Source organism: Rosa chinensis, chromosome 2 (genome assembly GCF_002994745.2).
Source record: "Rosa chinensis cultivar Old Blush chromosome 2, RchiOBHm-V2, whole genome shotgun sequence".
NCBI lineage: Eukaryota > Viridiplantae > Streptophyta > Magnoliopsida > Rosales > Rosaceae > Rosa > Rosa chinensis.
The window spans coordinates 9,769,104-9,906,932 of record NC_037089.1 but is presented as its reverse complement, the minus strand read 5'-3'; the positions used below and the strand labels follow the sequence as shown (position 1 = coordinate 9,906,932).

Sequence of the window (137,829 nt, the reverse complement as noted above, 5' to 3'; positions counted from 1 at the left end):
ACTCATAGCAATTGTGACTTTCACAGCAGGTTTCACTATGCCTGGTGGTTAATTACCATAGTGAAAAAGGGCCAGATCAAGGTTTTGCTGTTCTATCAAGAAATGCAGCTTTCAAGGCATTTTTGATAACTAATACATTAGCCCTGTATATGTCCAGTTGTGCCGTCATGATACGATTTTTCTTGTCGATGAAAAGGGAGCGTCTTGTATCACAATTATTTAATGTGGCTCTACCTCTTATTCAATGATTGCTATGGGGTCTGCATTCCTTACCGGCACCTATGCAGTATTAGGTCATTCTTCAATTGGACTAGCCATTGCGGTTTGTGGTATTAGCTGCTTTTTTTTGTTGTTTTTGGTATTGTTGTCATTTCTCCAAGGTACCGTAGTTCTAGCGTGCGTGGCTCTCGGATCGGCATCAACATGCGCTTATTGTCCTGGCTCAAATTGAAATATTAGCAGTGGACTAAAAGTGTAGTTAGTGATAATTTACTAAATTAATTAACTTGTGATGAAACTCCCAGACAACTTGTTCAGTTGTTTTTATTCTAGAATTTAGTCTTACGTACAAGACTACAAGTGTATTATTCTTTTTGCCATACCCATAGTTCACTCGGTACTTCTCTTTTTATATTTTTATATACCATATGTTATCGGTACAACTTATCGATTCTTCAACAATTGACTTCTTTGTTTTCTGAAAGAACTTTACATGGTATTCGACCAAATCAAATTGAAGATTTGATAGATAATCATATACGATACACAACTTGATCCAACGGTACGTATGCGCGCTATAAACTAAAGAAAATGCTATAACCTGTTTAATCTTGATACAGATTACAGAATGCGTTCTATACAGTGGTTTTCCAGGAAAAAGAATTTGACTGGAATTTAGCTGAACCAATTAAAATGTGGCTCCTGGTTGATAGTCGTACGTCACTACAAGTAGAGAGAGCTCTATATGTAATCTTCTTGTCTCTGAGCTCTTCTTCATTCTTCACCAGCTAACCCCTCTCAATCTCAAGGTCATCATCTGGTCATCCCTTGCTTCTCAATCCTCATCCATTCTTTGCCCTAACGTGGCACATAAGACGAGACGACGAGCACCCATGGGTGAGAAGGTTACCTTTCATTCTTACTTCGCCTCTGGTCCCCTGGTTTAACATGCAGTTCACGGGCGTTAATTAATTAGAAATAAAGCTAATCTTTTGTTCGTAGCATCGTCGTATTATTCCTTATGCAATTACATGTTTTCACATACAAACTTTACCTTTTTCTGGTAATTTTTCCCTCGATTCGACCACGTACAACTCTTGGGTTGTCGAAGTTGAGCGTGAGAAAAAAGTTGTCGCATGGATAAATAATAGTCCAGTAGATTCCTTGTTGAATAAAAAGAATTCTGATCGAATAAGTTAATTTTGCGTATGGCATACATGCAACACGAGAAAGAGAAACCCATCTTGTTCAAACACATGATTGTGATGATGCCTTCAATTCTCTAATAAATCTACCTCTTGTTGCAGGTTTCAGGTTCATGATAAAATTTCTGGCATAATTTGTGAGTGCATAGGTAATTAGGATTGAGATTAAGCACTGTCAACGTATATAGTAAGAGGAATTTAATTGCAACAGAACCGGGTGCACCTACGTGGCTACGTACAAATCAAAATGGACCAACCTTCCACTTCTTCTGACAATGAGAGTGGTGAAGCAACACAGCTCGAGATTGAGAAGGATCGGGCAATAGCAGCTAAAGCCGAATCCAGCCAAGAAGTTGAAGCACAAGATGAATGCTTAACTGGCATGGATCTTCCAGCATACAGGGCCGCAACAACAGGCAATATTGATTTCCTTGTGTTACACGGAGAGCATCTATCCCAAATATTGACTCCAACAAAGAACACAGTTCTCCATATTTATATTGCATGCGCAAAGAGAAGCCGGACGTCATCGAAAAACACAGCCAGCATCAATACGGTTACAAGAATCCTCGACATGTGTCCAGGACTGCTATTGCAAGCCAACGAGAGAGGTGACACAACCTTACATGTGGCCGCGAAACACGGGCATGATCACATAGTTGAACATCTTATCAAGTTGGCTAGAGCTCGTCAGGAGGAAGCTTGTTGCCAGCTGCTCATCAGGACAGTCAATCATGATGGAGACACGGCCTTGCACGAAGCAGTGCGCTTCAATCACCTCACTGTGGTGGAGATATTGACCAGAGCAGACCCTGAGGCTTTGTACTCTGCTAATGATGCAGGAGAGACCCCACTCTACATGGCTGCTCAAAGAGGTTATAATTCTTTGGTTTCTGAAATACTTGAGACTTGCACAAATCCAAGTTATGAAGGTCCTGATGGTAGAACTGCATTGCACGCTTCGGTGATCTACAACGATCGGGGTATATATATGTATATGAAATTAATTATCCTGTCTAGCTTAGTTTAATTTATATTCTACTCCTTCTTTTGTACTTTGTGTATTTCTCTAGCTAGAAATCACGATCATTTGTACTTTGTGTTTGTCTCCAGATCTCACGAGCAAATTACTAGACTACTTCACTGGCGATAAAGCATTGACAAAAGCAGTTGATAAACAAGGATGGACTCCACTTCACTTTGCTGCATTTTTCGGCCACTCTTTAATTGTAAAGCACTTGCTAAGAGCTGATGAATCTGCAGCTTATGTTCGTGACAAAGATGATAAGAAGACGGCCCTTCACATTGCTGTCTCCAAAGGTCATCTAGATGTAATGAAAGAGCTGATTTCTCATTGCCCTGATTGTTGCGAGCTGGTCGACAAGAGGCATCAAAATGTTCTTCACTATGCGATTGAGAATAAAAGATTTGAAATACAAGATTTTGTTCAGAAAGACCCCTGGCTTAGCAATGTTCTCTTAAATGGCAAAGATGATAACCAAAATACACCTTTTCATCAACTTGCTGCTTCTTTCTACAAATTCGGTCACGTGAGTCGGGCTGGTTCTGAAATTATTGACTCGAGCAAGGATTTCATAAGTGATGCTAGAGTTGATAAGATGGCATTCAATAAGGAACACCTGACTGCTTTGGATATGATTCAAGCTAACCATAGTTTTTCGCGACTAGAGAAGGTACATGCGTACATATACTTTACCTTTTTAACTTGCTTCTTTTTGTGCTGAAGTGTATTGCTTCTCCATGTTTCAGAAATATGTGCAAAGACTCTCTTCGAAAGTGAACAGTGGCAGACCAGGTTATCACACTGTAAACGACGAAATCAAAGGAAATAAAGACAAAGAAATCAAAATTGAGAGGAAGGAAGCAACTAATCAAATAGTGAAGGAATTAAAACAATCGCATCTCATAGCAGCTACACTCATAGCAACTGTAACCTTCACAGCAGGTATGACCATGCCAGGCGGTTATCAAAGTCAAAAAGGACGGGACCAGGGTTTCGCAGTTCTAACCAAAAATGCCAATTTCCGAGTATTCATTTTGACAAATTTAATTGCCATGACTTTATCCAGTTTGGCTGTCTTCATCCACATTTTGGTCCTTCTCACAGCTAAGCAGTATACACCATTCGTACAGATTCGCTGGGTATTACACTTGACCGTATGGGCATTGATATTCATGATGGTTGCTTTCTATAACGGCACAGCTGCAGTATTGAGGGATTCTTTAGTAGCTACTATTGCCATCAGTATCATGTCCAACATGCTCGTATTAGTTATCATGCCTTTTGCACTTTTCCTCAATATTTCCACCCTTAATAGTACCGATGCCTTTTATATGTTTCTGGTCAATATACGGGTGCCTACTGTATTCCGTTTTTGCATGTTTCATCTTAGGTGCGCAAAAAATAAAATTAGGTCTCCTTAAATTCTAGATGGCTGATCGATCGAAATTTAAGTGATCCAGTTTCAATGCTGTGTGTATAATAATGTACAAATAAGCTTGTATTGTAACTTTGAATCTTAATTAATTGGTGCTGTACGTCTTATCCTTTCATGAATTGCTATTGTTTTATCCTGTCATATAGTACTAGCTAGTTGTGTGTACTTGCCTGAAATCAATGTGTTTCTTTCAGTAAATTGCAACACAAAATTTCAGAATAATTCCTAGGTTTCCCCTATATATGTTGCAATCCAAGAAAAATTCAGTCATCCAAATTGAAATTATACCTACTGTCCAGAAGAAACAAACTTCCTCGGAAATTTCATATAAACTTGAATCTTAATTTACTGCAATTCCAGTGTATCCAAATAAGCAGAAAATTTGCATCAAATAGACTAAAAAGCAGGAAATTGGGTACCAAACACAGAAAAACATTCACAGTATCAATTCACAGGACTTTTCTTATGCTACACAGATCCAAAGAATGGGTTTTACAAGAGGTGAATTTTTAGAGCACATGCTACAAATATAAACTCAACATGGTCCATAGAGTTTTTGTGAAAAGCGATATTCTAAACATTTTACACAACTTTTTACTGGATTGACAAAGGCCTAGATATTTTATGAAAAGTGACATTATTTTCAAAATTGTACAGAACATTTTAATCGATTGACATTCTCAAAATCTCAGACCTACAATATTACAGAAACCTTGAAGCGTTTCCATAAAAGGCCTATGTCCCATTCTGATTTTGGACTTATGTCTACAGCAAAAGGAGATCACATCCTCGCAGCCACATAGAACGACTACACTTTGGGTGTGGTAATCAATTAATTCCATTGACCCTGCAGAGAGCAGCCTCAGCAAGACTGCCACATGTAGGCAATCGAGCTTGTTGTTACTTGTTGGACAAGTATCGCCGATGACAACTCCGTTAATTATTTCTAACTAGAAAGAGATGTCCCAGTCGTTCGTCGCACAGTTTTATATATATATATATATATATATATATATATATATATATATATAGCTAGTATTCCTGGTGCTCTTCATTACAAGGTTCCTTAATGTGCTCAACGACTATTTAGTGTAATATATAGATCAATACAAATAAGTTGTAAAGTTGTTGGTATATACAGAATGTGGTGGATCACGACTCTTCGACTCAATAGGTCGAAGGAGAAACCAGAGAAAGAAGATTCTAAGAATGATGGGAAGATTGAGACAACTTTGATAATTGAATACCTGCAGACATACAGATTAAGAATGACTCATCACTAGTGAGGTCATTCGTTAATGGAGGGTCGTGTTGATCCATTCAAAGTCTGTTGGATCCCATCATCTGCTATGATTTGGTGGGATACGCCACCAAAGATTTTCATTTTTTTTTTCTTTTTAGACAAAACCAGAGATTCTCATTCAATCTATAAGATATATTGAGGTTTCACAATTTTCTGTTTAGCAAATTTTGATTTTTTATTTTATTTTTGATCCCGTTTGAGAGGTCTTGATGTTTTTTTTTTTTTGGATCGGGGAGAGGTCTTGATGAAAGTTATTTTTTCTCTTCAATAAGTTACCTCATTTATACCAGATTTAATAAAAAAATAACCTGTTTGTCTTATTTTTTTTCCGTAAGTGATGATCAGACAATCGAGAAATAACTAAAACTTTTGTGATCACCTACGTACCATTAGATTTAATATCAATAGTTGAGAATCATATATTTAAAATTTATTTATTTTTAATCTCAATCTTTAATATTGAATTTAAAAGTGAGTGATCACAAAACCTTTGGTTATTAGTGACGGTGTGAACATTACTGTTTTTTGGTTTCTGACAATATTTGACGCTATGTCACCAAGCCAAGCCACTAGTAATGTAAATAATATAGAAACGTTAGGGATTTATAATTGCAAATTAATCTTGTCCTCATTAACAAGCCTTTTGATGAAAATTAGTTAAAAATAGTAAAGCCACAGGCCGCCTCCTTACTTTCTCCATCCTATCACGCCAAACTTGACATAATCATCTACACGCAGCTAGTTTTCTGAGTACATACATGGAAACTTCCTCATAGTTGGAAACAATTTCTGTGTCTGGTTCCCACGTAAAAATCGTTCATTCATATTTCACCTTGCTGTTTGCATTGTTCCAGATCAAAGGCCGGGTTTCAACTCTCAAGAAAATGCCAGGATAGATCGGAGAAAGTAAAGAAATATTATTAATGTTAATAGCTCTTTACCTTTTTTTATAAACAAAGGTATTATTGAGCCAATTTACGGTCACAAGAAAGCAAATATCTCAAGAAACGAAACGCTCGTTGAAAATACATATATCAAATCTCTTAATGTTGAAGAATATCGACATAATGTGTGCCTCTACAAACTAGGGTTTAGAGTTGTAATAGGAATGTGTTTTAGGTATTCAATTGTAATCGGATTCTATTACCTTTTGGGTACCTTGTAACTCCCTATTTAAAGGGCTCCTATTATCAATGATAAGACACAATTCTATTCTCCTACAACACGTTATCAGCACGAGTTCTAACCCTAGCTTCAGAAAAGAAAAGAAAAACCTAGAACTTCTTCTCTGCCGCAGCCTCCAGCTAACCCCCCCCCCCCCTCTGCAGCCTCCTGCCGGTCTCCCCTGCTACTCGCCTTGCAGCTCCGCACACCGGCCTCACCTCAGCACCCTAGCCACAGCCCACTGCAGCCCCTACTGCCCGCACTGTCCCCTGCCGACCTGTTGCGCACCTGCCGCACGTCACCTGCCGACCTGCTGTAGCCCGCCTACAGCCCTCCAGCCGCCTCCACTGTAGCACTCGGCCCTGCACACATCCTGCCCACGCCCCGGTGCTGCTGCATCTTCCCTGCCAGCGACCAGTTCGGCCCTGCCCAGTCCGCCTGCCCACTCGGCCCTGCACACATCCTGCACACCTGCCACCTGAAGCCGCGCAGCACCGAACGAAGAAGAAGACCGAAGGAAAAGAAAGAAAAAAAGAAAAGAAAAGCAAAGGGGACCCGGCCGGCCCAGAGAGAAGAAAAAAAAAAGGGAGAAGGACTGGGCCCGGAAAGAAAAAAAAGAGGAGGAAGAAAGAAAAAAAAGGAAGGGAGAAGGGCTGGGCCCGAAAAAAAAAAAAAAAAAAAAAAAAAAAGGGAGAAGGGCAACCCACCAACTGCCAATTTCCAACTAGATTCCAGCAATCCTAATTTAGCTACACGCCTGCATCAACACGCGCGTGTCTTCAAGCCAAGAACAATTACGTAAGTTTTTATAATTAAGGTTGCTGCTTTCTTGTATTTAAATTCCTTTTATTCTCTGCAAATATTGGAATATATGTTGCCAAATGAATTTGATATTTAACAAAGCGGAATTGTGGGGATTCACGCTTAACGAACTAAGAGTGTTCGTATGAACTAAGAGTGTTCATAATTAAACGAACTAAGAGTGTTCGTGTGAACTAAGAGCGTTCACAATGCTTGGACTAAGAGCGTCCGTAAGCATCAAATTGTGACCATATTAAAACATTATTGTTTGGTCTAATCCAAAAGAGATTCTTGGAAATTGATTTCTTGGTAGCGTAGCTCGGAAATCTCATTATTTTAGTCTTCGTGGAAGTTTAACTCCGAAACTAATATATTTTCTCTTCTTATTTTCAGGATGTCGAATGAACCTAGACTCGACTTTCTCATGCTTGACTCAACAGGCTCGGATTACCACAGTTGGGTAACCGATGTTGAGAATCATCTCACTTCCAAGGGAATATTACCCATAATCCAGGCACCTAACCCGGATCTTGTGTTCAACCGAACATCTACAAAGCATGCTCAAGCAGTTATCTTGATGCGACGCCATATGGACAAGGCACTCAGATTGGAGTATATGTCGATCAAGGATGCAAGAGAGCTATGGGTAGCGCTAGAAGAGCGTTTTGGCAATGTCCAAGATTCCCTCCTCCCTGACTTGAAGGTTTAATGGAACAATCTGCGCTTTGCTGACTTCAAGCTGTTGCTGAATATAATTCAGAGGCTCTTCGCTTACAATCCATGTTAAGATTCTGTGGACAACCTATCACAGAGCAAGAGCTAATTGAGAAGACTCTCTCCACCTTCCCTGTTTCAGCCATTGTGGTATCAAAGCAATACCGTACTGAGGTCAATGCTGGACGGATCACGAGGTTTCATCAGCTTATCAATATCATATCTGTAGCTGAGAAACATGATAACATCCTCGTGAGGAATTATAATTCAAGGCCCATTGGAACTAAGAGCGTTCATGAGGCGAATTATAATGCACCCAAAAGAGGGCGCAAGGAGCGGAACCCTAGGAATAAGGGACATGAGGGACGTATGGGTCCATATAACCGCCCTAATCAGGAAGGAAACCGCAAGTTTGGAGTGGATACACGTGGTGGCAATGCCACACGTGGGAGAGGAGGTCGTGGCAACCCTATCCGTGGTAATGGAGCCATAGCTCGTGGTGGAGGCGCAAATCCTCCTAGGGAATGCCCACAACGTGCACAACATGCACCTCAATTAAAGGGAGGCAACCACAATGATGAGTGTCATCGATGTGGATCAATTGAGCATTGGTTCAAGCAATGCAAGGCAAGTGAGGAACTAGCTGCAAGATACAGGGCATATAGGGACCTGAGGAACTAGCTGCAAGATACAGGGCATATAGGGACCTGAGAGAGCAAGAAGTGTACCTTGCAGAAGAAGAAGAAGAAGATGGTGGAGATGTCAATCTCACCATAGAGGACTTCAAAGCTGAAGATGAATTGCACAGGGATGCAGCAGACTTTGATTAGATTAGTCCTTTTGTTTTTCCAAGAACTTTTGTAATGGCAATTTGCCTTAGTCAATAAATGACAATTGTATTAACTCTTTCTTATGTGACGGACCCAATAAAATGTGATGTCTAGGAAAGTCATTGAGATTATTGGTACTTAAGAGAGCCTTGCTCCACCAACATCTCTCTCTACTTTCCTGGTCATATTTGATTGGAGTTACCAAAAGGATAGAGTGACTACAATGTGTCTTACTTTGATTTTATTTTGGATTAGATTTTGGAAACTTTGATGTAATCATCGGCTATTAATAAAGTGTCAATTCTTTTTAATGTCTTGGACATACCTTAATTCTAACTTTATTATATAAGAGCCAATGGTTTTCATGTGGAAACATATTATGAGAATGAACAGAGTTCCTTTGCATCACCTCTAATGACTACGGACATAAACGAGTATTAGAGAAACTTATGTGTCGCTCTAGTGGGTTGTATGCAACCACTATTTGAGTTATTGAATCCAACCATATCATGAGAGACGACTTATGGGATTTTGACACATATAGGCTTTGACATGATGATCCGTGTATTAAAGACTTTACACGGACATCCATTTTCAGAACGAAGAAAAGTAAGAACCAAGAATTGGTTCGAGGAGCTCCACATGCGCCTCATGGCGCCATGATTGTGCAAAGACAGGCCATACATGGCTGGCGCCGCCTACCCCCTGCGGCAAATACATGGCATTGACGCCATAAACTTTTCTCTCTACTTCTCAAGTCTATTGTGACATTATGGCTTAACCAAAATCTTCATTAGTTGATTATAAAGCCCATGTTTCGTTCTGTAAAGCCTGTTATTTAGGATTGAGACCATCCTATGCAAAGGAGATTGAGGAAATAATTCCATTCTTACAAAGAATCTAAGGGAATTCTATGGATTTGCTCAACCAACTTGCAGACCATATAGATGTTTTATGGTGTTGGTTGATACGCAAACATGCTGGTCACGTGTTGTGCCATTATCCACTCATAATGCTGCTTATACTACACTCCTAGCACATAACATATGGCTACGGGCTCAATACCCAGATCATCCCATTCAGTCAATTTGACTTGATAATGCTAGAGAGTTTACATCGACAATTTTCGATGACTATTGTATATCATTGGGTATTGATATCAAGTATCATATTCCCATGTACACACCCAATTGGTCTCGCGGAAAAGCCACCATTAAACGACTACGATGGTAGCCCGGACATTGGTAATGCGCACCAATATTTCCGCTTGGGTTATGCAGTATCGCATGCAGCTATGCTAATTCGTCTATGACTCATAGCAGCCACTCAACTTTTATTTGCATTACAGCTAGTGACTGGGTTCGAGTCTAATATCTCGTATTTATGCATATTTGAGTGTGCGGTTCATGTGCCAATTGCGCCGCCACAACGCATCAACATGAGTCATTACAACGAATGCATATATATATTTTTGTTGGACATGAGTCTCCAACTATAAGTCTGCTATGTAGAACCCTTGACAGGCGATCTCTATTTTGCTGGATTTGCGAATTGTCACTTTGATGAGACAGTCTTCTCGTCGTTAGGGGGAGATTAGAACGTCAATGTTCAACAGGAATGACAGGAATTGTCGTGGTCTGTCCCCACTATGTCTCATCTTGATCCCCTAAAAGTGACGAGATCATATATACCTGCTGCAAACATGCCTGCAAGGATTGATGTCCCCACAAGAGGACATGGTGCCACCCAGAGAAGATGGGTACTGCACCACTACCATGGATGGTAGTATGGTGACGCCACAAAGGTGGCATAATGGCATCATAGGCCATGGGTTCCGCTAGAGAGAGTAGGAGACCCATAGGTTCGATGGATTCTCGCCCTAAGAAGAGAGCGAGTTTGGCACAACTTGATCCATTGATCATTGATACTCATAATCCGTCTCATGAGAATATTTTGGATTGTGGTTATGTCCAAGAGATATCGTTGGGGGACGCCTCAATGTTAGAACCAATTCCTACGAATATAGAGATCTCTACGAACTACACTAGTGTACATGAGGACGTGGAATTATTGAGACCAATGACATCGAACCTTACTCCGTTGAAGAATGCCAACGTAGAGAAACTTGGCCTAAATGGAAAGATGCGATCCAGGTTGAATTGGATTCACTAACGAAGAGGAAGGATTTCGGGCCTGAGATACCAACACCTCCTAACATAAAACCTATTGACATTAATAGGTCTTCGTTAGATAGCGTGATGAGAAAAAGATATGGCAATCTCGCCTTATGGCGCAAGGTTTCTCACAACGCTCTGGAATCGACTACGAGAAGACATATTTTCTTGTAATGGATGTCATTGCACTCCACTACCTTTTCAGTTTGGTAGTTTCCAAATAACTGAACATGCAGCTTACGAATGTGGTCACTACGTATCTCTATGGGGATCTAGATACGGAATATAATGAAGGTTCTTGTGGACTTTATTTACCCAAGTCAAGTGGCTCTAGACCACGGAGCGTATTTGCAACGAGGTTGAAATGCTCACTAAAATGACTACTTGATTGGGAAGGGATATGATGAACTATGCCCACGCGTTTCCATGACAAGTTCCAGATTTGCAATTGTCGCGGTTTATGTTGATAAACATAATTGGAACCCTTGAGAGTTAAGGGAAACCGCTGAACACCTGAAATCCGAGTTTGAAAGGAATGACCTTGGGAGAACACGGTTTTGTCTAAATTCAGAACTTGTATACCGTGTCAAGAGGCATTTTTGATAAAGTCAAAGATGCACCATGGTCGTCCGTAGTCTTGGCCCTAAAAGGGATCCGTTTCGTCCCAAGGATGATGACGAAGACGTGTTAATAGCAGAGGTGCTTACTTATGTACAATAGGCGCATTATTGTACTTAGCACAATACAAGACCGGACACCTCAATTATTATGAACTTGTTGGCTAAACATAGCCCCGCGCCAACGCAACGCCATTAGATTGGTATAAAGACAATCTTTCGATATTTGAGAGGTACGATTGATATGGGCTTATTCTATCCCTACAGAGAAAAGAGATGACGGAAGTGTGGGATCGGACCCCACAAGGCAGAATGCCACCTTCCGTGCTCCTCCTCCCCTCCATCAAAATGACAACAAGCACTTCTAAATACTGAAGTGAACCAAATCCGATAAGAGGATAATGTAGCGGACTTATTTACTAAGTCGTTACCAAAATCCACCTTCGAGAAACATGTGAAGAGCATCGGATTGAGTCATTGAGAAAGTTATCCGAAATCCCATGATTGTAGCAATCAAGGGGAGATATTGACATCAGGGGGAGGCATGATGTCTACATGTTCGATCTCGAAGAGTGAAGGACGTGTTGTGCTCTTTTTGTCCTTCGACCAGGGTTATTTTTGTCCCACAAGGTTTTTGTTATTTGGCAAGGTTTTTAACGAGTCAACAATCAAAGCGTCATCACCAATTTTGAGCGGCACAAGGGGGAGTGTTGAAGGATATCGACATAATGTGTGCCTCTACAAACTAGGGTTTAGAGTTGTAATAGGAATGTGTTTTAGGTATTCAATTGTAATCGGATTCTATTACCTTTTGGGTACCTTATAACTCCCTATTTAAAGGGCTCCTATTATCAATGATAAGACACAATTCTATTCTCCTACAACACTTAATACATGCACATCCTATTTTCACTAATTATTTTGGATAAAAAATATTCCAACAATTACCTTACAAAAGTACTTTAGGGAAAAAAAACTAACCAAGTACATCTCGATGATGGAGGGAGGATGTTGAAAATAATGACGGAGCCGGTGAAAGAAAAAAATGCCTTACTCTAATTTCAGTTTTTAACCTCCACTTTAGTCATAACTCAAGGTTGGGTTGTGACAAAATGGTATCAGAGCGACAAGTTAACACCTTGAACCATTAGTTTTGTCAGTTCGTCATTGTTGTTACTTGGTTTGTGTCATGTTATGACTGTTTGGTTTTAGTTAGATCATTTTGTGGAATGATTGAAGTTGGTTGAATCTTGTTATGATATTGTTTTGCTTGCCTGGAAGTGATCGATATGTTTGCTTGTTTGTTGGTGTTATTCGATGCTTGCCTTGCTTTTTTGTGAAAGAGTGACTAGGTGAATCTTAATCTTTAGAATTTTATTCTTTTTATAGTAAATGGCAGATGAAGAAGGGAGTGAGTCTATAGGCTCTTCCGCTGATGATGTGGAAGGGTGGATTTAATTAGTGCATTACGAGATATGGCTCAAGCATTACAACAAATCATTCACGCTCAACAGCAACCACCCCCAATAGCTACTGATCGGGATACAAAAGCAATGCTGGCCTGCGTGAGTTTAAGCACAAAAAACCACTAGCTTTTAAGGGTGAACCAGACCCGGTTGTAGTTGAACAATGGTTAGATGAAATCAACAAGATACTAGATGCCCTTAGAATTCGGGAAAGCGACTCTAGAATTACTCTTGCTGCTTACCAGTTTACCGGAGAAGCTGCCCAATGGTGGAAGATGATTAAGAGATCTTGTAATGTGGAGACTATGTCTTGGGTTCAGTTCTGCAAAATATTTCTTGATAAGTTCTTTCCCCCTGTGCTGCAAGAAGCTAAAGAAGAAGAATTCAATAAGTTGTATCAAGGGAAGATGTCGGCAATGGAATATGATGCTCGGTTCACAGAATTGTCTAGGTATGCTCCTGAACTTGTGTCAACAGAGGCTAAGAAAGCTCGTAAATTTGAACGTGGGCTTCGACCAAACATTAGATCAAAAGTGTCAGTTTTAAGGCTGCCAACTTATGCTGAAGTACTTGAAAGAGCTTTGATAGCTGAAGCAGATTGTGCGGAGTTTAAGAAAGTACATGAGAAGACTTGACAAAGAATGGTTCAGCATTCAGGAAATCCCAATAAGAAGCAAAAGACATCGTCGTCATCATCTCAAAGTTTCATTGTACCACGGCTACAGCAGCAAACTCATTCAGGATTGGGGGTTTGTTTCAAGTGCGGACAACCTGGACACTTTAAAAGAGACTGCCCCCAAGGGGAGGGAGCCAAGAGTTTCATGGGACCACTGAAGTTCACTTGTTCTGCATAGGTACAGCCACACATTCAACCTCAACAATCATCAGGTTCGAAAGGAAGTTTCCAACGAACTCAAGCTTCAGTTGGGTCACAACAACGACAAATTCAGACTAAAGGACTAGGACAAAGGCTCCAAGAGCAGAAAACTCAGGGGAGGGTGTATGCAATTGCACCACAGTCAAGGGAATCATCTTATCACACCATGGTACAAGGTACACTCCCTATATTTAATTCATGGGCCAATGTCTTGTTTGATAGTGGTGCTTCACACTCTTGCATTGCTCTCTCTTTTGCATCTTCTTTGGGGTTGGATTTTGAGATGATAGATAAGCCTCTTAAAGTAAAATCTCCCTTGAGACGAGTAGCTATGGTTAACAGAATTTGTAGAAATTGTGTGCTGAAAATTAATGGCCTCCAATTATCTTTCGATCTATTTTTACTTGACATGTCGGATTTTGACATCATTCTCGGCATAGACTAGTTATCATCACACCGAGTCGTTATGGATTGTTTTGAAAAGAAAATATCTGGAATTTCTGCTATTGGTGTCACGTTTCAGTTTACTAGCAGAAGAGGCAAGTTAGTTCCTGAACCACTTGACAATTATTACCAGTTTGTAAAGTTGTCAAGTCTTTCGGCCACAATTGGGTGGGAAGACCCAAGTAGCAAAAGTTTAGAATTACCCCATGTGGTGTGTGAGTTTCCTGATGTTTTTCCAAAGAAGTTAAGTGAGCTGCCTCCACACCGTGAAGTTGATTTTTCTATCGAAGTATATCCTGGTACAGCTCCAATTTCAATAGCACCATACCGTATGGCACTGCTGAACTTCGTGAATTGAAAACACAATTGGATGAGCTACTGGAGGTGGGTTTTATACGTCCTAGTACTTCTCCGTGGGGTGCTCCTGTCTTATTTGTAAAGAAGAAGGATGGCTCTCTCAGATTGTGCATTGATTACCGTCAGCTAAACAAGGTAACAGTGAAGAATAAATATCCATTACCTCGTATTGATGATATGTTTGACCAACTACGAGGGTCTCGCTGCTTCTCGAAGATTGATCTTCGATCAGGTTACCATCAATTAAGGGTGAAGGAAGAAGATGTGTCGAAAACAGCATTCCGAACGTACACTCTATGGACATTATGAGTTCCTTGTTATGCCTTTTGGCTTAACAAATGCACCTGCTGCATTCATGGATCTCATGAACCGGATCTTCAAACCCTTTCTTGATCAGTTTGTTGAAGCATTTATTGATGACATTCTTGTTTACTCACCTTCAGAAGCTGAGCATGAACAACACTTGCATATTGTACTTCAAGTATTGCGAGACAATTAGCTTTACGCCAAGCTTAGTAAGTGTGAATTTTGGTTGCATGAAGTAAAGTTTCTTGGCTACGTTGTTTCAGCTAGTGGCATTTCTGTTGATCCTTCAAAGGTAGAAGCAGTTACAAAATGGGAGAAACCAAAGAACGTATTTGAGATCCGTAGCTTTTTGGGCCTTGCTGGGTATTACCATCGGTTTATAAAAGACTTTTCTCGCCTTGCTGCACCAATGACTAAGCTGACGCAAAAAGGGGTAAGGTTCCAGTGGAATGATGCTTGTGAATATGCCTTCATGGAATTAAAGAAGAGACTTACTACAGCACCTATCCTTGTTATTCCAGAGCGAGGGCAAGGATATACCATCTATTGTGATGCTTCACGAGAAGGGCTTGGATGTGTTCTTATGCAGCATGGTAAAATGGTTGCATATGGGTCACGACAACTAAAGAATCATGAACGCAATTACCCCATGCATGATCTTGAATTGGCTGCAGTTGTATTTTCTTTAAAAATATGGCGACATTACTTATATGGAGAAAGATATGAAGTGTTTTCTGATCACAAGAGTCTCAAGTATTTATTCAGCCAAAAAGATTTGAATTTAAGGCAGCGTAGGTGGATGGAGTATATAGTGTAAGTTGAAATTGAACAATTACAAGCTTATATTTAGCACAACAATTACTGTTATCAATAGAGCAAGTAATTAGAGATATTAAGTAATTCATATTCCCTGTTAAATATATTTATTATATGAATCAAATGAATATATTGAGAAACCTAAATAGCTTGAATCAAGCACTAAGATGTCGGAGTACATATATCATAGTGATTACAAACATTATTGTGATTACAATTATCCCTTATGGGAGGGCATTGTATTAGGATGTTTTCACTATAAATACTAGGTCCCTGTACCCTCTTTTATACGAGCTATTCAGTTCTTGCCCCATAGATAGATAGCAAACAAAGAGAAGTGCAGAAGATCTGTATTTGAGATGGCTTCATCAGTTCCAGCAGGTATACATCTTGTTCTAAAGATGTGCATAATTGTTTCTCTATAATTATATATGCATCTGTGTATGTGAGTGCAATATATGTGTTTGTGTTTTATATGCAATTGTATTAGGTTTCAGTTTTTTGGACTTACAATTGGTATCAGAGCCTTATTGCATATGTCATAAACCACTTCAGATTTGTATGTTGGGTTTTTCACGTTTTCTTCCTAAACAAAATATAATAAAATAAGGACACTAACTTATTAAAATATAAGTCTTGTCTCTAGCAAACCCAAACCTTGGCCTACTTGCGGACCCAAAGTTCATTTTTTTTTTTTTATGACAAGCCAAAGGTCACGTGCACACAACACATATGCTCAAAATCAAGACCTCTATTCACTGTTGTCTTTTATCTGGTCGTCTTCAGCATTTTTCCCAGAATTGGGAATTAGGGTTCTAGAGAAAATCATTATTGATCCTGTAAATTCCGCGTTTTTGAACCAAATTGCTGTAAGATACAATTTCGATATGCCTTTGTATGTTGCTGTTAATGTTTATCTTGCTCCGATTAACTCCAGCAGCAGCAGGAACACCGGGTTAGTTCCCGTTTTCAATATTTTTTTTTTTTATGTATATATGATTCTTGATTGAGCATCTGAAACACTAGAAGCATTCCTGGCATGCACCTAGGTTAGAGTACATGGGGACCAGATGAAATTTACTTTAGCATGATTGATCTTGAATTTTTGATGTTTGGAATTGGTTGAAAATTTCTGAATGATCAATTGTCTGCTCTTGAATTCTGGTTGAATTATATATACATTTGTTTGTCTTGAATTGTTGACAAGATAATCTCCCATTTTGGTAATCCAACTTTCATAATCTTGCTCATGGAAATTCGTTGATGAACAGGTTGTTCTCTTTCTTTGGTTTTAACTTAGCTTGCTTTGTTAAAAATTAAGGAGTAATAGCCACTAGTTCTAGGTTGCAAGATGGTATATTGACGCATATTGTACACATCAATCTGTCAATGTATTGTTTTGAAATCATTTGGATATAGAATTAGGAAAATTGTGTCTTTATTTCTTTTGGAACAAATTGTATCTTCAACAGAAGGATTAACTTTATGTTCTTAAAAATAAAACAGTGCATCATGAAGTATTAAAAACTAAATTCAGAGAACTGGACTTTTCTTCTTGCTATACATGTGTTGACTGTTCCAGGGATACTTTGGTTTTTAGTATTTTGGTTTTGCAACATAAGAAACTTCAGCAATAACATATTCTTTTGCCATACAGGTAAGATTTGTTATTGAAAATTAATATGCATATATTGGGGATTCTGATTACCATATATTCTGGTTTGATTTCAAGTTGTTTTGTTGTGACTTGATTTCTGTTGTATTCATAGTTTTCTGAAATGTGTTTTAGACAGAAACTAAGGCAGAAAACTAAAGTTTTCTTTTCTTTTCTTTCCCAGCTTTGAACACCTCAGGATTGTCCCTTGCAACCATTGAACCTCTCAATGGTTGTAACTTTAAGAAGTGGAAGGAATCCATAGAGCTTTACCTTGGCCTTCAGGGAATTGATTGGTGTCTAACTGAGCCCGAACCGCTGATAGATGACACTAGCTCTGACCTAGTAATTGTGAAACATAGAGAATGGGTTAGAGCCAACAGGATGACCAAGCTTATTCTTAAGTAAACCATGACTGCTGTGGTTAGGGGGAGTATTGCTGACAAAGACACAGCCACTGAGTTTATGGCTGCTATTGCTTTGAAGTTTCGAGAGAATGAGAAGGCAGAGATTTCTCTTCTGCTGGATATGTTGATGGGGATCAATTATGATTCCTCTAAGAGTGTCCGTGAGCATATCATGAAGATCATTGACATCACCACTAGGCTTGGAGATCTTGAGATACCCCTGCCTGCTGAATTTATAGTGCATCAGTCCCTAAGAACCCTGCCTGCCTTTTTTGGTTAGTTGAAGACCACTTATTTTACACAGAAGGATAAGTGGGATTTGAATGAGCTAATAGCGATATGTGTGCAAGAGGAAGATAGGATCAAGAGGGATGGACCACTTGTTGTGAATCTGATCTCAAAGTCGAAATGGAAGGGAAAAGGCAAAGCTGTTGCCTCTAGTGCAGTTAATTCTGGAGAAGGTACCAGTGGGACCAAGCCTTACAAACTTGGCCCCAAGAAATCTGTGAACAGCAAGTGTAAGAAACCGGGAGTCTTCAAATGCTTCTTTTGTAAAAAGGAAGGTCATATGAAGAAAAATTGCCAGGGATTCAAGGATTGGATGGCAAAGAAGGGTAAGTCACAGTTAGATACTTTCTCTATTGAAGTTAATTTAGTTGATTTATCTCCTAGTTCTTGGTGGATTGACACCGGCTCACCGATTCACATTACGAATTCATTGCAGGGCTTTCTAAGCAAGAGAGCTCCAAGGAAAAATGAGGTGCAAGTAGCAGTTGGGAATGGCATGGGAGTGGCTGTGAAGGCTATAGGCACAGTCCGTTTAGTGTTAGGCTCAGGCACTCATTTTGATTTGAGCAATGTTTTCTATATTCCCTCAATGAAGAGGAATTTAATTTCTGTTTCTCAGTTAGTGAAACAAAGATATACTTTTTACATCGACTCTTTCGGAATAAAAATCTCCCATGATTCTCGTTATATTGGCTCAGCTTCTCTCTTGAATGATTATTGGTCTCTTGAATGTTCTTATCCTAAAGAAATATTGCTGATTGAGAGTGCACAGAAAGATATAAGTAAAAAGAGAAAACACAGTGAGAACTCAGCTTATCTTTGGCATCGAAGGCTTGCACACATATCTAAAGATAGATTACAGAGAATGGTGAAAGAAAACTTGCTGCCTGCACTAGATTTTTCAGATTTTGACACCTGCATTGAATGTGTAAAGGGAAAAATGACTAAATCCAGAAATAAGGAATCCAATAGAAGCACAGAGCCATTACAACTTATCCACACAGACATTTGTGGACCTTTTGCACACCAAACTATATGTGGTAATAAATATTTTATTACCTTTATAGATGACTGCACCAGGTATTGTATTGTTTTCCTCATTTCAGAAAAATCACAGAGCCTAGAAAAATTCAAAATTTTTAGAACTGAAGCAGAAAAAGAATTGGGAAAAGAAATTAAGGCAGTGAGGTCAGATAGAGGAGGGGAATATTATGGTAGATATACTGAAGCTGGACAGCAGAAGGGGCCTTTTGCTTTGTATCTGCAGGAGCATGGGATACAAGCTCAGTATACAACTCCAGGTACACCAGAATCAAATGGTGTGTCAGAGAGAAGAAATAGAACTCTTCTTAATATGGTGAGGAGTATGATGTGCACATCAGGTTTGCCGAGATTCTTATGGGGAGAGGCTCTTAAAACTGCAAATTACATTACAAATAGGACTCCAAGCAAAGCTGTGGCTAAGACTTCTTTTGAGCTGTGGAAAAACAGAAAACCAAATGTGCATCATGTGCATGTTTGGGGTTGTAAGGCTGAAGCTCGACCATATAACCCTCAAGAAGGAAAATTAGATCCAAAGACAATCTCAGCCCACTTCATTGGATATCCAGAAAATTCTAGAGGTTACAGGTTCTACTGCCCTTCTCACACCACAAGAATAATTGAGACCAACAAGGCTATTTTCCTTGATGAAATCAATTATTCTCACTCATATGAAAATCTTGAACTTGAGTTTCAAGAGTTACCTGAAGATGAGTCTGAAAATATTGGCACCCCCATCACTTTTGAAACTGCAGTTGGAGATATTGAACAGCCTCAACTTGAGGTTGTTGCAGAAAATCAAAATAACAATTTTGAAAATGTAGTGGGTGAACTGGATGAAGTAGAGCAAGAACCTGAGCCTCAAAACTTGCAAGAAGCACAAGTTGATCCTGAAGCAGCCCCTCAACAACTTAGAAGATCTGGAAGAATTAGAAAACCTGCTATTAACCCACAGGAGTATATAGTGTACTTGCAGGAAGCTGAATTTGATTGGGGAGAAGATAATGATCCGGAAAACTTTAATCAAGCCATTAACAGTGATCAAAGCTTAAAGTGGACAGAGGCAATGGAAGCAGAGCTGTAGTCCATGTATGATAACAATGTTTGGGAGTTGGTTGAGCCTACTGGGAGTCATAAACCGATTGGTTGCAAATGGGTTTTCAAAACTAAAAGGTGTGCTGATGGGTCAGTGGAGAGATTTAAAGCTAGACTAGTGGCGAAAGGGTTCACACAACAAGAAGGAATAGATTTTAATGAAACCTTTTCACCAGTATCTACCAAAGATGCACTCCGAATCATAATGGCTCTAGTAGCTCATTATGATATGGAATTACATCAAATGGATGTCAAAACTGCATTCCTCAACGGAGATTTGGATGAGGAAATTTATATGAAACAACCAGTAGGTTTCATAGAGTCTGGAAAGGAACACTTAGTGTGCAGATTGAATAAATCCATTTATGGATTGAAGCAGGCATCGAGGCAATGGTACCTAAAATTTGATGCAGTAGTTACTTCTTTTGGTTTTGTTGAAAATCTTGTTGATGAATGTGTATACATGAAAATCAGCGGCAGAAATTTTATTTTTCTGGTGTTATATGTTGATGATATTCTGTTGGCAAGCACTGATAAAGGGTTATTGCAGCAAACAAAGCATTTTCTTTCTGAAAATTTTGACATGAAGGATTTGGGAGATGCTTCATATGTTCTAGGGATTGAAATTACCAGGGATCGATCTAAACATCTTTTAGGTTTATCTCAGCAAGCCTACATTTCAAAAGTGTTGAAGAGATTTGAAATGCATACTTGTTCACCTGGAGCTGCACCTATGTCAAAAGGTGACAAGTTGAACAAAAATCAGTGTCCTAAGAATGAGTTAGAGAAGGAAGACATGAAAACCAAACCTTATTCCAGATTGGTGGGAAGCCTAATGTATGCACAAGTGTGCACTAGGCCTGATTTAGCCTATGCAGTGGGTATGTTGGCAAGATTTCAGTCAAATCCAGGACATGAACACTGGATTGCTGGAAAGAAGGTGTTAAGATATCTTCAGAAAACCAAGGGTTATAGTTTGGTGTATAGAAGAGTCAAAGATCTTGAAGTGGAAGGTTATTCTGATGCAGATTTTGCAGGACATTTTCCAACTTCAGGAAAATCGACATCAGGCTATGTCTTTATGTTAGCTAGGGGTGCTATAGCTTGGAAGAGTGTAAAGCAAACACAAATAGCAACCTCTACCATGATGGCAGAATTTATTGCTATTTATGAGGCTACATGTCAGGGACTATGGTTGAAGAATTTTCTTGCACAGACTAAACTAGTTGATAGCATCATTTCAAGACCCTTGAAGATTCATTGTGACAACTCTGCAGCAGTTTATTTCACAAAGAATAACAAGAGATCCACCAACTCCAAGCACATTGACTTGAAGTATTATAGTGTTCGAGAGAGAGTAAAGCATAATGAGTTGATTATTGCCAAAATCAACACTTTGAACCAATTAGCAGACCCTTTCACTAAGCCATTAACCATTGCAGCTTTTGAAAAACACACTGAAAACATAGGCATTCTGCCTACTATAGATACTTGAGCTTTGTGGGAGTTTGATTGCTAGTTTCAGTGGGAGTTAGTGTTCATATATTAAAGCTGGAAATTTTATTCCATTAAGTTGCAGAATTTTCTTTTGGTTGTATTTTTGAGATCTCATTGAGTTGTGAATCTTATGAATTTATGTACAATAAAATTTTTCTTTTACTGGATCAAATTGCGTAATTTTGTTACTGCAGTACTTATTTTATTCTTGTGATTCTTTCAAATAACTATTTCATAATTGTATACAACTTCAGTTTATGAGTTATTTTGAATCATTTTAGTTTCATTCTAGACTTGAGCTGGATAACACATTTGGAATAGTTGCTGATGCAATTATGTGTTGAGGTTCAGGCATATGGAACCATTTAGAGGACCATATACAAATGCATTTAGAAGATTCATTAAACCTGCATTGTATATATTAAGTGATATCTTTGTGTCTCATGTAGTTCATAGTTGTGATGTTCTGTGATTGTGGAGTAGCTGTGCTTTTAAGTGCAGCCTTTTCTGCAGTTCTTCATCATGATTATGGATTGACAGAGACTTGATTAGGTACTTGAATGCTTTTATCTCAGGTGCACACTTTGGATTAATTACTATGTCTAGAACTACAGTATTCTTGTTGTATAAACTTGTAAATGTTCAAGTGGGAGATTGTAAGTTGAAATTGAACAATTACAAGCTTATATTTAGCACAACAATTACTGTTATCAATAGAGCAAGTAATTAGAGATATTAAGTAATTCATATTCCCTGTTAAATATATTTATTATATGAATCAAATGAATATATTGAGAAACCTAAATAGCTTGAATCAAGCACTAAGATGTCGGAGTACATATATCATAGTGATTACAGACATTATTGTGATTACAATTATCCTTTATGGGAGGGCATTGTAGTAGGATGTTTTCACTATAAATACTAGGTCCCTGTACCCTCTTTTATACGAGCTATTCAGTTCTTGCCCCATAGATAGATAGCAAACAAAGAGAAGTGCAGAAGATCTGTATTTGAGATGGCTTCATCAGTTCCAGCAGGTATACATCTTGTTCTAAAGATGTGCATAATTGTTTCTCTATAATTATATATGCATCTGTGTATGTGAGTGCAATATATGTGTTTGTGTTTTATATGCAATTGTATTAGGTTTCAGTTTTTTGGACTTACATATAGGAGACTATGACTTTGAAATTTCTTACCATCCTGGTAAGGCGAATGTGGTGGCAGATGCATTAAGTCTTAAAACTCGTTGCACAGCTGCACGTTTGGCAGTTCGATCATGAATGGGAAATGCTTACTGATATAGCTTTGTTCAACTTACAGTTGCATCATGATGAAAGGTCTGCATGTATACAGAGTATTGTTGCTAAACCTACACTTCTTAATGTGGTTATTGAAGTGCAGAAAAGGGATCTTGGGTAAAAATGATTTCTGCTCAAATTTCACAAGGAGGAGGTCCAGAAGGATGGAGCATTTGAGCATACGGAGGTCTGGTTTATAGAGGGCGTTTGTTTGTACCATTACTAGAGCAATGTCGGGAGCAAGTTCTACGAGAATTTCACCACTCTCGCTTTGCTGTGCATCTTGGAGGAACTAAAATGTATCATAATTTGTGTAGGCAATACTGGTGGAGTGGAATGAAGAGTGATATAGCAGAGTTCGTTGCAAAATGCCTCACTTGTCAGCAAGTGAAAGTCGAGCATAAGAGTCCAGTCGGGTTACTTCAACCCCTTCCAGTATCGAAGTGGAAATGGGAACATATTACTATAGACTTTGTCTCTCGATTACCGAGATCAGTTCGTGGACATGATTCTATTTGGGTAATCGTGGATCGCTTGACAAAATCTGCCCACTTTCTTCCAGTTCGAGTGACTGATTCTGTAGAGTCCTTGAATAGATTATATGTTTGCGAAATTGTCAGACTTCATGGTGTTCCTGTATCTATTGTCTTTGATCGTGACTCCCGGTTTACTTCACAATTTTGGCAGAGTTTGCAAGAAGCATTAGGAACCCTATTATGTTTCAGCTCCGCTTTCCACCCACAAACAGATGGTCAATCTGAAAGAACCATTCAGATCCTTGAAGATATGCTCCGTGCTTCTATTTTTGACTTTAAAGGTAGTTGGGAGGATCACCTGCCATTAGCTAAATTCGTGTATAATAATAGTTACCAATCTAGTATTCAGATGGCTCCTTATGAAGAGTTATACGGTCGACCATGTAGATCTCTATTGTGCTGGGCAGAAGTCGGAGAAAAAGTAATGTTAGGACCCAAGTTGGTGCAAGAGACTACTGATCAAATCCAGCTAATTCGACAACGACTTCTTACTGCTCAAAGTCATCAGAAAAGCTATGCTGATATAAGAAGAACATCGTTAAGTTTTGAAATAGGTGACCATGTTTTTCTTAAAGTTTCACCACGTCGAGGTGTTAGGAGGTTTGGTCGCAAGGGAAAGTTGTCACCTCATTACATAGGGCCATTTCAGATCTTGGAAAAGATTGGTGAAGTGGCATATCAACTAGCACTTCCTCCACAACTTGCTGGAATTCATAATGTTTTTCACGTTTCAATGCTTAGGAGATATATACCAGATCCATCACATGTATTGAACTGGGAGGATGTCGACCTTGATGAAGAAGTGACATTCAATGAAGGACCTATACGCATTCTGGACACCAAAGACCAAGTATTACGCAGAAAAACCATTCCTCTTGTCAAAGTGCTATGGAGACATCATGGAGTGGAGGAAGCGACCTGGGAAACAGAAGTTGCAATGCAAAATACGTACCCTGACCTATTTACTTCACCAGGTTAGCTTAGAAATTTCGGGGACGAAATTTTTTTAAGGAGGGTGGTTTGTGACGACCTAAATTTTAAATAGGATATGTTATCGAATTGTTTCTTTCGTCCTTCTCTTTTGTGTGATTCGCTCTTTGACTAGGATTTGGCTTTGATTAGATTATGGACTACTAGTTATAGTTTTGAGATTGGTTTGTTTTTTTTTTTAGGTCTCAGTAGGTGGTTATTTAATTTATTTTGTTTTAGATTTATCTGTTTGGGTATAAAAAGCCTAGTCACAATCTAAATAGACAACACATGCTATTCACTCCTTCATTCATGTGCCTTTCTTTTTCTTAACGTTAACCGTCATTCCTACTTCCTCTTCCACCGCTTCTTTTGCCTTGTACCTCAAAGATAGACATCCATTCAGTCACCCAAAGGTCAAAATCTGCACTTTTGCAATAGTTTCAGAGAGATTGCTGTGAACCCACTGACTTCGAATTGAAATCCCTTGGTTACTTGCAGCTATCTCCAGTAAGTCAAATTTTTCCATCTTCTAAAACTCATTCATTTTGTTTCAGCCTTTCTTTGAATTTGGGTATAATTTGTCGAAAATTTGGTTTAGGTGGTTGGAATTGCTAATTATAGAGTAGGTGTTAGCATTTGATTTTGGGTTGCCGCTTGTAGCAGTGGATTGGGGTTTTGTTAGCCGCTGAACTAAGGCTTGAGGTAGGGAAGACAAAACTTTCTTATGGCTTAGTTTCTAATCTGGTGTGTACGTAGTGAGTGTGACTGCTTTGGAATGTTTTCTTTACGAATTGTTATGAGATTATTGTTTTGGGTATTAATTCATTTGTAAGTGGAAATCTTGTTTGATAGGGAATGCTTTCCCTCCGTGCAGCTTTGATTTCTTTGTTTTGGCATGAATTAATGATGCCTTGTTTCTTATGATCATTACCCCTATTCTTTTAGTTTTATTTGAAATAAGCTTTGAGCAAAAGTTTTGACAATGATATTTGGAAGCATCTCTCTCTCTCTCCCAATTTTCTCATGTTGATTAGTCACTGATTTGAATGAAGGAGCAGTTGTGCTTTTCTTTTTTTTAGCTATATTCTTGGCTTTTGGACGTCAACATGGAACTAGCTTTTGTGCTATAATTGCTGGCAAGGTTCTAAAAAACGCTAGGCACTGGTCGGGCGGTGGATAGGGGACTAGCGCCCAGACGCCTAGGCGGTGCCTAGGCGGTTTTGTATTTTTTTAATTTTTATTTTAATTTTTATAGCATTTAACTAAATACTTATTTAATTAACTATTTTTTTTAACTAAATACTTATTTAATTAACTAAAGGTAGTAGAATTGACGATGGAAAAAAAATATAGTATTCAATTATCCAACAAAAAAGAGAAAGGAGCATTCAATTATGCTTCTTGTTGGCTTGCACATGTGTCCAACTGTCCATCCTATCTTCTCACTCTCTCTCTCTCTCTCTCTCTCTCTCTCTCTCTCTCTACTAACAATAAACTATTGCATTCATTTTCATTCCCTTCTCTTTCTCTCTTGTGCGAAACCATCTTCTGGGAAACCAGTAGCCACCACCTCCACATTCTCTCATCTCTCTTTTCATCGATTTTTCTTAACTTTCTTCATTATTCAGTCAATCATCACACAAAAGAACTAGAAACAATAACCAAGACCACAACGACGATCAATATTCTGGCCTTCTGTTTTTTTAGCTACTCTGATCAGACTCTCTCTCTCTCTCTCTCTCTCTCTCTCTCTCTCTCTCTCTCTCTCTCTCTCTCTCTCTCTCTCTCTCTCTCTCTCTCTCTCTCTCTCTCTCTCTCTCTCTCTCTCTCCCTCCCCCCCCCCCCCCCCGAGCCTTCATACTCCATGAAACAATGCAGATATATCCGCCTAGAAAGGCCGCCTAGCGCCCAACCACCCTCGCCCAAACGATTAGTCGCCTGCCTAGACCACCTAGGCTGCCGCTCAACAACGCCGATTTGGCATTAGTCGAGTCGGAGAGCTGCCGCCCAGCGCCTAGGCGGCCTGGGCGGCCGAGTTTTAGAACACTGATTGCTGGAATTCTTCAAAGTTCACACAAGAACTATATTTTGATGTTGCTCTCTTCTTTTAACGCTATGCAGCTAAAGATTTGTACATATAGCTGCTGCAGATCCAAGAATACCTATCAAAAACTGATTGTTAACAAAGATTCTTTTACTAAGTTATTTTCTTGAGCAGACAATGTTTGGAGCTTTGTTTTGCTTGTGAAGTGTGTGCTGGACCTTGCTTTCCTTGTTTAAATGATTGCTCTCTAGTGCTGGATGTTCAACAGTTCAAAATTTTGTTCTTTTTGTTTTTGCATTGTACATATGTTGTAAATAACTGAAGTGTTAACTTGGAGCATTCTTTTGTAGTGGAAAACTTTGAAAGCAAGTTGCTCTTTTGAGTTTATAAAAGGAATTACTTTTCTCTCAGATTTTAGAAAGACTTTATGAGAAGAACTTTGTTAAAAGTCTCGTTCAGTGAAGGATTTATTAACATGCTTTTAAGTTAGAGTTTGAAAACTTCCAATTTGCTTTTGTTTCTTTGGTGTTCACAGTTTTGTTCTTCCCAAATTTTTATTTTTTTTTATTTTTTTTAAAATATGCCTTACTCTGATTTAAGTTTTTAACCTCCACTTTAGTCATGACTCAAGGTTGGGTTGTGACAGAAAAGGTAGAGAAACATGCCTACAAACCAAGGACTCAGGGAGACGTGAAACATGTCGACAAGGAATGGCGACAACGCGACGAAAACTAGAGAGGTTGACCTGGGTTTGTTGGAGAGAGAGAGAGAGGAGGAGGATTAAGAAGGAACTAATGTGTACTGGTGTTTTCAGTTGAATACCAGTACCAAAAAGAGCGGCATGAATCATAATCTGGGGTTCTTTTTTCGAGCATTGATAGTTTGGGGTTTAATTGGTTGTGATTGTTGTTTTGGAATTTGGGGTTAACTGCTTAATTAAAATATTGATGCAATTTGATATCATTTTGATGTCTTGTGTGATTCCGTAATGTTTAATAATAATAGTAACAAGTGGTGGAATTTGGATAATAGTTTATGGTTCTTGAAGGTTGTTGTATATTATAAATTGATGTTAATTCACTCTTGCAAGAAAGAAGATATATGCGTCTAAGAATGTGAGTTCAGAAATAAATTGCATACTTGAGAATTGACATTCTTTTAAGAATTAAAAATTATTGAGAACTGACCTTTGTGGGTGTAATTTTTGCATTTAAGAATTCTGGGTTCTGTTTTGGTGGTTAGGAGAGTGGTTTCTGAAGGTGGAGGGCGTCATGGGACAATGCATATTGAACAAGGGAAATACTGGAAGTTTATGTGAAAAAAATGAAAAGAAAATAATTAGGGAGGTGTATTAAGTAGAATTAAAGAGGGGTGTATACTGTATATATAACTACTCTCTCACAACCAATAATAGATCAAAAGAAAAAGAGAATTTCTATTGAGATCTCCAAATCTGCTCACTTGACCTCACTCTATTATGAATTATTAAATGACATATATAACTACTATAAAATGACTATTAAGGACAATAATTATACAAAAAAAATGGTTATCTTTATTTTCTCTAGACTTTCCAATTCAATAATATTAGATTGCATTATTTATTATTTTCCCTATTTATTTTCATTTTCCAATTTCATTACATACTCATTAAAGCATTTATATATATATATATATATATATATTAAGAAATAAAACTATGATTAAGATAAAAATGTATGATATGTATATTGAACGCATATTGGTTAGGGAGAACAAAATAAATTGTATTATGCCCTAAATCTAAATCTATCCATTATATTTGTAAAAAGAAGAAGAAAAAAAAAAGAGCTAGCAAATAAAAATAAATAAAAAAATGTTTAAATAATTAATCACGAGGTACAGAAAATAGAGAAACATTAAGAAAAAATTATTAATCTTTATTTTTTTTTTAACAGCTAAAAAAGAAAAAGTAAATAAAAAAAATCACATAATAGTTCATGTTATTTTATTTTTATTAATTTTTCAAACTCAATACCTTGTGTTTGATTTTTTTTTATTGGATAAGAGATTTATGTTGTCTGATTAAGAAATGGAAATGTAATTAAGATTTATAGAGTAATTAAATCATTGAAATGACTAAGTTTTTTATTATAAAGATCTTAGTTTGTTTGTAAATTAATTATATGAGTGAGGTTATTTGAGGAACTTTAGTGAGGTTTAATGAGTAAATTTAGTATTTGAAAATTTGATAGGAGGTGTAAAAAGCATAGAGGTCAAGTGAGCAAATTTGGAGGTTCCAATAGAAAAACTCAAAGAAAAATGACTTTTTCCTATGACTTTCTGGTAACATTGGCTTAAAGCATGTGGGAAAAACCCACACATATTTTTTCCATCAATCTACACCCAATAACTTGCCTATCTCTCTCTGAAGGTGCCGCACGCGCACCAACCTTGGTCAAGTCTTTAGCCAAGATCCTCTCGTCCGGCGGCACTTTGGGTCTAGGGTTCCCTGGTTCATAGATCTGCAGTGGCTCGAGGTTTGTGTCTGATATGGTCTTCCTACTCTGTGGCTGGGGGAGTCGTGGTTCTGCTTCAAGGGACGGAGCGGGCTGGTGTTTGTCTTTAGGCAACGGCGGCAGTGCAGCGGTATCGCCGGGATGCAGTCGGTCGCAAGGGGCATAGGGATCCTTTCTTTTTGGATCGAGTCTGGTGTTGTTCGGCTTTTGTTGCCCTTGCGGTGGTGGCGGTGTGGTGCGGAACTCGAAGTGGCGGTGACGACATGGTGTAGGCGTGGCAGTGGCTGGCTTGCAGTGTGCGGCGTCCTCAACACAGAAAAGCGGAAGCTCAATAATGCTAGGTCAGCTAGTTGGGCTTAGGGTTCTTCTCTTCTTTGGGCCAAATGGGCCATTAGTTAGCTTTTATTATTTTCTAATTCATTCAGGCCCTTTTTGAGGCAACTAGTGGTTTTTTCCTACCTAGTTTTTAGCATTGGGTTTGGTCTTTGCTGATTTAATTCTCAGTGTCTCTAGTTGTACACCAATTGAGGTCTCTAGGTGACTAGATTTACTGTTTTATGAGTTAGGTTGGGAGGACCGGGCCTTCTAGCGCCTCCGGCGTAGTACCAAAGGGGATCTTTGTCTAGCTATGTACTTGATTGTACAATGAGTATGTCTATTTTCTATGTACCACTATGGGTACTACCACTGTCTTCTTGTCTATCTAGATGGTAGCAGAAAGGTATGTAACGGCCTATTATGGCTTCTGATAAATATATTTTCGCCTACTGGCTCTATTTCAAAAAAAAAAAAAAAATTGGCTTAAAGCATGTGGAAAATGGATGGCTCAGTTGCGTCGTGCAAAAACGCTTCATTCCCTTCTAGACGAAGTTACTCAAAAATTAATTGAAATGCTCAAAGAGAAAAATGTTTCCTAATCTACATAAACCCTAGCTCTACCTCATTAATTCTTCAACCTAACCAACTAGCTATCCGTTCTCCATCCATAGTCATCCGTTTTTCGCTTCTCATTTTTCTCAACCCCGTTCCATATATTCATATATAGTCTTTTTCTTAATATGCCTGTGCTTATTTTCTTTTGAAGTATCAAAGTGTTGGTAGAATTAATATTGTTAACAATCAAAATGGATGCCTCCAGTTCGTCTGAGATAGAGAGTAGTGTTCAAGCACCTCCTGCTAACTCCAGTACTTTGAAGCCAAGAATTAGTTGAAAGTACAGAAGACGAATGTGTAAGCGGCATGGAGCTTGCTATATACAATGCGGCAACAAAAGGTGACACTGTTGCCCTTTTGGTACATGGTGAGCTACTTTTCGAAAAATTGACTGCAACCAAAAACAGAGTCATATGACCATATCTATGTTGCATGTGCTACTAGAACAAGCCAGACGTTATCCAATAACTCTGGCCGCCAGCGTTGGCACCGTTAAGGAGATTCTCAGAATCTGTCCCGGCATAACTCTGTCAACCCAACGAGAAAGGTGAAACACGATTCCTGAAATTTATTACCTCCATGTGCTGCAGGACGATTTGAGAAGAGAATTGGAGGTCAACGGTGGCAGACAAAATCATCGAATTTTAATCAAGGGTTCTATGACTGCCATCAAAGACACCCAAAATCCAATGATTCAAGAACTAAAACAAGTCCATCTGATAGCGGCTACACTCATAGCAACTGTAACTTTCACAGCAGGTATGAGCGTGCCTGGTGGATAGAAAGTCAAGGACTACATCGGGGTATGGCAGTTCTAAGTCCAGCTATTTACCTTCCCGAATACGAATATACGATATCCATGGTCTTATCCGCTTCTTCTGTTGGGTTGCATTTTCTTTTGGTTAAGAAACGGGGCCTAAAATGCTTCATCGATTAATGCGTTGGGTTTTATGTTGTTTGTATTCTTTGCCGGCTTCTGGACCATGTTACGAGATTTTTTTGCCTTGAGAGCTTCGCTGTCATTCGCAGTGTGTTTTAATAATCGTCACACTTCTGTATAATGAACAGTGTATTCAGTGTCCCCGATCAGAGCGCTGTCTGACTGGAACAAAAGGTCATTAAGCTATCTACAGCAAGATAAATCCATCTTCCATCCAAACACCGACTGAAGAAGTTTAAGAAGTAGCCATATCCAATCTGATTTACGATGCGAACAAAGAAAAAATGCAACTCAGCAACAAAAACTTACTCCCTTCTGACCTTATCAAAGTTCAAGTTTCCCAATACGTTACATTTACTTGTGCTGATGTGTAAAAGATTCTCATCATAATAGGGATTGCATAGAGAAGGCAGAAGACATCACAAACTTACTGGATTTTCATATGGAAAAACATTACAGAGATTGGGATTTTACAAGAGGTAATTTCTCTACATATCACAACAATAAACTCAACTTACATAGAGAAATAGTACAAAATCATATGTCAGTGGGTACTCTAAGCTCTTGTATAAACCTTGTCAAATAATACTAATCAAAACAAAATTATGTTTCCGTCATTGTGACAATTGGGACAAAACTCATTTAAATGCTAGAACTTGAAGAGTCGACAAACAAATTTGCTAACCCGGGTAGACAATATCAACCAAGGAATTATTCCCACCTGAATCACACAAGGAAAAGAATCAGAAGAAATATTCCAAAACCATTAGACGCTTCCTATCACATATAATTCAAAAGAACATAGGCCTCCTTCGGTTTCTGGGATTGGATCAGATCTGTATACTCATTCAATTCAAGGTGACTTAAAGGAACTAATGGAGGGTAAGTTCAAGGAAGTAGATGGATTAGTTCTAAGAAGTTCATCCAACCATTTTGCGAGGATTGGAAAGGATGAGTTTCCTTAATAAACTAACTTATCCTCTTCCTTCAACCTGCACAAAAGGTGGATGCTGGCCTCTCTTCCTTCCTTTAAACTATATATTGCATATCCAATCCACCCTTGCTTACCAAACAGGTCCATACTCTTTTCTTTCTGACTTACTGAGTGTGCTAATTCATATGCATGTAAAGCTAACAGTAACTAGTCGTTCTGAGACTTTCATGTTTACAATCTAGGACAACATAGCTAAAGATATATGACTAGGTACTCTTAGCTTTATATGAAAGATATACACTTAAAGAAGTGACACTACTGATATCATTTAGCTGCTCAATACAAGAAGGCAACTGTTCCTTATATATGTTTAAGGGAGCACTTAAGAGACCTCTTCATCAAACTATAAGAATTCTCTTAATAAAAGTATACTACAAGAACAACGAAAAATTATGGTCCAACTTATTTACCATAACATTTCCGTTTAATACTCCTCCAGCCCTCCATGATATCACCTTCCCTGCAAAGCAACAATATATATTAATTAATCATGAGTGCACTGTGTTACTATCACTTGTAATCTGCATCCTACTTGGTTTGTTCTTCAGAATGGTATCTCCTTTCTCCTTTTTCTTTTGTTGACAAATTAGTAAATATCTCAATTCACATACGTAGGCGATGCAGACATGCATGGCAGTAAGCAGAACTCAATGTCAAAAAATTTTCCAGAAAAGAACAAAGAAAATCTTGCGAGTAGCCAAACTGGTGGAAAGATCTACAGGACTCCATAAGTAAATTCGGAACAAGAATGCATTACCGAAGGGCTGAACAAGTTGTTGTGATATGGAGGCAACTGGAACCCTCCAAAACCAGCAAACCAGCACAAGATATGTCAAGACCTAAGTGGGAATTAACTGTAGCCGTTAAGAACCTTAACTGAGGAAGGGAAAAAGAATACTTGAAATCTTAGTAGACCCGGCATTACCTTGGAGATGAACAAAACTTTCAGATACAAATCATATGAACCTTTTATCTCCTTGCCATGTAACTCTTGATCTGAAAGTCAGGTAAAGCTGTTAGAATCTTTCCACCCATAACAGAGCATCAAATATATAAAACATAATTGAACGGCTGAGTTGCAAATAGTACAGTTTGCAAGTTCTTTCTCCTTAGAAGTTGCCATCCTCTTAAGTTTTGCAGCTTGTGCAAATGTTGATGGCCTGCATTGAACAAAAGTTAAAATCATACAACTGCAAAATATACACCCTTTCTTTTTGTAATTTCTCCAACTCTTCCACCAAGCAGAAGCAAGTTAAACCCAAGCAAACCAGAAAGATAATAGACAACAGAAAATTCACCATTCTTTTTACCAAAATGCTGTTACGTTTCTACAATGACACTAATAGTATCACCAGGATAGCAAACATAAAAGAAGAAAAACACGAAAGAGCCATATGCGAAGCTCGGTTTCAGCATTAACTAGACCTTTCATATATACCATATCCTAAAGTTTCATAGATGTTCTGAACTTATTAAACAAGCTAACAAGATTAACTGATCCACAATTAAGGCCAAAAACTCGAAAACAGAGACTTTGATCACTCACTGTGACAAGGAGCTTGCCTCTTTCAGAAGCTCTTTGATCTCTCTCCGCAACCGAGTTTCCTCAGCAGTCTTTGGTCCTCTCTGAGAACAACAAAACCAGAAAAATTTCTTTTCACAATCAGAATTGAACTTTCAGAAATAAACATGAAAACGAATCCAATTGAAGCATCAAATTGCATGATTAAGACAACGAATTCTGAAATCTATGCCAGAGGCGTTGAGTGGCGGTACCTTCTTTAACTGTTCGAGCCATCTATAGACGAACTGGAAAGCGACGACGATCAGGAAGACGACGGGAGCTGCGGCAGAGATTCGGTGCTCCGATAGGGTTTCCATTACCTCGCCCATCGCGGATTTCGAATGCCTCGACCTTTTTCAGTTGCTTCTGTGGAAGAGGATTTGTACACAGACGTGTCGAAGTTTCTTTTAAAATACAACTCTCTTTATAGTTGGGCCTGCAAATTATCCGACCCAAGCTATAGTTTGTGGAGGAATGTATTCGGATTTGATTAACCTAAATTCGTATGTAAATGGTTGCTCGAGCATTCTCATTGAGTATTGACTTTAACAACAATGATTTGTGGGGATTGAATTCAGATCTAATACTTTCTTTCAAGTAAAAACGTCACTTGTACTAATTGAATGAAATAAATATCCATTTACCTCAACAATTTTGCTTATTCAACTATGCCTCTTGTGAAAGCAATCATAGCATTAGCATGGTTGTAGACTCAAATTAAATTGACAGTGGTTGGAGGGGTCTAAATTGTGAGGTCCTCTAGATATTTTTGTATGTTTTGCCTGGTTGAAACAACTCTACCTCCTAGGCTCATGTGGCATGAAAATATAGGGTGATGCACCTACTCCTATAAACTTCAAATTTCCACAATGGCTAGTGGAAGATGGATTCAAAACTAAACCTTAAACACCAAGGATCCCAACAGTGAACCAAAACACATCAAGAGCTCTCAGGCCACCTCCAACCCAACAAATCAAAATGCAATTTTTTTGCCCAACTCAACTCCAACCCACCAAACTAAGGATCAAAATGTTAAAAGTTAGGGCTAAAAGTAAGTATAGCTAGAGGGCTAAATTTAGCCTTATACATAGCCCTTTGCCCCTTTAAACAAATGGGATCAGAAAGTTGTAGGCCACCGGTTGTAGTTGCTGACGTCAGCTAACTGTTAGTTTTTTTTTTTATGGCTGTTGGTTTGTTTTTATTTTTTTATTTTTTATTTTTTAACTTTTACACTATAAATACATGTCACCTCAACCTTCTTTTTCACATCTTCCTTCTACTTCCTCATATATATCTCTTTGTTCTAAATCTTTCATTTTCTCCCTATTCTTAATTTCTCATTTATTTTTGGGTCCTTGACCAAAAGCCCCAAAATGGGCTAAAGTTATCTCACTTACCCCAGTAAGAGATTTTTATTCCCACTAACCCAATTTCAAATAAAATGTCAATTTTACCCTTAAGATAATTAATAAACTACAGCCTGCCACTCTCATCTCTCTCTCTCCTCTCGTCTCCTCTCTCCTCCGCGTTGTCTCTTCTCTTCTCTCTCTCCTCAGCGTCGTTCTCTCTCTCCTCTCTCTCGTCAGCGTCGTCGTCGATGTCGACGTCAAAGCTCAATCCGAGGCCACCGAAATCCGTCTCTCTGTTTCCTCTCTCTCTCGTCAGCGCCATCGTCGAGGCTCAACCCGAGGCCACCGGAATCGCAGGAGGTTTTATCAATGATTCTGACAGTGCAGGTCTACAACCGGCGAAGAAGAAGAAGAGAAGGGAAAGCATATCAGCAACAGAGATCGAGCTCCGATTTGCTCCGATTTGGTGGTTTGCTCCGATGAGCACGTCCAGATCCAACGTTGGCCTCCGATGAGCGCGTCCAGATCCGACGTCAAACCTCTCTCTCTCAACTCATTCTCTCTCTCCAAGTCGCTGATTCTGGTGGTGTAGAACCTCTTCCCGAAACTAGTGAAGATTCCGGATCTTGAAGGTCGAGAAAATAGGAACTTTCAGAGGAGAACTTTAGGAGGTTTTATCAATGATTCTGCAGGTGTTCTATGGTGGATGAACAATAAACATGCTTTTGTTTTCTTTGGTTGTCACTACTTCTAAAATGGAATTCAATTGGTCTATTGGTTTCTTGTCATGAATATGCATCTACTGCTGACACTATCTATCTATCAAAACACACACAAACAAAAGCACGTGTCAATATATTAGAGTTAATGATGCACTCTTACCTTATCAAATAATTTGTTAAAGTAAGCACATTTCTGGTCCTATTCTGGATCTGAAATGATTCTGTTGGTTTTGTTTATCATATTATTAGTATCTGGGTGCTCAAATTATTATTATTTTTTGGTAAAATTTAGGCAGAAAGCTGGGAAGGAAAGAAAAAGGTAAAATTGGGGGGGGGAATAAACCCCTCTATTGGGGGGCAATAGACCTTTATTGCCGTCTATTGGGGGGCAATAGATGTTTTGAATTGATGTAATCTCCTCGTTTTTTTTCTTTAATCAAAGTTTTATTTGTGTAGTTTTAGAAAGATTAATTATCATTTCGGTAATCTAAACGTCTATTGGGGGGCAATAGACGTCTACTGGGGGGCAATATATGGCTGATAGTCGTCTATTGGGGGCCAATAGACGTCTATTGGGGGGCAATAGACGTCTATTGCCCCTCTATTAGGTGACCGAAATCCGGCGACCGGTGACCGGATTCCGGTGAAAGTTGGCCGGAATCCGGCGAACGTTGGCCGGAATCCGGCGGCCGGTGACCGGATTCCGGCGGCCGGTGACGGGCTCCGGCGAAGTCTCCCATGGTTTCTCTCTCTTCTATTTTTTTTCTCTCTCTCTCTAAGTAACAAGGGGGTGAGGGTAAAATGGTATTATAAAAAAATTAAAAACAAAAAAAAAGGTATTAGGGAAGACTCCCTTAGAGTGTATTGGGTAAGAGAGAATTAAAAAAACTTAATGGGGTAAGTGGGAAAAAAATCCCTAGAAATGGGGTAAATGGACAAAATCCCTTTATTTTTCTTTTATCGAAAAATGCTTTTGTCAAGAATAAAATAAAGAGTTTTTGTCTATTTACCCCATTTCTATGGATTTTTTTCCCACTAACCCCATTAAATTTTTTTAATTCCCTCTTACCCAATACACTCTAAGGGAGTCTTCCCTAATACCCCATTAAGATTTTTTTTTTTTGTTTTTAATTTTTTTAATACCATTTTACCCCTCACCCTTTTATTACTTAGAGAGAGAGAGAGAGAGATAGAAAATGGAAGAGAGAGAAACCATAGGAGACTTCACCGGATTCTGATCACCGGTCTCCGGATTCCAGTTACCGGTTGCCGGATTCCGGCCAACTTTTGCCGAATTCCGGTCATCGGCCGCTAGAATCCGGTCACCAGTAGCCGCCCACCGGATTTTTTTGAAAACCTCTATTGCCCCCAATAGACGTCTATTGCCCCTAATATATGAGCAATAGACGTCTATTGCCCCCTAATATACGCCTATTGCCCCCCAATATAAGGGCAATAAAAGTCTATTGCCCCCCAATAGACGTTTTGATTACCGAAATGGGAACCAATCTTCCTAAAATTACACAAATAAAACTTTGATTAAAGAAAAAAAACAAGGAGAGTACATCAATTCAAAACGTCTATTACCCCCCAATAGACGTATATTGCCTCTCAATAGACGTTTCGGTTACCGAAATGAGAACTAATCTTCTCAAAATTAGACAAATAAAACTTTGATTAAAGAAAAAAACGAAGAGATTATATCAATATAAAAACGTTTATTGCCCTTCAATAGACGTCTATTAACCCCCAATAGACATTCAAAACTTTTTTTCCTTTCCTTCTATCCCATTACTTAAAAAAAAAAAAAAATGATTTGGGCACCTAGTCTTCTCCCTTCTTCGTCGGTTGTAGAGCCTGGACCGGACCCCTAAGTTCGCAACTGTAATTCTTTACAACCTATGAACAAATCGATGATCTTCTTGTTCAAAACGATGACGATTCGATGCCGGAGCTTGAGTCCCCTAACCTCAGACTGAAACAACATGTTGCGGATGCCCAAGGGAATTGAGGTCGTCCCAGATCATGACTTGTTGGCCGGGGAGGCTGGGTCGGGTCCGCCTCAGACTATGGCGAAGATTTGGGTGGTGCCGAGCATACGGATTTGAAAGCATAGTGGATTAAGAAGTGAATTAAGAAGAAGAAGATTGCGAGGACCTGATCGACGGTGGGAGAAGAAAACGAAGGCGGAGCAGGTTGGTCGTCGGAGCAGGAAACTTACAGTGAGACGAGGCGGCGTCGGAGTCGGTAGTGAGAGAGATATGAGAGAGAGATCAAGGTGAGAGTGAGCAGAGGGATGTCCGGCGAGATCGTCTTGGTCAGTCGGTGCCAGAAGTCGTTCGTCGTGGTGACCGAGTTGGAGAGAGAGAGAGAGAGAGGTGACTCAGGTGAGAGAGAGCGCGTATGCAGTTTGGGTCGATGGCACGATGTAAATTCATTAATTAGCTTAGGGCGAAATTGTCATTTTGTTTTAAATTGGGTTAGTGAGAATAAAAATCTGTTGTTGGGGTAAATGAGATAATTTTGATCAATTTTTGGTGCTTTGGGTCAAGAACCCTAAAATAAATATTGAAAATATGATTCCATTTCAAATTCAACTTTATTTCATTTCGAAATCAGCTTTATTCCATTTCGAAATTAGTTTTAGGGGCCGTGACCACTTACCCAATTTCAACTTCAAAATTGTCCATTTACTCCACTAAGAGTTTTTTAACCCCATTTACCCAATCTAACATCTATTGACAGTTTCGCCCTCATTTTAATTAATAAATTACACTTCTCTCTCTCTCTCTCTCTCTCTCTCTCTCTCTCTCTCTCTCTCTCTCTCTCCTAACTCTCATTCTCTCAATTCTCAAAAATTATACCACCGGCCATGGATTCCCAACCGCAACCGGAGCAGCAAGACCCAGAACCCAGAAGCTACTGGAAAAGATGGACCAAGCAGGACTTCTTCCCGGAACCCACTTTCCACAACTTGAATTGCATATTCACTGGAGGGCAATAATATGATTATTGGAGGCAATAATATGATTATTGGGGGACAATAATATGAGTATTGGGGGGCAATAATATGATTACTGGGGGCAATAATATGGTTACTAGGTAATATTAGGGGGCAAAAAATTAAGACGCCGGAATCCGGTCACCAGTCCGACAGTCGGATTCGGGATTCCGGTCACCGGTAGCCGGATTCCGATCACCGATCGCCTGATTCCGGTCGCTGGAGACCGCGGCCGGCCACTGGTCACCGGAGCACAGCAAGGTGGAGGATGACTTCTGTCTCTAAGTGACAAAGGAGAGGGAAAAAAAGTCCCAAAAAAAATAAAAAAAGAATTAATTGGGTATTAGGGAAATAATCTCTTAGAGTGTTTGGGTAAATGAGGTTAAAAAACTGTTAGTGGAGCAAGTGGGCAATTTTTAAGCTAAAATTGGGTAAATGATCATTTCCCTTTCAAAATCAACTAAAGATATTTTTGATAATCTTAAAAAAAAAAAAAAAAACAGAAAAAATATTTTTTTTATCATGAAAATGATTTCAATTACTATAAGTAAATTGCTGATAAAAAATAAGAACACACACACACAATACACACACACACACACACACACAGAGCCGTTCCAAAGAGGACGTCCGCACTGTTGTTAAAGTACGGACGTCGATGTTGCAGCTCTGCTCGAGCTGCAATGGAGCGGAGGGGCTTGCCTGAGGGACGCCAGGGATCAGACGGAGCGGTCTACAATCGGTGGAGTCGCCGGCGATGGGGTTGCAGCTCGCTGCAGAAAACCTGTAGTTGCAGGTCGGGTTGCTGCCCATAACCTGCAACCCTGACCTCCTCCGACCTTGAACGCTGCCCAGAACCGTTCAGGATGCCTCTGACCTCCCTCCTGCAAGCCGCGCGCCACCCTCGTCGCCTGAAATGCCTCAACTGCGTCGACATCAGCACTTTAGTGAAATGCGGACGACCGCTTCAGAACGGCCCCCTATATATATATATATATATAACATATCCAAAATGTTAAAATATATTTTAGGGCTATAATTTAGTCTTGACGGGTTGGAGACGGTTGATGTCACATAGATAAATAGTGCAGAATTTAGCTATTTTTAGCCCTATGGGTTGGAGATGGCCTCAATTGCCCTCTATAATAGTTAGTTCAAATAAAGGTAGACAAGAATGAAGACAACAGGTTCAACGAATAAACAAGCAGAGCAATCATGTGTGGATGAAGTGTTTGGAGACCATCTTCCAGGTGAGCATCCCTATGCTAGTATTTAGATACAACAAAAGGGCAAATCAGTCTCTTTTGATTATGGTGTCTTATACGGATCTCTAGGGTCATCGATTAAATTAGCATCTTCAGGGTGGTATAATGAACTCTTCATTGGGTAATTTGAATGAATGAACCAACATATTGAGTTACGCACTGTGCCACCAAAGTAGTATGTGAGTTCCTAAAAAACATATAAAGAGTTCGATAACTAAATAGTTTATAACACAATTTTCAGTTCATTACACTACACCAAAAATCTTATCAGACGACGGCAGAAAACCGATGTGGGATTTGGAGTCCCACCATTGTAGAGTGAGCCGTTGTCTGATGAAAAATCAGACAACGGTGGAACACAGTTGTGTGATAAACACACAGACAACAGGTATATGTTATAACTGTTGTGTGATAGCTCAGCAGATGATAGGCGCAGCTGCGCGGCAGATGCTAGGCGCAGCTGCGCGACAGGTGCGGCACTGCCTTCAGACAACAGTGCCTGTTTTCAAACTGTTGTATGTTAAGCTTGTCAGACAACAGACTTTTATTTTGTGTGTTGTCTGATTAACATTGAGACAACAGAGTTCAATTACTTCTGTTGTGTGAGTGTAGATTAGAAGACAGTGATTTGTTAAAAACCGATGTGTAATATGAATGATTGCAGTGTGATTTGTCTTCATTTTTGACCATTCAGACAACGGGCAATTATCATTATATCTATTCTGTTGTCTGATTATTTGAACATATCTCATTCCTGAATTAGATTGTGCATTTGATCCATTTACATACTAAATATAAACATTGCCAACTATCAAATATAAATATTGCAAACCACTGATCATTGAACCCAACATTTTAAACAAGAAAAACATTTAGTGCATGCCCATCTACTTGGGACATCAAAAAACTGATACATATTTAACCACACATTGCAGCTGATACATATGTCTAACTGTGCAGCTGATACATATGTGCCCCCTTTTCAATACGTAACCAACTATGCAGCTGATACATATGTCCCCCCTTTTCAATATCCTGAGGAAGCTTGCGGAAAAATTCAACGGTGAGGTAACCACACTCCATATCAACTAGCTGCATAGTTGCTTCCTTGCTCTCTTCTTTCATCCTATCCAGCGATTCAAATCTTGCATTCCCAACTTCCAAAGTGGGATACTGCTTTAATTCCTACACACCACAGGGAAAACATCCCATTAAAAATAATAGATTAAACAAATTTAGGATATAATGAATAACTAATAGCTATCCTCTTAGGTAAATTCAGTATATTATTCTGCATTTTTAATTCTATACACTATATTTCGATGACTTTGTGAACATGTTATGCACTCAGAATCTCATAATTCATGAACCACTGATTAATCTAAACCAGAGTAGAATTAGAAAAGCTAGGTAGATCTAATTACCAGATTCAGTGTGTAAGAAATTCCTGTACGATTTCAAAAAGACCAGCAATATATATAAATAAGAACCAAGATTATAACAAAAACAACAAGAGACTCTGAAGCATACTAAGTTCCCAAAATAAAAAAATATATATAAATAAGAAGCAAGATTATAACAAGTCAAGTGGTACTGTAAGTCATGAGAGTTACTTTTTTTTATACCATCAATTGCCATTCCAAGTTCAATATCAACACCCTACATTAGAAACTAGTAAGAACTCCCGCACTTTGCTGTGGGATATGAATTGTAACTATATAGAGGAAGTCCATACATATAGAAAAACTGATATATTCAATACAATGTACATTGTTGAGATCAATTAGAAATGCAAAACTTAATTCAATACAGAAAATTATGAACTATGAATTCTACTAATCAATATTGAACAGAAGCTACAGCTGAAGCAATCACACACATAGTTAACATTGCCACTTATACTGAGGTCTTCTTTGGCTCAAGTAAAACATGTACAAATATGTTTTTTGTACACCCCTCAATCGAACAAAAGAAAACCCCAGCGTGAGAGACGTTGTTAACTCTCTGAATAAACTATTTCCCATCATGATCAATCACTAAATCCACATTCTTAATTGATAAACAGATGTTTATTTATACCTTGACTACCACTCTCATCAGATCCTTCAACATTTTCTCGGGTAAACACTGTAACAAAAAAAACAAACATTATGAATTAATTTATACTCATACAGTAATAATAACTTGAAATTCAAAAAAAAAAACAAAAACCAACTTTAAAATCATAAACTCACAAATCAAGGAAATTCAATAAATTGCTAAACACCAAAAACATAACTTGAAACCTCTCCAATCAATCATCAACAACCCATACCCGCAGACAAACAAAACCTCAAAACGCATAAGCCCATATCAATTCAAAACCACCAATATCAACATATCCAATCTAAAACCAAAGAAGCCAATCTGAAACTCAGTCACTACAAAGAACACATGATTGATCACTTCATCTAAACTGATCAAGTGAAACTGTAGTATGACTCTACAAATCCATTAGCAGATTCTTGTACTTTCAAATTTACCAAGGCTTTAGCAAGGAACATGGTTTATATTTTTTTTTATAATTAGCAGATTATAAACTCTGAGAAAAGAACAAAATAAATCCTAATGGGCAGAGCTTGCTTTATGATACTTTATTTGTATTGTTTCAGATATAGTTGATACACCAAAAATCAAACACCTAAGAGCTATGCATTTGTCTTCATCTGATGAGCTATGTATTCCTCATATATACCTACTCTTGACAGTTTATTATGCTAACAATAAGAATACATGAGAATGTTACCCTATCGCTAAATTACCTTACGAAACCCAGGACAGGCTGGTGCAAAAGCTCGCATTTGCTGTTCTGACGGAAGAGATGAAAATAAAGGTACCGCTACTAGTTTTTGACTATTCTCCGGTAATTGTTTAAGTTTTTCTTCAATAAGTCTTTCTACGAATTCAATTTCGTCTTTACCTGTCAAGAAGACAAGTATGTCACCAACTTCTTCCTCCAGGTGAATCTAATGATATAGATCATATATAAGAGTACACTATTTAGGCCTTTAAGCAGATGATCTATTGATTACTTTGAAATTAGAAATGGTTTTATAATTCCAAAGTCAATTTAAGTTACAGAATAAAAGCTATTTGCCAACAATTACTTTGAGAACTGAATACCTGAAATATGGTAATGAACGAAGCATGTAAATAAGATGGTGGAAGAATCAACGGTTCTATATACTAGTCAAAACAGCCAAATAGCTCCAAGAATCAGAAACACCAAAGCCCAGCAACTTAACAAGAGATTCAGAGACTCACTGAGCTTGAAGGAAGAACCCAGAAATTGAACCAAAGTCTTCTGCTTTGTTGCTTGACAGCTTGAAGAGGAGTCAAAGCGAGCAAACCAAGAGTGAAGAGCCGGCGCCTTTGACTGGAAAGTGAAAACCCAGAAAGAGTTTGTGAGATTGTGAGAATCATGATTCATGAATGCCAGAAATTCGATAAACCCATAAGTTCGACTTACCAGCAAGGCAGCAAATCAGCAATGTCACCGTTGTCACGGCGTCACCGGCGACTCGGAGTCGGAGAAAGGCTGATAATAGATGGCCTGTGCGGCCATGTCGCATAGAGAGAGAGGAGAAATGGCCTTCATCACACCCAGAACCCTATCTTCGATTTGGGCAAATTGGGATTAAGTATGAAGAGTTAAAAAAAAAAAAAAAAAAAAAAAGGACTGAAACGCCTAGTCGTCGACCCGCCCAGGACTGAACCCTATCTTCGATTTGGGTAAATTGGGATTAAGTATGAAAGTACCCATGATGCCGCCAATAGCAGCATCCACTGGTGACGATGACGATGGCGGCCTCGACGAGGACAAATTGCTTGGAGAGCCAATCGTGGAAGCCATGCTCGAGAGTGAATGGTACTGGAGATTGAAAATTTAAACCCTAGAAAATTGGGGATTTCGAATTCAGCAGAGTGAATGGGGATCTGGAAGGGACATCGGAGGCCTAACAATGAAACCCTAGTCTCGTTGTTGTTGAAGGAAAGTGAATGCGATTGAGGGAGAGAGGATGGGAAGGGATCTGAGGTAGAGTTGGTTTTTGTTTTGGTTTATCAGGGTCGGGTTTGTTGAAGAGAACCATGGGAAGAGAGGGGCAGGCTGCAGGCTCTTCAGCCTCTGAAATTGTCAAAGTGTATTTTTTTTTTTCGGTGGTTTAAAGCTATTGGGCTCTCACTTGGACAATTAGAGAAGCCCTCACACAATGGTTTTCTAATTTTTGTTGTCTAAATGACAAATTTTAAATTTTGAGTTTGCCTCCCCTTTTAAACTGGTTGGGGGAAATGTCTAGGGAGGGGGGGGGGGGGAAATGGCTGGAAGGACTTGTTTCTGTCTTGCATACATATCTCAGATTTAGGGCTTCAGGGTCAGGGATTGGTACCAGAAAGCCAAGGCTTCGGAGGTGGTGGATTTAGAGTTTAGGGCTTCAAAGTGGGCGTAGCTGTGGAGTGAGTCGGGGAGAGAGTCGGGGGTCAGATAGCTGTGGAGTTGTGAAAAGAGAGAGTCAGGCTAGACAAGCCATTAGTTGATGCATATATGCATGTATAAGGCATCAGACCACGTTTTCCATATACATGTTGTCTGATTCTGCACACATTAAATTTGAATTGTGGCAGCAAGGAGGGAAAGTTCCCGCTACTTGTAAGTAAAGTTCAGTTTGGGAGTGAAGGAATGAGTGGCATATGGAGCCGCATCGAAACCTCTAATATATTTTCCTTGATCATACAACACAAAAGCAAAAACTGTTGTGTGACAATTTGCAAACTTCACTCATACAACAGATATAACTATATATTCTGTTGTACAATGAAGTACCAATTTGGAGCCAAATTTGGGGTCGATCTAGGAGGGAAATCTGCCGCTAATTTTTTTTTCATTCACACAACGAACTATTCTTATAACTGTTGTGCAATGATCTACTAGCTAAAAAGTTTAGAATTTTAACCACCTTATACAACACAAGTTTTGTAAACGTGTTGTGTGATTCACTTTTCTTCATCACACAACACTTTTTTTTTTTTCGTTGTGCAAAAAGTGTTGTGTGTTTAAGTTATTGGTGTAGTGTTATAAAACAAAAAACTATTATCTAATGCGGGAAAAACATTTATTTCAACAAAATGTTCGTAAAAATTACGAGTTGAAATTACCTCCTTCCCATTGATAAAACTAATTTTTCATAACAACCAAGTTCAACATCCACACTTATAGACTATCGAACTCGTCACCCTTTAATGACTCATTTCTTAGGAAGAGGATCCTCTCATGAGCTAGTTTTCTGGCTGAGCTACCTAAGCTTTCACACAGATTAAGACACATGGCTAATATCACATCCAATGGTCTATATCTCTTTTGAGTTATGATTTTACAATAATACCCATTCAAGCTTTTGTCCCCACTCTCTCTTCTCTATTCTTTCTTATCATTTTCCTCTCTGATAGTGTGTCCATCTCTTCTCTCTCCTCTGTTTTTGTCTTTCTGGGGAGCACGAAAAGGCAAAATTAAACATTAAGGGGTAATCCCCATCAACCCATTCGGCTGAAACTTCAGTGGAAGAGGAAATCATTGTTCATCTCTACTTTAATTCAATGATGAAGAGAAAATTCTTCCGTCTGGGTCTAGCCGAAAATTCTTCAAAGTCTAAATGATGATAAGAAAATCTTGCAATTCATTCAAATGATGTGCTTGTTTTATTCATTCCATCACGAACTTTTTTTTTTGTGTTTTTTTTTGTTAGCATGTTCTTTGATTTATAATCTCAAGAAGCTCACTCACTGCCCCAATTTATCCCTTTACCACCACTATCAGTCTCTCACCATCTCTGATTCTCCATTTCCCTCATCACCGAAATCCTTGACCTCTGCTAGTGTCTTCTTCGGCGTCACTGATGGAGGAAGAAAGAGAGAAAGGAAGAGGTCAGCAAGGATAACAAAAACTATGCTTGCTGGAAAGCAAATGAAAATCAAATCTATTGTAGACTATCAAATTAATCAAATGAAAGAACTTGTTGCAGCTGAAGATTGTTCGAGTGAGATTGTGGATTGTGAGAGTGAAGAACAGAAGGAAAAGAGGAACATAAGACAGAGAAAGGGAAGGAAAAGAGAAAGGGAGATAAAAAGAGGAATTGTGGACCATTAGATCTAATAATGGACACGTGTCGTTATCTGATATAAAGCTCAGGTAGCTAAGAGAGAAAACTAGCTCAAGAGAGGATCCTCTCCCCATTTGTTAACCCTAGAGTCACACAGTCAGTCAACGAAATAAAATTTGGGCCAATATGAAAAGTCAAACGCAAGTACAAAACAAATCAACCCCGGGTTGACTGTAGAATCCAGCTCATCCAATCGAACAGCCCAATTCCAATATGTTGGCCCAAACCCAAGAGACAAAAATATCAACCAACCAAATTTACCCATCTACCCCTCATTCAATAATATCCCATCCACTCGCATCCAGCAGTAGCGTGCACCGCATTTTATTCTGGATGCTCAACAACCATTCCAGAAGCGGCAAATAAAAATCCAGCCCCATTTCCGTCATTCCACCCAAATCCCCACGTGCCACCCAGCACATATTCGCCCGCATCTCCACGTGTCCCACCCCCTTTCCGAAGAAGCACACCAGGAAACACAACCCCCAACCAATCACAGCCGCTACACCCCCCTCACTCGGATCGCTGACGTGGCCAAAACAATTTTGAAATCCCGCCTAAACCCGGACTTCAATTTTTTCGTTAGGGGAAATTTAATTTTGGCCCTCCCTTTTATATTTTTTTGGCCTTCTTATCCCTTCACACACCTTTGCCTCATTTCTCACACACATACACACAAACACACCGCACCAAACAAAGCAAAGGCCTCATATCATATTTACTCTCTCTCTCTCTCTCTCTCTGCGTCCTCGCCCTTATCTTCCTCGAAAACCCTAGGTAAACTCGTCGCCGACTCAGCTGACTCGGACCGAGTCCGGCCCGATTCCGAACGATTCTCACCGATTCTCTGCGTTTTTTTCACAGGTTCAGCCATGAAAGGTGGGAAATCCAGAGCCGCGGCTCCGAAACGGTCCGATACAAAGTGAGTTTCAGCTTTATTTTCGTTTGCTTTGTGTGAATTTGGCTGGAAATGGAGCGATTAGATCTGGATCGCGTTTTGGCTTTGTTTGTTTGTGGGTTTTGATTTTTAATTTTGTTTGTTTTTTGGTGAATTTTTTGTTAGGTTAAAGACCAAAAGCGCTGGGGCGAGCAAGCCAGCCAAGAAGGCTGGGAAAGATCCAAACAAACCTAAGAGGCCTGCGAGTGCCTTCTTCGTTTTCATGTACGGTCAACGCTCTTTCTCTCTCCTCTGAATTTTTTTTTAGATCTGTGAATATTTTTTTTTTTGTTTGTTTTGAATTTTATTTCGCTGACGTTTTTGTTTTGGTTTTGAATAGGGAGGAGTTCCGAGAGAAGTACAAGAAGGAACATCCCAACAACAAATCTGTCGCCGCTGTAAGTGAATCTCATTTACCAGATCTACATGCTCAATTCGTATTGCTATGTGAATTTCGAATGATTTTGATTGGTATATTCTTTCTTTTTCGGTATTGACTAGGTTGGTAAAGCTGGTGGTGAGAAATGGAAATCGTTGTCTGATGCTGTGAGTTTTTTGGCTTTTCTTTTTTTGTTAATAATTTGTTTATTGCTGGAATATTCTTCAATAGTTTATTGATTGTTGCTTTTTGGTCAAAATTATATAGGAGAAAGCACCCTACCAGGCCAAGGCAGAGAAGAGGAAGGTTGAATACAACAAGAACATGGACGTTTACAACAAGAAACAAGTAAGCGATTCTGTTTTAATTGTTAATCTCTGGATTTTATGTAATTTTTTAGGTCTATTTCTGAGAGTTATTTTTTTAATTCTTTACAATAGGCTGAAGGAGACAATGGAGTTGAGGAAGAGGAGTCTGACAAGTCCAAGTCAGAAGTGAACGATGAGGATGAGGATGATGATGAGAGTGGTGGCGAGGTTAGCATAATTTGGCTTCAAATCTGTAATTGGGTTTCTTTGCTTGTAGTTGTATCTATGTAAACTGTTAATGACCGACTTTGATTTTACTTTGTTGTGACAGGATGAAGATGATGATGAGTAGAGAAGATGAAGAATGGAGGAGAATGAAGCAATATGTGTAGGATTGCTTAGTTAATGACCTGCATTGTCTGATTTAAGCTCTTTGTCTCATGGATAATAGGAGTAGGGTAGGAAAACCAAAAACCAAGGGATTAACTATTCAGGGGTTTACTGCCACCTGATTTCCCATATCTTTCTGTACTTAATCGTTTTAATGTTTAATGGTATTCAGCTTGCTTGATTATAAAATATGCTTCTATTGTCTTGCTTACGCATTTGGTTGTTCACTGCGTTTGATTCTATTCGCAATGATATGCTTTGGTATGGCTTGGGAGTTGCAATGGTTTTGTCTGCTTTTGGAATGTTTAGATTTATGTGAAGATTGTGTTTTTGACTTGACCTTGGATGTAGTGTTTGACTTTCATTCCCATTCCAATTGGGTTGGGATTCTTCTCTGTTGGGGTCTGAGAACCGTTCTGTCAGAGTTGAGATCTGATAGTCTTTCACCATCTTCTTTTTTGTCAAGTGGTCTGCTATGTTCCGTGGAATTGTTCTGGTTTTGATCGGGCGCAAGTGGGAATGATGTATCAAATGTGTGGTTTGTAGTTTTTTTGAGTTTTATAATTGTTTTTGCATCCCCATAAATCCCATCTCAACTAGTTAAACAAATCCAACTCTCCCCTTAAATCTTTTTAGTTCCATTTCGGGTTTCCTTGATCTTGAAACGATTGTTTGGTTCTTGGTAGGAGTTTCCTAACCATGAACCAGTGGATGCTCCAAGAAGCCAAGCCTGAGCCAATAGTTGCGAGCTCCAAGATCAAGAGCCAAAACATGCCGAGTGGAAGGAAGTCTTCATCTTCTTCAAATCCTCCCATTTCAATTTTAGAGCGATTCCTGCTCGCTGATCTTTTTCTTGATTTCGAATTTGAAAAATGACTGAATTCCATCCTCATCTCATAGTCTCGTAAAATCAGATTGAATGCCCGTTGTGGTTGAGGAAAACTTTGATCTCACCATTGGAGCAAGTACTCTCCACTATGCCCTCAAAATTTTCATCAAACTAATACGATTGGTGATGCCATGTTGATTACAACATTTCCGACCCTATTTACTAAAGAGAATGCAAGTTTTTTTATTTTTGATTGAGACACATGGTTCCTGAAAGGGGGCTTAGGCTTAGAGACTAATCAGTGCCAGTGAATCATATCAAAACGGTTTCTCTCCCTGACCACTAAGAATAGATTGAGATTTAACTCCAATTAATGTTACTGGGATGCGAATCCGAGTGTGAGGATCCACACTTAAAGGTTCTTACCAATTCGACCACATGTGGTGGTTAAGAGAACGTAAGTGAAGAACTTGGGTTTTGGGTTTGGTTGGGCTTTCCTTCGTTACCGGAAACAGAAACCATCTACAGCACGTTGAGCCCAAGTAGCGAAGAAACCCACGGCATCTCTTGAGCTTGTTTTGTAAGCCAACTGAGCAATATAAAACCGATGTAAGAGAGGGGGACGGAGAAAAATGGCAGGTGCCGGAAAATGCTTGCTGGTGACTGGACCTCCGGTTAGTTTGCAACCACTCTCTCTCTCTCTATAAACTTTCAATTTTTGACAAGATTTATATATGATGCTAAATCTGATGCAGGGTGTTGGTAAAACCACTCTAATAGTGAAAGTCTTTGAAACCCTGAAATCCTCAAACCCTAACTTAAAGATTCAGGGTTTCTACACCAGTAATCCCCTCTCACTCTCACTCTCAATCTCAATCTCTTAAACTGTTTTCATATACATACAACTCTGGATTCGATGTATACAATGTTAATTTGTCTTTTTATCAATTTCAATTGTATAGGTGAGGTTAGACAAGGAGGTGAGAGAGTTGGGTTCCAGGTGGTCACATTAGACGGCCGTACCGCTCCGCTCGCCTCATCCACCATTTCCAGGTCTCCTCTCAATCTTCGTAATTGTTCATTGTCCACATCAATCATTCATTTAGTTCCAGTTAAGGCTCAACGCATCAATATTGCTATATATTTCAGCCCTGAATCTCTGAGATGGCCCACTGTGGGGAAGTACAAAGTAGATGTTGCGTCGTTTGAGTGCTTGGCAGTTCCTGAATTGCAGGTGGGATATGGTTTTGCACTGCTAATTGTTAAACATGTAGTTAAAAGTGATCTTATTTATGGATTAGACGGCCGAGTGCATCATGTCTATGTCATGAGTTCTTGAATTGAAGAATTCTGTTCTTATCAGGTAAGAGAAGATACTGACCTATTTGTCATCGATGAAGTCGGTAAGATGGAGTTGTTCAGTTCATCTTTCTTCCCTGCTGTCTTAAGAGTGCTGGAATCCAATGTTCCAGTCTTGGCGTCAGTTCCAATTCCAAAAGTTGGCCGCGATATACCCGCAGGTACATAACCCTCACACATGCCATTCTCTCTTTATCTAATCTTTTGATTTACTTTGGCTTGTGATGCTTACTCAAATCACTTATGCGCTTTGCAAATCCTTGTGCGTTTTCTTTTGGTAATGGAGGGGGGGGGAGGCATTAAAAGGCAAATGCTTGTGCAATGTTTCATATATGTATATAAACATTAGATTCAGTTTTGATGATTTTCTAAAAAGTTTTGTGACCGTAGTTGTTTCTGTGTGAAGTAGTAAATTAGGGGAAAAGAGCTTTTTCTTTTGGTGTATTTGTATATGAATATGAGTGGAGTGTCTGAACTTGTGCAGTTGCAAGGTTAAAGAATCATCCGGGTGCAACAATTTTTACACTGAGCCAAAGTAACCGAGATGCCACTAAAGAACTGATATACTCCCAATTGGTAGACTTACTGAGAAAACAATAGTTGTTGGACAATCACTGGTCCTTGTTGTTTCCACCTCTAGTATCAGTTCTTAAAATCTTTTTGTTTAGTTGGTTATACTTGATGTTAAAACTTGATGGAGATTAATTGCATTTAATAGGAAACCAGCATTTTATACTCAATAGTGCTTTTCTGTTACTGAGTTTTGAAAGGATTTTCTTTTGTTATGTTGCTAGGATCTTAGATTCAAATGATCGACATGATATTTGAAGATCTTACTTGTATTTACAAAAAAAGTTTATGATCATTTGGGTTATTACTTTACTTCCAAACACGGAATTAAATTTATTGGAGTTGGGGCTATTTAAATTTGCAAAAGAATCATCTTTTAATGTGAGAACCATCTTTTAATAACAAAAAGAAAAGTGAGAATCATTTTTTTAATAAGCATCAACAGATAGTGGGGTGAATGAGTGATACTGTATACTTTCCTTATGTGTATAGGTTCATCCATTCATATACGGATATATTTTTGTTCTACAGATAGGATTTATTGTGCAATTAACTTAAGATTATGAATATTCCTTATGTTTATAGGCATGCACTCCTATTAAACTTCCATTAGAAATCGGAGTCCAACTCGAGTTCTCATTGTGCTTCACCAAGACAATCGATCACAGTAAACCTTCTCCTTTGACTCAGTCCCCAGAAATTAAGGTATTCAATGGCTAGTGATCTTTCAGTTGAATTGTTAGAGAAAGTTGGAAAGTGCCTTAACTTGACCAACGATATTTCTCGATTCCGTGCTGTTTGTCGGTCATGGCGGTCCTCTGTTCCTCCCTTTACAAAAAATAAGCAGCAGCTCCTCTCTCCCATCAGAGGTCCCATACAACTCCCCAAGTATCCTGATAGTAATGGGAACTGGCCTAAGATGTTGAACCTCACCAAGAGGGTGATCTATCATGTGTCCCACAGTTCAAGTACATGGGTTGTTACTGTCAAACTAAAAGAATCGGGTGAAATTGATCGTACGCTAGATCCACTCTTTCAATGCCCATTCTCGCGTGAGCAGTTCCCTGAGACATTCCCAGAGGCGTTCAACTTATTGGATGAAGATGTTCTGGTAGTTGAATTGGCAGAAGCTTATGGTCTAAGAGACATTAGTGAGGCTGGTTGTGATTATAGAGTGGCTATGTCCTTCAATCCTAGTTGTCCTGCACTCATGGTCGTTGTCAATGGAGTGTTGTACCACTGTAATTTAGGTGTTGATCCCATTCCAAAGTTAAAACCAGTGGAAGGTCTAGCAGCATACTCTCGGCTCGAAGATGTTATTTATTATGAGGAAAAATTTTATGCTGTTGCCAGTGATGCGATCACAGTAGTGCTGGATTCGAATTCTTTGCAGGTGGTGGATATACTTGTGAAGACTCGGATGTTGGGCCGTGAACGCCACAGGAAGTATTTGGTGGAATCAGCTGGAGATGTTTTTTTGGTTAAGAAAGTGCGTCACCTTAACTACAGAGTTTTTAAGTTGAATGCAATTGAGAAGTGCTGGGTTGAGATGGAGGACGATTGGGATTGGGATGGTCGAATATTGATCGTAGATTCGGATGATGGCTGCTTCTTTCCTTCTGCTCAAGATTTCCCCAGAATTGGGCATGGGAACAATAGTTGCGTTTATTTCTATCATCCCAACTATACGCGCTGGGCGCAATCTTGCATAGTTAGATGAATAAATGGTTTTCAATTTGTGTGCTCCTGAACGTAAGACTTAAATTATCGTTGTTAGGCATGGTTAAGCATATAGAACTGGCAGGCGATGGATCGAGTTCTGATTTCTGATAGCCATTTTTAAATGCTACTGCTGGATTCTCCCCTGAAGTGGACAGAGACTGTCTCCAATAAATGTTTTTGATACAATTTCGGAGGACAAGAAGAATTTGGCCAAATCATCCAGGGAGCTGCTTTTACCCAATTGGATGGGTTTGCATCTGTTGCACACATGCTGAATGCTGAAGTTAAATTTAAGGTTTACATGTTGGATGAAACTAGGAAGGAATGAGTTGAGATGTATGCTTCAGATTCAAATGATCAAATTTGTTTGTGGGAAAAAGACTGCTGCTTCTCGGTTTCCACTCGAGACTTCCCTGGATGTCGTTGTTTTTATTTTTCTTGTGAGTGTGACAGCAAATGGTGTCATAATATCTTCAATCGAATTGGAGTTTTCAACTTAGAAGACAGAAGGGCATTGAGGATAATATCTTTCTGGCACCTCCCCATTGGTGGGATCATCAGGAGAACTAGTTGATAGCGACCATGACCTTAAAGGTTCTCAAGTTGCTTGTGAATTGCAACGTTTGATTTGATTACCGAGAACACTTTGTTCATTATGTTCTGTTGTGATTATTTGTGTACTACCGTATATAATCAGACTTGAATTATTCGTATTTTGACATGGTTAAAGTACATAGAACTTGAGTTTAATTTATCAGTTGCAGATTTGGTTAATGCTGTATGATTCACATGGTGCAAATTTGGTTCTTTGTGCATATCTTCTCTTGTGCTTGAACTTTGTGTGCAATGGTACTTCCAAAGGGGATTTGGTTGCTACGCGAGACTTCTAAACTCTCCTATATAAGACTTTAGGCGCCTTTCAGTTTGCTTCACCAAACCAGCGATGGCTGGTAGACATATCCCGGATGACTTGATACGGATCATGCTAAAGCAGCTCCTTGACGTTAAAACCGAAACCCTAGTTACTCGATTTTGTGCTGTCTGTCAATCATGGCAGTCCCCTATTCCTTGATTTATCCGGAGTCTGTTTGTAGACGGGTTGGTATTGGCTGAAATAAAACCTAGACTAGTAAATTGACACCAAGTAAAATCTACAATAACAAATTGGCAATTAAATCAGAAAATCCAGAGAAAGATATTCAGAAGGATTTTCTTGTTTCCACAGTCAAAATTGCCTGAAACACATGTTTGTTAGCAGATTGGATCTCCTTGTGATGTTTTAGGATTTATTTACTCCTTTCGTTTAGGATTGTTTTCTTCCTTTGTAAGACTATAAAATTAATAACATTTTATCTAGGTCTTGGGTGCACTAAACACAAGTTATAATTTATCTTTTCTGGTTAAATCATTCAGATAACCAATTTTCTATCCTAGTTTTTCACAGCTAACCAATTTGACACCAAGTCTTATTTAAGCCAATTTGATATTTAAGGTTTTCAAAACTAGCCAAATTACTACTCTTTCGTCAAATTTGTTTTGATTCGTCCATTCCTCCATTCAATCATTTGTTAATTTGAAAACCTAAGCTACCAAATTGCTAATTTTGCAAATTTAAGAAAGCAAATTGATTAATTTTGAAAGCCTAGATTAACAAATTTGACGAAATGGTAGCAAATTTGTAAAAATAAAACCTAGCATAGTAAATTAACACTAGGGAGAAACCTACAATAGCAAATTGGCAATTTAATTTCTGATGAAATTAATCTAGAGAAATATATTCAGAAAAGGATTTTCTTGCTTCTCTAAATTCATATATATAGGACTTCTGACATCAATCTTCACCAAGGTGAAGACTCAGCGATGGCGGATAGAGATCTCCCAGACGAGCTGATAGAGATGATCAGAAAGCACCTTGACCTTGGAACCAACATCTATGTTACTCAGTTCCGCGCCGTCTGTCAATATTGGCGATCTTCTATCCCTTCACTCAATCCACGCGAGCCACCACCTCAAGACCCTCTATTAGTCTATTACCCTCTAGATTTTACATAAGGTCTGGATCTTTTACCACCATCAAGCGTAGCGTAGTCTATCATATTGCACCTTCTACTCATGGGGGAACGGGGCTGGTTGATTCGATTGGATGCAGAACAAAAGTTACGTCCTCCATTATCGTGGAGTAATGGAGCCTTGGAAAAGCCAAGGGTAATAAACACAGTAGACTTTGGCGTACTTGAAGTGGCAAAACCTTATCTCTTGGCAAGTAATTACGACAAGAATTACCACAAGCTGGCTGTTTCCTTAAATCTCGACGTCTTCCCTGCAGTCATGCTGGTTAGGGATGGAGTTTTATACCTCGGAAAGTGGTCTGGTGGTGGTGTTGAAGTTAAAGAATATTCCGTCCAACTCTCCCCGTCGAATCCTGATGATGATGATGATCCCTCATGCAGCAAAACAATTAAAGCTAATGATTATGATGATGTTATTTTTTACCAAGGAAAGTTTTGTGCAGTCTCTCAGTCTGGGAAACTTGCAGCGATGGATTCTTCCTTTAAGTGGAAAGTGATTGCGTTTCCAGTATCTACTTCAATGTGGTGGAAGAAGGAGAAGAAGAAGAACTTGGTCGAATCTCTCGGGGAGCTGCTTTTAGTCGAAAGACATGGTTCTACTTTTGTTGCAAAACATTGTTCTGTGGAAGATATGCTCAAGAATGAAGTCAAGTTCAAGGTTTACAAGTTGGATGGAGTTCGGAAGCAATGGGTTGAGATGAAGGGTTCGGATTTGGATGATCGAATATTTTTTGTGGGGGAAGACTGCTGCTTTTCAGTTTCTACTCGAGACTTCCCGGGATGCCAAAGGAATTGCATGTATTTTTGTTACGAAGTTTGGTGTGGTAAGAATGTCATCTCTAGTAGAATTGGAGTGTTCCACTTGGATGTTGGGAGGGGGTCGCCACTAGAAGCCAGTGCTAACATCTTTCTGCCACCCCCATAAGACCTAGTAACTGAATGATGATCAGACACTGCTACTTTTGAGCTTGCTATATATGTAGTTTGGTACTAATATCTTCTTAAATATTATTAGTTCATTGCTGTTTAATTTGTTAGCCATCATATATTCGAAGTATGTCTTTAATTTCTTACTGGCGTAAGTGTGGGAAGGTTATTCAGGGTTTTTGTTTTGGCACTAGCTAGTATATTTTGAAGATGCGTGTACAGTTCAATCAGTACATGATTAATTCTAAAATGGATCGTAGTGTACTGAAAAAGTGAAAAGTAGGACTGATTCTTGGGTGCAAATCTCTGCATGCTTGTGTTTAAAAGAGGATTGAGTACTAGGACAAATCCATGGTTGGTCACCCATGTTGAACCAAAGTTCTCTTGACCATTAGCTGATGATTCGTAAAACATGGTTTTTAGAATATGTTCCAACTAATCAAAAGAATTTTTATTTTTTTTCACTTTGAAAAATTATAAGAAAGATTTACATTGTGATTTTTAGGTTCCTTCAGTTTGAAATATTTTTCTAAAATTGTTAATTGAAGGTGAAAAATTTTTGGCGAGAAGAACAGTGTACGTATAACCCATTTTGATGTAATCGTTTTTCTTTTCAGTCAGAAACGAAGAAAAAAAATCACTTTTGTGAGCAAGCTATAATGAGGAACTGATATCGGCCCTATTACTGTTGTTTTTCTAATTTACATTCAAAATATGCAAAAAAATCATACCACTGATACCAGAAAAGAAAATGTAAGAATTTAGTGTCTTCACCAGAAACAAATGAAATGAAAGAGTACGTAATATAATTTGAAAGCGAAACGCTCCTTGTATGGTGATTATGAGGCTCGTCTATCCTGTTCAGTTCGTAACACTTGTTTTGCCAAGGATGAAAAAGATCTAGCTGTGTCTTGCATCTCTGTAGTTCTCAAGTTTATCCCCTGCAACTTTCTTGTATTCTCCTGAAGCTTACTTTCTGCTATTTTAGCAACATTTGTTGTCTCCTGCAGCCAAAAGCAAATGATGCAGTTTTAATACTAAAAGCATTCGGATATTATTCCTATTGGCTAATAACTAGTAAAAAATGTGCAATTAGTAAAGGTATGTGTATATATATTGTTCTTACAGCAGACGAAAATCCGTATCTTCTCTTAATTTCATCAACAGAGCCAACCTTCTCATCCGGTTGCTCTTCCTTTGGGGGATTTTTCTCATTCTTAGACTTCATTTGTTTCAGTACCTTACCTGCAGATTGGAAAAAAGTTTAACTAAGAAACTTCGAAGATACTGATGACTTCATATTGATCTAGGTGGTTTTAACTGACCTTTAAAGGCCATAAACTTGCTTGCCAGTTTTTCCTTATTAAGAGCTGCCAACATATTCTGCTCTTTCGGTTTTTCTCCAGGGATGTCAATCTCGATATCATCTTCAAAAAAAAAAAATTAGTTCTATGTAAACATGGATTATCTCACAACTCCATTCATATTGAAATGACACACTTTTATGTTTAGAATACCTATATCTAACTGATCATCATCTTCACCCATGGCCTGGTTGTCTGTGTTCTCAGCATCAAATTGGAAATTAGCAGTTGAAAAGATTTTTGAAAGTTCTTCAATACTTTCTTTAGTATCTTCATTTTCCATCTCAGGGACATTCTTCCCTTTACTTCCCACAATATCTTTAAGAACAGAACTAAACATACCCTGCCAAGAAAATAAATTTAAATACTTGTGCAATTTTTCATTCTACGACAAATAGGTTGTGTAGACAGATTAAATCATGTGATCATCATTACCATACCTTTTTCTTTTCCTTTTGAATGATGCGTCCTGATGTAAGCTCTTCTTGTGAAACCATCAGATCTTTCTGGTACGTCAAGTTGAAAGAGTCTAAAAGCCTTGAATGAGGAAAGACACTGAAAAGTAAGAAAACTATGGCCTAGAAGAGATTTCCTTTACAAATTACAATTGGAATTAGTTGCTCAAAATCATTATAGAAACTTTCAAATATACATTTACCTAAAGCTTTGCTTCTGGAGTGAGAGAGAGAACAGAAAGATTTCCTGATCACTGTTCACCTGTGCAAGGATGAGAAAATCATATGATTGAGATTTTTCTAAATCACCCCTCAAGCAACTGTTATGAAAAGGTTGGAATCTAATACTATACCATAACAAGTTCTCCTTCGGATGAAGAGCATATCGAATTGCCAGCATGTGAATTTAGTTTTGATGTGGAGTATGTCAAGCCCCTTATTGAAGTCTCCTTTATCAAAGATAAGTCATGCAAGGACCTAACATTTCATAGACAGGTTTTTAGGCTATGTAATTTACTTGTGAATATATTCAAATAAAGAAAAAGAAAAAAAAAGACTATGACATGTCACCACCTTATCTCAATTTTTCCAGTTGTAAAAACGAGTATAAGGCCAACATCAGAGGTGTGGAATGTCGATGCCCAGCAACAAGATGATTGAAATTTCTTCTTGTATATTACCTTCTTAACTCCCTGAGTTGAAAGAAAGAAAGATAAGAGGACATAATCAGATAAAGTATTTCTACAATTTGTAGTGCCTACATAAGATGAAGTACTAATTACCTGCATGACATGTGTGAGGGAATATATGTATGCTGCTTTTTCGGAACATAGCAGTAGCAAAGACTGCTTTTGCATGGCATCCTCAACACTACTCCCTTTGCTGGAGTCTAGACCATTAATACATTTAAAAGAAAATTTCTGTGAGATTGTTTAATGTTGTCAAAATGACAAGATTCCATCCTGAGAAAAACTTACCCAAGATCTGCATAAAAAGTGCTCTAGTGGGTTTCTTGGGATGAACCAGACTAGTGCTCAATGTGTTTCCATTATCACTATCAAGCGCCAAAACAGATGAGTCCTCTGTTGCAACAGCTAAGACATTCTTGTCGAAACCATGAAAACTGCAGGTTTCAAACTGCAGAGAGATGATGCCGGTAGAAATTTCACTTGCAATGTGGCTTTCATATAATAGAGTGGGCCCTTCTATATCAATAACTGAAACCTGTGAGGAGAAGATATTCACAATCAATTAAGGGGAATAGGAGAAGACTGGCTGAGAAAGGAAATGATCACATTAGATACTAAGCTTACATGTCCTTTACTAGATCCCACAGCAAGATGTCTTGAGCTGTGATTTATGTTCAGAGAAAGTACAGAACCATCAACCTTCATTAGTCTAACGCTTTGAACAATATCGTTTCCTTTCTTTGTACTTACTGCGAAGAAGTATGTAAAAATCTTAAGACCATTTGTAATGTACTTCACTGAAGTAATAATGCAAGAAAATTTCAAGTTTTAAGGCAATGGCCTAGCAGTTGAACCAGTTTATTATACCTTGAAAGAAACTGCTGAAATTTGCATACGGTTCAGGTTTAAATCTAAAGATCCGAACCTGTAGTTCATAAATATATTAGAAACACCACACACTATCCTGAATGCAATACAATGATAATAATTCAACAAATCGAACAGAGATGGCACTTCACCGTTCCACTTTGATCTCCAGAAACAAGAAGTCGAGAGTTTCCATCAAAAAACAAAGCTGTGAGTGCTATACCACTTAAAGAGAGATCTTCTTCACTCTGCATTTTGTTTTGAAGTGGAGGAGAATATAAGAATAGTCTTACTTAGTTGCGGCATTGACAAAGGTTACTGGCAGTTCAAAAACAACAAACGTTTCATAAATTGCAAGCATATTACCTGCTGCTTCAATGATAAAATGGGTACTAAAAGTGGCGATGACAAATCCCAAAAATTTATGCCTCCGTCACCATGTCCAGTTATGTAAAGATTTTTAACTTTCGAAAAGCCACTAAAACGGGCTGCATTTAAGTGACTTCCATCCTTTGGTTTTGTCTCGAAAGAAAGGAGAGATGGAATGCTTTTGGCCAGGAGAAGGTATTCCTATATAAAATCATAGAAATCAAATTATCATTAACTTAAAATACTAGTAATGAACTGTAAGAAAGAATGTAATTTGGTATATATACCTCGTCTGTAGAAGTTGACATGTTGGTATCATCTGTGATAAATTTTGATACAGTAATGCTTGAATCAACAAATGGAATCTTCACCATGACTTCCTTCGGCAACGAGGCTGGTGACTTAGATTGGCTCTGTAGAAGATACTTTTCAATTGAGCAATCATCATAGGCATAAAGATGTCCTGAATTACCAAGCACAAGAAAGCACTCTTGTTTATGTTTGCTTTGCTCGCTAAAGGTTGAAGAAATAATCTCCATGTTGATGCAAGGCTCAGGCAACTGAAGTCCTAATCTAATAGTGCGGACTTCAGTATGCTCATTCAACAGGATTACCTGCCTCATCAAAATCAAAATTTCAAAGTTCCGTTCAGTTATAACAGTGACACATTTCGGTAGTGATAATGTTAAAGTACCTGCAACAAGTTCGATGAAACAATGTCAGATGAGCCCATAACATATATTCGACTTGCCTTCCCTTCTGCATAAATCCATCTCAATGATGCTATAGGAATTTTGTCCAACTTATATCCAAGATTGAGTTTACATATTGGACTACTTTGCGTGCTACATTCCAATGGATTTGGGTTCGAAGGAATGCTCCAGATGAAAATCTCTCCGTTGTTGTACCCAACAACAACTTTACTCCCAAAAGGACATGCCCAGCATGCAGAAGTGACTTTCTTTGTTTCATGCTGAAGTGATTGCAATGTATTTACACCAGCTGTGAATATGGATTTACTTTCTCTAATGTCCCATAACGCTATGAGACCATCTCTAAATATTACAAGAACCCTGGATTGCAACATGAGAACTAAGTAAAACCAAAATCTTGTAATGCCAATCATGAAATAGGCCAACAAGGTTTAAAGATACTACCTCCTACTTTCAGCTGTTGGCTGAGGCATTATGTGCATCACTGCAGTGTCGCCTGCAACTTCAGTTGAATTCCCTGATGAGAGCATTTATCAAGTAAGAACTGTCAATGAAAAGGATAAGAAGAGGACAGCATCTATGTAATCATAGAGTAAAATTGTGTAGGAAGGCATCTGACCATGAGAAGCTGAATAAGGTATAGTGTATTTCATTTGTAATATATGACATGATTCTTGCTCAAGCTTCAGAACTGAAACATTCCCAACAGAATCTCCAACATACCTGCCAAAATAGTTGTCTACTACATATAGTTACTTGCAGTAATGAACTCATTTCTCTATTTAATCTGCAGTTTGAAACTTACACACACTTACATGTAGAGACTCTGTTGCATGATTGTGAAGGAGGTAATATCTTCATGAAAAGCATGTACATGAGCCAATAGGTTCTGTTCCAAGTCCCAAACCTAAGTACAGACATAGCCAGGCGGTAAATTACTAAATTTCGACCATTCACTTGTCAAACATAAAAATAAAAATAAATAAGAATGTGAAACATAGTAGAGCAACTTACCTCAATGTGGTTCTTGGAATTTACATTTAGAAGTATACCTTGATTCTCCACAAACTGTAGATATCAAGAAGAAAAATCTTTCATTAGGTTGACAGTATAACCAGAGAAAAGGGGTGGGAATTGAAGAAAGCAACGTATAAACGATATAATATCATACAAAACCTGTAAGAACTTGCTTGGTACTGCATTGATAGACTCAAGTAGCGCTTGAGTATTATCTTTACCAAATAACTTAATCCGGCCATCCCTGAGAATGATAAAAGGACCATCATATATATTATGCAAGTCGACGAACACTAACATTATTTCAATTTGAATATGCAAGAAATGGACTCACTTAGTGGAAACTGCAAGTATTTTTTGGATGGAGTCATAAGCCAAAGTGTTAGATCCTGATGGTACTCCATTGTGGAATACTACACGCGGGTCTATATCACCACCTTTTAGACCATCAGAAGTTCCTCCAGGCTACAATTGGATAAACAAACAATGTCTGTAACATTCTAAACCTAGCTGCATTTATAATAAAACTAAAATTCAGAATATTACATGCCTGGAAAAAAAAAATTCCTGATTACTGGTTCCTTTTTTCTTTTTTTTCTTTCTTGGAATATTTTTCTGGGTTTTTTTTTCAGGTATCTAGGTGAGTTGTACACAATCGTCTAAAAAAGACACAGCAAAGTTAGCCAGAAGCAGCATATATGCTGTTGACTTTTACCAATTGGTTGACCTAGGGACAGGTGTAACAATGTTAGGCAACAACTCCTTAGTGGGCCCTGGACAAAGAAAAGCAAGACGCGTGGGCTCACGTTTAAATTTTGAAATGGGCCGGGCCCGCCGAATCTCTCATTGTAGATAAGTAACATGAATCCACCGGCCATCACATGGAAATTTTCTGACCGATATTATTATTTTCTTTACTATGACTATGAGCGTTGACCATAAATCCCCATCAATATCACTGAACAAATTTTAAACACATTAAGTTTAAAAATGGGTCCCAATTCAAAGATGGAAATTATAGAATACGTATGGTGGTCTTGTCTTTCATTTTTCGTTTTGTTTTCTTGTCATCAATTTATTAACCCCTTTGGCTTTATGTATTGGTTTTTCTTTTTCAACTTATCAAGCCTCACTAATCACTATTAAAGATAAAAACCGCCCTTTTTTTTTTTTTTTTTCCGTTAATGCTTGTACGTGGCAGCTATTTGCATGGGAATGATGTGTTAAAAACACCTTTAAAAAATGTTTAAAGGGGCTTAATCAAAGGTGAGACTTGACACCTACGTTTGAGTTGAAAGTATTTTAAACAAAATCAAAATGTGAGGTTTGCTAGGTCCCTTAAGCTTGTACGATGAACAGGTCAAAAGAAAAGAGAATGATATCAAAGACGAGTAAACCCTATGGATTAAAAGACTTTCTATTATCATAAAATCAAAATCTGAAGATGTCATACATCCTCTAGTATGATAAAATCCCCTAGTTACAAATTATTTTAAGAAATCTTACAAAATCATACTATAACCGTTTTTTCATCAATCTTGACTCCCGATTCAATATTTAGATCATATTAAAATTATTGGGTAAACGAATTTCTCTACTGTACAATACAAAATTAGTAACATTCTCATCTACCAAATATAATTTTGCTGTCCTTTTCTGGAAAATGCAAACGCATACACCAAATCCAGTCGCACAATTGCGTGTTCATAATGCAAACTACTATTTAATTTGGTCCCATTCCTGAAAATATCGAATCTGGCAACTTTAATTAGATTGTTTTATTATTCCAAACCACTCGGTCTAATCATACAAACCTACTAGGCTACTACACCACCCATTGATCTTATAAAGCAAATACAGTAGACAACATACATACCAATACATACGTACTGTGTATGATACCTTCGCCAAAGCTCCGATTTTGGTAAAGTCTTCTATGAATTAGAATCAAAATGATTGAAAAAATTAGAAAGTAACGTGCATCCCTGACATGCTATGATCTTAATCACCAATTTAATTCAGCACTATTACCTTTTTTCCGACAAAAATTGTCGAAGAATTTGATCAAATCAAAGTAAAAATAGTCAAAAAATAACCCCATTGATCTTCTCGATCTTTCACAGATGGATTGTGCAGTTTTTTTTGCAGAAACAGAAAGCAGAACAGAGAAGGTGATGAGTGACTTACCTTCTTGGAAGCCTTCTCCACAAGCTTTCTCACAAACATGGTTGATGGGAGCGAACTCGGACTCGGAATCGGAGACTGGAAATCAAATCCAAGAAGAAGAGGCCAAGATTTGTGCTTTGAGATACCCGACGAGGCAAAGAGAGAGAGAGAGAGAGAGCGAGTGAAAGAGTGAGAGAGAGAAAAAAATGTGAAAGAAAGCCGTTGATTTCAGTTTCTTTATGTTGGAGGTTGGAGCAATGAGACAAGCTTAGTAGTTTTAAACGGACAATCACGGTCCGGATCTGGGACACGTGGAGCGTGTTTAGGTGAGTACCATAACATTGCTCAGAAGGAAAATATTTGACCCACTATTTGACTTTGCTTTCACTCAAATGACGAAATTGACCCCCCCCCGACACGTGGCATGAGATGACGTCATAACAAAAATAGAAGAAAAAGAAAATGATAAGTCAATGAGAATGTAATGTATAATATGAATGTTGAAATGAGTCTACAGGAAGCACAAGAAGGAAGGTAAAAGCACAACAAAGAGAATGGGGATTTGCTTTAATGAAGCAAGCAGTACGAAACCTCTGCGGCTAGCCGGCTACTCTTGTGAAGAAGAGCTCTCGCTGTCGACTGCTTCCTTGAGTTTTCGGCCGAGAGCATAAGCCAGAGTTGGAGGGACAGCGTTTCCAATCTGCCTGTGCTTGTGGAGAGTGTTGCCATAAAACTGGTAGCTATCGGGAAAGCCTTGAGAACGAGCGCATTCTCTAACTGTTATAATCCTGTCCTGGTCAGGATGGAAGCACATTCCCACCTTGCCCATTGGCTGAGGATCAGTGACGGAGGTTGGGAAGTTGCCTTCCCAGTCCAACCTTCCGAACAGGCCCTTCCACTGGTTGTGGCGTTTGGCAGTGTTGGGCAGGCACCATGGTATCAAGTCGACTACTTGACCAGTAGAGAGCGTCACTTTTTCCTCTGGAAGGTCCTTCCAGTCTGCACCAGGCCTCTTGGGAATCCTCTTGCACCGAATGAGGTTCAGCTCGTTCATTTCTTTTGAAATGTGATCAGTCAAAACAGCCATGTTCCCTCTGATTTTCTTCTGGAACCACGAGACAGGGTCACTTTCATACTCCAGATTGCCCTTGGATGCTCCATTGCCTACAGCTGGGAGATCGCCGATTGTGTCTCTTACCGTTATGGGTCGGAAAGGGGCTCCGCTTGCAGTACTCCGAACAGCAGCATAATATGAATTACTGGATAAATTGATCTTCAACTCTGGCACACCAAAAACATGCATTGGCTCTGGCCATTCGGGAAGAATCTCATCTGGTGCAGCTGCCCAAATAAATGCTCGCTTTCGGGACTGGGAAACCCCGTAAGCTCCAGCTTCCAGAATACCAAACCTCACCTGATAACCCATCTCCAGAAGCGAAGCCAGAGTCAGACGGAATGTCTGTCCTTTATTAAAAGACACAAAGTTCCTCACATTCTCCAGGAGGAAGTATTTTGGCCGGAAGTAATCAGCAAAGGATAAGAAAGCCAATATCATTTCACACTGGACTTTACTCCACGTGCTGGTATTGAATCTATTCATACCAGAAAAACCCTGGCATGGAGGGCCTCCATTAATAAAGTCTACTTGCCCTGGCAAGGGCAGATCATTTTTCACCTTATCGTCTAGTGATGCAGCTAAATCATTGGCATCGCTGGTTGAGATGCAATCATCCACATCTCCACATTTGTCCATGACAGCCTTCAAGATGACATTGCAATTATTGATGAACACCTTGGACTCAGGATGGTTGAGTTGGAAAGCCTGTCCAGCCGGCTCTTCATACTCGATTGCCCACTTGGTTACTGAGACACCAGCCTGATGCAACCCCTCCGATAAGCCACCACATCCAGCAAATATGTCCAAAGTGGCCAAGCGTTTGTGGTCAGAATCATCCCTCTGTTTCTGAACTTCTGGAACATCTTCTCCTTCTTTACACTTGCCCTTTCTCTTTCTAGATTCAGGATCACCACCTACTGTTGAGTACTTTACCCTGATGTTAGCCGGCAACTGCTTAATAGACCCGTTAGAAGGATCATATAGATGCTCACAGAAGAATATATGCTGAAACAATGCAGGAGCATTGCATTCTGGAAGATCACTCCTCTTTCTGACTTCACATTTTCCTTCTATGCTATCTACAGGCAAAATATGTAGTTCTTCACTGTAGTAGACCTCTCTAATATCAGAGCAGTATGCTTTCTCAACCGAAATGTCCTCTGGTCTGAAAAATCTTCGAACTTTAACCTGGGTTAACCATGGACTATATTACGTAAAAAAAACTAAATTTAAAGAAAGAAAAACATTGAATAATAACACACTAACTGAGAAAATGGTGTCTAACCTGGGTAGACTTCATTTCAGATTGTTTAGATCCCTTTGCAGTAATTATCCCCAGCACTTGGCACACAACAAAAGGTTTCAACCCCAAATTCCGTCCAGCCTTGAAAAGTTCAGTTTCAATCGTTTGCACAGAAAACTGGTAGGGGCTTACGTAGACATAATCATGAACTGAGTACTCATCTCCACTGTATAAAAAACCAGTCTTTGATGAATTCACTTCAAAGACTTCTTTGGCCTTCTCATCTTCATTGACTTTGCAAGAGTGGCAGAAACCAGAGCCCAGACCAATGGTATGACGAGAAAGACTAAAGAAAGCACCTTGCTCAGGGCAATACAAGCTTCTACAGTAATATTCAGTCGGCAATCCTTTCTTCTTCCTCTCTTCTGCTCTTGCTCTATCAATTCTATTAGCTTCAGCATTCTCCTTCCTATATTGATGCCCCCATGGCATTGACTTGATACCCACAACAACTGTCTGTTTCACATCCTTTAATGCCAAGTTTATGCACTCATTTGTCAAGAATAGCTCCCTCTCATTAGCAGTGTTTCCAAGAACAGTATCAGATCCTCGCTGCATCATTCTGCCATGGAACATCTTTTCTCCATCTGATGATTCATACATGTATTCTACAAAATAGATAACAGGAAGTTCATCTGAGCCATCAACTTCCACCAAAACAGCCCCACCCACAGAAATCTCTTCTCCACGAAGAACAGCATGCTTGTATAGAGCTTCACCAGAACATGTTTCTCCCAGAGGCTCGTCACCCCACAAAATCTTCTTGCTGCTGGAGCATGGTTTAATTTTTCTTAAAATTGGAGAAGGCCTTTGGGCTTTTTCCATTACTGATGAATTCTCTTCTGCATCATCCTCTTCTATGTCCTCTTGGGCCTCTTCTTCAACTTCTTCCTCTTCTATTTTTTCACAAGTTGCTCCCGGGCTTGAATCTTCAGGAGAGTAATTTGAATAGTACTCCCCCCAGATCCTGTTAATCAGCTTCGTTGTTGTAGCCTGCATTGTCTTCCTCTTGGATACCACAGGTCCCATCGATGCCCTTGGGTTCAAATTTGATTCACTCTTCTGTAAAATCTTCTTATTTACTACCCATTTAGTATGGTGCCTCTTCTCCATTTTGTCTCGAAGACCATGAACAAATGGACAATTTTTAATCTTCACATCTGGAAATTCTGTAAACAGCTGAAATATTATAGGTCCATGTACAACCACATATCTCTCAACAGATGCTGGATCAGAAGAAATGTAACCACCATCACTCTTAGGTAACTCTGACAATCTTTTAATGACATCTGCAAAAGAGAGCCGTGCTACCCGACTTTCTGCCTTAAGCATTGTGATAATACTTCTCCCAACCCTTGCTGTTTTCAGTATTGGTTCATACCACAAAGCATACTGCTTTGATGGCTTGCCAAGTCTGTACCAGGCCAGTTCTGTTCGAATTGATACTGAAATCATTGAAGCTCCCCATTCTATCACCCATTCCTTTATGGAACTCAAGTAAACTGGCATGCCATAAGCATCCTGTGCTACTGGTGCTATTGAACCACTTGAAGAAGACTGGATACTGTCAGCATCGAGATCAAACCCACAGCTTCCATCATCTTCACTCATAACCCCAGAACCAAAAATTGTAACATCAATATCAGCACAAGCCTTCATTGGAAGAAGCTCCAGTGAAATCAGTCTCGAGTCTGAATTGTATAGACACCAGTTGTGAAGCATGTGTGTGGGAAGATCACCATCCTCACCGTCGACCACTATAAATTCATCTGTCTCTTCAATAGCAGTCTTATAATAGGCAGGTAAAGGATAATCATTAGCAATTTCATCTTCATTAATTTTGATGTAGAATTTCTTGGACGTGGAGGCAGCAACCTGACGCTTTCTTTGTTTCATAGACTTGAAGTACTCTTCTTCTTGAAATAGTCTAGCCAACTTGGCATCTTCATCTTCCTCAGCTTCAACTATGGGTGAACCATTCCGTCCATCTCCGATATCTGAAGCAATCTTTAATGTACCACTTGAAGCTGCTGGTTTTGAGGGCACATAATATCCATGCTTTATACACTCCTCTCTGAGGGCAGCGAGAACAGGCAGCTGTGCCAATATTCGGTCATTCTTATTTGATGACTCCTCCAAACCTTCCAATTGATTATAGATAAACACACCTTGAGACAGGATAAATTCTTTGATAGAAGCACTGCCATCATAGAATTTGTTTCCACTCATTGATCGAGCAATGCCGGCAAGTAATTCATCAAGACTGCAGTCAGAGTTGCATTTTGACAGTACTTTGTAGACCTCTATGCAAGCACGCGCCTTCTCACAGAAATTATCATAGTGTTTCTTGTAGCTGCTTGCAGGTTTAACACAACAATAATCAGCAACATCAGTTGTAAGCCATATTATTGGATGTCCCTCATCATAACCAGAGATGTCCCATGCTTCTATTCGGCCAAAACCTTCACATTTGATACCCCTGTCCTTGACCTTCCCCTTGTCAGAAGCTTCATCAAGAGGCAATAGAGTGCCAGTAATAAACAGGTCACCATGTTGCACCATCTCAAGTGGCTGTGCAATACCATCTTCATTATGCAAGATAAACTGAGTCAGCCTTCTATTTGGCTTGTCATCATCTGGATCCTTTCCACAAGTCAAGCCTATGGCAAGACTTTCATCTGACACAATCTGTTCCTCCTTGCTTGCGATGAAATCAGACTTTTCAGAAAGACGAACAGACCTCTCCTTAAAGTCTTTACATGCAGCAGCACGCTTGGGCATTTTGCGGGACTGGGATTGCTCTTCACCGCTCGGAGGCGAATTTCGCTTCTTACCTCTACCACTGGTAGGCGCTTCCTTTTGGGAAGCTTTTTTACCCTTCTTTTTTGTCATTCCTATCGCATAATATCAGGAAATTAGGCAAACAATTAACAAAGTAAAGATAACTATGATTCTAATTCAACTCCCACACATAAAGCGTCAACATACTTTCATCCAATACAATGTATGACTCCTCTAAATTGGTTAATGAAATGGACAAAGTTCAAGACAAACCAAAATTTAGCCAAACGAATCCATGAGAATTCAGAATTGGTTAATGAATTTAAAAACGATAACCGTTAATCCATAATCACAGATTCATAATCCAATAAAACAGCACTCGAAATACTCAACCCGAAAACCCACTAATCCAAAGCTCATAAAAACCAAATCATCATAACAAAACAACAAATTCACAGCAAAATAAAAGCATAACCAAAACCTACAGATCCCTAGTCAAAAATCCCTAATCACAAACTCATACTAGTGAAAACCCGATCACCATTATCCAATTCCACAAAAGTGAAAACAACAACCAAATCCCTAATTCAAAAAAATCACAACACCATATTAGATCGAACACATAAATGAGACTGAGGGGATCCGGATTACCTGAGGAAGACGAAGAAGAGGTCGATTTGGGCTCCTTTTTGGGTGCGGTGGTCTTCGAAACAGCGGCGGCTTCTGCGGCCGCGGCGGATCCCATTTCTTCCCAAATCGGCAGCGAAACCCTAGAAATGGCGAAATGGGGGTTGGTGGTGTCGGAGTGAGATGATGAGACTGTGGGCTCTTGGACTTGTCTCTCTCTCTCTATTTATTGTGGGTTTTCAATGACACGTATAGGCGGGAAATCCTTACTTTCGGACTAGTGTTGGCGCCCGTTGCAAAAATTTGCAAGGAGGGAAATAGGGAATGCCTTTGATTTTCAGTTCAAAGATTTCAAGATTTCATTTTTTCAAATTGTTTCAAAATTGAGTATTGTGGGTTTTTTCTTTTCCTTTTCCCTTTTTGTTGTTGTTTGACTGAATTTGTTGGTGGGGAGGAGAGAAAATAAATAGTAGTAAATAGAGATCATCGTCAAGTCTCGCCAGTCTTTTCTGCTTAGTGTATTGAGTTTGACGTGATATTTGTATCAATTTTATTTGTAATGATTGCAGAGGTTTAATCATGATCATAGAGTTTAGTAATTGCAACTTATCAAGGGATGATTGAATTTGTGAGTTTTTTAACCGTCTGCGATACAGCAGAATATGTCAGTAAAAACTCAGAAATGGTCTCTGGTTTTTCAAAGCATCTCCGGCAGATCTTAAATGAAGAATAACTAACTTTACTGAATTTTTAAAAATTAAAAGTAGAACCAATATGGAAAGCTGACGATGCAAAACATAGATCCAATTTGTATATTATTCTCAACTAATGTGGAAAGTGACAAAAATGAGCTCCACCCAATATAGAAGATGATGAACTTCAATCGCGATATGGAATGTGATAAATGGGGTTTAGTATGTCTATGATACATTCATACATACGAGTCCATATAAAAAATGTTGAAGTGTTCAAATCGATCATTTTAAGAATTTTCCATACTAATATAGAAAGTGAAAACATTTAACTCCAAATTGATATTTTACGCACAAAAATCCTTATAAAGAATTCAAACCGTTAGTTTTTAAATTTTCAAATTCATATCTCAATCATACACTCAAACTTTAATTTTGTCAAAAGACGTGTCATTAAAATTACTACTACGACACACTATAAACCAGCAGGTAAACTAGCAAGAAACTGATTCGACTTATTCTCAAGATGATCTACGATTGTATGAAGCCAGAGTCTAGCAAACTGCAAAAGTCAGGAAGCTAGTTTATCATTGATGTACCAATACGGGTAGACTAACAAATTGGAGTCGGTCAACATGTTCCTCCATGTCTGTATTGGGTTGCATACATTGGCCCATTATAACACCTATGTATCATCACTCGGCCCACAACCTGAGGCTCAACAACAACTGAACCTGTAATTACCGGGCCTTGGGTTTGCATGACCCGGCCGGCCGTAATCATCAACAAAGCTGGACAGAAAACCCGACCCCACTGTCCTTCCACCACCCGTACAACTGGATCTGTGCCGTCTGAGTGGCCCAGTTCCGGCAGCAGAAAGGTACCACACCATAATAATAGCCTTCCCGGACTTTAGTACCCAACACGTGCCCCGAATCCCAATCCTCCAGGTGGCGGGTTCAAACCACCATAGAACCTTTGGTCCCTCCAAAAAGCTATAATGGAGTTCATCATCATCATCACGAACAGATGGAGATAGCTAGGGTTTAGCTTTGGAGCACATGACAGAGCGTTCTGGGCATCATTGTGAATGGAAGGGTATGGCATTGGAAAACCCGGCTGAGACTGCCCCACTTTGGTTAGCTAAACCATGATCGAATGAGTTGTACGGGATAGGGTTTATGAGCTTTTGAGATTTGCTTTTACATGGGTGCAGAAAAATAGGTTATATCTTGTTGTTTAATAATTTTGTCATGTGGATCGTAAACGGTCCAGGGGGAGAAGCACACTGTGTGTTAACGGAATCAAGGAATGTGTTTTTCTCCCAGAGAGGACATGCGTATAGAACAAGGTCATCAACTCGTGTTGTAACCCCTCAATCTATTACAATTTGAACATCAGCCTGATGACAACTCATATCGGACTTGACATATAGATGAGACGTGTGAAAAAGAAGTAAAGAAAGAAGAATGTTTAAGCACGTTCGAACTGAATATTTTATCCAAGATGTAACTTTCAAAAATTATAGAACATGGCAATATAACTATCCGAAAGTGACCACAAAATATAAAACACGAAAAACCTACAAGACACCAATAATGTCATGCACGGGTCGCAACTTCTTTTCACCAATTCAACAATACGTATAGAAAAATTCATCTCATGATGGAAACGATAGAACCCTTGCCAAAAAGTCCCAACAAGCAGCTCTTCGTGAATCATCACGGACCCGAATCCGTGAGGATTCGAATTGCATTGGAAGCGTGTGTAGACTTCGGCGCACCTGTGTGCTGTAGACGGCAGCGAAGAAGAAAGATATAAAAAATGGAGGCACACAACTTAATGTTGTTGTTGATGACATCAAAACTTGATAAAGGCGCCAAATGGAGGTGTCGTGCGCAAAAGCAACTGTCATTGAGCTGTTCGTTACGTGCTACTACAAACCCTACAACCAATCACCATCCATTCTCTTTATTTTAATTTTATTGGATCATGACCATATAATATATTCACTTCCATTTTTATTTATTTTTTATTTTTGTTTTAGTTTTAGTACCCAATGGCCAACGGTGACCATTTGGAACAACCAAATAAGTAATAAATTACAAAAAAGGGAGAAAAATTATAAACCGATCCACCTTTCATTCTGTTGGGATTTTTTCCTAAACATTCTATTGGGCATCAAGCCAAGTATTATATACATTGATATTTCCTCAGCAATAATCCTGCAAGAGACTTGGCCACTATTGGTAATAAGTAGGACAACTTAATAATTGTCACATTCAATTTTGTAGCAATTATTAAGAGGACACCTATGATAAAGTTGAGCAATAGAATAGATGTGTGGTTAAGATGTAATTAGGAGTGCTTTTTATTTTGGAGGTGTCTAGCTAGGACGTTTGACTAGTTCTGAAGGGCGCATTTGAGATGTTGTTTTGTTTCACGTAAACTTCAAAGGAATGCTTGATGCAAATTTGCTTAATTGACGCACAAAATACCGCTACGTTTCTAATCGTACAACTATTCACATTGCGAAAATGTTCCCCTGGCATTGTGTGGTCACTCACTGTACGATTGAAATCGAACGGTTGACAGCTCTCACCACAGATCTCATCACTTAGCTGCCAACCGTCCGATTGAAATCAGACGGTGAGTGACCACACAATCCCTGATCAACTGCCGGGACTGATTCACATTGATATCATGATTATGTGTTTAGCAGTGTTCAGAAAATAGTTAAAATACTGAAAGCAAAGTACAAACTCACTTTGCCACAAAGTTTAATTTTATCAAAGATAAAACATAAATTGTACATAATCAAGATTTGAGAATCTCATGATAATGACCAAATGTTCTTCTGGCTTTCAGTCATTTTCTCTAATGATATGAGTTGAAGTTTTGGTTAATTATTTTCATCTTGCAGTAGATTTTGAATGAAAAGCAAGTAAGAAAAGATCTGTGGAATAAAGAGAGTAGAGTAGGAGTGGGAGGAGATGGAAGCCTTGGCTTTCTGGTCGTGTATTCTTTCCAGGCCATACCAAAAGCGGCAGTAGCTTTCTGTGTTCCATATTTATTATTGAAGATATTTTTATCATTATTCTATTCAACGATCCAATCGTACTCAAATTCCTTGTAGCTTTGAAATCTCTCTCATTCATTCACTTAACTTTATCTCCATCCTTCACCTACCTCATCATCCCATAATTGAGTTTGAAACTGACACTCTTGGTTGGCTCCTCTGAAACTAACCCAGCAGACAATGAGATAAAAAGCTTAAAGCTTTTCTTGGGTTAGTCAGGCTTTTCTGTTTACTTTTTATTCATTGCATTCTTCTCAGAGTATGAAAATGTTACTGGGTTTTGAGTTCGATGAGATTCTGTTTGTGGGTTTTGTCAAACTGAATTGGTTTGGTTGCTAAGAAACAAGATCAGGAACACAGTGAGATAAAGCTCCAAGCTTTTTTTGGGTTAGTCAGAATTTTTTGTTTACTTTCTTTCTTCCATTGCATTTTACTTTTAATCATTCTCAAAATTCAAAACAGTTTCTGGGTTTTGTAACTTGATGAATTCTGTTTATGGGGTTAGGCAAACTGAATTGGTTGGTGGGAATTCACAACAAAGTTTGTTTCTTTCTGGTAAATTCTCATCTTCATTTCTGGGATTTGGTGTATGAGTGGAGATGATTGATTTGAAGTCTATGATCAATTAGTGTTCTTTCATATCAATGACTTTGTTTGCTGGATTGGCCCCTCAATCTTTTGGTTTGTAGTCTGCTTTTTGTTATGCAAAAGAAAGAACTCATGTGGTGGACCATGTTTGTTGGAAATGTAAAGTATTGAGCAGGTGTGCTAGATACTCATTGTCTAATGTGTTCTGCTCATCAAACTGAAATCTGGGCTTGCATTGGTTTTGCAGGTTAAATTCGATTAAGCGAGTTGTCAGAGAATTGTTTAGGTGGATGAAGGACATTTTAGATTGGGTACTTGATGGGATAAAGAGACATAAAGCAGTGCATAGGGAATGATATCCTTCTCGTAGATCCCGGGACTGCATGGGAGGCTTATTGCACCTTTTTGATTTCAATCAGGGCAGCATGGCCAGGAAGCTTTTTCTGCATAAGAAACATGATGGTGGTGAGTTCTATTGTTCTTTCAATACAACATGAAAAACTGAAAGTCCGGTTTGGGGTCCGATAATTGATTGGATATGATTCATATCTGAAATGGGAAAAACTACTGGTTATAGAGATTTCTTGGTTGGATCAGAAAATAAATTTGTATTGATTTGTATTTTGAAAAATCTGTACCTATTAATCATGGAGGTCTTAATATGGAATTATGGACACAGTGATTGTCTTTTAGAGAAAACATTGCTGGAATAGGTTTTAATCTTTATCAGGAGGAATGTGAATAACTTGATACAGTAAGGATGTTTTGAACACCTTGCAGGCCTTGATGCTCCACGAAATAGCTTGGAGCTGCAAATAGAAACTTCTCAGAGCTATAATGATGTGGGAGATTTGCCGGTAATTTGTCTTCATATGCTTTATTGTAGCTTATCATGTGGCTTAGAGTGGTTTTATTCTGTGGAGGCCGTGTACTTATGATTCTTGTGAATCTTCCAAATCCTCAAAAATTGTGATACATGGTGAATTGTGAGTCTTGAGTGTGAAGCTTTACATATTTTTGAATCAGGACTGTTTTGGTTTGTCAACCTCGTCAAACTCCTGCTACTTGATTTGGTAAAAACAGTTCTGTCTTAAGCACGGACTTTATGTTTGTTTTCATCATCTAGTTGCATATATTTAATCTGATTGTTTCTTGCAAATGCATCATGCATCTTCCCTTATTAATTTAACCTTTTTCCTTACTGTGTTTTCTTCTACTAAATCGGGTCATGTCAGACTTTCTGAGAAAAATTCAGGCCAAAAGATGACTTTTTGAATAAAGTTTCAATTCCTGATACTTACTCCCACTAGTAATTAGTATATCCTCTGTAAAATTTTGGTCATAGTGCTCCTCTCTGTAGTCACATTTGATTAGATTTTTGTGCTGATCTTTAGTAGTTGTATCAGGTGAAAGAAGTTGGTCCCAAAAAGAATTATCCACTTCAAAGTTCAATGAAGAAATTGATCAATGAGGAAATATCCAAACGCTCAAGTACCAGGCACAATGGACCAAGCATTGTGGCACGGCTTATGGGGATGGATATGTTGCCAATGGATACAAAATCAGCAGTTCAGCCAATTGAGGACAAACATGACTATAGGAGAACGAAGTCTTCAAAGAAGGAAATCAATGGAAGGAGCTCAGTTGATCGTGTCTCTTCCAACTTAAATTCCTCCAGAGAGTTAGATCTTGATTCCTTTTATCAAAATAATGGCACAGATGATGCTGGATGGAGTGAAGATCAGAAAATTGGAAAACCAAGGCGTGAAGAACATCCTCAAGAGGAGGAACTACAGAAGTTCAAGAAAGAATTTGAAGCATGGCAAGCTGCCAGGTTTAGGGAATGTTCAAGGATTGTCGAAAATGACAACAATCAAGGTGAGTTGCTTGCTCAAGAGCACCTCAACAAGGAAAAGACGGCAGTTTCTGCAAAATCCAAGCAAACAACAATTGAGAAGACTATGGAAAGAATAGATCACACAGCAAAAGAAATCTCACATGAAAGAGGTGTTTCGTCACATCGTGTAGATACAATGGATTTATTCCCACCTGAGTACACAAGATCTTTATCTTCAAAAGGCAGAACCAAGAGCTTAGACTTTGAGCAATCCTCCCTGATGAATTCCAGGAAGCGAGTGAACATATCTTCTGCTCCTACAAGGATAGTTATCTTAAAACCTGGTCCTGATAGCTTTTGCAACCATGAAGAGACTTGGATCAATTCCCCAAGCACTTCAGAGCAGAGGGGTAGTATAGAAGATTTTCTTGAGGAGGTGAAGGATCGACTGAGATGTGAACTCCAAGGGAAGGTGCATAAAAGGGGTTCAGTTGTCCGAGGAAGTGGAATTGAGACCCCATTTAGTGAACAGCCATCAGATCCAAAGCAAATTGCTCGTCACATTGCAAACCAGGTCAGAGAAAGTGTGACTAGGGATCTTGGAGTGAATTTGCTTCGATCAGAATCAACAAGATCATACAGAAGTGAAATTCAATATAATGGAGCAGGTTCCCCAGAATTCATACATAGAGATACTAGAAGATTCCTGTTAGAGAGACTAAGAAATGTTTCAGAAAGAGAGACTGAACTTAATTCTCCTGTATTAACTTCTGGCAGCTATAGGTCATCTGCACTAGACTATGAAAGGGTCAGATTAAAACAGGTGGGACATACTTTGGAAGCTCAAAAAGATATGAGTTTCTGGGGAAGAGGAATGGTGAAAGATGACCATGTAAAAACCAGATCATTCAGGCATGGACCAGATGACGATAAGTTGCTCGATCGAGAGTTGTCCCCTAGAAATCTCATTAGGTCCTTATCTGCCCCAGTATCCGGAACATCATTTGGGAAGCTTCTTCTGGAGAACCGCCACATTTTGACTGGTGCTCACATTCAGAGGAAGCATGAAGCCATTGAACATGTGTCCTTGGATATGAAGAGTCGGAAGAAAGAAAGGTTTAATTTCAAAGAAAAGGTTTCAAATTTCAAATACAGTTTTACTCTTAGGGGCAGACTGTTTGGAAAAAGAATTCAATCAGCAACTGAATCACGTCGTACTGAACGTTACCCTATGAATGACATCAGGAGTGGCCCAACAGTTATTACCAACTCTAGAGAGAGACATGTAAGAGATACATTTCTTTTCCCTATGGTGTTTACTTATTATTCTAGGATTCAATAGGCTTAATTAGTTTCTTAATGTCATTATCTTCTGTTCTGGTCTTAGGATAATTTCACCGAGGTGCCTCCTAGTCCTGCATCTGTGTGCAGCACTGCTCAGGACGATTTCTGCAGGACAGCTGATTGTCTTAGTCCAATATCAACTCCAAATGCAACTCCAAGAGAAGATAGACTTGTGCCACAGGCATTCAGAGACATCAGCGATAATTTAAGTGGTACGAGTGTTTCTTTCTACACATTTTTGGTTCTGATATGACAAATTTGGCGGTCGGTATGGATGTGACTCATGCTTATTGACAGTACTCCGAGTTTATTTAGTGCACGCTTGCGTTTGTGTGTGGTGTGTATGTTTAATCTTCCTGTGTTTATGCATGGGTGCTCCATGCATGACTGTTACGGTATTAATGTGTCCCTATTCTGATAAGATGCATCTGGTTCCAATGTAACACTTCTAAGATCAACCAGGTTAACATATTTGGCCATTCTTATCAAATCAAGGGATAACTAATATGTTTTTCTATGTAACACTTGAGATGTGAATCATCTTCTATTGATTTTACAGAACTGAGAAGGCAACTGAATCAACTCGAGTCTGATGAACCGGATGATGCATCTGTTGAACAGGAAGTGATGGAATCTGAAATGTCTGGACTAGACAACCCGGCAGAGGTTTACATACGAGATTTGCTTGTTGCTTCTGGTCTGTACGATGGATCATTTGAGAAATCCTTTTCGAGATGGGACACGTTTGGGAAGCCCATCAGCCTCTCCGTGTTCAAAGAAGTGGAGGAATCTTATAAAAAGCTGGCCAATGATCACGATAGCTCAACCAAAGATCACAATGGGAAGGCAAATCACAAGTTGCTACTTGATTTGTTGAACGAAGCTCTTTCAACTGTTCTTGGACCTCCATTAAACATTTCTAAATTCAGAAGAAAAGCTATCAACGCCTCTGACCTGCCACCTTTACGTGGTAAGAAGCTGTTGGATTCTGTTTGGGAGAGTATATGTCATTATCTATACCCTCCAAACGGTAGACACTATCACTCCCTCGATGAAATAGTTTCCCGGGATCTGGGATCCTCACTGTGGTCGGAACTGGTGGAGGAAGACATTAATGTTCTCGGAAGAGAGATTGAAACTCTGATTATGAGAGATCTTGTTACAGAAGTTTTGGATGATGTGAAGTTTTGATGGAGTGCAAGGTTGAAACATTTTTTTCAGTATGAGTTAGGAAGAGTGGCGTATATAATGAAATGAAAGAAAGTAAATACAAGATGTACATGGATGGGTATCCAAAACTCTGGATTTCCCATGTTTGTTTGATATAGCTGAGACTTCAGAGTGTGCATGTATATATGTTCATCTGCGTGGTTTGCTGATATAGATAGGAAATGGGTTTGATTAGTTGAAGTTATAGTGTACATTTGGTACATGTATTTTACTTTTCCATTTTTGACAGTAAAAAATATTCTTCCCCAATATATTGGGGCGGTTGGTTTGTTTCACTGATAAAGTGATAATTGACAGTAGAGTTTCCTGTAGTTTTAACAAGAAGCAGAGAATTGAGTTGTCTATTGCTTCAACAGTTGCTTGTTTAGGGTCTTCGTATCATTTCTAGCTTTTCTTCTTCTTTTTTGGATCTTCTTAGCTAGGAGTTAAAATCGAAGATTCGAAAATGGCATGATGTTCTACAATATTCAAATGATTGAAATTCTAAAGACAAAAATATTTGGATTAACTTTATATGTGAGATACACAATAAATGATGAATGATCTTAAAATTTACTTCCGCTAAATTTTAATATTCTGAAATACTGTAGAATTTTCGATGAATTGCCTAGTAAACCAATCATCGTCAAGTTTCAACCAGCATGCTAAACTCAAGTTGCACGCTGCTCCCTCTAAGATCGTTTAGGTCAGGGTTGAAAATGAGTCAACCAATTTGGGCCCAAACATTGTACAAATTTGGCACCAATAGCATAGTTTTCATTGTGGATGGCCTCATTTTTTTGACTAGGCGGTGGAGGTGCACATGTCATGTCCCCCTTATGAATCGAATTGTCACATTAACAATTCAAATAGTGTGACATTTAGCCCTAATCACGTAGCATGATCATTTCCACGCCTTCAAGTCCAATTGCGTGTACCAAACTCAAGGAACCCATTTCATCAATCACATTCTCTAAGTCAAGATTATAGGTCACAAAGCAAGAGAAGACACGATTTCTCTTTCGGACCCCCACAATGCATGCATTTGGTCCCAAACCCAATTTTATGAAACAAAAAAGGAGGCATCAAAGATCAAACCACGGATTATGTCCCAAATACACTTCATCTTGAAATTTCCCCTTTATAAAATTTGCCATGTGACACATGAATTTGTTGTTCACATGCACATGTGACAAAAACACGGAATATATACAAGTTTGACAGGCAAAATATGCACAAAGATTCTTGGTAGTTAATTAGTTGGACTATTTCAGCAAATATATAAACACATTTGAATATAAAATATTTGAGGGTTCTAGCTAAGTCCAAGAAAAGGTACAAGTTAATGTGCAAGTACAGTATAAGTGCTTTGTTTCCAAAACATCCAGTTTCTCTGACAGAAAAGAAGTCAGGTAATGTAAGGAAGTGGCAGTTGGCAGTTGCTGCTCTGGTGCTCCAAACCAATCTAATCTAATCTAATCAATCTGAACCAGAGTTGTGTCATTGTCAGAGGTCGGGTACACTCTATTCCTGACTCACTCTATTGCCATTGATAATCGATCATGGTACAATCATGTGCGTGTCATCATCTGGTGTTTTTGGGAACTGAGAAATAATGGTGGTAGGATAAATTCTCCACTTTTCGAGAGGGAGAAATACTAACAACAAATTCCTTATTTATAAATTTGATTGAATTTTTTTTCATTGTATAACAACGGCAAACAATAAATGATTTAGAGAATTAAACTTATGATCTTCTATTTTTTTTTAAAAAAAGACTCGTGTTATTAGATAGAATTGTTGTGGACAAAAACAAACGCATTCTCTCTCTCTCTGATAACATTTTATCTTTAGAATTAGTTTAGGAGTTAATTGGTTGTACATTGACATCTAGGAATTTATTAGGGTTCCTTATCAGGCAACTGCATTATTAATAGGTTATCCTTCACTCAATGTTGATGGTGTGGGTGGCTGGGAGCCAAAAATCTTTCCACTTGTTGTTTTTTCTCAAGGTCAAGCACATAATTAGCAAGTACATTTCACACAAAGTGATCTTATAATCTCCTTAGATAGTGATACTCTCTATCTTCTTGATCTCCTTCTATTTTCACAGCCGTAATATTTTGGTCGCAATTAATACTCATTAAGATTTTAGTACCTTAAAGAGAAAGTAATCTTCACTCAAAGATAAGATCTTTGAAAATGACACATCTTATTAATGTTACCAACTTACCATGACCCAGAGATCCTTATTCAACAAAAGAAAGAAAAAGAAAAAAAAAAAAAAAAAAAAGAGAAGAGAAGAAAGGGAAGGTAGGGAATGGTATAGCAACCTCACAGGGGAATACTACCACTAACGAAATTCCAATTTATTCATTCAATAAGTCTTTGGTCTTTTCTACAATTTCTCTGCCTCTTTGTCTGTTTGTTTACTTTCTAGTCATCATTGTCCTAGTAATTCTTGCTTTATTTACCCTTCAGTCGTTGCAAGCGCGTTGCAAAGACTGTGAGACTGGAAACAGAAAGAAGGAAAGAAAGAGAAGATTATGATGGAGTGGGATAAGCAGCACCAGCAAAAAGAGCAAGAGATTGAAGGGAATGGGAATGGGAATGGAGGAGTGGGGTTTGTGAAGGTTATGACTGATGAGCAATTGGAGACTCTCAGAAAGCAAATTGCTGTTTATGCTACCATTTGCGAGCAACTTGTGGAGATGCATAAGAACCTCACTGCCCAGCAAGATCTTGCAGGTTCGTTTTTCTCTTCAATTTATGGTTAAACTTTGAAGTGCTTGTGGTTGCATTTGGAACTCAAATGGGTTGATTGATTGGTTTTCTGTGATGGGGTTTTTTTTTTCCTCTCTCAAATTGTTCTAGTCTCTTTTATCATTTTTGTTGAAGTTTGGAACTTTACTCTTTGCGAGTGGTTGCATTTAGTGGAAATGAAATTCACATGGCTTCATTTATAGGTTTTCTGTGCTGGGTTGTTCTCTGTTTTCCAAAAGGAGGAAAAATCAGTTTCTTTTTTGATAGTTTCCCCCAATTGTTTTGTTTTGGTTTGAATTTCATGTGATACCCTCCTTTGAGACTTGAAGGTTGAGGCTTTTGTCTGTTTCTCAGCTTCATTGGTCTCACTTGGGGGGTAATCTTTGTTAACATTGATCTGTATTCTCATTGGGTTGTTGAAAAGCCGCTGATATGATAGGTTGTTTTTTGGGTTCCTTAATGAGGTTTTATGAGTAAAATTCCAGTGAGACTATGTATATTAGTTCATTCTCATCCTAATTGATCAACCCTTTTGTTTTAAAAGCAACCAATACCAATGAATGGAGAGAGTATTTGTTTTGTCAATTGAATTTTGGATATGGGTTTGAACTCCTTCTCTCCCTTTTAATTGGTTTTATGCACACATTCTGAAAGGTTTTGTTTTGATTTCAGATCAGTTGGTCATTCCTTCAGCCAATTTGTGGTTGCTTTTCCTGGGAAGGAAGAACAAACACAATAGCTTTACTAAGCATACATGGGTTAGGAAGCTATTTTCATTTTGATTAGCTCTTTCTAAACGAAACTGATCTCAAAGTCCATTAATTCTACTGATGACATTAATAAGATACCAAATGTGAATTTGCTTTTACAAACTTTTAGTTACTTGTATGTGTAAAGACGCCATATTTTCTTTGAACAAAACTTGTGCACTTTCTCTCTTTCAGGAGTCAGGATGGGTAATCTGTACTGTGATCCACTGATGACATCTGTTGGCCACAAAATCACTGCCAGACAGCGGTGGACTCCAACACCGGTGCAGCTACAGATTCTGGAGCAATTGTTCGATCAAGGGAATGGAACTCCAAGCAAACAAAAGATCAAGGAGATAACCTCTGAACTGAGCCAGCACGGTCAAATTTCTGAAACCAATGTTTACAATTGGTTCCAGAATAGGCGTGCTCGATCAAAGAGGAAGCAACAGAATGCAACATCCAACAATGCTGAATCAGAAGTGGAGACTGAAGTTGACTCTCCCAAGGACAAGAAAAAAGGACCTCAGGATCAACTGTTACAGTCCCAACAGAACACATCAGCTCAAAGGGCTGAAGACTTGTGCTTTCAGAACCCTGAGATGAGTTCTGACCTGCATTTCTTGGATCCACAGGGCATTAAAGAAGACAAAATGTTTGCATCCAGCAGCGATTTAAGGCCTTCGAGAGGTTTAGGCCATATGTCATTCTATGATGAAGTGCTCTCAAGCTCAAGTAAGTTACTATATAACATCATACACAGAAATTTCTCAGAGTTTCTGCTGTAAATATCATATACTTGACTGATCTGAACAATGCCTTACTATTATTAATTGGGTCTCATCTGTTACATTTCTTTGTGTACGGTCAATCTTCTGCTGAAGTAACGGCCATTCTGATACTACTAAATTTCATTCTTTCCTAACGTCAACTTGTTCAATAGTCAATACCCTTTACACATTTCGTAGGGAAGTAGATACCTACTTTTTTTTCTCTGCACAAAAGTATATATTAACTCCTTTTCAAAAAAAAAAAAGTATATATTAACTCAGTTAATACCCTTCAATACATCTTGTAATCGAGTATATATCTACTTTTTGTGATTCTGCACAGAAAGTAGCGTATCTATTATAATTTTGCCATTGTTTCCATATGGATTTTTATTTACCTCCAAACTTCATTTTTGTAGGAGGAAATGAGCTGATGACAGGAAAGATGGAAGTGGGAGGGAGCTATAATCTTTTCCAGCAGGCAGAAGACTACAGCATGTGACAAGTTATATTTTTTATGAAGAGAGAGCCCTGATTGAGTTTGATGTTTGGTTATGCCTAACCTTAGCAGAGTTATGGCTCCATCTGAGTTGGAGGGTAGATAGATATAGTGTTATATAGCATGGGGGATATATGAGAATTTGCCATTTGGGTTTTGTGTTTTGACTGATCTGTCTTTAGGTGCCTTTTGCTTTTGTTAACAGAAATAATATGTACTGAAGTATTTGAGTCTATTTTGATGGTATCTTTGTTAGCAAGAAAAGGTTTAAGTATTAGATTTACATTTGCATCTAGGAATCAAATTACGGGAAAAAAGATGACTTAACTTTGGTCTTAAAAAAAGTGTTCCATCAATCATTGCATTCACTAGCATGAGTTGTTGGCGCAATTATGAAAAGGTCACAAGTAGTGACTTATATGATTCATTTGCTGTGATTTTGTTGATTTCAAAGGTAAAATGTGACTGCCGTTGGTCCCCTCTGGTTGGTTGCTAGTGCAGCATTTTTGATAAATGATTGAAAGGCTTTGTACTATGTGTTTATGTTCATTCAAATTCCTAAACGTGGTAAAAGGTATATTTTCTTGGTTCACATTGTAATTTTTTTTTTGGATCAAATCATCATCCATACTTCATTCCATCAGAAAGAAAGTTACAAGCAGGAATGCAATGTAGTACAACAGCCAAAAGACCTACTTTTAACTTAAGTTCGATCAATTAATCTGAACATACCTTCCAAATTCTAAAAACAAAAAATGGAGCTAAAACTCTCCAGAACAACAATAAGGCAAACAAATGACCACAATCTAGCAAACCGGGCCACAACATGGTTCGAGCCATCGCCGGCATACCAACTGAGTCATGGCTCAGACCCAAGAAGGAAGAATGCGCACCAGTCATCTCCGCCTCGTCAGCTAGTGAATACATATAATAGAATCTGTTTAGAGGATCAACATCACAATTGGCGTTGGTGTATGGAAACATTGAAGCACAACAAGACCCAAAAAGGGTCACCACGAACAACAACAAAAAACTAAACTAAACTAGAAACTGAAAAAACGAAATGCACACGCCAGGTCAAGACCCAAGTTAGATCAAAGCCAAGCTAATTCCAGAAACCGAACCCAAAAAAAAGTCTAGATCCAAAATCAGCTAAACCTAACCCAAACATCGGCCTAAACTCGCTTTAAACCCCTACCGCAATTTGGATCTGCCATCACCTTCCTCTAACCTTTGCCACTAGCCTTCCGATCCCCGAACAAGAGCCGATAATGACGACGATGGACCACAGCACACCCGCAGCCGCTCCTCCTGACGCAAACACCAATGGGTCAAGTCATCGACATAGATTGAGATCCAAAACAAATGGACATCAGATCTATTCGATGGCTGCCCAGACTACCTGATCCGAACAAACAAATACCGGATCGGGAATAACAACCCCCAAAACAGCCCCCATTCCCCCGCCGTCATCGGATCTGAAACCACGACCCCATCGCTTGATCAGCAGATCCAGTCCGTCTAGCACCGCCATCCTCCTGCACTAACCACAGCCTAAGGAGAGCAGCACCGGTTGAAGCCAAAAATGACGGTCGCACCCAAGGACCCTCCTTACCCAAGGACCCTCCTCTCCCAGATAGTTATGGGCCTTGAAACAGCGTCACTCGCACTAGTTGAAACTTGAAAGTAGATGCCCACTACCCAAAACCTATATATATATAAACCACAGTCCACAGCAACAAAAGAAGTCTCAGAATTCCCTCAACACACGAAAAGGAAAAGGCAGCAGAACAATATCAAATCCCTGAAAAACAAAAAGGACTGTGCAAGAGTACTAGTCACACTTAGGAGGGTCACTGCATCTACTAAAAAACAACAAAGTAAAGCTAACTTCAAAGAAATTATCCAGTGAACCACATACCAAGAAACATTCAACCTCTCCTTGATTTACTAGCATGCATTTTTTTGATCAAGTAGTTCTCCAATCCAAAAGCTGCCTCCACTATTCTGGTGCTAGGCTTGATCTCTACCTTCATTATTTCCTTCGGAACTTCTTCCATTCTCACCAGCTCAACCTCTTCGCATATACCCGGAACTATTGTCAACCAAGTCTCCCTGTGCGGAACCTCCCCATGACTTGGTATCTCCTCCATAACTCCACCAGCTTCCTCGACCCTACCCACATTGCAGAACCCCTTAACCAAAGCATGGATTACCGAAAAATGTGGAGAAAACCCCTTTGATATCATTGTCTCCATATAGTTCTTCGCCTCATCAAGCATCCCCTGATCAGACAACCCACTAACCAAAGTCCTATACGACACCAAATTTGGCAAGCACCCATTGGATGCCATATCCTCAAGAACCTTACAAGCATCCACTGTCCTCCCTTCTCTACAAAACCCCAATATTATAGTATTGTAATGCACAATGTCAGGGTTACACCCCCTCACCTTCATCCTACGAAGAAGCTTATACGCCTCACGCAGCTGTTTCTTCCTACACAAGCTATTCAACAAGCTAGTATAACTCAACGAATCCGGAACAAACCATTTGTTGATCATATCCTCCAGAAAATCTACAGCAGTGTTCACCTGCCCCTTCCTGCACAGTAGGTTTGGGCCTTGAGGCGGAGGAGGAGGTGGTCGACGAGAGAGAAGTAGTGGGAGTGGGCGAGCTTGAGGATGAGGGTGAAGTATGAGGAGTAGGAGTGACGGAAATGGGGGTGGCGGGCGGCGAAGTCGAAGATCTCTTTGGCGAGGAGAGGGTCGGATTGGGGAGCAATGAGCTTTTGGACTCTGGAGTAGGCCTGGCATTTAAACCCGTAATCCGCAAACCCGCATGAACCCGCTCATTTATTAAATTCGTGCTAAGAAAGCCCGCACGCAAAAAACCAGCAAATTAACCGGCCTTGTATGCTAAACCCACTGAAACTCGTTGGAAACTAGCAACTGTTGCCCGCGCGTTGCTGCGGGAGCTATGGTTGTTCATTTACATGTTTTTTTGGTGTGTATTTGGGATGGGGATTTTAATACAGAAAGAACAGCTATTAGAACTCACATAAAATAGTAACTGTTACATTACATTTATGTAATAAAACAGTTTTTACACATTTTGCATTTCAGCTGCACTGCATTCTATTTGACACAGTTCAAAAATGCTAGCTGCACAGTATTGCTAGCTGTGTTAATTGCAGCTTTACAAAAAAAGGGCCGCTGCATAGTCAGGTTGATTGTCTTAGTTACAGAGTAACAAAAACACTATTAAACATGAGTTAACATCCTGTTGGAACAACTGGAGCTAGTTGTCAAAAAGCAGGGCTGGAATATGTTCAAAAAGCAAAATCTGTGCAGGCCCAACTGTACAGCGTTCTCCAGTTGTTTCGCTGACTATGCTTGTACACAAAATGTAGTCAATGCAGGTATGATGGAAGAAAATAAGGCATAGCTATACAAAAGAGTAATTCAGATTCAGTTGGTTTTCTCTTGCTAAGATAGTTCCTTGCTTGCTGATGATGATGTTGATGGTGGTAACACTGTTGCTCCTTGTTTGATTTCCTTGTCGCTTCAAATGTGAAAAAATATCATTACAACAGTAGTGAGATAAGTTGTTTATAAGGAACAATAAGAAAGAAAAATTCAGGTTGATTGATATTTACCTCTTGACTTTTTTCTCAGTCTCTGTGATGAACAATGTTTTTCCGCTTGTTTCAATGCTTCTCTTTTTTTCAGATGAAAGCCGCTCCGGTGTTGCAATGCTTGGGTTTTGTTCTACCATTGATGCAGATGATTGTTGACTTGGGAAAACATTTTGGACCACCAGTTCACCATATTGATTGATTTGGATCTCAAATAGATAGGTTTGGCCAACCATTTTCTTAATCTCTTCTGGTAATGTCTGCTCTGTTGGATAGTCTTTTATCGACCAAATCCTGACAACTGATTCCGAACAACTGTTGTCCTTGCTTCCCCATCAGAATCATTATTGCTTGATTATGATCATCGTGAATTGTCACATAAACTTTGTAACTGTATGTAAAAAAAAAAAAGGGTTAATTTGCAGTGAAATTAATTTCGCTTAAAGTTGTAATATTTTCATTAGCTATAGAATTAATATTAACGAATACAGTGGTAGGTTTACCATGGTACATGCATTTGTACATCGTATTTAGGACAAAGAAATTCCCCACTGTCTTCTTTTACTTTGAGCATTTTAGAACAGCTCGACCAACCTCTGTACCACCAGCCACCATATGCTGGGAACCGGAGAATGGAAGCAATGCAATACACTGAATGATTCTGTGATGTAAAATGCAGATTCAGAAATAAATTGTTTTTAGTGAAATAGATATAGGCAGTGGCGGAACCAGAATTTAAACATTGGGGGGGTCCAGAACTCGAGATAGAAATAATATAACAAACTACTCCAAAAATAAATAAAATAAAAAACTACTTCATAAGTAAATTATAATTTTGTAACAAAACCATATAACTCTCATTTCAAAATTAAAAAACCAACTCTAAGAATGAAAAAAAGGCAACTAAATTTTTAATTAATATGTCATTGATTTGTATTACAATGAATTTTATATTATTTTATTACACTTTTATACAGAGGATTGGTCATCACGTGGTTGGGGGGGTCCACTACATGAAGAGAAGGTTCTTCCCGCATGTTGATTAACAGAATGCATATATACCCGTATATCTAAAAGAAAGCTTGGGGGGGGGGGGGGGGGGGGGGGTCCGGACCCCGCCGGACCGTAATACATTTCCTCCTCTGGATATAGGCAATCACATGAAAATGTAAAGCAAGGTTGTTTTTTTCATACCACGTATGAATCTGGGTTCAATGTATTCAGATCAAAGACCGATTTTGTCGTTTGGTTCTTCAATTCTTCTGTTGTTGGTCGTTTGAATGGTACAGGAAGTATCTTGACTTTATCGCCAGGTTTCGAAAATCTGCAATTTTTTTAGGTTGTTGTGTTAATATTTTTCAAAATTATTAGTAACTATTACAAAAGATAAGAAAAGTTTAGATAAATAATTTGAAGTGAAGAATACGGCAATATTACAATAAAACGACTTACTCCGCTATGTACTCACTTGCTGCTGAATTGTGTGGATCGATGATCATGCAAGTATGATTTGTTGCTGTTGCTGTGACTCGTTCTGTAAATTGTAAAAGTAGTTAGGTACATATAATTGTGTTAATTTTAATGATGAATCATGTTTTTTTTTTTTTTTTTTTTTTTTTGTAATTGAGGTTTACCTAGAAATTTGCCCATTATTAAACTTGTGAATCCAGCGAGCACTGGTGGAGATTTTCTCTTGACACTTTTTATATCAAACTGTCTAGCAGCATGACCCCAAAAGGTGATTCTTAAATCCTCTCTCTTGTATTTTTTGAAAAACTCGTTTTTAATTTTTTAGTCAAAGACTCCAATATATGTAATGCATAAAATAATTTGCAAATAAGGTACCTCAAGTTTTCTATGAAGACTTCGCATTTTGACTCCAGTTTTGTACCGTCCTTCACATTAACTTGATGCTCTGGTAGAACCGATTTTATGCCATAAACATCTTGCATTGAAAAAAAAAAGGAGGAAAAAAAACAAAGCATTGTTAATATGATTACTTTTTAATGTAATGTATCAATGCAGAACTGGTTTATTCAGAGTTATATTAAGCACTTCCTGAGTGTTCAATTGTGCTCCCAACTGATTGAATTCAAGAACATGAAACGAATGCTCTGGTATTGGAGGGAAGGTATCCTTAAAAACTTGAATGCTCTGAAACCAATGCTCTGGTATTGGGGGGGGGGGGGTCCGGACCCCGCCGGACCGTAATACATTTCCTCCTCTGGATATAGGCAATCACATGAAAATGTAAAGCAAGGTTGTTTTTTTCATACCACGTATGAATCTGGGTTCAATGTATTCAGATCAAAGACCGATTTTGTCGTTTGGTTCTTCAATTCTTCTGTTGTTGGTCGTTTGAATGGTACAGGAAGTATCTTGACTTTATCGCCAGGTTTCGAAAATCTGCAATTTTTTTAGGTTGTTGTGTTAATATTTTTCAAAATTATTAGTAACTATTACAAAAGATAAGAAAAGTTTAGATAAATAATTTGAAGTGAAGAATACGGCAATATTACAATAAAACGACTTACTCCGCTATGTACTCACTTGCTGCTGAATTGTGTGGATCGATGATCATGCAAGTATGATTTGTTGCTGTTGCTGTGACTCGTTCTGTAAATTGTAAAAGTAGTTAGGTACATATAATTGTGTTAATTTTAATGATGAATCATGTTTTTTTTTTTTTTTTTTTTTTTGTAATTGAGGTTTACCTAGAAATTTGCCCATTATTAAACTTGTGAATCCAGCGAGCACTGGTGGAGATTTTCTCTTGACACTTTTTATATCAAACTGTCTAGCAGCATGACCCCAAAAGGTGATTCTTAAATCCTCTCTCTTGTATTTTTTGAAAAACTCGTTTTTAATTTTTTAGTCAAAGACTCCAATATATGTAATGCATAAAATAATTTGCAAATAAGGTACCTCAAGTTTTCTATGAAGACTTCGCATTTTGACTCCAGTTTTGTACCGTCCTTCACATTAACTTGATGCTCTGGTAGAACCGATTTTATGCCATAAACATCTTGCATTGAAAAAAAAAAGGAGGAAAAAAAACAAAGCATTGTTAATATGATTACTTTTTAATGTAATGTATCAATGCAGAACTGGTTTATTCAGAGTTATATTAAGCACTTCCTGAGTGTTCAATTGTGCTCCCAACTGATTGAATTCAAGAACATGAAACGAATGCTCTGGTATTGGAGGGAAGGTATCCTTAAAAACTTGAAATTTTGTTGATTCATCAAAACGAAGTTCTGCCTCATGATCAACTATTTTATATTTCGACACCAACCGTGGTTTTTGCGTATAGAAGTTGGTAATCTCATTTATCTGTCTTTCTTCCATTTTTTTGGAGACGTAGAGATAATTAGATTCTTCAATTACAACGTGAATTGCATCTCCCTGCGCATGTTTAGGAAAGAAGAAAGTTTTTTTTTTTTTTTTTTGAGAAGAAGGAAAGAAGAAAGTTATATATGAGTTTTGAAATGATTTAGAATAATCATAAATAATTTGTAAAGAGCTTGCCTTCTCGTCAATTAAGATGTAGTGAAGGCCATCATATATCGCACTTTTAAATTTATTTGGCCTCCATATTCTGGATACACAAACCCTCAATTTGAAGACTACCTGATAACCTTTTATCTAGCGAAGCAATGTAGGTTGAACGTTTTCTTCAAGCTGAAAATGAGAAGGAATACGCATTAAATTGTATTTAAAATTTAGACATCTTACGGTTAAGACATTGGCGATCATAGCAAAGTTGTGATATATATTTCAATTTGTCTGGATTCGGCGACATTCTTCTTCCCGCTGTAGCTTCAATAACAAAAAAACTCAGTATTCGATACCACGACACCGTTATCAAATCTCCTTATAGCTGTGGCCTCAATTTTTCTAATTAATGTGGGATTCGAGTTGAATCACGATTATGACTTTTGCTTCAAATATTTATTCTCTTTGTTCTTGTATTGTTTAAGAATATATTTACAAATATTGGATAATAAAAAATGTAAAAAACAATAGTAACAAAATTAACTTACGGTTAGATATTTTCAAGTTCACTAACATATAATGTAACATATATATGATTTTGCAATACATCTTAATTTGTAGACAATACAATTATAAATTTTGCAATACGTCTTTATAGACAATATTTCTAGTATATTTATTTGTTATATTATTGTTATTATTTATCAAATTTTTTAATCCATTTCTGGATGTAACTCTTGAAAGTGCTACATATAATTGTTCATGTGTAAAAACAGGTTCTGGTAAATATATGCCAACTTGATTCAATGATTGACCTTGACTTTTATTGATAGTCATAGCATAACATGATCCTATTGGAAATTGTCTTCTTTTAAAAATAAATGGCAATTTATTTTCAGAAGCAGTACGAATAATTATAGGTATAAAAAATTTTCGACCTATATTGTTTCCTGTCAATATTTTCGCTTCGATTAATCGATCAAATAATTTTGTTACTATTAATCTTGTACCATTGGCCATTGCATAAACCAGACATTTAATTTAAATTTCTTAATAACATAATAGGCATTCCAACTTTTAAAATTAATTCGTGTGATGGCAATCCATTAAATTCAAGTTTATTCAAAAATTCTATTGGATACAAAACATTAATATTTTCGTTACTTCTGAAGTTTAATAAAATACTATCAACACTTAAATAAGTTGTTTTATTACTTGGTAACAAATTAATAATGTAATCATTTATGCCTCAAATAGTTGCATTTCGTGGTGTAACAATCCCGCGTTCTGTGAGATAATCAAAATTATTTTAATTAATGTGGAAATTTGAATAAGTTGCAAAGAAAATTGCTTCTATCGGATGTGTATAAGTATGAATAAGTAAATCATTCGGAATTTCAATCCAAGATGTATCTATATCATTTTTGTCATTAATTGAACATATACGACCTTCTCCAATTTCTAATAGCCAATTTGCAAAGTTGAAATATTTTATTTTATCTTCATCAGTTAATTTTTTTTTCAATAATTTCATATTTTCTGCTAGATGAAATGTTTTAAATGATGACCAAAGATATGAACTATTTAATGAAGCTTCAATTATTTGTTTTTTTGTTCCTCCCGTAATTACAGGTAAAATTTGTCTAAAATTTCCACCTAATAATATAAGTTTACCACCAAATGGTTTATTAACTTTGTAAATCATTTGAATCAGATACAATATCACGAAAAGATTTATCTAATGCTTCAAAACAATGCTTATTAGTCATTGGAGCTTCATCCCAAATAATTAATTCTGTTTTGTTAATTAATCTTGCAAGGTGCGTACCTTTTTTTATTGGACAGACTAATAAATTAGTGATTGTTAGAGGTATTTTAAATCGAGAATAAGCAGTTCTACCATTTGGAAGTAGTAATGAAGCGATACCAGATGAAGTAACAGCTAATACAATCTTTCCCTCAGATCCCAATTTACTTATTATCGTATGCCATAAAAATGTTATACCGGTTCCTCCATGGCTGTGAATGAAAAATGCATTACATGTTTTTTCTTCAATTGCTTTAATGACTTCATCATAGACAATTTTTTGGCATGTATTTAGTTGAGCAACTAAATTTGTATGTTCTCGTTTTAGTTGAAAACAGTCATAATCTAATTCTTCTTTTAACAATCTGTTATTTACATGTAATATGTTGTCCACATTGGGCATTGGTAGATGATAATCTTTTAATGAACTCGATGATTTGTTAAACATTTGTTCTGATTCATATAATAATTTATTTTTCAATTCTGATTCTGGTAAAATGAGATTCGGATTTCCGACTTCAACTCTAGCATTATGTAAAATATCATCACACATATTTAACTAATATAAATCTAATAACGTCTTGGGATCTGCAACATCACAGAATAAAATTATTGTAACAAAAAGTTGTCAAATTTCAAAAGTTGTTGCAGCGTGTAAAGAATTTGTTAATGCTTCGGTCCATTCTTTGTCATCACCCAATAAACCTAAAACCTGGCAAGCTTTTTAATAAGAATTATCAATCATATGTAATGCCATTAATAGTCTTAATTGAATCAAAATTATGACAACCTTTTTGAATATTTAATAACATTCTCATAAACATATAATTCACCTAATGCAGGTGGTACATTGGCTATTCGACCAATAGTTGGATATTTTTTTCGCGGTGTCCAACATTTATTACGATTGTCCCAAACGAATTTGGTGGGAAATTATGTATAAGTTAATCTACATGCTTCTGAATAAATTGTATTCTCTTTAAACCAACTAGTTAACGTCGAATCTTCTGTACTTTTTTCTCTTATTATTGATTGAACATATTGAAAATGATTAAAAATAATATTTTGCTCTAAAGGCATATGAATATGCAAATGTTGTACAGCGGGATGTCGAGAATGAATTAAATATTCAAATAATCTCTATACAGATTCATGAGGAGTTAAATAACGACAATTAAGATAAGTTGTAATCTCATCGTTCGATTTTTCATATAACAAAACTCGAGCTCGATCTGGACCTTTATTTATATATTTAAATAAATATTTAATTAACATTGACTGAAAACATGATTCAACATTAATATGAGCATTATATCTTAATAATAAATTTGCATTGTAAGGGACAACAAAATTATTTCCAATATGTACATTATTTTTCTTTACAAATTTTGTACAATCATTACGACGTTTGTATATTGAAGGCACATTTGTTTCAAATATAGTATATGTACTATATGGTTTTGGAAAAAATTTGGAACATTTTCCATCTTGCATGCAAGGTGATCTAGGATTTATTTCTCCGCAAGGTCCATGAATCATAAATTGACTAACAATGTCAAAAAGTTTTGCATTAGTATTTTTATATGGGAATTCTGCTGAAATAATAGAATCTATATCAGTTGTTGTATAACATTTATAATCTTTTTTTAAACCAAAATAACATATGAGCATGAGGCAATCCTCTTTTTTGAAACTCTATTGTGTGAACATATGCCTCAATATCTCCAAAAGGTTCACCAGATTTAATATAATTAATCATATCTTGTAATTTTATTTTAAATCTTCTCGAAATTATGTTGGGTCTGTCTTCAACTTTATATTTGGGTTCGTTTTTAAAATATCTTTCTATCTCTATCCATTTCACATTGCATGTAAAAGTTATAAATAAATCAGGATTACCATATATATTGTCTACAGATTGCCATAGCATCTTGATAATTGTTAATCATATCTCTAGGACTTCCATTATGAGAATTTGGTAAAATAATATTTCGTCCTAAATCACGACCTTTATTAATTCCAGCTGAAGGAGCAGTATAAATATCTTTATAAATTTCACTTTGAAAATTATTTTGATTCATTCGAATCCAATTTAAACGAGCCTCTTCAACAGTTGCATAAGCATCGACTAAATATTGTTGAAATAATCGTCCACCTTTTAATAACATGTTTACTATTTCTATCTTGGATTTGATATGTAGTATAAGCTCGCATTGACATTTTTTGTCTTTTTTTGTACAATTTCCAACAATTTGTTGCAGTTGTAAATTTATTTTATATCCATCTCCACCGTATGGAAAAAGTGTTGGATATTGTAATGACATATACTTTGCATTTATTTTTGAAATATGTTGTAGATTTCCACTATTTAATTCAATAATTATATCTTTATTTGAATTACACTCTCCAATATCACCAACTATTAAACCACCAATTTCATCACTTGTCGATTCTTCATATTGTTTACTATCAGTTGGCTGGCAATTAAGTATATTCATATTTAAAGAAGGTAAACAATGATTTTCAAACTTACCTCTTATCGTTCGAAATTCTTTTACCAATTTATTAATTTCATCAAACATTTTAATAAGCCCTTCAACGACATCTAATTTGATGTCTGTATTAACATGTGTAGGATCAATAGCATTAAGACGATTTGAAGCTTCATTTTTTGTATCATATATGTATAACTGAGCATATTTAGGACATTCTCCTTCAGTAGGTAATATAGAACCCATTAGATGATGTACTTGACCAATAATTTACTTTACAATCAATTGAAGCTCCCATTGAGGTAAAAGAAAACATTGAATTATATACTCTAATCTTATCTCTGAAAACTCTACTTTCTGAACCATTATTTGGATCTAATAATTTTTCAAGAAAAGCAGGTGTCAGTTTTGATGGTTCAAGTTTGATTTGACCTTTCTTGCAATAATTTGTATAAATAAGAGAAACATTTGAAAATGATCGTTTGATTGCTTCTCCATACCAAAAACATGCGTTGCAATAATTACATACATGAATATTATCGCCTGAATCTTCATACGTCACAACCAACCCTATAATCACAATTTGATCTTTTGTTAACAACGTACATAACTATTATTCTATGAAGAAAATAACTGAGTAATTCTGTGAAGACAATAACATGTAAATAACCTTCTCTACTTTGCTGATATACTGCCTATCCAAATGACTATGAGGATTGGCCTGAATGTAGAATTTTATAAAAATTAGTTACATGGATAAATTTTTTTATTACATTCTGAAAATTCAAACTGATCAGTAATTACAAAAGTTAAACCTCTTATTTCATCAATCTCCATAAATTCAGAACAACTGTTTCTTCCTAACTGCTCTGATGTGCCTGCATATAAAAATCGACATAATTTAGTTCCTGTAAATTAGGCATAAACATTATGTATTATACCTGTAGGGTTAATTGTTCCAGCAACATTTTGTTCATTACTTCTAAATCGTTTCCTCCGATGTTGAAATACATCAGCATTGACAAATTCAGAAGTATACTCATTCTCTAAACACTGAGCCTTTCTCCTGTGTACTAATTCAGATGCTGCAAGCGAAATTTGAACAGCATTAGTTACTTTAAATCTGCAAAGTCATAAAATTTTCATATTCTCGATTTAATTTGATCGTGTTTACTACAATAGACAGAGCACCTTCAGTTTGAGCAATAGTGGCAGTCAAATTGTGATTAGTTGGGTTTCCTTCCATCCTCTATTGTTCTTCCCGTAACAACTCTTTCATTTTGCTGCACCTCATTTTTCGTGCCATAACTACATTTAAAAACACTCGGCATTTAAAACTTCCAAATGACTTTAATTGCATTTTGGGTGCTCATGAAAAACGCGGTGGTAATGCTCCAAGCGCTACTTCCTGCTATGAGTTCCAGCAGATGTGCACAAATTGCAGTTTACTTGATATTGAGACAAAAGGCCTATCCTACACGTGGTCTAATGGCAGAACAAATGTAAGACTTGATCGGGCTCTTGGAAATTTGGATTGGATTGAGGCTTGGCCGCAACTTGAATGCCGTACTCTAACAAAAGCTACTTCAGATCATTGTCCCCTGCTTATTACCTTCTCAAAGTTACTGAGCATTGCTAAATCTCCTTTTCGCTTTCAGCGCATGTGGCTTCAACACCAGGACTTCCTTTCAATGGTAAGAGATTTTTGGGACCAAGTTCATTTCTCAGGGTGTCCAATGTTTGTCCTTGCAGCTAAGCTTCGAGCTTTAAAGGGGTTTTTAAAGGACTGGAATAGGACGACTTTTGGAGATGTCAATCAAAGAGTGGAGGACACTAGAGAGGTGTTGGATGGTATTCAACATGAAATTTCTGCTCAGGGTCCTTCTCAGGAATTGTTCCACCGTGAGGAGGCAGCCAATTCTAATTATCTTCTTGCTCTCTCCATGCAAGATAGTTTCCTCTGTCACAAAGCTAGAATCCGATGGTTAGTTGATGGTGACAGGAATACATCCTTTCTTCACAATATGATCAAGATTCGGAGACTGCAAAAACCATTGGTGTCTCTTAGGGTTGGCAATGTGATAATTCAAGACCAAGTGCTAATTGCGAGTAGGGTTGTTCAACACTATACTGAGGCATTCACTAAAGACCCCAATATTATAAATTCTGGACTAGTGGAAAGGGTGATCCCTAACCTTGTTACTATGGAGGAAAATAATATGCTCGTTGCTCTCCCTAGCTCGGAGGAGATTTCTGCGACAATTTCAGCTATGGATGGTTTCAGTGCCCCTGGGCCAGATGGTTTTGGAGGATGTTTCTTTCAACAATGTTGGGGTGTGGTTGCTCACGAGGTGATTGCTGCAGTACAATCTTTCTTTGCTTCGGGACTTATTCCACCTAATTTTAATTCCAACCTCATTATTCTTATTCCGAAGAAGGAGAACGCAGACGGACTGGCCGACTTCAGACCTCTTGCTCTTGCAAATTTTGTCTTTAAGGTGATCACTAAAATCCTTGCTGATAGACTTTGTTCAGTTGCTATGAGAATTGTTTCGCCAAGCCAGAGTGCGTTTATCAGAGGTAGGTCCATAGCTGACTCAATTATTTTGACCTCTGAGTGTATGAACTTATTAGATAGGCAGTGTGCGGGAGGGAATATTGCTATTAAGATTGATATTAGCAAGGCATTTGACACATTAGATTGGGAATTTTTAACTCGAGTTCTACGTTCTTTTGGTTTTTGCTCTACTTTTGTACATTGGATTCAAAGTGTTCTGCTATCAGCTAGACTGTCTGTGTCAGTTAATGGGACACCTTGTGGGTTTTTCAATTGCTCTAGAGGGGTTCGTCAGGGGACCCTTTATCCCCTCTTCTTTTCTGCCTTGCAGAAGAGGTTCTCAGCAGGGGGCTTTGTGATCTAGTGAGTAGGGGAAAGATCAAGAGCATCGCTGCCCCTAAGAAGCTGCAACCTCCATCCAATGTCTTATATGCAGACGACGTGATGATTTTTATGCAGGGTACCTCCAGGGGGCTACGGGCTCTAAACAGGTTTCTTCAAGAATATGCAGCAAATTCAGGGCAGGTGGTTAATAAAACAAAATCCTCTGTCTTCTTGGGAAAATATGCAAGACCAAGAGCAACTGCAATTCAACATATTCTTGGCATTAGAGAAGGTTGTGTGCCCTTTAATTATTTGGGGGTCCCAATATTTTTTGGGAGGCCTAAAACGGCATACTTCAGGACTATTGTAGACAAAGTTCGCTGCAAATTAAGTTCTTGGAAAGGCTTGCAGTTATCACAAGCTGGGCGTCTGCAACTTATTTCTTCTGTCATCCAAAGTTTATTGGTTTATAGCTTTCAGGTCTATCATTGGCCACGTGAATTACTAAAGAAAGTGCAAGGCTGGATGCGCAACTTTTACTGGTCTGGGGACCCTCTGCAGAAGGGCGCTGCTTTGATTGCTTGGAAGACTTGTTGCTTGCCTAAAGATTGTGGAGGGCTTGGCCTAAAAAATATTTTCACTTTAAATCGCTCTCTGCTTCTTAAGCGATGTTGGGATATGGTAACAGGTACATCTTCCTCTTCAGTGTTTCTCCGCGCTAGGTTCTTAAAAGTGAATCTAGACATTTATTCTTATTATCAAAGATCATCTGTCTGGACCGGTCTGAGGCAATTATGGTCTGTATTATTATCAAACTTGAGATGGCAGGTAGGTAATGGCATGAATATATATTTTTGGAAGGATAATTGGCTCGGTAGCTCATTAGCAGTCAGATTGAACATTGATCCTTCAGTTCTGCCGTTCCTTCAAGATCGTGTTGGTGATTATATTGTGCAGAATCAATGGGACCTTCCATTAGAGCTGCTTGAGAACTTTCCAGAAGCTTCTAATGATATTATGAAGATTGCCATTCCAGAGGCTGCTTTGGAGGATACCGTGATCTGGCCTACTACTTCGTATGGTTCCTTGACTGCGGCAGAGGCTTATACCTTTCTCTCGGACCCGGTTGCTCCTCTTGCGTGGGGAAAGGCTATATGGCACAAAGCATTGCAACCCCGAAAAAGCATTGTTTGTTGGAAAGTTTTCCATCACAAAATCTTGGTTGATGAAATTATGCAGCGCAGAGGTATGCTTATTTGCTCTCAATGCTCACTTTGTCACTCGGCTGTGGAATCTGTCCACCATCTTTTCATTAATTGCTCTATGCTTCATGACGTATGGACTTGGTTGTTTGCCATGTTCCACCTACAGCGCCCAGCATTAATTTCTTTACCAGGGCTCTTCTCTCCCGTTTTATTCAACCAACTTCCGTTCGCTTCAAAACTGTTATGGAGGTTAGCTGTTTGCAATCTGTTTTGGTGCATATGGACTGAAAGGAATAAAATCAGGTTTGATGGGAGAGTATTTGTTTCCTGGAGATTTAAACAGTTCCTTCTTAATTCGTTTAAGGAATCAGCACTGTGTTACTTTGTCCCTTGTGATCGAATTACGTCTGCAGTGCCGGTTTATTCTTTGTTGGGAGTCTCTCCACTCAGAGCAAAGGCCCCAAAGTTTATACCAGTGGTTTGGGAGGCTCCTCCCTCAGGTTGGATAAAGGTAAACACAGATGGTTCATTTTCAGACACTACAAGAGCAGGCTTTGGGGGTGTGTTCAGAGATTCTGAGGGGCTTTTTATTGGGGGTTTCTCATATAATGCTACGGTGCCTAGTGCTATTGATGCTGAGGTTCTCGCGGTTATTGAAGCAATTAATGTTGCTTTGGTCCGTCGCTGGACTCACATTTGGTTGGAAACGGACTCTATACTAGCACTACGATACTTCAAGAACCCTGGTTTAATACCATGGAGATTGCGTACCTCATGGTTGAATTGTTTACACAAGGTTAGTCAGATCACTTTCAAAATGACACATATCTTTAGAGAAGGGAATGCTTTAGCTGACAAATTTGCCCGTTTTGGAGCCTCAAATGTTGGTGCAGTCTGGTGGAGAACCTTACCCTCTTCCTTTCTAGCAGAGTTTGGTAGAGACTTGTCTTCAAGAATTAATTATCGCTTTTCTTAGTTTATGTTTTCCTGTAGATTTATAGCTTGTCCTTTGTTCTTGTCGGGTTGTTTTTCTTTGTACTGTTTAGGTATTGTTCCTTCGCAAGTTTGGGTATGCCCGGCTTGTTGCTTTGCGTCTCTTGGAAGTGGTTTTGGCCTAGTCCACCATTCCTATTGTACCTTTCTTCTTTTTTAATAAAATTTCGACTAAGGGCGATGAGTTAGTCCTTAGGTCGCTTCCGGAAAAAAAAAAAAAAAAAAAAAAAAAAAAAAAAAAAAAAAAAAAAAAAAAAAAAAAAAAAAAAAAAAAAAAAAAAAAAAAAGACTATGATCCACAATTTTACTGTCTTCCCCTGCCCTTGATGAAGAGTAGTAACACTGGAGAAAGCAACAAAACACATACCTCTTTCGCTCCCAAAGCCCGTCTCCTAAACTCGATCACAATCTCAGCACACACCTCTTCCAAAACGAACCTAAGCCTACCTCGCAGAAATATCCAAGCAGCCCTATATTCACCAGTAAAAGCACATTAAGTTCATTTATGAAATCAGAAATGTAATTAGTTTAGGATAAATGGTGACCAACAGAGTGTCTACAGCTTCCCAAGCCTATAAACAATGGAGATCACTTGGATCTTTTATGGAAAATAAGGATCCAAGTTGGCCAATCATAAATTGAAAATATGTACTACATAGACCATGTCCAAGTATAATGCAGTCTTGACCCCTGACAAAGAGTAATGTATATGGTTGACTGACTATCAAAACAAAGAGGAATTGAGAACTGAACCAACTTGTCCCAAGCTTTAACAGTCGGTGGAAATCTTTAAACACTAACTTGGCCTTGAAATTTGGTTTATAATCACAAGTATGATAACCTCTATAGAGCTAGTTAGACTTAAATTTAGCGGCTATTAACAAACTTGTTTGTTCACCAGTAAGACCATCAAAAGCCATGCAAAAGTATACATCCCATTTTCCATATTTTAATAAGGGCTAAAGCCAATCAACAACTGGATATGAACAGAACATCAGTGTTTAATCAGAAAGGTCATCCTCACAATGGTACAGAATCAAGTAGGAGTGAGACAACACCATCTATCATCACTTTTCCCACTCGGGTATACTCATCCTTCCCTTTATAAAGGACAACTTTTCTCAAGCAATTATGATAAATCGAAGTCCCCTATTAGGACAGTTGAATAAATAAATTTGCTCAAGATAATGATTTAAACTAATTAGGAGAAACAAAACCTATAAAGCCATTAAAACACGCAAGGCAAGATTGGATCTTTATGGTCAATAGATGATCACACTTAGCCTAACTAAACTTGTTGCCTAACACTTTGATTACTTGTGCTTCATTTTCTGATTTTCTTTTGTTGCTTTCCTGATTTTCACATCGCTATTTTACCAAAATAGCTGACCATAACGTACCTACTCAATTAGCCCATTAACCCAATGGGATACTCCTCTAGTAACAAAGGTCAGCTGAAATTACAATAGCAAAGGAAGGGCAAAAACGGCAACTTCTGTCGAAAGACGCATATGCCCAGAGGACATCATCTGAGACAGCAGCCACTCTTGAAATATAACAGAAAAGTAGGGACGAAGAAGTCCTTTCCTGTCCTCGATGAACAGTAGTAACAGTGGAGTTCATCTTTCGTATATTGGTAATGGGTTCCGGGTTCCTTAAAAAAAAAACCCAGTTCGACCCTTTCCGTCATTCGGCAACCACAAAAAACGCGAGCAGCCTCCCTTTTCGTGCGCCCTTTTTCATTTCCGTCACCCAAAACCCAACTCTCTTTCTCTCTCTCTCTCTGCGCGCCTAATTTCTCAAGGTATTGGATCTGTCTTTTGCTTTGGGTTTTCTTCGATTCCGTGCAGTTTTTGTATCTGGGTATTGCATTTTGTAATCTGAAATCTGAGTGTGTTATTGGTTCTGGGTTTGAATGATGGAGTTTTTGTTGTGATAGATTTCTGGGTTTTTGTTGTGATATTTCTGGCTGAAACTTTTTTAGCATATATTTACTATGATTTGATTCCAAGGTCTCAGTATGTGTGTCTTCTCAACGTCATCCCACTGTCTGTCCAAGTACAACTAAAAAATAAATCATCATCTACCCGTCGCCATTTCACCCGTCTTCCATTGTAATTAATCATTACAACTGCATTAGATAACAACAATTACCAAGTGATAAGTTAATTTTTAAATGATCGTATTTCTAGGATAAATGTTATTACATTGGGATCCATTAGGATCCAATGAGCGCCACTTCATGCATTTGCGGTTTGCAAAAGGGATTCACACCATTTTTTCTCCTGCATACTAATCCATGTTGAGTAAGTCTTTCATGTATTATCTCACCACATGAATATGATTGTTCTTGCTAGCTATAAAATCCATAAACGTTATAATTTGGGCATAAAAAGTGGGAACAGAAGCTGTTGTGTATAGTTCACAAAAGTAACTAGTGCAGAAGCTTATGTGAGGTTTTGGAAGAAACTAATGTTGTGTATAGTTCACAAAAGTAACTAGTAGTTACTATTTTGTATGACAAATAATGAAACGCAACAGAGTGAACCAAACTGGTTGTGCTCGATCACAAGAGACACTGTGGCGCAAACCCTAATCGGAGCTCCACGACGACGACCACCTTCGTGCTTTTAGCACCATTCTGGCTGCTCATTACTCACACACACACCCTGCAATTGGATTGGGTCTTGCAGAAAAAAGAGGAAGACAACTAAGATTCGAGAAGCTTCAGGGGCTTCATCGATCGCCTTTGAGCTCGAACCAGGTCTCTGTCTCAGGTATTTATGTTTAGGGCACACCATGCATTTCAATTCAATCCCAATTTCAGACCCAATTAACCCATTTGATTTGGGATTGCAAAATCCGAGCCAAGCTTACATTTTTACCGATTATGGAATTTGGGTTCGTGTTTGATTTTTAATTGGTTCATGGAAATGTGGAAAAAATCAATACTTTATATGTTAGAAATGCTTATATGATTTGCTCAGTTGTAGAATTATGGCTAAAGCATTGTAATTTGGGGCTCAGTAGCAATTCTGTAATCTAAAATTTTTGGTAGCTTGAAATCAAGCTTTGCAGTGTAACATAGATAAGCCCTTTTCATGTTGAAGCTAATGGATAGTATATAATCTTGAATCAGAGTCCTTCCCTTTTGTAGTTGTAGTGATTGGTTGTTTTGTGAAATGCAGATGAAGGTATAAGGAAACAAATATATATGACATTCTGAGTTTGGGGGAATGGTGGGTTCTTGTATAAGTAATTCGAGATATACATACATACATGGCTCCAAATGGCCTAACGAGGAGGTTGACGTGCACCAAATCATTGTTAAAAAGAGTGGTGCAAAGGGTTTCTTAGTCTACTTCTTTGCTCTCATTATTCTAGCAAACGCCTTCCATCTTTTCTTAGTAAAGGTATGCCTTATTTCCTCGTATTTTACATATTTTTGTGTAAGGCTTTTTATTTGACTCTGCTATTTAGATCTTTATTCCTGAGGTCTTACTTTGTATAGCCTACCAATTATGTGGTCAACATCAAGCTTAAGCTCAGGAGTGTAGGAACATGAATTAGTTTAGTGAGAGTAACTTATTGTTGCTATTTCCCATTGTACAGTTTCCTATTGTTTTATGGAAAAACTTGTTCTTCAAAGAAATTTATGTCACGTATGCTGGTTTTATTAGAATGAATACAGTATCTGAAATTACAGTACAATATGCAGAAACCAGTAAACTTTTGTGGTATACCAGTGTTCTAAAGTTCCATTGTACATGTGTATGTATATACTGTGTTTGAAGTATAACTGACACCATCTTGGCATGATGAACTTACAAACAACAGGGAGGTTCAGTTATCATTCTTTTATGGAGTTTCCTTTTAGATGCATTCCTTGTAAAGTTGCTTTGGAAGGGTGTTACAAAAGGTAAATTTGCGGGGCTTTTGGTTATTTGAACTGGTACTGGTGTGTTTTTGCAATTACAAGAAGGTTTGCTATATCATGTCATGTTTTCACCTCGTCTAGTGCATTAATGACAGAGTCCGTTGTGGTTATGCCAGCCTTTGGAGTTCAACTTGAAACTCATTATAAGAGGTAGCTTTTTATACAATGTTTGTTAGTTAGATTCTATATACGAGTTCAATTTGGTGGAACTGTATGCTTAATAGTTAGTAATATTAACTTAATATCAAGTTTATAACTCTGTATAATCACATGCTTTCCTAATCGTCTTTTTTTCATTTTTCATTTTCCTCCATTTAGTGGAAGAGTTGCTCGTCGCTTTGTTCCTATTGACAAGATTTTGAAACCTGTGCTACTAGAATGTGTGACTCCTGTTACTTGTTACTGGAGCCTGTCTTTCATTGTACATGGAGAAGCAGATTTGGTGCTAGTTTTTAAGGTACACTATATATTCTTGGAAACTTTAAGAAGCTATTAGGAGGCATAAATGTGATGAAACTGCAGATATAAGTTCTAGGGAACTAACTACTGGGAGGTGATTATGAACTTAGAAAAATAATAATATGTGAAAAATTGTGATTGACTAAAGGACCTATCCTTTTCTTTTAGGTTCATTCACTTTATTTGGCTTGTGAAAGTTGAATTCATTTTCCAGGAATTACGTCCCCCTATGAAAATGTTGGCCCCCATCTGGAAGGCCTTGTGTGCTGCTACTGGTAGTAAAGAAAGCTTAGACACATGTAAGGAAGACAGATGATGAAGATCATCAAGTTCGCATTCGAAGTTTGGCGTGCTCAAGCAACTAGAACAATCTATAGATCAATTAGCTCCCTAAGATTCCAACCGGTACAACTTCTATTTCCAGTCAGCGGATGAGGAGGATGATCGAAGAGATTGTGATTTGTACAAGACTAGAGGCGATTCCTTTTTCAATCAGTTACAGAAGTCACACTGTACAATTTGCTGATATGATCTAATTGTAGGGAAAATCAATGTAAATTCAAGTTTTGGTAATGCCATACTGGGGCAACGCAATCTAATCAGTGCTTGAGTTATTCTCATTTTTGAACCGGAAACTGTACCCCCTTCTCTTCTGTCTTTTGTTTCTTTCGCCGTCGTGATAACTATACTTGACTGATGCTACTTGCTCTATGGATGACTCAGTTGCATTAGACACTTACTTGGTCTGCTAAATGTTTTCTAAGTTTTGTATGTAGGTGCTAAACTGACTCCTTCACAGGTTACTAACCTTGTGTTAGATGACTTGTGTGAAGTCCTTAGATATAGGAACGTTGCAACAGCCATTGGCTGATTGTGTTTTTTTTGTTTCTTGTTTTCCTTTTGGGCCCTTTGGGTCCCCATCTATCCCAAAAAAAAGAGAAAAGAATAACATGATTCAAACGGAAACAAGGGCAGGTTAAACCAGATTGGTAATGAGCATGTGATCTGTCTCATACACGCAAAGCATCATGGTAAATCGCATGTTAATGTACTCTAAACAGTGGTTGGTCAGCTGCGATTAACACTTGGATCAAAGTCATAAGCTGAACTTTACAATTGGTCGATAACATATAGTTTTCCTTTTCCTTTGCAACGAAATTTCGTCGGCTAAATTGCTTCATTTCAAATGTTTTTTTTAAAATAAAAAATTCCAAAATGATCTTTATCGATGGAATTTTGTCAGCAAAAGTCTTCTATCCTATTTTCAAAAAATATAAATGCAAATCACCTTTGCCAACGAAATAAACATCTGAAAAATTATTCTTATTTTCAAAAAAAGGAAAACTGCAACCGACGAAAGTCTCGTCGGCATAATAGGCAGATTGATATCCTAGTTTATCAAATGCATGCCTCGACACCAAAGATAGAATAACCAGCACCATCAACTGTACTGATTAGGTCATTTGATTTAAAACCGCCTATTACTGGAAACAATCATTGATCAGCTGTAATCACACATGGACTTAAAAAAGAAAAAGCTTTCTTTATGTGAAAAGGTAAGAAATTTACATGATCAGCAATCGCTATCGTTTTTCTTATTTATTTGTTCGGAAGGAAGCTATACATTTGATACAAAAAATGTGAGCAGCAAGTGAATGTGTCCATTGTAGACATGTAGGGACATTACAATTTTGAAAGAACGCTGGAAGATTCTCATCATTCTAGCTTGTAGCCGAGTTTAAACGTTGTTCTGCACGTGCAAGACTAAGCTCATGTTGATGTAACCCATGCCACGCCTGATCTGCACCATTGTTCAGATTCAAAGATGCAATCTTAGCTATTTGCTTGTGCAACGCTTCCAAATTTACTAGTGGGGCGGTTGTTGGTCGACCATGAGCACACTTCAAAACAAATCAAGTTGTTTTAGAATTCAGAATAAAATAAGCCTGCCTCTCTCTCTCTCTTTGAGATGTCTAGTAGCCTGAAAAGATGACTTACTTGGAAACACAATGAGGTCTGCTTTAGCTCATCAACGATGAGGCAACACTCTGAAGGTAGCAAGGAATCCCCAAACATAATTGCACCTGAGCAAGAAAAGCAAGGAAAACGCTTGAAGAAGAATGAAAGAAAACCATTTACATACAAATTACCAATGTAAATGTACGCTAAATGGTTCAGATAATTTACGATATGATTAAGCCCGGCTTAAAATTCATAATCCCAATCATTGAACAAAACTGAGAGTACGAGCTTTGGCATTTACCTCTACATGCTTTAGAATTTAGGATTCGAAGAACAGATGGTGGCATTGTTGATGATCCATCTGTATCAGAAAGCTAAAAATCGAACAGAAAGCTGTGTTATTATGAGGGGAATACACGGATACAAAATAAGAGGAAAAAAAGAAAAACTATAAAAAGAGGCAGTGCTGTATATATGTATTACCTGCTGAAGAAATTCCATAAGATCTACATCAGATAAATTGACACCTAAGATGCAGGGAACCTGAATGTCATTATACAACAGATGGTATTAATAACTTTTGGAGGCAGCTTCATTATAGTATTTAAAGTGACTGATTTGACAATAATTTTCAACCAATGACTGTGTTAAACAAAACAATAGAGATAGGTTAATGATCCTACTTCGCCAGGTTTGAGCTCAAAGAGGGTGAATGGAAAAATTAAATAAGACAAGGGATGGTAATTCACCGCAATAAGTGTGATGACGGTTGGCTGCCTGTGAAGGAAATTCAAATTCCTGTTAAATATAACAATTGCAATAAAATCAGGCTAACAGAAGTTCTCTCAGAAAATAATGTAAAATATGTAGAGTTGATCTATAACAAGTCTCCAAATTATCATCATTTTGCAAGGCCACGCATGGAACAACAAAACCAACTAAAAGGAGCAATTAATAGACGAGTTTATCATCTTCTAGGGTGTCAAACAACAGTAAGTATATGCCAGACACTAGTTCAGGTCCTGAACCACAAATCAGCAATAAAGAAGTCTAGCAAGTAATTGTGTTAATGTTCATAATGCTGGATGCTGACACCAGGAAGGACAAGTAAAGTACCTCTTGAAAGACCCTGAATCTTGAGCATGTATGTTGCAGCGCCAACCCCACTCTTCTATTGTTTTAGCATAGTTATGCAGTAACTGGTAACCAATCTCTGGCAGCACCTGTATATAATAATAAGAACCAAAGGGTCATTAGAAGTTAGCCATTGAAACTTTAAGGAGCATAAAATACACAACATACCAGCTCTTGTTCAAAATCCAGAAAAGTAACGGTCTTTGCTTCTCCATCTCCAGACAAAACCTACGTATTCAACTAATTGAGTAAGCCACACAAAAAAAAAAAAAACGCGCACACACTCACGTATCATTTCCAAGAGATCTAACAGAAAAAAATCGAGACCTTGTGACGCAGCTCCTCCAATCGGATCCTTTCATCTGCAGCATGCTGTAGAAAAAAAGTTTCTGCCGAAGTCAGAACTCTGCCTGCACTTTTGTGCTTGTGAGCATCACTAGTTTAAACGTGTCTAGATCAGTATGTGAATGCAAGTTTGTTTCTTTAACAGCTGCATGTACTAGTATATATACACGTGGGAATCTACCTGCAAGACTGACAGTTCTATCTTATTGTGATAAAAAAATTTGAGCAAGTAAGATATCTTATAAAACTTCTATCCAATTTCTTAGTCTCATTCTCTGTGAAGGCCACTTTTTGGAGACTAAAACTATTCGATTAGATGCATGAAAGCTCTATTGTAACCTTGTAATCTATAAGTGAAGTGAATTGCTTCCCTTGCCATTCAAACTTGAAAAAGATATCCAAGAAACGGACCTGGTCAATAACAGCAAGTGTTTGGCCGGCCATGACTGGAATAAATTTCTTATCCACCTGCTGAAGAACTCTGGAATGCTTGAGACAGTTCTTATGGAGAGATTCAGGAACTAATGAGTCAGCAGCAAGATTCAAGAATCCGGAAGATATGTCAAGTATATCATTTCCATCTTGAACACCGTGCACTTTACTTTTGCTCTGCATCACATATTATATTCACAATTATAAGTAGATTGAAAGAATCCAACTTTATAATTTTTGGCAAGATGGTACAGCAATTAACTCATGTTTTGTATCAGACCTTCAAAAACATATTACTTACTATAATTTGGGGACAACAATTCCGCCATTTGGTCCCACAATTCAGCGAATCTTGATTCATGGATATAATTTCTGAAAATGACTAGGATTAGGGCCGACATTTGACCACTAAATGCTAAAGATGTAATCTTATAATAACCAATGAGCCCAAGCTCAATCAAATGTTGATTACACTTCTTGAATAAGGAAAATAAGATACCTTTAATTGGAGCTGTGGCTTGAACCTCAGACCTTTTAGATTGTTCAAACATTTCCAATTTTTGCATCTTGCTTGCACCAGCGTTAATATCTGGTCTAAAAGAAAATTTGGTAAAGTTGGAATTAAAGTCTGCCCCTTGAAAGCAAATATAGTATGAGTGGTACAAATTTTTTGAAGGTCAAGTACCTGGTGTCTAACAATAAATCCTCCACAGAAGTTGTCTTCAAATTTTGATGATTACCATTACGAGGTTGACAGAGATCCTTCACTGTGCCAGCTTCTGCACATTAAGAAGTGTATTAGCTAGCCGGCATCTGCATAAGCTGGCTGCCAATTCTGAAAGGGCAACTCACATCACAATACCTGGATAAGTAGCTGAATCATGGAAGGTTTGTGCATCATGTTTGCCTGCTGTTGTCGCAGGATGATTTAAAGTGAAGTACTTCCTCTTGCTTCTAGGAAATGGTGGAGCTGAGTGGCTTCGTATCGATCTTCTGTTTAAAACATGACTCTTGAGACAATCCCGATATTTTGACTGCTCCTCATGTCTATTATGCATGTCAATACAAATGTTATCTTTGCTGCGTGAATGCCAGCTTAACCAGTCTGTCTCATAAGCTAATTTACCTCGGCGTCCACTAGAAAACTCTCTATCTATATTGTCTTGGTGAAGGAATTTTCTAGAACCAGCATTGTCATTATAACCTAGTCCACAGTCTATATCTGTAATGCAGTGTTCTCTGATATTTGACACTATATCCGATCCAAAGCTGCATTCAAATTCTTCAGCATCAACAAAATATTTGTCAGTATCCCTCTTATCATATTTATATCTGTAATGCCCTTCAACTGAATCTTCATTAGAGAAAGGTTCAAAATCCAAATAGGTACTTTGGGATAACGGATTGGATGTCACAGAGTACCATTCAGTTTTTAAGGTCTGGTTGCACGAACCAATATACTCTTCACTTATGTCTAAACTTGCCTCATCTAAACGGCCCTTACAGGATGGAATTGAATTCAAATTAGCTCTTGACAGAGGGTCAAACTCTGCAAACGGGTCAAACTTTGATCTAACTCTGGCATAGGGCTGAGCACTAGAAACCATCCCTGGGGATGAAGTCATTGAAGAGATATCTGGAACTTCTACACTGTTATAAGAACCACTCCGAATTCTCTTGCTGCTGCCATCAATTTCTGAAAAGTCTAAAGTGTTGTAAGAGCCATCCTGCATTCTCTTGCTCCCAAAGTAATCATTTTGACATTTAATCCCACTCTCTGTAAGCAAATCCCTCTCAGATGGAAGCCTTCCTCGGGAGGAACAACTATTGAGGAAAGGTTGTCTTAAATCACAGGTGACCTCTACATTGCTACTGAAATCATGATGTGATACTCCAGTATCTGCTGAAACCTTGCTAACACTAGCACAGAGTTTAAAGGGCTGATCTTGCCATGCTGAGGTAAACATATTATCTTCCAAATTACTGGATCTTTTGGCAGCAGAGTAGCCACTATCCATCATATAATCTTCATCAGGTGAAAAATTGATATCAGACATCCAACTATGATTTTCCCTCTTCAGAGTTGTTGCGACCATACATTTAGCAAGATTCTGATCCTGTGGTTGAAATGAATAGTCACTATCATGACGAAAATCAATCTCACTATCTCGATCTTTGAAGCCTTTGACATCATCAGTATTTTCATGCAAGTAGTCAAATGGAATTCTGATATATTTCCTCTGAGATACATCGCTGCCCTCTTTACTTAGAATCTTCATAATGTCCGGAGAAGTCTCAAGATCTTGTATCCTGCTCCTCTTTTTCCTTATTGGAGACATTTCTGACAAATCTACATCCAGCAAATCTAGCATTTTTAAAGAGGAAAGAAAAAAGGATATAAGCCAAGGGAAAGTGAACCAAGATGGTCAGATTCAATTCACACCATTATCAAATGAAAATGTGACAAAACCGATTTCTTACTTTCATCTACAGATACAGTGTTGTCACGTTCCTCCCACATTTGACCTTCGCTTCGTATATCAGCTCCATGACAAACAGATTCTACTAGAAATGTAATAGAGGTTAATACCTCTCTATGCCACCAAACATATTATATATATATATATATATATATATCTATATATATATAAGAAAGGAAAAAGAGAGTGAAGCTCCCAGCTAGAAGCCACAGATAAAGGCATACCATAGGATATCTTTTCCTTCCAGAAGCTTTGAATGGCCTTATCAATAAAGTTGAGTACAGGACCCCAATCCTGGCGAAAAAAATCATTGAGAAATAAGTATTTATCTTTGAAACACTAAACCTCTTGTCTACACTTTTATAATAACCCCTGTATTGGACTTGCAGACTATATATGACCTGCATAGCAAGATTTAATGTCAAATAAGAAAAATTACCTTGAACTCAGCATATGTCTTCGATGGTTCAAAGTTTAAATCATAGAATGATTGGGGACAACTTAAATTCAAGACATAAACTGGGAATGCTTGAGGTCTACTTCTCTTCCTGTTGCGGGATCCAACAGCAGCTGTCCCTGGGTCCCAGCATTCGAAGCTAGAGGCCAATTGATTAAGCAATTTGTGAATTGGTCCTTTGCAAATGAACCGTGAATTAATATCTGTAATGGTGAAGGACAAAAACAAAAGAAAAAAATATAGATCCTCTCAGAACAAAAGATCCCCCTATTGACAACATTGTTTATAAATAAAAATGAGCAGAGAAGGATACAGAAATATTGGATGGCCTGCCAAAAAAAAAATGTTTGGAAAATTAGAACAAGGATACTCATAATAGTGGAAGTAGATAGTTAATCACCTAAACAATTAATACCAATCTTCCTACCTTAATGGCGAGACTATTGCAAGGAGTAGATATGTATCCAGAAAGCTCTAATTTTCCGTCACTTATGTTCAATTCGTGAAGTGCATCAGAGACCTCGCTCCCAAAAGCACTTTCCAATAATGTCATGGGAGAAGGAGAAGGAATGGTACGAAGAAGCTCATCCTCACTACACAGAGTCAAATATGTAAATCAAAAAAGAAATAAATAAATAACAGCAACCACAAATTCTTCACCTAGAAATTATGTTAGAAGGCACCTCTCCATATCGACAACTTTGAAGGAAACCATTGAGTGCACCAGTGCGATCCTGTGTACACATTTCTTGACAGTGTCCAATACCTTCTTCGGGCTTCCAGAATGCAAGTCACAAAGCAGTTTAAGTCAGTTTCATTCATTGCATAATCTTGTTTCAGGCAGTTGAGAGAAAATCTTGTACATAGTTATAAACCAGATAAAAAGTTAAAATGATCCAAGAGTGGAACCTGGATCGCATGCACTTCCTCCGAACTGGTTGATTGTAAAACAAATCACGAACAACAACTGCAAGCAGAAGCAGGTGATTAAACAACTTATTCCAGATAGAATTAGTAGAAAGACATTGTGAACAAGCATTTATTAGGGCATAATGTAATGGAATTCACCAATAAAAGGTAGTTTTATGATTAGCTTAGCGGAAATCCATTTTCGTAAACCAAGATGTAATAAAGAACAACTTCACAAGCTCAAATGAAGACAACAGGAATCATGACAGGTCCCTACTACCTGTTGTGCCAACATCCTTCCTATCGTCATCTACCCCAAGATACAAACATTTGAATCCCTGAGAAAAATAGAGGAAAGTCAACCCGAGCCAAGCCTGCATTAAAGCAAATTCTGTTACAAACAGAAAATCCAGAACAGTAACAAAACTACACCTTCATCACTTTGCGATACCCATTTGGCCTCCCAGAAGCTTTGGTTACAACTTCAAGCAATGCCACGTCAGAAATCGAAGCCAGTGCTTCCCCTCTGGAACCAAAGCTCACACTGGCAGCATCCGCCTCAGTAAATTGTTCAAACTTCGACGTGGCTGCTCATACATCAAATATAGCATCTTATGAACAACTACCAAATCCACACAAGATAATGTAACTAGGCTCACTGCCACTCAGTAACTACTGCGATATTTATTAAAGCAAATGATAACTTTACCATATCTTTCTCCCAACAACACCAATCCATCACGAGTAATCCCACATCCTACAAGTAAAAACAAGATTAAATACACATAATTACGCTATGAAAACTGAAACCAAGTTAGATTTTAACCCAATTGAGACAACTAGTACTGACCATCATCAACTACTTTCACATAACAAGTCCCAATTCCTACGAAAACTGACACCTGCAACAACAAAATTAACATTTTACCAAACTAATAAACTCTTTTACCATAACCCCTACTCACTTGAAATTAACCAAAACCCCCAAAAGTTACTACCTTTCTTGCGCCAGCGTCCAAGCTATTAAAGACGAGCTCCTCCACAACCCTAGCCACGTCATACAGAATCACCCCAGACCGAATCGAGCTCCGAACTGCCTCCGGCAACCGCCTCAAGCTCCTCATCGGAACCCTAAAAATCAAACCCAAAAAGATTTCACCTTCTTCAAAATCCCAAAATTCCGCGGCAAACCAATCAAAGAAAACGTCTTTAGTCAAAACGCATCGGCGAATCGAAATGGGTCTTTCGCTCACCTGCGAATTCGATTTAGGGCTCTTCGGCTTAGGCTTAGGGTTAGGGTTTAGGGGGGCTAGGCTGAAAACGACGACGTTTGAGCGGTTCAGAGCTCCGGTTTTCAAAAAGGGTAGAGAGAGAGAGAAAAAATGGCGGTTAGAGTTTCTCAGTCCAACTGGGGGGAGTTTTTAACTGCCACCGTTTGTTGTGAGGTTTGATAAACTCACACCGCGTGGTCAAGGGTGAGTTACAGGTGGAAGGTCGTGATTGGGCGGTGCTTTGGAACCCTCACACGTCCTGGCGGAGCGATATTTCCACTTTTTATCTTTTGACGGCTGTGGTCCTGAGATCTGATTGGTCGCTGAAGCAACTTGTCCAAATTCCCCGCGGGGTAAAGTAAATTTTAGGTCGTTATCCGTTTCGCTTGATGACGCGGATTATGGAGAGGGAGAGCCATGTCCTAAATGTCCTTTCTTGGTCTATTTTTTATGATTTTATCCAAATAGGATGTGTTCCTTCCCTAAATTACCAATCTACCCATGCCAATTTTTCATACTTAGGGCTGATCGCATCCCAACCTTCGGCTATAGTAAATAGGTTTAAGGTAAAACAAGCTAGGAGAAGTGGATGATCGTATTGAGGATCTGATTCAGATGTAAAACATGTTTCATTAAATACGCGAGAAATATCACTAGCCAACAAGTTAGTTCGTTGATTTCAGATGATACGTAAACTTAATTATATTTGTCGTCTAACTCTAAAACAGAATCTAAAACTGAATATACGAGTAATTATGTAATTCGTTAGTAAGACGGTTTGCGTCAGACAATCCAAAATAATCATTCAATTGCACCCAATCCGAACCATCACATACTATAAAAACAAACGACTAAAATGTGAACAATTATTAGAAACTTTTGCATGCCCTACATGATCTACATCCAAATTAACCCCATTTATTTCTTCAATGTCCAAGTTAGTTAAACAATTCCCGTTTCTAAAATAAGAAGAAAATACATGCACATCCATAAATAAATCAAAATTTGGAAGATAAATAAATCAAAATTTGGAAGAAAAAAAAATTCAAAAGGATTGTAATGCCATGGTAAAAAAAAAAGGGGGGGGGGGTAAAAGATTAATTTTTATGTGGGATTTGGGGTTCTAGAACCAGAACCAGAACCAATCGAAATTCTTTCCGACACAGAAAAAAAAAAAGAAAAAAAAATATAAAAATACAAACAACAAACTCCATCTTCCATTTCTCACCACCCTGATTTTTTTTCTGTTCTCTCTTCCTCCCCTGAAACCCTAATTCACACTTGTCCGTGTGTATCTCGGGCTGTCCAAATTTCCCACCCTAAAGGATCAGGTAAGTTTCCCTCTTGCCATCTCTCCTCTGTTTTGATCGCTCTGTCAAAATTTTCCGAAATGACGGTTAAACTTCAGCAATGATTTGTGGGAATTGCGGTTAATTTTTGAGTGTCTGGTATTGCGGATTGGTGCTGATTCTGATTCATTGAATTCTCGGCTGCGGCCGATCTTTGTTTGGTGGGTTAATTTGGGTTGGAATTTGAATTGTGTTCGGTAATTTCCGATGCTTGAGATTCAGCTGTGTTTGGATTTCTGTTTGTTGCAATTCAGTTGAATTGGTGGACGTTGGTGTGAATTTGTTTGCTTTTCGGAAAGTTTTCGAGGGTTTGGATAAGGGGAGATAATTTGTGGTTTTGTGATGTTGGTTGGTTTTGTTAGTATAAAGATCGAGAGAGAAGAAAGGAAACTCAGTTTAGTTATGTGATTACTAGGGATTTAGTTAGGTTATTGGTTTTTAGAGTTAGCCGAAATCAAAGGCGTCCAAAACCTAGATTTGGAGTAAGCATAAGCATCTGTCTTTGTTGATCTGATTGACAATGGTTTTGAATTGATTTTGGATTTGGATTTGGATTTACCGATTTAGTATGTGGATTTTTTTTTTCCCTAGGGTTTTCCTAATCAGTTATATATTTCATATCTTGTGTGAATGAAAACCTGATGCTAAAGGTTTAATTGTTACTGTTATGTAGATGGAATGGTCATTTTCTCTGTGTGGAGAGTGATCGTCATTTCGGTGTAGTTCTTTTTTCGGAAGCAGACCTATGGAGGGTAACTTATGTGATGTCAACCATTTGGATGCTGATGTCCTTTTACCCCCGAGAAAGCGTCTGCTTGCTGGGTTGAAGAAACAGAGTCCGGAGGGTGATAGTAGTTCATGGCTGTCTCTAGTGTCAGCAACAGCTTCGGCTTCGGCTTCTGCTTCTTCTTCTTCATCGCCTTCTTCAAGTGAACTCAACACACGTTTAAACAGAATATTGACTTCTCATGATCCTAATCTTTCACCCGAGGAGTTGGTAGAGGTCTCAAAATCGGCTGCTACTGCTGCAGTTAAGGCTGCAGAAGATGCGAGAGCTGCAGCTGAAGAGAAAGCTGCAATAGCTGCAAAGGCAGTGGCTGCAGCCAAGAGTGCTTTAGATTTGGTTGCCTCTTTCTCGGACGAAATAGCCAGCAAGGAGAAACACCTGAAAAAGAACAAGCTCAAGAAACATGTCCCAGTTCAGCTCTTGTACAAAAAATATCAGCCAATTGAGAATTGTAAGAAAGATGAAGAGTTGGCCCGGAAGTTGCATAGAGCTATTAATAGCTCACCACGAATCTCAAAGAATCCATCAGGTTCTGACTCTAAGGGTCACAAACACAAGAAGCCTAAAATCTCACAGAGTTCTGAGGTAGCTAGGGTTTCCAATGGAAGTACAGTATTGGATCAAGACCCTGCATCTGCTTGCAATGGTCATGCTGTGGCAGGTAAGCTCGATTTTGAAGACACCATCCTTGACTTGTACAAAAATAAAGCAGCTGAAAAAGCTTATAGAAATGATAAATCTGGTCGATCGGAGATGGATAATGGGGAAGCAGAATCAAGTCAAACAAAAGAGAAAAATTGGGACGATATGCCTACTACTCCTAGTGGTAAAAAAAGGGGCCGAGTGAAGCTAAAAAAGTTGCCCTTAAGTGTTTGCACTTTTAGGGATCAGGCAAATCCAAAAGAAGATGTGGGTGCAAGAAGCTCCCCACTAACTGATATGAACATGGGAAATCCGACTGCTGGAAACAAGCCCTTGTTTCCTGCAGAGTCTTCTGCTGATAGTATGCTGCCTATTGAGCCCACACCGGTGTGGAAATGCCAGGAGTTCAAGGCACCTGCATGTGTGAAGCAAAATAAAGTCATGCAATCATGATGTTGAAATAAAATTGTGGCAACAGGTGAGATAGGATTGGATAGCTGAGGTAGGATTCATCAATGTTCTTCACTTATAGAAACGGCTTGTTTCGTTTTTATCTTCTTTTTTCTTCTTCTTTTTTTTTTTTTTGTGCTTATTTTGGCTTTGTTGTAATCAACTTGAACTGACTACATATGTAAATTTAGATGTTACATTTCTTGCATCCCATTCGTGCTTTACAGTCCGAATTTGCCCGGAGCTCTTGTGACAGCAGAGCTTGAATTGAGGTAATAGGGATGCATTCATTTGGGTAGTGTTTGTTGATATGTTGCAAACAATAATCTCTGCGCTTGTGCTGATGATGATGATAGATGTAATAACAATGTCAATTTCCTTGGTAAATCATATTCTTTCGCAAATTTTGTTCTTCAATCTCAGATTCTCATTCGCATTGAAGTTCTTTAAATTCTTCTGGTATGAGATAATGATGGTTCACTGGTTATATAATTGAGCCAATCCATGAATTAATAAGCAGCCGATCATGGAGATCTTGCCGGCAATAAAAAACTGCATCAATGATTGTCCTTCCTTAACACCCTGTGATTGAGCTGTTTATTCAGAGATCTACATCATGGTTCAGTATGAAACTGGAATTGATCTGCTGTAATTGTTTGGTCTTATGCTCTTGTCAGTACACATGCTAAAGAACACTAAATTTTCTTTCTTTCGCGATTCCGAATCTTTAACTGAAATTCATTCGGGTAAAGAAACGGACTTTATCATGTTTCGGAGCATATGATGCTTGAAATCAAAAATGAGATGAGATGAATACGAAATGCCGGCTTTTAATTTATTAAGAGAATTTTGAGTCTTGTCTTGTTGCTGGGATTAAAGTAAGAGGTGCAACAGTCATTGGGATCTGCGCTGGGAGCAAATCTTAATTGAAAATTACAGACAGCCGAGAATGTGATGTAAAGTAAATACGGGTCGCCTCCGTAATCTACGATGAGTTTGGTCGGTAATTAATTATTTATGGTCCATGGATCACTCCCGTCTAGTTGTTATCATTTACTTTTGGCATGTAGCTTTTTCAACGTGTTTGGCATGTAGCTATAGGAGTTTACCATATGCTCGATATTACTTTAATTTTTAATCGAAAGTCAAAAAAATAAATATAGAGAATATAATAAAGATGTCGGATTTGCTAGAGAATTGAGATTCTATATCATAACACCTAGTTACTTAATCGACCTGATTTACTGCAGAACAATTATAGTCCTTAAAAGACGAAGTATTGCTATACAGTAGTACTAAAACTCTAGAGTCGAGAGTCGTTAAATTAGTCACTAGTTTTTATAGTCTCCATTTTAATAAGTGAATCCAACAACTCACGGTCCGAAATTGCAATATTTCAAACCACAAAAATTATAGGGAAAATGTTTATTTACCCAAATTTGATCTACACTAACCCCACTTACCAAAATATCTTATGAGATTTCCTACTTACCCAATAAATTACATATCTTTTGCCGTAATACCCAATTAAGTATTTTTTATTGTTTTTTATTTATTTTTAGGACAATTTTGTCCTCTCCTTCTTTGTCACTTAGAGAGAGAGAAGCCATCATAAACTTCGCCGGACTCCGGTGATTGGCCACCGGATTCCTGTGACCGGAGATCGGAATCCCCCGACAGGCCGCCGGAGTCCGGTTTTATTGCCTTCAAATGATACCCAATAAACATTTTATTGCCCCCAATAAACTTTTTATTGGGGGATTTTTTATTACCCCCAATAAAAAGTTTATTGCCCCCTAATAAAAGTTTATTGGCCCCCAATAAAAAGTTTATTGGGGGGCACTAAAAAGTTTATTGGGGGGCAATGATCAATGAAAAATGAAGATTATTCTTGATTTTAAAAATTTTAGTAATCAAATCGTATTGAAAAATAAAAACAAGTAATTTCATTAGAACTTGCATTAGAGATTAGTTTACAAAATAAACCAAGAAATAAATAGATTAGTTTACCTTGTACAAATCTAGAGAAATATAAGTCAATGACCTCAACTTGGCATATCCATCTTGGTAACGTGCTGGACCATCCTCATCAATAAAACAACTACTTTGTTTTTTCTCTTTCTTACCCTAAAATGACTTATAGTGAATACTACAATAGTATTAAAAGAAAACAATTGCTCACAACTGCAACCCATTCATAACTAGACTTAGCGCACATACTGTGAATCTGCATTCCATGATCAGCAATGCCCAAGATCCCAGACGCCTTACGATTAGTTGAAAAAGAGAGATAATGACCCTTTAGGATTGTCATTGTTTACATAGCCACACATTAAAAGTTGTCTAGGAAACCACATTTCTCTCAGACATTCTATTAAACATCTCACATGCACTTCCCAATTTACCACATTTACTATACATATCTATAAGGTCATTGTTCAACGTCAATCAGACCCTAGTTCCATTCTCAAATAGAGTATGAAATTAAGTTAAAAGAATACTACGATAGGATACCAATTAAACACTCCCTTGCATTCATTCTTTCTGAGTTCCATCGAAGCCACAGTCGTCAATAGAGGGAGAGTCTATGAGAATGAGACTTCACGGTTTGCTAAATCCTACATATTAGGGGATTTCGCCGGAGAGAGAGAGAGAGAGTGAAGCAAAAAGGTGGTCTGCGCTTCTAATCCGATCACTGCCGGAGGCTGACCTTCTCCAAAAGTCACCAAAAAATTGTGGCCTCACCGCTTCGTCATCACCGCCAACCCCACTATGATATCGCGGACACCAGTGAAAGTTGAAATCATAGAGGGATTTGAGAAAGAGAGGGGCCGTCGTCGGTGTCAACGATAGGAGAAGAGAGAGTGGCGTGCTTGTAATTTGATAACTGAGTTTTGTCTAAAATAATCTTTTAGCTATTAAGAGAGATTATTCAGTGCACCGCCGTGCACTTGCACCAACATAAATGAATGGTTAGATTGCATTAAATACACTTTTTGTTTATTAAAAATAAAGTTGATAATAAATATCAAGGGTTGAGATTATTTTATAAGGGTTGGGTCACTTACACCGTCGGTGCATAGAATAATTTCCATAGCTATTAAATGGGGTTAGTGGTAAAAAAATCTGTTAGTGGGATCATTTTATATCAAATTTAGGCATTTGGTTAAGACCCCAAAATTATATAGTCAGAAATTTTGTTTTTTATAATGCTATGCAGTATTAAAAGTCCAAAACTAGGAAGTCGTTAATTTAGTCACTGTATCCGGTGTTCTCCAAACAATGAGCTTATCTAAATTCAAAAGTTCCAATAATACGATTGTATCAAGTCTAGTATGATATTCATGAAACACTATGTAAATGGGCCCACTTATTTATGGAGTAGTGACCACTTATTTATGGAGTAGTGACCACGCTTGCGTTATCAGTTGAGCACTTGAGAAGGTCGTATATGCCACTTCACTTTCAGATTAAACTTGAAAGCCATTTCATTCGTCCATTATTGATTTGTTACACATCAATTAATCATCATTGTCAAGGACCACATGCCACATTTAAAGGGCAGCCCTTTTAAGGTAGTCTTATAAACACTCTAAAACTTGGTCTAATAATGCTCCGAAGCATTGAAACGTCAATACATTTAATATGCCCTCTACAATGAGTTACTCGATCAGGATTTCAATAGTGTTCTCATTTAATATGCCCTCTACAATGAGTTACTCGATCAGGATTTCAATACTGCAGAACACTATAGAACACCGAGCATAAGAAAGGAAACATGAAAAAGAGAACAAATAAAGTCATTCAATCAATATCAGTATAAAAAATGTGGATAACACAGATGGGTACTGTTCTGGTCAGCTATTGTTTACAAGCCACCAGGGCATACATTTTATGACAGTCAAATTCTCTATCTGAATTATGACGTCATTTTGCTCACAAAAATCATTACTAATTTACATCTCTTATAGTTATAGTTAATAAAAAAAATAATCAAGAATCTTATTAGAATCGTACAAACAAAATTAAACCACAAAATCAATGGTCAAACGGGGGGGGGGGGGGGGGGTTGAGGTGGCGGCGTCAAAACAGTGTGGTAGATGTAACTTCCTCTCCTTCATTCCCTTCTTCACTTGCCAACCTCATTCTGAAGGTTGCTCATCCCAACATTCACCTTTTCCACATTTCATGTGTTTTTCACCTAGCCCTGAGTCGTAGTAATGCAATTGAGCCACGGATGTTGAAGGCACTGCTGAGCGGTTGGCCGCTTCTCTGGTGCAAAGTCGAAAATGGGACAGAGGAACTCTGCAAACTCCCGAGCATCAGTCTCGGAAAAGTTGTATCTATCGATCAATAATTTATGAAGTGGCCAAAATTTCAGCCTCCGAATTCTTTTTAGATCGCCATGTCTGTCGAAATAATCCTTGGAACGAGCTCCTCCAATGGCTACCTGCAAACCCAGCCATGAGAGACAAATTGAATTAGATGAAGTTATTAAAGAACTGTGGGAGTGCAATGATGGATCTCACCTTTCGAGGCATCTTTCCAAGGACCTCCATCATCAAAGCAAGATGATCCTGAAATCAATCCAATCGCTATATCAATTTCAAAGCAGTCAGGAAGACGGGTTTTGGAAACATAACTTGGCCAAATTACACAAACGAACTAGATTAAATATCAAATAACAATAGGAATTAAAGACAATTTGATACCATAAATTCACAGAGAGAAAGTCCTCTACTTGCAGATTAAATTTTCAGTGTCAGAAATGAAGGGTATGATTATGACTACTAATCGGAATGATATATAAAGTTGAAAATATACCTCATCCTCACTAAAGCCTTGTCCCATCTTTGGAGCAAACAACATGTCACCTGTCGCAAGCTCAAAGGCTGTGCAAGCGAATGACCACATATCCACTGAGTAGGTATAACCCGATCGGAGAATAACCTCAGGAGCTCTATACTGCCTCGTTTGTATCTCTTCTGCAAGCTGCTTGTCAGCCCAACATGCATTCCCAAAATCGACAACCTTGCACCTTACATCAACCCCATCCATGTTTCTTTCAGACTTGGGAGCTTCACCTCCTCCCATAGATTCCCTTCTCAAGGAAATCTTAGCAACTGCTCTCCTTGCCCTCCTTTTGAGTTTTTTCTCAATAAGGCTCATGGTGACCCCACCATTCAGGTTTCCTTCAGGCCTTTCAAGAATTGGGGTGAATTTAGACCTGACAGGATCTTTGGTGGGATCAATGGTGTTAAAGAGAAGAATATTTTCTGGTTTTAAGTCAGTGTGGATTATACCAAGTTCTCGATGCAAATAATCCAGACCCATCAATATACATTTGCAGATCTCCCTAACATTATTCAACTTAAGACCTTTATACCGGTTGTACTTGATCAGCCGAAGTAAGCTATCACCAAGGAACTCAAGGACCATGCATAAATGCTGCCCATTTGGGCCTGCGTGCTTAAAATGGTCAATCAGTCGTACAACACACTTTGAATTCGAGGAGTCACCTTCCGCAATAGCCGTAAGAACTTGAATCTCATGGAGAGCAGCTTGAGCAAATTGAGCTGCACTTTTTTGAATCTTAAGAGCAACGTACGTCTAAAGAAACACAAAAGCATAATAAGATGATGCAAACATTTGGGAACCAAAGTAAATGCATTGAGAAAAGAAAAAAGCCAAAACGCTGGTCCATGAAGCATATTACCAAACAGATTCTTCCCACATAGATAATGGGTTGCTAGGTTTTCATCCTGACGGCTAAATTGTATTAACTGACATCCCCCTAGAAGTAGAACACCCTTTATCTTTACAGTGACCTAAAATTTTGTGTCCTGCTGAATGGGACTATTGTCCCTTGTACTGAAATGGGGGTAATCATAGTCACAAACTGAACGCAAACAAGCACGAAAATAGACACTGACCACAGAATGTTAGATATTGCAAAAGCTCTGCGCCCACAGACCGAAATAAATAGGACACTTGACAACTATAATACACAAACTTACAAAACTGATGCACAATCATTACTGATGCATATAAACACAGAATCAGCATCACATATCCAACACATGACACGCTAATGCAATATGGAATGAACTAAAGACAGAAACTTTCATCAATGAACCGCTAATTCAGAAACAAAAGAAGATCTTGGATAAACAAAACAAGTACCAAAATCCACAGAAACAAACAAAACAGAATCATTTCAAGTCAATAAATGATAAAAGATTGAGAACCAATAAATGATAAAGATTGAGCACATATAAAAAAAAATGAAAGGCAAAGATGAAAATGGCGTACAGAGTTGGTGGTGTCGTATGCGAGCCAGACGGTGGAGAATTGACCCCAACCCAGTTTTCTCTGAGCAACATATCGGCCGCCGGCGAACTGATCGCCGATCCTGACGGCGTGGTACCCTCCTTTTCTGTAAGAGTCGATACCCTCATCGTCCTCCTCCGACCCCGATGAAGAGGAGCACGACATGTCGCTGATCCGAACTGGGTTTTGAGGATTGTGATCTAATGTGAATCGGGAGCTCTGAATTTGAAACCCCAATTGAAAAAGGAGCAACCTTTAGTCGATTTAGGGGAGAAACAGGAGTTGGGTATGAGCTAAAATTGGATTTGAAGCTCAAAGTTTGGAGCTTTATGGAGATTGGTGAAATGGGGGTTTGGGATTGGATTTGAGAAATTGAGGAGACTCTCTTTTACTCTCTGTTTTTGTTTGTTAAATTGGGGATTTGTTGTGTGGCCTTCAAACACAAAAGCCTCTGAATCTCAAGTCTCTCCCACCTTTTTCTCTTTTTCTTTTTTGCTATTGCAATTTTGCTATTGCTGGACTTTTTTCCTGTGAAGCTGCAAGTGGTGGGTCTTGGTTTTTCTGATGAGGAGAAATGGCTAGCTTCTTGTAATTTCCGAGGAAAATGGCTTGTTGCTTCTCATTTTTGGCCCTTTTGAGATGTTACAAATTTGGTTTTGGAAATTAGGAGAAGAGTGAATTAGAATGTGTGAGGTGGCTGTGGTATGGGGATTGGGAGGTTTGTGTCATTAGGTGGAGTGAAGTGATCAATTTTTTCATGGAGTTGATGGATGATGGGTGTTAGCCACCTGCCAATGCCACCTTTAAATTCTTTAGAGGTTTTTTGTGTAATAATGTCTAACCCATTAAGCCAAAGCTTAGTTAGAAGTCATTATCTGCTTTTATGGGCCTAAACAAGAAATAGAAGAACCTCACACATTGCTTTTAATTTCTTTGGTGGAGGACTGCATGAGCAAGTCAAAATATAGGCACAAGTCTCACGTTTTTGTCTAGAGGTCAAAGAGAGGTATATTTAATCACAGCCTAATTGTGGTTGTCTTGTGGTAAATTAGTTTTTAAATCTAATTGAAAACTTGCTCATACACTAATGGCACCAAAGAAATTAAAAGCAAAGTTCTTATTTAGGCCCATAAAAGCAGACAATGACTTCTAAGGGCTAGTTTAGGATTGTTGTAACTTTAAAAAAAAAACTATTTGTTGCTAGAGGTGGCAAACGGGTTGGGTCCGGCTCCGTGCCTTGCTCGGGCCGGCCCATTTATTATCGTGTCGGGCTCGTGCCGGCCCATTTACTTAAACATTAAGTCTGGTCCGGCCCATGGCCCAAGCCCATATGGTCTCGGGCCGTGCTCGTAGGTCAATAAACGGGCCATGCTTGTACCCATAATAAAGCACGATTTTAAAGTCTTAATTTGAATAAATAAAAATTAATTTTATTTAACTATTTAAAAATTAAAATAAATTAAGTTCTTCAATGTTTTTCTTAATCTTAACTTTTTAAGATTAGTTTTCTAATAATTTTTTACATTCCATTACAAGAAAGAAAGAAAGAAACAAATAATTCAAAATATATTGCTTTTAGTTTTAATATCATGTTATTTTTTCCTTCATTCTATAGTTGTATTATTATGAGATTAGTCTTTATTAATAAACATATATTTAATATTTAGAAAATACTTTATGTCAAAACAAGGATATAATGTTTTATTTCACTATTTTGACAACATAAAAGAAATAGCATTGGTGGAATTGTCATGAGATTTTAAATAAAGAGATCTAATATTCAAATATCATCATTGTGATTTTTTAATATTTTTAAAAACAAAATGAAATTTTGTGTTTATGTCGGGCCGTGCCGGGCCCATTAATGGCCCTGGCCCGGTCAATGGGCCAATATTCCTAGGCCCAACCCGACCTGTTAGTCTAACGTACTCAGGTCGTGCCGGGCCACTAACAGGCTTGGGCAGTGCCGGGCCTCTTTAAGCGTGCCGCACTGCCGTGCTTGTGCTTAGCGGCCTGTTTGCCACCTCTATTTGCTGCTGTGTTATGAGAATAATCAGCCAGTGATCTATAATTTTTAATTAAAGCTGCTTTTTATCTTTTTACCAAACACAATAAAATCTAAAATTTTAAATAAAAGCTGATTTTTTTAAAAGCAAAGCTATCCCAAACGGGGTCTAGCTAAGCTTTAGCTTAATGGGTTAGACATTAATTGAAGTCTAATTGTGTTTGTCTTGTGGTAAATTAGTTTTTAAATCTAAATTTAACATGAGCATAATTCTCGTGCCGTACATAACTCTCACATAATTTTGGCTAATATAAGCACATTTGTGCGCATGTCATATAATAACGACTAAGATAAGGACATTCGAATATCTAACATTCTTTAGGAGTCTTGATGATTAATATTACTTATTTTGTTAGAATTCTGAAAACCTACTTTTACATTGAAAAGAATTTAAAAAAAAAAAAAATATATATATATATATATATATATATTTGAAATTAATCAAATGAACAATTCCAAAAACCTTTATCTGATATTACGACAAAAGAAAGCAGATCATGCCTTATGAGGTTCGCAACATATAAACGCAAACCTTATTTGTTTGCCGGTCATATTTGCATGATAATGTTATTTACACATATGCAAAATGCTATCTTGCCGTGCATGCAATGTGATTATATACGAAGAAAAATTTTGATTGTAAATTTGAGATGTTGGAGAAAATTCAAAATTATAATTTGATCATGGATTTGTATAGAAAAAATTTAAGAAATTAAGAGTTCAAAGAAAGGATCAAATTAGATTTTTGCTAATAACACATGATGATAATGAAAATCCGTAGGATTGAATTTTTTTTTTTTTTTTTTTGAGGGAAACAGAATCAGGTTCCATTAAAATAACGACGTCACTGAACCAAGCGGGAGGGTTTCAGAGAAACCACTCATAATACAAGTACAAGCACAAGATCGACTGTCAAAGCAGCAAAGCACTTCTAACTAAAAAGACTAAAAGCCTAAACGAACTGCAAGGAAAAAACTCTCTAACCCTAATAGAGCGGAGCTCACTTATTCAAAGAAAAAAAACAACATACGCCTACACAATTTTCTATCAAAGCACTGCCTTGGAACTTTGACGCCTAAAGACCTCAATGGTGTACATCTCAACAACCAAAACAGGATCAGCTTCAACCAAAAATAGCATAGGCCTACATCACTCCCCAAAGGCCCACACCAAGCTCGATCCAAAAGGAAGAAAGAGATAGTGGGCTAGCCCAGCTAGGCTACATTGTTGCAACCTAGGCAAGCAGTGGCCCATTGGCCCATAGCCCAGCATCCACCCACATCTCCTTATAACGAGATGCAGCGCCGGCCATCAAGGGAGCCTTCGTCGGTCACCAATCCGGCGGCTGTCCCTTATCCTCCACCATCTCCAAGATTAGAAGAAGAAACTCCTTAGAACCTGACCTGGGGAGCAAACAACGGTCAAACCACCTTCTTTAGAGCCGCCGCCTCAGAGCAAATCACCACCCTTGAGAAGTCCAATCGCCGCACGCCTACGATCAATGCCTGAGCACCACAGCCGCACCACCTAGATGAAAACCTAGATCGAGCTACTGCTAGAAACCAGATCGCCGCCACCGTAGAGAACCCCTGCAGCCAAACGCAAACCCACCGATCTACGTCGCCGCCGTGCCTGCAGTCTCACACCGCCCTCACCTGGAGCCCGTCGATGCCTGGTCAGGGGAACGAGGGTTCACCGCCGCCACGAAAATGAAACCCTAGGTTTCATACTCCCAAGGTCACTCCGAGATGCTCGGAGGCCTCCGTCAGCTCAAGTTATGTATAACTTTTTCGTAGGATTGAATTATTTGAGAAGCTTGTTTCATAACAAATCGCAAAATCATTTATCAAAACTTATAAATAAAATTCTGTGCAACATTATAGGTAAATGAGTTTGAAAAAATAGTTTACTTGAATTGTGAAAATCAAACCGTTATAAATTGATTATTAGAATTTAGATTAATGATTTATAATCATGTTTATTGAATTTAGGACTCTAACTTGGGCAGATGTACACACAAAATGTTGTTTCTATTAAGAAAACAAATTTACCCTTATTTTAAATAAAATAGTAAATTAATATTAGTTTGTTTCTATTAGAAAAAAGGGGCTGTGACCACTTACCCAATTTTTGGCTAAAAATTACCCACTTACTCCACCAAGAGTTTTTTAGCCCCATTTACCCAATCTAACAGTGTTTGACAGTATTGCCCTCATTTTAATTAACAAATTAAACTCATATCTCTCTCTCCTCCCCCTCATCGATTTCTCTCTCTCTCTTTCTCTCTCTTTCTCTAACCTCGTCTCAGGCTCTCTTTCTCTCTCTCTCTCTCTGAGCCACCACGCCCACCACTCCACTGTCGATGTCGGCCTCCACTGTCGCCGCTCCGTCCCACCGTCGAACCACCAGAGGATGACGTCATCTAACTCCAAGATCCCAACCCCTCTGGGCTTCGCCAGTTTTGTTCGTCAGATGTCCGAGAAGCTCTGAAGCTCCACGCCGGAATCGGGTCTGGGCTTCCCTTAAAGGTCTCGGACGACGTCAAAATTGTGGTCTATTGGGGGGTAATAGACAGATTATTGCCTCCCACTAATTTCTTAACTGTGGTTAATTAATCACTGAAATTAGAGTTTTGATAAGTCTTATGTTGTTTTGAGTTTATTAAAGTACAATAATCTGTCAATGATAGTTAAGTGAAGGGTTCTGACTTAAAACGAAGACATTATTTGGGGGCAGTAATGTGTCTACTGCCCCCCACTAAACCATTAAAACTTGCACCAGTTAAGTGAAGGGTTCTGACTTCGTATGAAGACATTATTTGGAGGCAGTAGACACATCTACTGCCCCCCACTAAACCATTAAAACTTGCACCAGTTTCAAGGATTCACAGTGTATTGCACTTTATCACAAACAAATCAACAAGAGATGATTACTGTCTCTTAAGAAAGACATTATTGGGTGGCACTAATGTGTCTACTGCCCCTCAATAGACCATCAAACATTACACCGCTTCCTATGTTTCACAGATTATAGAAGTTATTCACACTCAAAACAACAGATAATGTCTAAAAACCCACATTTTGAGGGTCAATATTCTGTCTACTGCCCCCTACTAGACTGACACAAACCACACAATTTTTTTCATTTATCGACTACTGCAATTTAACACTACATTTACTTTGGAATAGCAGTTTTCAGTCCGTCAATAAATAAAGCAGTCATCATTGGCCCCCAATACAAAGTCTACTGGGGGGCACTAATGTAACAACTTTTATGGTTATGACTGCACAATAGCAGATAGCAGTTTTCAGTCCCAGATAGCAGTTTTCAGTCCGTCGTCGATTCCTTCAGAAGGTCAACCCCGGTCTCGCCAAGCTTCTAAGCGACGAGGACCGTTGGCTTGGCGTCGAGCCTGGCAGCGGAGAGCACGACGACGAGTTTCGGCGCGGCGATGGCGAGAGCAGGCGTCGTGGGCGACCTGCTGGAGGGATGGAGGGAGGGAGAGAGAAATCCGACGTCGTCTGGAGAGAGAGAGAGAGAGAGAGAGAGAGAAGAGAGAGAGAGAGAGAGAGAGAGAGAGAGAGAGAGAGAGAGAGAGAGAGAGAGAGAGAGAGAGAGAGAGAGAGAGAGAGAGAGAGAGAGAGAGAGAGAGAGAGAGAGAGCAAAAAAATCCCAAAAATAAATAAAAAGAAGAAAAAAAGAATTAATTGGGTAAAGGAGAAATAATCCCTTAGAGTGTTTTGGGTAAATGGGGTTAAAAAACAGTTAGTGAAGCAAGTGGGCAAATTTTACGCTAAAATTGGGTAAATGAGCATTTTCCCTAGAAAAAATTTGTTCGTAAATTTGAGATGTTAGAGAAAATCAAAGATTATAGTTTGATCATGGGTAAATAGAAAAAGTTTTAAGATATTATGAGTCCACACAAAAGATTAAATTAGTTTTTTGCTAATAACACACATGCTGAATATAATCATTAACCTAAAAACCCTGACGAGATGAGCATTAAGAAAAAATAGCACATGCTATTAATGAAAATTCGTAGGATTGGATTATTTGAGAAGCTTGTTATCTAACAAATCGCAGAGCCATTTATTAATAGTAATGAAGCTTATAAATGAAACTCTGCCCAGCATTTCTAGGTAGATGAGTTTGAAAAGATAGTTTACTTGGATTGTGAAAATCAAACCTTTCTAAACTGAGAGTTAGAATTCGGATTAATGATTTATAATCATGTTTATTGAATTTAGGACTCTAATTCATATGGATGTACACACAAAATGTCTTTTTTATTAAAAAAACAAATTCACCCTTATTAAAAGGGCTAAATACTATTTAGTACCTTATGGTTTGTGCCCAACATCAATTCAGTCCCTCGACTTTCAATTTCATCAAAAACACCCACCCATGCATTATCAAATCTCATCTAATAGATCCTTCCGTCATTCCTCCGTTAACTGCAGTCATTAACTCGCTGACATGGCATGCCACATCAGCTTCTGTGGCCGCCATCTTTAAGGCAAAATTCCCAAATTGTCCATGCCTCCATCAGAACTGGTCTTCGTCCCCATAAGTAAGAACTGATCTTCATCCCCAGAAAGCAAGAAATCCAATTTCATGTGACACCCAATCTTGGGTCATTTACAACATCTCCAAGTACGATTTCAGAGCCATTCCTAGTATTGCAACCTACCAACATCCCCAATTGCAAACAGAGATTGAAACTAATACCAAAAACAATTGAAAACCTCAATTGGTTCCCCGGCACCCCACAATCAATTCCTACATGGGTTCATAAATATCAATCCCTACTAGTACCATAGTTTTCTTGTTAGATCCATTAGCCCAGTTCGAAGAAGTTTCAACTTCGTGAGAAAGAAAAAGGTACTTTATGAATCAATTGTAAAGAATAACCCAGGAAAAAAAAAAAAAAGCAAAAGTGGGAGAAAGGTTGGGGCTTTCGGGACACACTCCACAGCTTCAAGAACATTAATTTCTTCTCCCTTTCCAGATCTACTACAACAACCCTTCTTTGAGAATTACCTTTCCAAATCAAATCTGTTTGATCTGAAATTTTCTCGCTTTCTCTCACTTTGAAGATATAGTCTGGGAAGAGGATATGGTGGAGGAAGAACTGACAAAGGTTGAGCAGAGGATGTGGTGGAGGAAGATAACACCACTGTTCTCCTCTGCCATCGACATCAGCGCCATCGACACAACCAGAATCCCCCGGTTCTCTCTGCCCACCTCGCGCAGCGCTGCCTACTCCCTGGCGCGGCCTTCGCGTCGGTCTCAAGCTACTTAAGAAGCTTCGATGACTCCACCAGCATAAACACTCTCTCCAGAAACCGAACCATAATCATGGCCTGAATTACCGAAAGCAGGTTCCCGCTCTCATCCATGGAGCTGAAAGCAAGGTTGATCTTGGGTCAGGTATGGTTTGAGAGAAAGGATGGGGCTTTCGGGGGAGGCGGCGGGTTGGGGTTGCTGCGGCGAAGGGAGGAAGGGTTGTTGTGGGGAGGGAGGGCGGGTGGGCTTTATGAGCTTTCTGGGGTTGGAGCCGATGATCGATGTGGAAATTCAACAGAGATGAGTTGAGTTCTTCTGGAGATGGGAGAGAGGCATGGGCAATTTGGAAATTTTGCCTTAGAGATGGGCCCACAGGAGCTGATGTGGCATGCCATGTCAGCGAGTTAACGGCTGCAGTTAACGGAAGAATGACGGAAGGAACTATTAAATGATATTTGATAATGCAGGGGCGTTTTTGATGAAATTGAAAATCGAGAGACTGAATTGATGTTGGGCTCAAACCACAGGGTACTAAATAGTATTTAGCCCTTAAAATAAAATAGTAAATTTATATTAGTTTGTTTGATACAATTCAATTTCAATTTGACACATCTTTGATTCATTTGTTTCAATTCTCTGCCCACAAGCTATCCATATATCTTCATAATAAATCAAGAGTGAACAAACAAAAAAGGCTTTTAAATATTTCTTCGTGGAATCGGTGTCAGAGGGTGGCGCAGTGCTGGAAGCTAGGGCAGGGGCTGGGTCGCCTTTGAGGACGGTGGGCGCTGGTTGGGAAGCCCCGACCTTTTCAGCGGGAAACCCTAATTTTGAATTAGGGTTGACCGCTGAAGGGTTGACCGAAACTGGGCCTTTAACTTCTGGGCTAAAATTTGGGCCTAAACCTGGGCTTCTTTTTGCTGGGGGGCAAGCAATGGTTTTGGGTGTGCGCAAGCTTTGCGAAGATGATCGGCTAGTGACTGGGAAGCGTCTTTGCTTAGCTGAGTTACCTTTGCCGGAAACTTTTGCTGAGGGGCTTGTGGAGATCACCATTACTACTGTTGGGAAGGTGCCAAAGAAAAAAGTTCGCCCTCGTGGTCGTCGAAACAAACCCAAGCCTGCAAAGGTAGCGGGTGTGGGCCTTGCTATGGAGGAGCCAGAGGAGAATACCCTTTCCCATGAGGGCTAGGGTAATAGGCCTACACTATCCTAGGCAGAGGTTTGTGCTGTGATGTTGCTGAGATGTACACCATGAGGGTCTTAGGCGTCAATACTTCATGTCAGTTGCTTTGCTTGGGTTGGGTGTAGGTTTTTTGTTTTGGTTTCTTAGTTTGGTTTTTCGTTTTGAAGACAAAACTTGGCTGACCAGCCATGGTCAGCAGTGGCTGACCAACACCAATGAGGACATAACATGTGTTTAATTTTATGTTATTTTAGCAGAATAGTGGTACCCACAAAACTGTGGTGATGACGTTGGGTAGAGAGAGAAGAGAGAGGCAGCGTTTTGGTATAGGAAGATAAAGTGAAATTGGACACATGTCGTGTCCTTATTGGTTTTGAGCAGCCAAGGCTGACCAGCCATGGTCAGCCAAGTATCTTCCTTTGAATAATTCTAGTTGGGCATTGAGATGAATTATGAGGAATTCTTGGATCTCTTTAGTTTGACGGAGTGACATCGTCAATTTATAATGAAACCTCATTCCGTTCCCCTCAACAAAAGGCTTTATAAGGACTGAAAAATCAAAAGAACAACACCACAAAAAGAAAGTTCTCTATTAGCTCGAACATTATGCCTTACAAATGGTTCAAAGTTCAAACAATTAACAAAGAAATGCACCATAGTACAATTGACACAGCAATCAAACTTCAATTGATTAGCGGCTTCAAAATCCTCAAGCTTTGGGTGCAACAATCTCTGCTATTGAAGACCAAGTTCCAGAGACTCCAATAATCACCCCAATAACCACAATAGTCCCATCCAAAACCATCCCATGCCACCCCAACTCTTCCTTGAACACCATCAAATGGAACAAAGCAGGAAACACAAACCCTAAAGCCACACAAACACTGCTCCCCACCAGTGACAAAAAGTCTGCAAAATTAGGCACTGTAAGAGCCACCAAGCAGACCACAAACACCATAACCCACCTCAGCCACAAGCAGTACCCCCCATCCCAAAACCTCCTCTCCACAACCTCGAAAACCGGGTTCATCATCAATGGTAGAGTAAAGAACAAGTTTATGCAGAGACCCAACTGGACTAGAGTGCTCACCAAGCCTTGCCCAAAGTTGGTAGTGATTATGTCTTTAGTCTCTTCCCCAAAAGCAAAGTAACCCAGAACCCCAAAGCTTCCATACAACAAAGCAATGAAGGCCATAACCAAAGCCAACACTCTGCCAAACTTGTCCTTGTCTCTGGCCTCAGATTCCAATGGCAATATCATCCCAATCCCTTCAAATGCATAAACAGCCACACCAAGACCATAGAAGAAAACCGAAAAGCCCCCAAATGCTTGCAAAGCGGGCCGATTCTGCAGAAAAATCATTACATCCTCAACCATAACAACTCCCATAGCTCCAAGATCAACCACATCAGCAAAAATACTCAAAGGAGCCAAATGGGTCAGTGTGGGAATCGAATTCAACCCCAATTGAAAAGGAAAGCACCCCCAAACATACAAGCTTTTCGGACTCATACCCAGAACTCGATCAGGTCCAGAATAGTTGAACACATATGCCAAACTATTCGATATGAAAATCATGTAACTAACGCAGAACCCAGCCTGAGCCAGCACGATGCTGACATCAACCGCAAATCGACCAACTGGGCCGCAAACGGCAAAGGCCAGATCGCCGAAAGAGTTGACCTTGGAGAGAGCCATATCGGACTCGAGCCTCCGGCGGGTTTTGACCAGAAGCATCATACAGTGGTAGGTAAGAAAAGCCACAGAGAAGAGCATAACAGAGCCGAAAACCCATCCGGTCTTCTTGAAGGTGTAGGGGAGGCCCAGCACGCCGGAGCCGACGATGGCGATGAAGACGTTGGCGAATGTCTTGGACTGTGAGGAGAGATGGGAGCGCTTTCCGAGGAGAGGCGTGTCCTCGCGTGGGAAAGGAGGGAGGGTTTGGGAGGATGAGGTTGCGTCCTTGTCGAACACCACCATGGTTTTTGATGCACCTTAGGAATTTCTGGTTCTTAATGATGTTTTGAGGTAATGGAGATAATGGAGTTTTGGGAAAGTGGGGAAGATGGAAGATTATTTGAGCTTGAGGGAGAGCAAAATGGAGGGTAGAAAAAGCCAATTGGGAATAAAAATCAATTATTTGAATATAAATATCTATCACTGTAGTTCCTATCTTTCTCTTTGTTCTTTGGAGCTGAAAACAAAATTTGGAACAGGATTGTTCTGAATGAAATTAAGATTTGGGATTATGATTGCTTTTCAGTGGGATGAAATATATATAGAAAGCAACATCAAGCGATTTCTCATTAAATCTGTGGTTAGATTTTGATTTTGGGCTGTGGTTGCAGCATGTATTTGACAAAGAGATGATCATCTCTTGGTAGTAATTGTGCTAATCAAAAGATCTAATCGTAGTTTTTTCGTTTAAATCTTTTTCTTTTCTTTTTTTGATAGGTTTTTCTTTGAAATCTTTGCTTGTATCACCAGAATTCTTATTTTCCGGATCACTTTGTTTGACCGGCAACACGAGAAAAAGAAGAGTCGAAGAGCGTGTTGACCTCGTGATCTGCTAGCGTCGGCATACGCATAATTAAATCGAAATTAATTTGTGTAACAACAAAAATATTGATAAGCTATCAGCCTATCACTAGGGACTAGGTAAAACTTCCATGTGTTCTAATGTGGACAGAAAGGGGCGGCTGTCTGAAACTCGGCCGTAGAAGTAACAAGGACCCCTCCTAAATGATCATGGACAGATTTCATTCGTGTAGTATTTGCAGACGCAAATCCATTGAGGTAGGTGTTAAGGTACAGAGTACCTCTTCCAAGCTTCAAATATGGTTGCTCTAATCATTGAACATGAACATCAAATATTGACAGAAGCAACGGCTAACCACAACTGGCGATCACCTCATTCATAAGCAAAAGGCGTTCCCAGTTTCATATCATTAACCAGCGCAGAAGCCCAAGCAGACATCAGCAACACCAATTGCAAAAAGAAGAAACTAGACATTTCTTCACCAAAGTCAGTATCCAAACATTATATATTCAAACTTCATAACTGAAATTTCACAAAGGGACCGATAACAAATTTGATTTCAATCGAACATGGGATCCATAATTAAGACTTTTACAGTCCATAATGAACATGAATTTTCAACACAATTCCATCTATACCTCATCAATTATCCCCTTTCAAACTGATATGCAGTTGGGTGCTTGCAGTCTTATCACTTCTTTAAGAAAACATTCTGGACTTAGAATCTCAATGTGATTAACTGAGAATTAAAATGGAACAAAAACAGCAGTAATAAGCACAAGATTACTATTTTTCATAATTGACAATTAAGCCCTGCATACACAGCAGAAATACTGTGCACAATTTGCACAACCAAAAGCTCCCCCAAACGGCCATTTCCCATTAAGATGAATTTATAAAGTTCTAAATTCCAACAATTGTTAAGCACACAGATAAACCACACGACACACTCAAAGTTTAGAACAGGTGAAAGTCAATCAATTTCTCTTATTTTCTTTCCACAGGTTGTAAGGGAAGCTCCGACCACGGTGTTCTGGATATATAGAGCCCTCATTCTTCATTTGTCCTAGACATTTTAGGAAAAGGAGATTTGATATTTCAGGAACACAGCCTCGCTCACATACCTAGAATTTCCCTTCCCCTCGCCCAACCATGTATTCTCAATGCATCACCACCAACCTCAAATGCTTCCTTCCAAAAACTTTCGTTGTACACGCAATCTACGCCACTACCTAAGACCTAGAATTACCAACGTATCGTTATCATATCATTATGAACTCATCCCATACTTTCTACTCAATACAAGAACTCAATCTAATAAAATCGCAACCGATTCCATCAGTTTTCATGTAACAAGTTAAAAGAGTCCAATCAGACACCAGTGAGAACCAGAATGTACTAAGCTTCTCAACTTGGCCAAATAATGTACTTATGTAAAATGAAATCAACAAAGGAACAAGCGAATTAAAGTGAAAATCAAATCCATCCTCATTTCCTCATTCAAATCCAAAAAACTACAACTGTCACAGCAACAAAGCTAAGCTATTCAGTTATTACAAAGACACAATCTTTTTCTTCAAACCAAGAAACGAGCAACACAAACCTAGGGTTTCCGATTGCAATTCCGGCCTCCAAAATCATCACTGCAAGTCCTTCACCACCTGAATCCCCATGGTGTTCGCCGTCCCAATAATCGACTTGCAAATCGACTCCAACGGCATATACTGGCAGTACGGATCCGACTGCTTCACCTTCGCAATCTCATACACGTGCCTCACCGACAGCGTCGACGCCACCGCGTGCCCCGGCCGGCCGCTCCCGGACTCAATCCCCGCCGCCTTCTTCAAATACCACGTCACCGACGGCGACTTGACGGTGAACTCGAAAGTGTTGTCCTTGAACGCCGTGATGGTCACCGCCATGGGAGTGTCGGGTTTGTACTTCTGCGTTCGGGCGTTGAAGTCTTTGCAGAAGGCCATCAGGTTCAGGCGGTATTGACCTAGAGCCGGACCCACCGGAGGTGCGGGTCGGGCCCCGCCCGCCGGGACGGTGAGGCGGATCGTCGCCGCGACTGGGCGGCGCGTTAGGATTTCCTTCAGGGTTGCCATGGCTGAAATCTAGTCTCCCTGCAGTCCTCTCTGCTTTGTTTGGTTTTCGAAGACTGAGAAGAGTAGAAATGGGGCACTGAAGAGTTGGGCCGGGTGAACAAGCCCAAGCCCAAGCCCATGATTGTCATTATCAATTTTTTTTTTTTTTTTAATTTCTCAAAAAATATGAGTGACTAATATTGCAACCACATAGAAACAATGTATCAGGGATTGGAGAAATTAGTGATCACTTAGAAGCAAAACCAAAGTCATAAGTACGCAATAATGTATTATCACAGAAGATAAGCGAAAGTGTTACCAAATGAGACTTGAAGTGTTCAATAAATATACTTGTGATCGAAGTAATGGATTTTTTTGACAGCCAGTTTCTTGTTCATTGTGGTTTAAAGAGGGAATGTCCATGTCCATAATATGACTTATTCACAACATCAAGCCACTGAAGCAGAAGGAGGAAAAACTTAGGACTACCTCTTTAAGAGCTTTCTTTCTATTCAAGTCCTAAAACCAAGCTGACTGGTGCAAAAGAGCCTTACAGCAACTTAAATGGTACTAAAATTTGAAAATTTTCTGATTAAAAGCTTCAAAGTTGAGATTGTTGAGTAGTATCGCAAATTGTACAGGATGTATAGTTAAAGAAATCAGTAGTCTTCAGCCGCAACAGGGCAGATGAGAGGCTCAGAAAAATTCCCAGCTTGAAGCAGTTTGTTTTTCAAATGCTGCTCAAGACACCCTTGAGAAGGTCCAACCCTTCAGCTGAAATGCTCCTCCTCTTGTGGGATTTAGGAATTTTGGTCTTAGGAGGAGGGTCTTCGGAGAAACACACCACCACTACAGTCAGGTTGTCACATGTGTTTCGTTGGAGCGCCTCCTTGACAAGTACTTTCGAACATCTCTCAGGATCATTATGCTGCATGAGCTCCTTTCTTACCATTGTGACAGCACACTGGCTGCTCATCACATCCCACAAGCCATCACATCCCATTATCAAGAATTCATCCTCCTCGGTTAGGACAATTTCCTCCAACTCTGGCTCAGAGCTTAAGGGGCAGTTTGAACCTTTAGAACCCTTGATATGCCAGTCTCCAAGAGCACGCGCCACTGATAGTTGGCCATTGAGGTATCCATCATAGATCACACCACCCAGCTTCTCGATTCTTAATCTTTCAGAGGTGCAATTAGGTTTGTGATCTTTAGATAGTTCAATTGCTCTTCCGCGCTTCCCCAATACAGCTCGACAATCACCAGCATTAGCGATTAGCATGTTCCTGCATTAGTAGTACATCATTGTACAACATGAGTAAACAATGCAGACACAATCTTTTCATAAATGTTGCATCAACTTCAGTGATCAGTCAGTTCCAACAAACATGAATTTTATCAGACATGAAATGATCAAAGATAGATATGACTTATGCGTAGTGCAAATCCTCACCTTCCTAAGATAAGGGCAGTCAAAGCAGTAGTACCGGAGGACTTATCAAGAGAGGTAGCATCTGCAAATGCATGATCAGCCTTCACAAAAGCGCTCCTAATTGCTTTTTTAGGGCCATTTGGGAAATGAGTGTCTTGAACAATGAAATTAAGGAGATTCTTTTTTATGAATGATGCTGCATCAACACCACCGTGTCCATCAAAGACCTGTAGAAGTCCACAAACAAAGCAAGCAGATAAGATGGCCATTTGGTCACATCATATAGAAAAATTGATTAGAATAAGTGAGCGGTTGTCACTGCAAAACCATCCCAGTCAAAAAGAAACAAAACAAGAGCAAGCCACATACCCCATAAAATGCCCCATGAGAAGGCAAGTTTACTGAAGCACCAAGATGTTCCTCAAGATCATCTACACAAATATACTCATCTTCCATATACTGTTTAGGTCCTTTTTCAGAACAGCTTCCCGAACGGAATACAGAAATAAACTCTGATGTCTCAATTGAAGGCGACTTCAAGCCAAAATTTCCAAGATCTGAATCCTAGGAGAAAAATGTCATAGAGGAATAAGGAGTCAATCTTAAGGATTTTCAGGGGGTACTCCAAATTAAGGTTCACTCATACACTAATCAAACCTCTTTGTATCAAATAAGTAGTAGTGATAAAAATATTAAAGAGAACTTGATCTACTTAATTGCATCCAAAGGATCAATAATGCTCTAAAAGCTAGGGACACTAATTTACAAGTAGATCAAGTTTAACATATTGAAAAACGGTTCCCTTCATACTCATTTAAGGTACTACCGCTCAAATTCCTCCACAATGCCTCATCTACTACTTCCAAGTTCTAAGGTCTTAATGAAGAAATTAAACCTTTCATGGTGCACACTTTCTGTTCTTGTATCTTGTGCATTGTGCACAATAATTCACAGAAGATGAGATCAAGAAGAACAAAGGATTCATTTGGCTTACTGATTCACACAAGAATGCAGAGCTAGTGCAATGCCTCATAACCGAAATGTTCCGCGGAGGCTTTCCAATAGCAACTTGATTGGAATTGACCAAAGTATCACCATTGTGATCTTCCATGGCAGGGGGAGGGGTAGGGGCAGGGGCAGACATTGCAGCAGTGTCCTTTAAGCACCCATTAACAAATCCGGTCACCTGAGGCGAGATTTCAAATCCTGAAGCCATCATTTCTTTTCCTAACCCATCAAACTCT

General features: G+C 38.5%; 19 protein-coding genes across 42 annotated transcripts in view; 8 read left to right on the top strand and 11 right to left on the bottom strand.

Moving 5' to 3' along the window:
* Window positions 1-31,364: 31,364 nt before the first annotated feature.
* On the bottom strand, window positions 31,365-33,949 carry LOC112188167 (protein GET1). Its single transcript, XM_024327224.2, has 7 exons — window positions 33,732-33,949; window positions 33,502-33,581; window positions 33,045-33,115; window positions 32,881-32,951; window positions 32,713-32,794; window positions 32,366-32,415; window positions 31,365-31,682 (listed from the first exon to the last, which is right to left on the bottom strand). The coding sequence occupies exons 1-7, from the start codon at window positions 33,846-33,848 to the stop codon at window positions 31,611-31,613; spliced, it is 543 nt and encodes a 180-aa protein (XP_024182992.1). The 5' UTR covers window positions 33,849-33,949; the 3' UTR covers window positions 31,365-31,610.
* Window positions 33,950-46,675: 12,726 nt separating this feature from the next.
* Window positions 46,676-48,275, top strand: LOC112187071 (HMG1/2-like protein). Its single transcript, XM_024325708.2, has 8 exons — window positions 46,676-46,827; window positions 46,915-46,972; window positions 47,114-47,212; window positions 47,328-47,385; window positions 47,489-47,533; window positions 47,634-47,714; window positions 47,807-47,902; window positions 48,006-48,275. Exons 2-8 carry the CDS (start codon window positions 46,923-46,925, stop codon window positions 48,024-48,026), a joined length of 450 nt encoding a protein of 149 aa, XP_024181476.1. The 5' UTR covers window positions 46,676-46,827; window positions 46,915-46,922; the 3' UTR covers window positions 48,027-48,275.
* Window positions 48,276-49,494: 1,219 nt separating this feature from the next.
* On the top strand, window positions 49,495-53,257 carry LOC112187070 (cancer-related nucleoside-triphosphatase). Of its 4 annotated transcripts, XR_005805885.1 has the most exons (7): window positions 49,495-49,567; window positions 49,649-49,736; window positions 49,856-49,946; window positions 50,043-50,127; window positions 50,257-50,413; window positions 51,408-51,527; window positions 51,670-53,257. XR_005805885.1 is itself a non-coding variant. In XM_024325706.2 (6 exons), the coding sequence occupies exons 1-6, from the start codon at window positions 49,526-49,528 to the stop codon at window positions 51,422-51,424; spliced, it is 480 nt and encodes a 159-aa protein (XP_024181474.1). In that variant the 5' UTR covers window positions 49,495-49,525; the 3' UTR covers window positions 51,425-53,257. The 4 variants fall into 4 exon arrangements, 3 of the variants coding, with proteins under 3 accessions (XP_024181474.1, XP_024181473.1, XP_040369879.1); XM_024325706.2 differs by having other exon boundaries at window positions 51,408-53,257; XM_024325705.2 differs by lacking the exons at window positions 51,408-51,527; window positions 51,670-53,257 and adding an exon at window positions 50,737-50,992.
* On the top strand, window positions 51,535-52,542 carry LOC112183648 (F-box protein At2g17036). Its single transcript, XM_024322011.1, has one exon. It carries the CDS (start codon window positions 51,535-51,537, stop codon window positions 52,540-52,542), a length of 1,008 nt encoding a protein of 335 aa, XP_024177779.1.
* A 1,399-nt stretch (window positions 53,258-54,656) lies between the features above and the next one.
* On the top strand, window positions 54,657-55,538 carry LOC112183647 (F-box protein At4g35733). Its single transcript, XM_024322010.1, has one exon. It carries the CDS (start codon window positions 54,657-54,659, stop codon window positions 55,536-55,538), a length of 882 nt encoding a protein of 293 aa, XP_024177778.1.
* Window positions 55,539-56,255: 717 nt separating this feature from the next.
* On the bottom strand, window positions 56,256-63,501 carry LOC112185655. The gene is made up of 23 exons (XM_024323921.2): window positions 63,202-63,501; window positions 61,349-61,479; window positions 61,174-61,258; window positions 61,012-61,065; window positions 60,813-60,904; window positions 60,617-60,720; window positions 60,442-60,514; window positions 59,979-60,357; window positions 59,572-59,898; window positions 59,282-59,485; window positions 59,068-59,163; window positions 58,916-58,973; window positions 58,673-58,797; window positions 58,337-58,583; window positions 58,142-58,248; window positions 57,933-58,051; window positions 57,713-57,836; window positions 57,563-57,621; window positions 57,345-57,441; window positions 57,058-57,247; window positions 56,866-56,967; window positions 56,667-56,785; window positions 56,256-56,544 (listed from the first exon to the last, which is right to left on the bottom strand). The coding sequence occupies exons 1-23, from the start codon at window positions 63,238-63,240 to the stop codon at window positions 56,380-56,382; spliced, it is 3,096 nt and encodes a 1,031-aa protein (XP_024179689.1). The 5' UTR covers window positions 63,241-63,501; the 3' UTR covers window positions 56,256-56,379.
* Window positions 63,502-63,654: 153 nt separating this feature from the next.
* On the bottom strand, window positions 63,655-69,403 carry LOC112185654 (DNA (cytosine-5)-methyltransferase 1). The gene is made up of 3 exons (XM_024323919.2): window positions 69,033-69,403; window positions 65,583-68,494; window positions 63,655-65,485 (listed from the first exon to the last, which is right to left on the bottom strand). The coding sequence occupies exons 1-3, from the start codon at window positions 69,124-69,126 to the stop codon at window positions 63,788-63,790; spliced, it is 4,704 nt and encodes a 1,567-aa protein (XP_024179687.1). The 5' UTR covers window positions 69,127-69,403; the 3' UTR covers window positions 63,655-63,787.
* Window positions 69,404-72,683: 3,280 nt separating this feature from the next.
* LOC112186205 lies at window positions 72,684-78,053 on the top strand. 3 transcript variants are annotated; one of them, XM_024324567.2, is made up of 7 exons: window positions 72,684-73,166; window positions 73,285-73,334; window positions 73,615-73,832; window positions 74,148-74,224; window positions 74,774-76,489; window positions 76,592-76,760; window positions 77,108-78,053. In XM_024324567.2, exons 3-7 carry the CDS (start codon window positions 73,751-73,753, stop codon window positions 77,737-77,739), a joined length of 2,676 nt encoding a protein of 891 aa, XP_024180335.1. In that variant the 5' UTR covers window positions 72,684-73,166; window positions 73,285-73,334; window positions 73,615-73,750; the 3' UTR covers window positions 77,740-78,053. The 3 variants fall into 3 exon arrangements, with proteins under 3 accessions (XP_024180335.1, XP_024180336.1, XP_024180334.1); XM_024324568.2 differs by lacking the exon at window positions 73,285-73,334 and having other exon boundaries at window positions 72,684-72,989; XM_024324566.2 differs by lacking the exon at window positions 73,285-73,334.
* A 2,074-nt stretch (window positions 78,054-80,127) lies between these two features.
* LOC112183330 (WUSCHEL-related homeobox 8) lies at window positions 80,128-82,815 on the top strand. The gene is made up of 3 exons (XM_024321675.2): window positions 80,128-80,505; window positions 81,465-82,004; window positions 82,459-82,815. The coding sequence occupies exons 1-3, from the start codon at window positions 80,304-80,306 to the stop codon at window positions 82,539-82,541; spliced, it is 825 nt and encodes a 274-aa protein (XP_024177443.1). The 5' UTR covers window positions 80,128-80,303; the 3' UTR covers window positions 82,542-82,815.
* Window positions 82,816-84,436: 1,621 nt separating this feature from the next.
* On the bottom strand, window positions 84,437-85,417 carry LOC112183646 (pentatricopeptide repeat-containing protein At4g01400, mitochondrial). Its single transcript, XM_024322009.2, has one exon. The coding sequence runs from the start codon at window positions 85,352-85,354 to the stop codon at window positions 84,470-84,472; it is 885 nt and encodes a 294-aa protein (XP_024177777.1). The 5' UTR covers window positions 85,355-85,417; the 3' UTR covers window positions 84,437-84,469.
* Window positions 85,418-85,599: 182 nt separating this feature from the next.
* On the bottom strand, window positions 85,600-88,109 carry LOC112190066. Of its 2 annotated transcripts, XM_040513140.1 has the most exons (7): window positions 88,021-88,062; window positions 87,810-87,888; window positions 87,628-87,709; window positions 87,370-87,499; window positions 86,679-86,836; window positions 86,197-86,566; window positions 85,600-86,102 (listed from the first exon to the last, which is right to left on the bottom strand). In XM_040513140.1, exons 1-6 carry the CDS (start codon window positions 88,045-88,047, stop codon window positions 86,416-86,418), a joined length of 627 nt encoding a protein of 208 aa, XP_040369074.1. In that variant the 5' UTR covers window positions 88,048-88,062; the 3' UTR covers window positions 85,600-86,102; window positions 86,197-86,415. The 2 variants fall into 2 exon arrangements, 1 of the variants encoding a protein (XP_040369074.1); XR_002932226.2 differs by lacking the exon at window positions 87,810-87,888 and having other exon boundaries at window positions 88,021-88,109.
* Window positions 88,110-88,445: 336 nt separating this feature from the next.
* Window positions 88,446-89,208, bottom strand: LOC121051169. The gene is made up of 4 exons (XM_040513241.1): window positions 89,101-89,208; window positions 88,890-88,968; window positions 88,710-88,791; window positions 88,446-88,581 (listed from the first exon to the last, which is right to left on the bottom strand). Exons 1-4 carry the CDS (start codon window positions 89,125-89,127, stop codon window positions 88,446-88,448), a joined length of 324 nt encoding a protein of 107 aa, XP_040369175.1. The 5' UTR covers window positions 89,128-89,208.
* An 11,482-nt stretch (window positions 89,209-100,690) lies between these two features.
* On the top strand, window positions 100,691-104,179 carry LOC112190475. Of its 4 annotated transcripts, none has more exons than XM_024329906.2 (7): window positions 100,691-100,852; window positions 101,590-101,825; window positions 102,237-102,461; window positions 102,886-102,967; window positions 103,081-103,135; window positions 103,304-103,442; window positions 103,659-104,179. In XM_024329906.2, the coding sequence occupies exons 3-7, from the start codon at window positions 102,285-102,287 to the stop codon at window positions 103,758-103,760; spliced, it is 555 nt and encodes a 184-aa protein (XP_024185674.1). In that variant the 5' UTR covers window positions 100,691-100,852; window positions 101,590-101,825; window positions 102,237-102,284; the 3' UTR covers window positions 103,761-104,179. The 4 variants fall into 4 exon arrangements, with proteins under 4 accessions (XP_024185674.1, XP_024185676.1, XP_024185675.1 ...); XM_024329908.2 differs by having other exon boundaries at window positions 103,613-103,749; XM_024329907.2 differs by lacking the exon at window positions 101,590-101,825 and having other exon boundaries at window positions 100,695-100,852.
* A 788-nt stretch (window positions 104,180-104,967) lies between these two features.
* On the bottom strand, window positions 104,968-112,558 carry LOC112186854 (DNA mismatch repair protein MLH3). 15 transcript variants are annotated; one of them, XM_040514347.1, is made up of 26 exons: window positions 112,417-112,558; window positions 112,162-112,294; window positions 112,014-112,065; window positions 111,873-111,920; window positions 111,596-111,750; window positions 111,444-111,501; window positions 111,164-111,221; window positions 110,938-111,030; window positions 110,682-110,847; window positions 110,568-110,583; window positions 110,237-110,457; window positions 110,022-110,091; window positions 109,799-109,882; window positions 108,180-109,682; window positions 108,003-108,096; window positions 107,817-107,911; window positions 107,598-107,689; window positions 107,297-107,494; window positions 106,868-106,912; window positions 106,709-106,768; window positions 106,502-106,629; window positions 106,156-106,204; window positions 105,890-105,949; window positions 105,708-105,780; window positions 105,443-105,528; window positions 104,968-105,345 (listed from the first exon to the last, which is right to left on the bottom strand). In XM_040514347.1, the coding sequence occupies exons 2-26, from the start codon at window positions 112,285-112,287 to the stop codon at window positions 105,166-105,168; spliced, it is 3,810 nt and encodes a 1,269-aa protein (XP_040370281.1). In that variant the 5' UTR covers window positions 112,288-112,294; window positions 112,417-112,558; the 3' UTR covers window positions 104,968-105,165. The 15 variants fall into 15 exon arrangements, 10 of the variants coding, with proteins under 10 accessions (XP_040370281.1, XP_040370286.1, XP_040370285.1 ...); XM_040514352.1 differs by having other exon boundaries at window positions 106,156-106,183; XM_040514351.1 differs by having other exon boundaries at window positions 106,523-106,629.
* Window positions 112,559-113,612: 1,054 nt separating this feature from the next.
* LOC112188028 lies at window positions 113,613-116,052 on the top strand. Its single transcript, XM_024327045.2, has 2 exons — window positions 113,613-113,765; window positions 114,457-116,052. The coding sequence occupies exon 2, from the start codon at window positions 114,529-114,531 to the stop codon at window positions 115,663-115,665; it is 1,137 nt and encodes a 378-aa protein (XP_024182813.1). The 5' UTR covers window positions 113,613-113,765; window positions 114,457-114,528; the 3' UTR covers window positions 115,666-116,052.
* A 3,397-nt stretch (window positions 116,053-119,449) lies between these two features.
* On the bottom strand, window positions 119,450-122,157 carry LOC112187545 (probable serine/threonine-protein kinase sky1). Its single transcript, XM_024326393.2, has 4 exons — window positions 121,975-122,157; window positions 120,487-121,272; window positions 120,192-120,239; window positions 119,450-120,112 (listed from the first exon to the last, which is right to left on the bottom strand). Exons 1-4 carry the CDS (start codon window positions 122,155-122,157, stop codon window positions 119,864-119,866), a joined length of 1,266 nt encoding a protein of 421 aa, XP_024182161.1. The 3' UTR covers window positions 119,450-119,863.
* An 8,926-nt stretch (window positions 122,158-131,083) lies between these two features.
* Window positions 131,084-132,836, bottom strand: LOC112187703 (amino acid transporter AVT3B). Its single transcript, XM_024326590.2, has one exon. The coding sequence runs from the start codon at window positions 132,505-132,507 to the stop codon at window positions 131,236-131,238; it is 1,272 nt and encodes a 423-aa protein (XP_024182358.1). The 5' UTR covers window positions 132,508-132,836; the 3' UTR covers window positions 131,084-131,235.
* A 1,694-nt stretch (window positions 132,837-134,530) lies between these two features.
* Window positions 134,531-135,222, bottom strand: LOC112188164 (54S ribosomal protein L19, mitochondrial). Its single transcript, XM_024327221.2, has one exon. It carries the CDS (start codon window positions 135,172-135,174, stop codon window positions 134,707-134,709), a length of 468 nt encoding a protein of 155 aa, XP_024182989.1. The 5' UTR covers window positions 135,175-135,222; the 3' UTR covers window positions 134,531-134,706.
* A 246-nt stretch (window positions 135,223-135,468) lies between these two features.
* Window positions 135,469-137,829, bottom strand: part of LOC112188513 (probable protein phosphatase 2C 47) — a 2,937-nt gene continuing 576 nt past the window's right edge. Inside the window, exons 1-4 of the mRNA XM_024327639.2 lie at window positions 137,580-137,829; window positions 136,955-137,149; window positions 136,607-136,812; window positions 135,469-136,439 (exon numbers count right to left, since the gene is read on the bottom strand). The exon at window positions 137,580-137,829 is cut by the window's right edge and continues 576 nt beyond it. Coding sequence (XP_024183407.1) covers window positions 135,884-136,439; window positions 136,607-136,812; window positions 136,955-137,149; window positions 137,580-137,804 — 1,182 coding nt within the window. The 5' untranslated portion in view covers window positions 137,805-137,829 and the 3' untranslated portion in view covers window positions 135,469-135,883. The remainder of the gene's footprint in view (window positions 136,440-136,606; window positions 136,813-136,954; window positions 137,150-137,579) is intronic.

What these genes read in the sequence shown, in the direction of transcription:
- LOC112183330 (XM_024321675.2), top strand. Translation starts at nt 80,304, where the DNA reads ATGATGGAGTGGGATAAGCAGCACCAGCAAAAAGAGCAAGAGATTGAA. An exon ending in TGCCCAGCAAGATCTTGCAG is followed by an intron (nt 80,506 to 81,464) that starts GTTCGTTTTTCT and finishes TCTCTCTTTCAG; the next exon opens with GAGTCAGGATGGGTAATCTG. An exon ending in TGAAGTGCTCTCAAGCTCAA is followed by an intron (nt 82,005 to 82,458) that starts GTAAGTTACTAT and finishes TCATTTTTGTAG; the next exon opens with GAGGAAATGAGCTGATGACA.
- LOC112187071 (XM_024325708.2), top strand. Translation starts at nt 46,923, where the DNA reads ATGAAAGGTGGGAAATCCAGAGCCGCGGCTCCGAAACGGTCCGATACA. An exon ending in AGTGCCTTCTTCGTTTTCAT is followed by an intron (nt 47,213 to 47,327) that starts GTACGGTCAACG and finishes GGTTTTGAATAG; the next exon opens with GGAGGAGTTCCGAGAGAAGT. An exon ending in ACAACAAATCTGTCGCCGCT is followed by an intron (nt 47,386 to 47,488) that starts GTAAGTGAATCT and finishes GGTATTGACTAG; the next exon opens with GTTGGTAAAGCTGGTGGTGA.
- LOC112185654 (XM_024323919.2), bottom strand. Translation starts at nt 69,126, where the DNA reads ATGGGATCCGCCGCGGCCGCAGAAGCCGCCGCTGTTTCGAAGACCACC. An exon ending in CTCTTCTTCGTCTTCCTCAG is followed by an intron (nt 68,495 to 69,032) that starts GTAATCCGGATC and finishes ATTATGCGATAG; the next exon opens with GAATGACAAAAAAGAAGGGT. An exon ending in CTGAAATGAAGTCTACCCAG is followed by an intron (nt 65,486 to 65,582) that starts GTTAGACACCAT and finishes TGGTTAACCCAG; the next exon opens with GTTAAAGTTCGAAGATTTTT.
- LOC112183648 (XM_024322011.1), top strand. Translation starts at nt 51,535, where the DNA reads ATGGCTAGTGATCTTTCAGTTGAATTGTTAGAGAAAGTTGGAAAGTGC.
- LOC112190475 (XM_024329906.2), top strand. Translation starts at nt 102,285, where the DNA reads ATGGTGGGTTCTTGTATAAGTAATTCGAGATATACATACATACATGGC. An exon ending in TCCATCTTTTCTTAGTAAAG is followed by an intron (nt 102,462 to 102,885) that starts GTATGCCTTATT and finishes TACAAACAACAG; the next exon opens with GGAGGTTCAGTTATCATTCT. An exon ending in TTGGAAGGGTGTTACAAAAG is followed by an intron (nt 102,968 to 103,080) that starts GTAAATTTGCGG and finishes CATTAATGACAG; the next exon opens with AGTCCGTTGTGGTTATGCCA.
- LOC112186205 (XM_024324568.2), top strand. Translation starts at nt 73,751, where the DNA reads ATGGGAGGCTTATTGCACCTTTTTGATTTCAATCAGGGCAGCATGGCC. An exon ending in GCATAAGAAACATGATGGTG is followed by an intron (nt 73,833 to 74,147) that starts GTGAGTTCTATT and finishes AACACCTTGCAG; the next exon opens with GCCTTGATGCTCCACGAAAT. An exon ending in CCAACTCTAGAGAGAGACAT is followed by an intron (nt 76,490 to 76,591) that starts GTAAGAGATACA and finishes TTCTGGTCTTAG; the next exon opens with GATAATTTCACCGAGGTGCC.
- LOC112190066 (XM_040513140.1), bottom strand. Translation starts at nt 88,047, where the DNA reads ATGCGAAGTCTTCATAGAAAACTTGAG. An exon ending in TGAACCCAGATTCATACGTG is followed by an intron (nt 86,837 to 87,369) that starts GTATGAAAAAAA and finishes TTTACATCACAG; the next exon opens with AATCATTCAGTGTATTGCAT. An exon ending in GTACAAATGCATGTACCATG is followed by an intron (nt 86,567 to 86,678) that starts GTAAACCTACCA and finishes TTTTACATACAG; the next exon opens with TTACAAAGTTTATGTGACAA.
- LOC112188167 (XM_024327224.2), bottom strand. Translation starts at nt 33,848, where the DNA reads ATGGGCGAGGTAATGGAAACCCTATCGGAGCACCGAATCTCTGCCGCA. An exon ending in GAGGCAAGCTCCTTGTCACA is followed by an intron (nt 33,116 to 33,501) that starts GTGAGTGATCAA and finishes TGTTCAATGCAG; the next exon opens with GCCATCAACATTTGCACAAG. An exon ending in TATTAAACGGAAATGTTATG is followed by an intron (nt 31,683 to 32,365) that starts GTAAATAAGTTG and finishes TGTGTGATTCAG; the next exon opens with GTGGGAATAATTCCTTGGTT.
- LOC121051169 (XM_040513241.1), bottom strand. Translation starts at nt 89,127, where the DNA reads ATGCGAAGTCTTCATAGAAAACTTGAG. An exon ending in AATAATGGGCAAATTTCTAG is followed by an intron (nt 88,792 to 88,889) that starts GTAAACCTCAAT and finishes TACAATTTACAG; the next exon opens with AACGAGTCACAGCAACAGCA. An exon ending in GCAAGTGAGTACATAGCGGA is followed by an intron (nt 88,582 to 88,709) that starts GTAAGTCGTTTT and finishes AAAAAATTGCAG; the next exon opens with ATTTTCGAAACCTGGCGATA.
- LOC112183647 (XM_024322010.1), top strand. Translation starts at nt 54,657, where the DNA reads ATGGGGGAACGGGGCTGGTTGATTCGATTGGATGCAGAACAAAAGTTA.
- LOC112187070 (XM_024325705.2), top strand. Translation starts at nt 49,526, where the DNA reads ATGGCAGGTGCCGGAAAATGCTTGCTGGTGACTGGACCTCCG. An exon ending in TGCTGGTGACTGGACCTCCG is followed by an intron (nt 49,568 to 49,648) that starts GTTAGTTTGCAA and finishes AATCTGATGCAG; the next exon opens with GGTGTTGGTAAAACCACTCT. An exon ending in TGGCAGTTCCTGAATTGCAG is followed by an intron (nt 50,128 to 50,256) that starts GTGGGATATGGT and finishes TGTTCTTATCAG; the next exon opens with GTAAGAGAAGATACTGACCT.
- LOC112185655 (XM_024323921.2), bottom strand. Translation starts at nt 63,240, where the DNA reads ATGTTTGTGAGAAAGCTTGTGGAGAAGGCTTCCAAGAAG. An exon ending in CCAACAGCTGAAAGTAGGAG is followed by an intron (nt 60,358 to 60,441) that starts GTAGTATCTTTA and finishes GTTGCAATCCAG; the next exon opens with GGTTCTTGTAATATTTAGAG. An exon ending in GATACGGATTTTCGTCTGCT is followed by an intron (nt 56,545 to 56,666) that starts GTAAGAACAATA and finishes TTTTGGCTGCAG; the next exon opens with GAGACAACAAATGTTGCTAA.
- LOC112183646 (XM_024322009.2), bottom strand. Translation starts at nt 85,354, where the DNA reads ATGCCAGGCCTACTCCAGAGTCCAAAAGCTCATTGCTCCCCAATCCGA.
- LOC112188164 (XM_024327221.2), bottom strand. Translation starts at nt 135,174, where the DNA reads ATGGCAACCCTGAAGGAAATCCTAACGCGCCGCCCAGTCGCGGCGACG.
- LOC112186854 (XM_040514347.1), bottom strand. Translation starts at nt 112,287, where the DNA reads ATGAGGAGCTTGAGGCGGTTGCCGGAGGCAGTTCGGAGCTCGATTCGG. An exon ending in TGTGAAAGTAGTTGATGATG is followed by an intron (nt 111,921 to 112,013) that starts GTCAGTACTAGT and finishes TTTTACTTGTAG; the next exon opens with GATGTGGGATTACTCGTGAT. An exon ending in AGCCACAGCTCCAATTAAAG is followed by an intron (nt 107,690 to 107,816) that starts GTATCTTATTTT and finishes AGTCATTTTCAG; the next exon opens with AAATTATATCCATGAATCAA.
- LOC112188028 (XM_024327045.2), top strand. Translation starts at nt 114,529, where the DNA reads ATGGAGGGTAACTTATGTGATGTCAACCATTTGGATGCTGATGTCCTT.
- LOC112187545 (XM_024326393.2), bottom strand. Translation starts at nt 122,157, where the DNA reads ATGTCGTGCTCCTCTTCATCGGGGTCGGAGGAGGACGATGAGGGTATC. An exon ending in AAGGCTTTAGTGAGGATGAG is followed by an intron (nt 120,240 to 120,486) that starts GTATATTTTCAA and finishes GATTGATTTCAG; the next exon opens with GATCATCTTGCTTTGATGAT. An exon ending in TTGGAAAGATGCCTCGAAAG is followed by an intron (nt 120,113 to 120,191) that starts GTGAGATCCATC and finishes CTGGGTTTGCAG; the next exon opens with GTAGCCATTGGAGGAGCTCG.
- LOC112187703 (XM_024326590.2), bottom strand. Translation starts at nt 132,507, where the DNA reads ATGGTGGTGTTCGACAAGGACGCAACCTCATCCTCCCAAACCCTCCCT.